This window comes from Urtica dioica, chromosome 9 (genome assembly GCF_054948205.1).
Source record: "Urtica dioica subsp. dioica isolate 48M chromosome 9, U.dioica_male_clone48M_v1_H2, whole genome shotgun sequence".
NCBI lineage: Eukaryota > Viridiplantae > Streptophyta > Magnoliopsida > Rosales > Urticaceae > Urtica > Urtica dioica.
The window spans coordinates 21,869,887-22,009,101 of record NC_142764.1 but is presented as its reverse complement, the minus strand read 5'-3'; the positions used below and the strand labels follow the sequence as shown (position 1 = coordinate 22,009,101).

At 36.6% G+C, this 139,215-nt stretch overlaps 17 protein-coding genes, 2 long non-coding RNA genes and 5 other non-coding genes across 32 annotated transcripts; 7 read left to right on the top strand and 17 right to left on the bottom strand.

Moving 5' to 3' along the window:
- Positions 1-1,930: 1,930 nt before the first annotated feature.
- LOC149385822 (anoctamin-like protein) lies at positions 1,931-6,886 on the bottom strand. 3 transcript variants are annotated; one of them, XM_089626645.1, is made up of 17 exons: positions 6,400-6,886; positions 6,183-6,252; positions 5,949-6,064; positions 5,670-5,796; positions 5,473-5,573; positions 5,302-5,393; positions 5,102-5,206; positions 4,736-5,011; positions 4,431-4,563; positions 4,225-4,338; positions 4,069-4,136; positions 3,831-3,961; positions 3,647-3,729; positions 3,450-3,557; positions 3,152-3,310; positions 2,922-3,049; positions 1,931-2,560 (listed from the first exon to the last, which is right to left on the bottom strand). In XM_089626645.1, exons 1-17 carry the CDS (start codon positions 6,577-6,579, stop codon positions 2,512-2,514), a joined length of 2,040 nt encoding a protein of 679 aa, XP_089482771.1. In that variant the 5' UTR covers positions 6,580-6,886; the 3' UTR covers positions 1,931-2,511. The 3 variants fall into 3 exon arrangements, with proteins under 3 accessions (XP_089482771.1, XP_089482773.1, XP_089482774.1); XM_089626647.1 differs by having other exon boundaries at positions 2,901-3,049; positions 6,400-6,885; XM_089626648.1 differs by having other exon boundaries at positions 5,949-6,111; positions 6,400-6,434.
- A 1,786-nt stretch (positions 6,887-8,672) lies between these two features.
- Positions 8,673-9,685, bottom strand: LOC149385821 (ESCRT-related protein CHMP1B). The gene has a single exon (XM_089626649.1). It carries the CDS (start codon positions 9,470-9,472, stop codon positions 8,861-8,863), a length of 612 nt encoding a protein of 203 aa, XP_089482775.1. The 5' UTR covers positions 9,473-9,685; the 3' UTR covers positions 8,673-8,860.
- Positions 9,686-18,100: 8,415 nt separating this feature from the next.
- LOC149385820 (Mannose-binding lectin superfamily protein) lies at positions 18,101-20,331 on the top strand. Its single transcript, XM_089626650.1, has 3 exons — positions 18,101-18,192; positions 18,938-19,147; positions 19,756-20,331. Exons 1-3 carry the CDS (start codon positions 18,178-18,180, stop codon positions 19,993-19,995), a joined length of 465 nt encoding a protein of 154 aa, XP_089482776.1. The 5' UTR covers positions 18,101-18,177; the 3' UTR covers positions 19,996-20,331.
- Positions 20,332-28,507: 8,176 nt separating this feature from the next.
- LOC149385819 (uncharacterized) lies at positions 28,508-32,127 on the bottom strand. Its single transcript, XR_016301194.1, has 2 exons — positions 31,546-32,127; positions 28,508-28,746 (listed from the first exon to the last, which is right to left on the bottom strand). It is a non-coding gene; the product is annotated as an uncharacterized LOC149385819 (long non-coding RNA).
- A 3,441-nt stretch (positions 32,128-35,568) lies between these two features.
- On the bottom strand, positions 35,569-36,855 carry LOC149385818 (uncharacterized). Its single transcript, XM_089626409.1, has 2 exons — positions 36,186-36,855; positions 35,569-35,915 (listed from the first exon to the last, which is right to left on the bottom strand). The coding sequence occupies exons 1-2, from the start codon at positions 36,853-36,855 to the stop codon at positions 35,569-35,571; spliced, it is 1,017 nt and encodes a 338-aa protein (XP_089482535.1).
- Positions 36,856-38,178: 1,323 nt separating this feature from the next.
- On the bottom strand, positions 38,179-41,940 carry LOC149385817 (uncharacterized). Its single transcript, XR_016301162.1, has 2 exons — positions 41,218-41,940; positions 38,179-38,417 (listed from the first exon to the last, which is right to left on the bottom strand). It is a non-coding gene; the product is annotated as an uncharacterized LOC149385817 (long non-coding RNA).
- Positions 41,941-58,053: 16,113 nt separating this feature from the next.
- LOC149385816 (IAA-amino acid hydrolase ILR1-like 5) lies at positions 58,054-61,573 on the top strand. The gene is made up of 5 exons (XM_089625479.1): positions 58,054-58,548; positions 58,796-58,921; positions 59,545-59,859; positions 60,186-60,308; positions 61,011-61,573. The coding sequence occupies exons 1-5, from the start codon at positions 58,207-58,209 to the stop codon at positions 61,410-61,412; spliced, it is 1,308 nt and encodes a 435-aa protein (XP_089481605.1). The 5' UTR covers positions 58,054-58,206; the 3' UTR covers positions 61,413-61,573.
- Positions 61,574-68,081: 6,508 nt separating this feature from the next.
- On the top strand, positions 68,082-71,176 carry LOC149385815 (mannose/glucose-specific lectin-like). Its single transcript, XM_089626408.1, has 5 exons — positions 68,082-68,120; positions 68,479-68,715; positions 68,809-69,003; positions 69,257-69,415; positions 71,168-71,176. The coding sequence occupies exons 1-5, from the start codon at positions 68,082-68,084 to the stop codon at positions 71,174-71,176; spliced, it is 639 nt and encodes a 212-aa protein (XP_089482534.1).
- A 1,237-nt stretch (positions 71,177-72,413) lies between these two features.
- On the top strand, positions 72,414-75,101 carry LOC149385814 (IAA-amino acid hydrolase ILR1-like 4). Its single transcript, XM_089625480.1, has 5 exons — positions 72,414-72,765; positions 72,873-72,998; positions 73,368-73,682; positions 74,187-74,309; positions 74,680-75,101. Exons 1-5 carry the CDS (start codon positions 72,424-72,426, stop codon positions 75,067-75,069), a joined length of 1,296 nt encoding a protein of 431 aa, XP_089481606.1. The 5' UTR covers positions 72,414-72,423; the 3' UTR covers positions 75,070-75,101.
- Positions 75,102-77,521: 2,420 nt separating this feature from the next.
- On the bottom strand, positions 77,522-80,664 carry LOC149385813 (jacalin-related lectin 19-like). The gene is made up of 5 exons (XM_089626626.1): positions 80,359-80,664; positions 79,781-79,844; positions 79,453-79,556; positions 78,084-78,269; positions 77,522-77,958 (listed from the first exon to the last, which is right to left on the bottom strand). The coding sequence occupies exons 1-5, from the start codon at positions 80,515-80,517 to the stop codon at positions 77,710-77,712; spliced, it is 762 nt and encodes a 253-aa protein (XP_089482752.1). The 5' UTR covers positions 80,518-80,664; the 3' UTR covers positions 77,522-77,709.
- Positions 80,665-83,079: 2,415 nt separating this feature from the next.
- Positions 83,080-85,929, bottom strand: LOC149385812 (ras-related protein RIC1-like). The gene is made up of 8 exons (XM_089625664.1): positions 85,676-85,929; positions 85,156-85,228; positions 84,904-84,951; positions 84,779-84,826; positions 84,613-84,684; positions 84,108-84,263; positions 83,901-84,004; positions 83,080-83,396 (listed from the first exon to the last, which is right to left on the bottom strand). The coding sequence occupies exons 1-8, from the start codon at positions 85,801-85,803 to the stop codon at positions 83,303-83,305; spliced, it is 723 nt and encodes a 240-aa protein (XP_089481790.1). The 5' UTR covers positions 85,804-85,929; the 3' UTR covers positions 83,080-83,302.
- Positions 85,930-86,278: 349 nt separating this feature from the next.
- On the bottom strand, positions 86,279-88,511 carry LOC149385806 (large ribosomal subunit protein eL28y-like). 2 transcript variants are annotated; one of them, XM_089625665.1, is made up of 4 exons: positions 88,427-88,511; positions 88,160-88,325; positions 87,882-88,042; positions 86,279-86,617 (listed from the first exon to the last, which is right to left on the bottom strand). In XM_089625665.1, the coding sequence occupies exons 2-4, from the start codon at positions 88,305-88,307 to the stop codon at positions 86,477-86,479; spliced, it is 450 nt and encodes a 149-aa protein (XP_089481791.1). In that variant the 5' UTR covers positions 88,308-88,325; positions 88,427-88,511; the 3' UTR covers positions 86,279-86,476. The 2 variants fall into 2 exon arrangements, with proteins under 2 accessions (XP_089481791.1, XP_089481792.1); XM_089625666.1 differs by having other exon boundaries at positions 88,160-88,323; positions 88,424-88,502.
- LOC149385811 (small nucleolar RNA R24) lies at positions 86,715-86,806 on the bottom strand. Its single transcript, XR_016301532.1, has one exon. It is a non-coding gene; the product is annotated as a small nucleolar RNA R24 (small nucleolar RNA).
- On the bottom strand, positions 86,916-87,011 carry LOC149385810 (small nucleolar RNA R24). Its single transcript, XR_016301528.1, has one exon. It is a non-coding gene; the product is annotated as a small nucleolar RNA R24 (small nucleolar RNA).
- On the bottom strand, positions 87,103-87,198 carry LOC149385809 (small nucleolar RNA R24). Its single transcript, XR_016301529.1, has one exon. It is a non-coding gene; the product is annotated as a small nucleolar RNA R24 (small nucleolar RNA).
- On the bottom strand, positions 87,285-87,380 carry LOC149385808 (small nucleolar RNA R24). Its single transcript, XR_016301530.1, has one exon. It is a non-coding gene; the product is annotated as a small nucleolar RNA R24 (small nucleolar RNA).
- Positions 87,482-87,574, bottom strand: LOC149385807 (small nucleolar RNA R24). The gene has a single exon (XR_016301533.1). It is a non-coding gene; the product is annotated as a small nucleolar RNA R24 (small nucleolar RNA).
- A 406-nt stretch (positions 88,512-88,917) lies between the features above and the next one.
- LOC149385805 (uncharacterized protein At1g51745-like) lies at positions 88,918-92,992 on the bottom strand. Its single transcript, XM_089626015.1, has 4 exons — positions 92,621-92,992; positions 92,181-92,532; positions 90,378-91,393; positions 88,918-90,277 (listed from the first exon to the last, which is right to left on the bottom strand). Exons 2-4 carry the CDS (start codon positions 92,369-92,371, stop codon positions 89,304-89,306), a joined length of 2,181 nt encoding a protein of 726 aa, XP_089482141.1. The 5' UTR covers positions 92,372-92,532; positions 92,621-92,992; the 3' UTR covers positions 88,918-89,303.
- Positions 92,993-101,739: 8,747 nt separating this feature from the next.
- On the top strand, positions 101,740-103,024 carry LOC149385804 (uncharacterized). Its single transcript, XM_089626407.1, has 5 exons — positions 101,740-101,764; positions 101,843-102,203; positions 102,276-102,662; positions 102,747-102,835; positions 102,921-103,024. The coding sequence occupies exons 1-5, from the start codon at positions 101,740-101,742 to the stop codon at positions 103,022-103,024; spliced, it is 966 nt and encodes a 321-aa protein (XP_089482533.1).
- A 1,642-nt stretch (positions 103,025-104,666) lies between these two features.
- On the top strand, positions 104,667-107,633 carry LOC149385803 (Ubiquitin-conjugating enzyme family protein). The gene is made up of 12 exons (XM_089625333.1): positions 104,667-104,797; positions 104,926-105,009; positions 105,137-105,202; positions 105,300-105,370; positions 105,509-105,539; positions 105,653-105,722; positions 105,902-105,959; positions 106,140-106,265; positions 106,422-106,513; positions 106,796-106,880; positions 107,014-107,092; positions 107,249-107,633. Exons 2-12 carry the CDS (start codon positions 105,003-105,005, stop codon positions 107,326-107,328), a joined length of 765 nt encoding a protein of 254 aa, XP_089481459.1. The 5' UTR covers positions 104,667-104,797; positions 104,926-105,002; the 3' UTR covers positions 107,329-107,633.
- Positions 107,634-107,813: 180 nt separating this feature from the next.
- LOC149385802 (Amino acid dehydrogenase family protein) lies at positions 107,814-113,074 on the bottom strand. 4 transcript variants are annotated; one of them, XM_089625329.1, is made up of 17 exons: positions 112,775-113,074; positions 112,131-112,216; positions 111,422-112,027; positions 111,186-111,315; positions 110,689-110,890; positions 110,475-110,561; positions 110,343-110,402; positions 110,164-110,250; positions 110,003-110,074; positions 109,864-109,919; positions 109,531-109,616; positions 109,333-109,423; positions 109,084-109,241; positions 108,886-108,977; positions 108,481-108,561; positions 108,333-108,406; positions 107,814-108,231 (listed from the first exon to the last, which is right to left on the bottom strand). In XM_089625329.1, exons 3-17 carry the CDS (start codon positions 111,981-111,983, stop codon positions 108,156-108,158), a joined length of 1,914 nt encoding a protein of 637 aa, XP_089481455.1. In that variant the 5' UTR covers positions 111,984-112,027; positions 112,131-112,216; positions 112,775-113,074; the 3' UTR covers positions 107,814-108,155. The 4 variants fall into 4 exon arrangements, with proteins under 4 accessions (XP_089481455.1, XP_089481456.1, XP_089481457.1 ...); XM_089625330.1 differs by lacking the exon at positions 112,775-113,074 and adding an exon at positions 112,623-112,704; XM_089625331.1 differs by lacking the exon at positions 112,131-112,216.
- Positions 113,075-117,764: 4,690 nt separating this feature from the next.
- On the bottom strand, positions 117,765-125,494 carry LOC149385801 (dentin sialophosphoprotein-like protein). 3 transcript variants are annotated; one of them, XR_016301269.1, is made up of 13 exons: positions 125,105-125,494; positions 124,445-124,671; positions 124,223-124,290; positions 123,590-123,661; positions 122,912-123,273; positions 122,711-122,779; positions 122,534-122,622; positions 119,692-121,857; positions 119,528-119,605; positions 119,294-119,405; positions 118,651-118,701; positions 118,344-118,547; positions 117,765-118,250 (listed from the first exon to the last, which is right to left on the bottom strand). XR_016301269.1 is itself a non-coding variant. In XM_089625485.1 (12 exons), exons 1-12 carry the CDS (start codon positions 125,417-125,419, stop codon positions 118,497-118,499), a joined length of 3,660 nt encoding a protein of 1,219 aa, XP_089481611.1. In that variant the 5' UTR covers positions 125,420-125,494; the 3' UTR covers positions 117,765-118,496. The 3 variants fall into 3 exon arrangements, 2 of the variants coding, with proteins under 2 accessions (XP_089481611.1, XP_089481612.1); XM_089625485.1 differs by having other exon boundaries at positions 117,765-118,547; XM_089625486.1 differs by having other exon boundaries at positions 117,765-118,547; positions 122,912-123,270.
- A 1,680-nt stretch (positions 125,495-127,174) lies between these two features.
- Positions 127,175-132,693, top strand: LOC149385800 (ubiquitin carboxyl-terminal hydrolase 6-like). The gene is made up of 18 exons (XM_089625996.1): positions 127,175-127,278; positions 127,945-128,090; positions 128,227-128,262; positions 128,347-128,454; positions 128,882-128,982; positions 129,064-129,190; positions 129,687-129,746; positions 129,836-129,903; positions 130,112-130,162; positions 130,535-130,643; positions 130,793-130,881; positions 131,107-131,176; positions 131,377-131,457; positions 131,558-131,656; positions 131,762-131,813; positions 131,926-132,045; positions 132,128-132,202; positions 132,395-132,693. Exons 1-18 carry the CDS (start codon positions 127,269-127,271, stop codon positions 132,448-132,450), a joined length of 1,458 nt encoding a protein of 485 aa, XP_089482122.1. The 5' UTR covers positions 127,175-127,268; the 3' UTR covers positions 132,451-132,693.
- A 4,406-nt stretch (positions 132,694-137,099) lies between these two features.
- DOF1 (DOF zinc finger protein 1) lies at positions 137,100-138,328 on the bottom strand. The gene has a single exon (XM_089624972.1). The coding sequence runs from the start codon at positions 137,976-137,978 to the stop codon at positions 137,520-137,522; it is 459 nt and encodes a 152-aa protein (XP_089481098.1). The 5' UTR covers positions 137,979-138,328; the 3' UTR covers positions 137,100-137,519.
- Positions 138,329-139,215: the final 887 nt, after the last annotated feature.

Here is a 139,215-nt window from a genome sequence, read left to right as displayed (position 1 = left end):
ACAAACACGGTACTAAATAATTCAATGGTTCATAAACCGCAGCAAAACTACCCTTGCAGAAAATTAAAAAACTAGAGAGTTCCCTTATATACATAAGATCATACCAGAAACGTTACAAACACCTTAATCTGTTTTGTTTTTATTAAGTTTTCCAATTTATCATATGGAACAGATTTTACTACTAAATATTCTAATCAGCCACCTAACTTTATTAGCATATAATGCATACTTTGAAATATATGGCTTAATACAAACTGCCACAATCACCGCACACACACGAAGAATTTTATTTGTAATTAATGAAATGCGAGCTGTCTATTTTTTGTTTATTTCCTCTAGTCGTTACAGTAAAAAAGAAATAAAAATATAAAAACCTCGTCGTTTATGATGCATAGATTTTTTTTTTTTAAATATTTTTAACGTTTTCTCATCTAAACTTAAAAAAAAAAAAAAAAAAGATATATGCAATAAAAAAAATTATAATAACCAAACAAGCTAGACATACAGTTCTCTTTAGGTTCTAATGGGATAACAAAGTCTATGCCATCGAATTAATTACATAAATGTTGGGTTTTTTAATGGATAAAAAATGGGACTATCTCTCATAGTTACGGGACTAATTGTCGAAAAAGTCGCACCCAAATTTGGCGGTTAAGCTTTTGGGTGCGACTTTTCGCACCCAAAAGTCAAGGGGAATAAGGGTGCGAAAAGTCGCACCCAAAGGTAAATGCAAATGACTTTCGGGTGCGAAAAGTCGCACCCAAAAGCTTACCCGCCAAATTTGGATGCGACTTTTTTGCACCCAAAATACTTTCCTGCTACTTTCAACATACTTTCAGTCATATTTGGGTGCGAATATGGGTGCGAAAAGTCGCACCTGAAAGTTATGACTTTTGGGTACGATTTTTCGCACCCAAGACCTTTGGGTGCGGAAAAGTCGGACCGAAATGTGTTTTTGGGTGCGAAAAAATTCGCACCCAAAAGTTTTTTTTGTACTAGTGTGGATCTCCGGCAAAGAGCTTCATGTCGGCTCGCCAAGGAGTCCGACGTGGCGCTGGGCTTTGCGGGGGCCTAATGGCCAAGAGCTTGTCGTAGCGCAGGGCTTCGCAGTGGATCGCCAACAAAGAGCTTCGCACCAGCTCGCCAAGGAGTCCGACGTGGCGCGGGGCTTCGCGGTGACACGACACCCAAGAGCTTGTCGTGGCGAGGGGCTTCGCGGTGGATAGCCGGCAAAGAGCTTCGCGTCAGCTCAAGGAGTCCGATGTGGCGCGAGGCTTCGAGGTGGCAAGCCGGCCAAGAGCTCATCACGTGAGGCTCCGCACTGGCACGCTGGACAAGAGCTTTGTGATGGCTCGTCGACCACGTGTTTCGCGGTAGCACATTCGGAAAAGACTAAGTGGTTTGACATCTCATGGGGATCTCATAGCGTAGCATCTTGAAGTGGAATTCCTTAAGTTGTTTTTGAAGCTTTCCTCACTGGAGAGAAAATAGGTGTCGGTGGAGAACCCGTGATTGTTCTCGGGGTCCACTCCTCTAGCGCCAAAATATTAAGCCGTTTTTTTAGATTTAAAATTAAGAAAATAGTTGAAACTATAAGCAAACACATTATTATAAAGACATAAGCATAAATTAGGGTATTTTTTATTTATTTAAATAATTTGACTATAATTTTAATTGATGGTAGTTATTTGACTATTTTCATATAGTTTCTTCTTTAATTAATCCGAATAATCATTTTCTTTCTATATGAACCTTTAAGTCATAAGTTGACACTTCTCCAACAAGAATCGTCTGAAGAACTTTCTTAGTATTTTATAAAACCGTCTCTTGTGACAAATCCGTAGATTCCTTGGACAAAAATAAGGACAAAGGGAAGGTAAAGGGTTAAAAAAAAAAAAAAAAAAAGAGAGAGAGAGAGAAAAATAATTGCTCAAACTATAAAACAGTATTCCATCACCAATTGCACTGTATAAGAAACCTCTTTCTTGTTTTTTTTCCCACCATTCCTAAAGGTCAAATTATGTATACGAGGATATAAAACGTGCCCACCAAAACACATACGTTTTTAGTTTCCCAACTTGCTCGCATGGGAATATTGACTAGGTAAAGTCAACGGTCGCCACACGTATTGAAACGCCAAGTTACTTGCCTGTCTAAAACTCCTTGACCCTATATATTGAACCTTGTACTCATTATTGACATAACTTGCAAGTTTGCTTTCCGTTCTATCAAAACTACAAACACCATGTCTGTCAAGAAAACTCATTCCCTGAACCATGGTGAAGCTGTGAAGAAACGAGCAAGGTTCAGTCGCTTTCTCTCTTCCAAGGAGATCTCAATGGAGCCCGGGAAAACCCTAAAGGAAATGAACTCCTTCAAGTTGAAAGCCGAGATCAGGAGATGGGCAAAGGTAGTCGTGAAGTATGCTCGTCAAGTCAGCACTCGCTTCGGAAGCTCCCGTGACTGATTGAAAATGCACAAACATATTTGTGTGAATCCATGAAAGCTTCTTCATTCTTCTGATTCCGCTAGATCAAGGTTGAGAAGAGCCTGTACAGAACTGAAGAGATATTGGTTGAAGATGGTTCTGATCGTGGGATAACTTTGGATGAAAGTCTACATCAAAATGAAGGGCTCAACCAAAGCTGTTTGTAAATAACCTTTTTTTTTTCTTTCTAGCTGTAACTATGTTAAATTAATTACTATGTTGTACATAGATTCTTCTACTGGTATACGCAATAATATTCAGTTTTCACTCTTTTTTACTATGATATGAACCTGCATCAACTCTTACACCTTTTCGCAAGAATTACTATAAACGAAAGCAACACTAAGCATTACAAAATTCTATTTACGGCTCGAGGGAAGTCAAAACTGATATCAATAATTTACAGACACACCAGAGTTCTAAACCTCCTTACTGGAGCTTCTTCATCGCCTCGGCAAATGTTCTCTCTCCACCGGAGATCGTTCGCAGAAGCTGTTTTGTACACATGTCCTGAGCCTGAGTAGCATTTTTCACACGGTTAGCTCTCACCCAAGCAGGTTCCTAAGGGAAAAAAAATCCATTAGAATACGATCTAACTCAGAAAGATACAGCGATCATGACAAAAAAGAATACAGAGAGAGAGAGAGAGAGAGAGAGAGAGACCTCGGGAACAAAGCGAGAAAATCCGAACTTGATGAGGAGGAGGACGTGCTCCATGACAAGGATGGCAGCGAGTCCGGGCTCGATTTTCCATTTTCCCTCTTGGTCATACAGCCAAGCTAGAAGTGCACAGTTGGTGCATATTGACATCACTATCAGAAACTGAAAATGCACATCAATAACATTATTATGATCATTCTTAGAAAGAAAAAAAAAAGAGTAATAAAATAGGTACTGTCAACTTCAAATATAACATTTTTTTTTGGTATACAAAGCAGAGTTGAAATGCTTTATTGAGTACCTGAAAAATGTTGAGCCAAGCTCCGACTGTAGCAGCGGCACGAGGGACGGGTCGTTTAAACATGGTTAGCAGCTTTACTGCGTCTGTTCTAATCTCGGTGATGTTGTTCTGTAAAAAAGAGGGATATTGGGTATCTTCAGTAAATAATAGGAAGCAATCACCACTACTGTAAAACTGCTGTAATGATGATTACTTACCAGAAAAGCAAAGGCAAACGTGAGAGGAAATGCACAGGCAAACATCATGATAAGCCCAAACTGCAGTGCCAATTCCAAACAATCTGCATTTGAAAGTACATCAGAAAAAATTTAAGGTTATTTCAGTTAATATTATTTAGGTAATTTTATACCATCGTTTCCTATTTATATATTGAGTCATTACCGTCAAAGAGTCCGTCTTCAAGCTCATCCCCGATGCTTGCAGCGTAAGAAGGCTTCAAGTACTCTTTCTCTACCCTTGAAGTGAACTGAATCTTGCCAGTGGAAAAACCCTTTTCCTGTTTTTTCTTTCTCCTAGACACAATAAAAAATTGACGATGTATATGCCTTCATCAGTACACATTCATTATGGTCATATGATCAACAAGATGAAATTCATGAGACATCAGTTAGAATCTCACCGGATTCTGTACTTTTTATAACTGTATTTAAGGTAAGGTAATGAGTTCTCCAATAGGTTTTCCAACACCTGGAAAAACATGGGTGAGTTCAAGTCGAGCAAATTAATCCGAGAATGTCTTTAAACCACAACGGTGCAGTTAATTGATATGTTTCACCTCAGATACAAGAAGACGCTGTATCAAGACTTGGCGTAGTGTTGAAAAGCTGCGATGCAATAAGGCATGGTAGAAAATGCCTATATATGATTGCATAAAGTATAGACCAAAAACCTGTACCACGGTTAAATTGTTAAGTGGATCAAAATATCAGAGCAGAGGTCGTTGAAAAGCTCAGAGACATGCAACCGAATTCTGCCAAATACCTTGTAGACTAAGCTGTCTGCTCTTTTCTCTTTGTTTTCATTATTTTCATGCTTGATGAGCTTCACTGAGATCTTACCCCCAATTTGAGTGACATACTGAATTGCAAAAAGATATATGGTTGTCAACCCAAACCTGAAAAGATAGAAATGATGAAATGAGAGAAAATACTTTGCATGGTCGTGGATTAAGCTAAGTGATTAGGCAGCAGGGGAGTCATTCAAGCCTCGTAAAAATTTCAAAGACAAAAGGTTAACCATGAATCAAGAATTTAATTTTATCATTGAAGAAAATAAAAGTGTCTTACTTTATAATATCTGATTTGACAACCTCATAAGTATGCGCGTACGCCACTTCGAACGGCAACTGGAGGCAGATGATACTCAAGATGATCAGAGCGTCATTTCTGAATCTCTTGAGTCTTCCAAACCACTCATTCCTCTGGAAAAATTCCTTCTCTTTCGCGTTGTCATTTCCCCAGTTTCGTATAATCTCCATCGGAAATTGCAGCGGCAAGGAACCCCATTCCATGCCCAAAACTTTGGACCCAGCATCAACCCCAACAGGATAACTGATTTGCCATCTATTACAGTAAATAAATTGAAAACAAATTAAATTAAAGATTAAATTTCCGATTAGACTACGTGAAATCAATCTAATAAAAATAGTTTACCTGGCTAAAAGAGCAGCATTTTTACGTTTCCAGAACTGGGAAAATATGATTGCCCATAGTATGATGCTTATAAAGAAAATGGGTAGCACAAGTAACCGCAATGACCTAAGGGAACAAGAAAGGGTTAGGAAAAATATGTCATCATATGGATAAAAAAAATTATGCAGAACACTTTTAGAGTTAATATATTGCAAACGCACCCTAAATCAATTATCTGCAACATCAGTCCAAAAGCAGCTGGAAATAGCAACCACCGTGTGTACATTCCCAGGAAAGCAAAATAAACTGCAATCTGAAAAACAAATTTTATTTTCGTTTCGGAACATCACACAAGAAAAGTAACTCCTATAGTTCGCTAATTTATGACTTACCTTAGTCCCAAAGTATGCGTGAATCTCGTCTATCGGCTGGCTTGTGAAGTCCCGCCAGCATAGTGCCCAGCTGTGTAGGAGCTTCTTCCTTTTAATCTCATCTATAGAGCCAAAAGACATTTTTTTTTCTTTCTATTTCATTTAGGGTCCAAATTGTAGCAATAAGAAGCTTTTACATATCAGCTAGCAAAACATACCGTGCAATGGGAAGACTTGCTTAACGATACCCTCAGATACCAACTTTTGCAGCAAACATTCTCCGATTTCCCACCGTAACTCTTGGCCATCGTGCTTTAAATTTACATCTGACCGACTCATGTTCTCCTGTAATTCAACATATTCCACATCAACTTCATAGTAGCAATATAACGTAATTGAAACTTTTAAGGATTATCCCCTCATAATGCTTCTTTTTGCAAATATGGTAGTTACATAACAGGGAAATGAAGGTCTAGTTTGATTTGAAAACCACTCACAATTCCATAAATTAAGTTCAGATAGCAATGATATCTCTCGTTCCAACTAAACAACGAACCATCAGATTGTCTCACAAAAGCCTCAGCCTCGTCCCATTCGAATTGCAAGTCCACCCCTGAAACCAGTAAATATTTGTTCTCCCCTCTTAACCCCTCATTTTTCCTTCATAAAGAAAACGGATAAAAAAAAAAGGAAAAATATTCAAAACTGAAATTCTAATAAACAAGACATACCAATTTTGGTCCGTTTTTTAATCTGCAACTTCGCAGCAGTCCTTCCTAGAGTCTCTAGAGGAGCTGCTAGCTGAGAATTCAAACAAACACACACAAATCTAAGTCAGTAAACACGAGTAAGCACAATCATCAAAGTTTCCCTTTCTGATCACTCAAACTAAAAAGTTCAAAGATGTTTGTACATGTGTATAAAAGCGATGTTTATAGAAAGCTGAACCTTGATAAACTGGTCGGCAACGCCGAGGACTGTTTCGACCACGAGACCTAGTTTCTCAAACTCTTTAACGAGAAACTCGACGACGCTTTCTTCTTGCGGTTTGGCATTATGACTCTTCGGACCGACCACAACGACGCCGATCTCGAAAACCGTGCGTTCTTCTTCCTCTCTCTCGACCATCACGACTCACGAAAAGCGAGTGAATTCGCTATTAGGTCATCGTGATTTGGGATCAACGCATGAAGCTTTCTCTGCTGTTTTCGCGCTGGGATTAGTCGAATGAATTTCGTTTAATTTATTTATAATTTTAAAAAGAGAAAGAGAGGTTTTTTGTTTCCCTTTTTATTTTAATCTTTTTTTGAAATTAAATACACTTTCCACAGTGGAAAAAACGGGTCTGCTCTACCCCAGTGCGCACTTGAATGGATTTTATTGAGGGGGAATAAATGAGAGGAATGGGATTAGATTAGAACTGAAATGAAATGTTTTATGTCGGTTCTCTTTGACAGATTGGGACACCAAAATAAAAATATAAATTTAAAATGAGCAGAGTGGACATGCGTGGGCGTGGTAACGGACCTAAAAAACGCGAAAACGACACGCATACGAGAGTGCATTCTCAGCAGTGATGCGGGTAAACGACGCCACGTGGGACCGTGACAGACTTTCAAATATTTTATAACAGCTCATATTTGTTTTCTTTCGAAAATTCAAAGAACATAGAAACCAGGGTCTAGTAATAGTGTACCCAAAACAAAGTCGATTTCATGATGATTTTTTTGTTTTACCAAAATGATCTTATTACAATGTTTGACGATATTAGTTAGGAGGGTCCAAACTTCTAATGAAATTGAATTATTATAATAAAAAAAAATGTAGAGAGAGGAGCAGAAAAAATGGCAGTGGCAGATAGGAAATTGTTTGTTTGTTGGAGAGGGAAGTGATTGATGAATTTGGAAGGTAATCATTTTAGGGGTTTACGCCTTCCAATGCAAAGCGGCGATATTTGTCGACTCGTTGTGCCTTATCTCTGCAATCTGATTATTCCCTTTTCTGCAGCGGAGTTGAATTCATAATGTTCTGAAAATAATCCCATTATTGCTCCGACGTGTACATACGTGACACATACCATGTTAATTCCACCAGTTTTAAAGGGAATTAAAATATCAAACATCTCTATCGTAGACGAACAATAGACAAACTATTCAATTTATTTCCCTTTTTCCTTTTAGGTCCTCACATCTTAGTTATGCTTATAGCTTGAATGAGGATTCCTCTATAGATTCGCTACAAGAGTCCAAGAATCATTTAAGGCCATATAAATGAAAACCAAAGAATGACAAATCCTAGGCAAGAACTCGCTTCCCATGAGTATGCTTAACGGCTACACAACCATGAGATCAGGAAAAGAAGGACCAACCAATTCTGAGCCCTAAAATTACCAATTTCATCTAAGTTCATGCACTTCAGTAACATAAAAATACACATGGTTTTCATTCAGGATCTGAATAGCATTATCAAGGAAACCAATCTTGTACTCCTGTAAAGCTCTGAACATTTTGGGAACATTATCTAAAGCTCTACCCTGCAACTAGGATATCAACACTTCATATAACAGACTTTTTTTCCCTTGTGCATCAATTCAAATGATAGACTAACACCACTATTATCTTCATCACACAATGTTTCTTTGTTTATTACAGCTTCAGAAACTATTCTCATAAATTTGTGACTGAAATTCTCACAGGTGTCTAGTAAGAATTTTGTAAAAGGCATTCCATACTTTATGTAAGATGGCAGTTAAAACAACTAGATTTCTATTACAAAACACTGAGCCACATGGCTGAAAAAAGGCTTGTTTTAAGAGCATCATAAAGCTTACATCTATATAATCATATTGATAACGACAAACACTGTAGTAAACAAAGCGTTCGGTAAAATCTCAGCTCACACATACAGTACCCACAATGTACATAAACACAAATTGATACAAAGCCTAGAACATAAACACCCCACCAAACAAAGCACCCACAATGTACATCACCTAAATCACAACCCACGATCTCATTATTAAGGGCTAGAGAACGTATATGCGCGCAAATAATTCCCTTCCAAATGTTCGCAGAATGGAATCAAGACTAACACTCGGTAAATCCCAGTCTATAACTCATACAGATCAAGTGCATGAGTTAGTAAGCAAATTAGGTTGCTGTAGAACAAAGAATCCAATAAACGAGAATGCAACCTAAATTCCTATTTGACATACATGAGAATGCAACGAAAAGAGTCGGGTCAGATAGCCAAACGCCAATTACTCGTCCAAATTTACACGCATAATTAAGTTTCAGTGATAAAGCATACAAATACTTATGAAATCAATTCGACCGTGACTCACGACGAGATTGCAATTATATATAACAAGCGGGGCATTGAACAATAGCAATCAGATTAATAAATTTGTTCAACCTCTGGCCTTGAGCTCGGCGAGGCGGCGAGAGAGATCATCCTCATCAACCTTCTCAGTCTCCTTCGCCGGCACGGCGTGCGCGGCGGGCTGAGGCAAACCGACGGAGACCTCGAGACCATAGTCATCAGCGACCTGTTGCATCAGATTGTTGACGTCACCCTCGGGAGTAGACAGCGAGGTCGATCCGGCCATGGCTGACTCCATGAACTCGGCCTGGACCTCCATGTTCACGAACTGCCTCTCGAAGCTGTCCATCGTCTCCGACATCTTCTGGAGGTTTCCGGTGGCTAGGGTTGACTCGAGCGACTTCACGATCCCGGCCATGGACTTGTTGATGGTGGACATCTTGGCCTGAGTGTCGAGGCGAGCCACGACGGCGTCGAGACGGGAAGCCAGTCGGAGGTAGTTCATCTGCTCCGTCCGCTTCCTGATGGAATTCTCGGCGTAGATCCGCGCTCCGTCTATGTTCCCCTTCTCCATCGCCTTCTTGATCTTCAGCTTCTCCGATTTCTCCTCCTTCTCGCACTTCCTCGCCTGCCTCTGAAGCGACTTCGACGTGAACTTCAGCTCCATTATCTGGTTCAGAAGTTTCTCCGTGTTTCCCATGGCTCTTCCGATCGATTCTCCGGCGATTGATTTTCTAGGGTTTCGATTGTTCGATCTAGTTTTTTATTTTGATTAGACTCAGAGTCCGATAGAAATGCAGTACAAAACAAAGGTAAGGATTCTAGAAAAACGACTTGATTAAGGCTTCCTTTGATTTCTCATTTTGCAACGCGTTTGATGACGCCGTGGAATTGCTTGTTCCTCGAAGATGGATGTGGTTGCCACGGCCATTTGTGGATCCCCGGCCCAATTATTAACTGGGCCTCGTCGGTACGGCCTTCCCCGGAGTCGCGGGGAGAAATGACGCACATATCTTTTCTTTAGTGGAAATAGCATAACGTTTTCGAAATTAATTGCAGATGTAACGTATCTAAAACTTTTATCACTAAATAATTTTTTCCAAGTTATAAATATATATTTTATTTTATGTTTACCTAACCATTTTAATTATCCTTTACTATTTATAATTAGTTTGTTGGACTTGTTGGACTTGGGCCAGCCCTTGGTGTAGACTTGTTGGACTTGGGCCAGCCCTTGGTGTAGACTTTGGTTTTTGTTTGTGGAAAATCCACGCTAACCTTCTAATCCAACATGTTTTAAGCAAGGATTTAAATACCGGGGGAACCGGTCCGGTTCCCCCTTTTTGGAGCTCCCCGGCACCGGAACCACCAAAACCGGAAGTTTCCGGTGGTTCCGGCGAAGGCGCGCGCGCGGCGCTCGGCACAGGAGAGAGGAGCTCACGCGATCGGGGTCTCGGCGCTCGCGGGGTCGAGGCGCTCGGTGCTCGCGCGGCTGGGGCGCTCGATGCTCGCGCGGCTGGGCTCTCGGCGCTCGCGCAGGAGAGGAGAAGAGAGGGAGCGGCTGGGGCAAATTTTTTTTTTCTCTGTGTTATCCTGCTCTGCAGGTCGCGCAGAGAAGAAGAAAAGAAAAGAAGAAAAAAGAAAAGAAAGAGAAAGAAAGGGTGAGGTGGCCGAGAGAGAAGGAAGGAGAGAAAAAGAGTTCCACGTGGCAATCCCTCACTAAGCCACACAGGGGACAAATGGCCCACTCCACAACTGACACGTTTCTCACAAAACGACCCCCTTATACTCTTTTCTTTCAATCTCGTCCTTCAAAACGTTGCACATAAGTCCTTTTCAAATAAAATCTCACAATCTTGTCCTTAATTGATTAAAAATAATCTTGAAAAATAACCAATAAAATTATTATTATTTCCTGTTATCCTGAATATATTTAAGGGATCTCGGAATTTATTTTAACTCTCGAGATTTTTAAATCTCCGAGTATGTTCCGAATAATTTTATTCGGAAAATAATATCGAGTTACTCGAATATCCTTATTCCGAAATTTCGTCGACCTTAAATATTATGTTTTTTTTTCAAGATATTTAAAAGATAGTATCCTACGTACTTTGTATGTTTTTTTGTATATTTCTTTTCTGAATTTCCCTCGGTAAATACGGTATTTGACGGTATACCTCTACGGTAACGGTAAGTTCAACGGTACCGGTTTCCTTTTTTTTCCTGCTTCCCCCGGTATTCCTTTACGGTACGGGGGGTTACCAGTAAATTCGAAAGCTTGGAACGGTAACGGTAACGGTATTTCGATCATTGGTTTTAAGTCTTTACCTATTTAAGTAAGGAAAATTAGGGTTGTACAAAACCGAACCGAAAATCGGATAAAACCGATATCCAAACCGAACCAAAACCAAAATTTGGAGCCACGTCAACTAACCGAAATTCGGATTCGGATCCGGTTTACAAAACTGGACCGGATATCGGATTTGATTTTGAGAAAATCTGGATATCGGTTATTTAACCGATTTTTTAATTAAAAATAAATATCTATTAAAAAAAAAAAGACTTCACCTAATTTTGAGAGAGACCTAGCGTTTTTATTTTTGAGAATACATGGATGAAGTGGAAGCACTAAATGATTCTAAGCAAGTTGTTTCGGGTAAGATAATTAATATTTTGATATTTTATTTGACATATTCATTTGTTGTTTGTTTATTAAAAAAAATTTATTTTAAATTTATGTCATTATTATTAATAGATGATGGTCAAGCTGTCATAGAAGAACAAACTTCTCATATATCAACTTCTACTGCTATTACAACTTGATTATGTGATCTATAAAGGTAAAGTACAAATTCAATTGTTGTATGGTTTATTATGATCATTAGGTTTGTAATTTTAATTTTATATTATGATATTTACATGTGCAGGTAGTTGGAGACGAGTGTCCTTTTGAATTTTATTTTTTTTTTACTCAGTTTTATATTATATATTGTCATTTTGGAGCTTTATAAGAGTCGTTTGTACTCGTTTTTTGAATTTTTACAAACCGGATTTGGATTTTAGAAACTGGATATCCATTTTATAAAAATGGATATTAAACTGGATCTGAAATTACAAATTGGATAACCGAATATTAAAAATTGGATACTGGATTTAAGAAACCAGATAACCGAATATTCGGATAACCGAATTTCGGTTTTACACTAAATTGGACCGGATACTGGGCCGAATTTTTAAAAACCGAAAATTCGGATTCGGATACTAAAAATGTCAAAAACCGAACCGAACCGATCCAGTTTCACCCCTAGAAAATACACCGATCTATTATCATTTGATAATTTACTTCCCATAATCAACTTAAATGATAATTTGGCCAATTATATTAACAAAAAATTTGAAAAATAGCCAACTTAAACGTTTGATATTGCTAAATAGCCAAAGTTTTGTAAATATTAGGTAAATAGTCATAAATGATGACGTGGCTTAATATGACAGTGGCTATTTACTTAATATTTATGTTTGTAAATATATAAAATTGGTTATTTACCTAATATTTACCAAACCTTGGCTATTTAGCAATTCTCAACATTTAAGTTGCCTATTTTACTAAATTACCCTTATATTAATGAGATCAGTGTGCAATTACATTTTTGTCCTTAACTTTATAATTTTTAGCAGTTATAACCATTTCCTTCATTTCCCTCTACAAAACTTATGACTCTTCACTTCCCATTTTTTCAAAATCATGGATATTCTCTCTATAACTTTCTTTTTCTCAAAATTGTATGACACACTATTTATCTTTTACTATTAATCTATTGATCTAATTGTTCATATATATATATATATATATATATATATATATATATATATATATATATATAACTTTCTCTTTCTCAAAATTGTCTGAAACATTATTTATCTTTCACTATTGATCTACTGATCTAATTTTCATATATATATATATATATATATATTATATATATATATATATATATTATATATATATATGAACACTGTTTGTTTATATTTAAATTTATTTGCAATAGCTTTTCGATTTATCTAGGAATAAGCGGTAAAATGATCCGGGGGTATCGGTTAGCCATCATTTTCTAATTTAACCATGGATATTAGGGGTGGCAATTTGGGCCGGACACGAGACACGGCACGGTTACGACACGGTTTAAATGAGTTTGGGTCAATCTTAAATGGATCTGGATCCATCCGTGTCGAACACGATTAACACGATTAAATAACGGGTGAACACGACACGAACACGCAACCCATTGGGACCCGATTAGACACGAATATTAAATGGGTTGTTAATGGGTAAACACGATCAAGGCCCGTAATGACCCAGTTAAAATATTAAAAACAACTATCAAATTAAATTATAAGAATAAATATTATATACAATACAAATTATAAGATTGTATATTGTTGCTATGCTACGTTTTGAAGGATCTTTTTGGTGTATCTCTAGTTAATGATCTGTTGGAGATACATTGCTTTTTGAAAGATTGTGTTTGAATTTCTCTTTTGTATTACAAATATTATGTTGGTGGCTTAGTTGATTATATGAAGTATTTTTATTAATTACTTATTCTGAATAATTTTTTAATTAATTTGATTTAGAGAATTTTAATATTTTGAAATAAACATGTCTAAGGGCCTAAACCGATTCACGTGTTCAAACGAGTTTAGTGGTCTAAATAGGTTTGTGGGTCTAAGTGGGTTCGTGGGTTACATGGTCCATTAAGACACGATTAATAAACGGGTCTTAATGGGTTGGGTCTGGGTTTGGCAAAAACATAGTGGGTCGGGTTTGGGTTTTACTCCTAGACACGATTAATAAATGGGTCGAGTCTGGGTCTGTCAAAAAATACATGAAAACGAATAAGACACGGCACGAACACGACACGTGACACGAATTGCCACCCCTAATGGATATGCATGTGAACTAAGTGATTAATCTGTAATTAAATCAAAATATCTCAAACCTTTCTTAGAGCCGTCGGACTAGTTACTTACTAAAAAATTTCTTTATGAAGTTTTGATCTACCTTTAAATTGTTTCTCAAACTTTCTTGTCAAATATTTCGTGGTAGTGGGATTGTGGGTACTGACATTGTAAGAATATTTCCATATTAATTATGATATCAATGGAAACAATCTCTCCATTAATATGATCTATTAGGCGAATAATTTTAGATCAAATATAACTCACATTAATTGCAAAAATCGTGCTCGCATTAATGGTCAAATCAAGTAATTACCTACAATAGTGAGTTTGTGATATTTTTCATTGATGGTTATTGGGCTATAAATACAAACGTTTTGGGGTCTCTAAGCTCACTCACACATTCTGAAAAACCAAAATCATCTAGAGTTGCGAGCGAGAGCTTAGAAGAACTTCGAAATATGTTGCCGGAGTCGAAATCCGAAATTCGCCGGAAAACACAATAATGATCGGAGTTCGGAGGTAATTCGATCTTTATCGATATGTTCATATTGATAGAACACATTTAGTATGTGTAAATTTTTTTAAAAAACATTTCATGGTTGTGGGACTGTGAATCTTTTGTTTCTTTTTTTTTTCAAGTCATCTGCACCACTCTATCTAGACAACATTTCTGGATCTTCTCAAACACTCACAACAATCTTGATCTCTCACGCTTTCTCACTCTTTGCTTCAAAGTACAAGCACTGAATATGGAGACGCAAATTGAATCCGATTTGATACACACACACAGGCTCGGTTACAAGGAAACAAACAACTTTACCTACCTTGATTTAGAGGAGGCTGACGTAGCATGTCGAGGGACAGACTTTGACATAAATATTATTGATTACTCTAAGTTTCCTCGACCTTCAAGATTTGCATCTGTCTCTTTACTTTTGTGGCACAACTCTTATTTCCATTTTTTTTTCCCTTTTGTTCAATACTCTTTTTTTTTTTTTTTTTTTGCTTCAATTTTTCAATATTCTCTAAGTTTCGAAGGGGATGTGTGATTTTAGTAAGGGTGATTTAGCTAAATACCTAATTTAAAGTTATGAATTTATAAAATAGCCAAATTTTGTCTAAAATTAGTGTAATAGTCCAAATATGTAATAATCTGGTTTCTAAAAAAAATTTGACCCTTAGATTAATTTATTTGAATGTAATAAATTGCTTATTATAATCGTCAAAAATTTTAATCTTGGTTGCAATTTTTTTTAAAAAAATGTTTGGCTAATTTGCTGAAAAGTTGAAACTTTGACTATTTTGCTAATCAATAAGTTTCAAATGGTTATTTTGTATAATTTTTCATTTTCGTAATTATAGCTTCACAGACTTGTTATCTCACATGGTATTGACGGAACGATGAAATATCTAAGGAAAAAAGAGTTAAGGATTAAATTATTTAACAACAAAAATTGATAACTACCCAATATTCCATATTGAATAGCAATTAGTCATGGCATTTTTCGTGGATTTTATTCTATAATTAATTAACAATATATTCGATTTCGTTACATGTTATATCGGGGGATTAAAAAAATTCAAATTAAAATGCAATAAAAAGTAACAATAATTTGTTGATAATTTACAATAAATAACTAATAGTTAAAATAATTTACACGTATTTACGTACTAATGATAATGAACATAACTCATTTTTGTTTTTGGACTCTGTTTGATGCTGAACCAATAGATGTATCAACTTCTCCGGGTACGTTTCACCGCAAATGTGTTGCAATAACAACATGTTTCAAGTAAATATAAATGAAACTAATAAGATTCTTAACATTTTAGCTTTACATTACCTCTTCATGTTTGGTGGAACTCTTAGTTTGTGTTTTTTCTCGGTCGCTGTAATTTTTGGCCTCACCATTTCAATTCAACAGATACCTAATAGCATATCAAATACATTTTTTTAGTTTCTTGTAAATATATGTAAATAACAAAGTACCTCTTAAAATTAACATCTAAATCCAACTAGTCTACAAAATTACAAATGAACACTTTCAGAGACCGATCGACTGAATTACAACTGCGAAAATATCTATTTTTTTTTTATTTCTACAGAACATCTTTAGATACCTAGACATCAAATGAGAAAAATATCTAAAAATACCTAAAAATCTCACAATCAAATAGCCTACTTCACTGAATAATATCAAAATCTCTTTGAAACTTCATATTTCAGTTCGATTCATCTCAAAAGAATAAAAAACCATAATTTCTAAAACTTCAAAATACCTAGAAAATCAAATGCGTCGACTAAAAATAACTTACAATAATCCAAAATAGTGGCTTTTGAATCTTACCCCTTTGTCGTTTGTAAATTTTCGTAACTTTAATATTTGATGTTCGCAATCATCGCCTCTCTGTTTTTCTCAGTTTGAAATGAAAAATGAAAAATCGTGTGAAGGGTTTGTTTGAGTCAGATTTATTTCTTTGTTTTGCGCGATTATCATAACTTCTCAAATTAACACCCATTTTTACTTAAAAATATAATGATGCTGAGCGGAAACTTTGATTGGGTATTTCAGACAATTTACGTGTGTAAATAATTGGTCTTGGATATTTATCAAAAACTTACTAAAAATTGTTTAAATAGAAAACGAATTTTTGTATGAAATAGCCAATTTAAACTAATCCCTTAGCAAAATAACCAAGGTTTCATAAAAGGAATTGTATGTGATTTTGATCAACTTTTTTCAGCTCGCAAACCTAATTTCGGTCCATCAAACAATTTTGAAATTGTTTGTTTTGATTTTCATCAGAATTTTAAATTTTTAAATTATGGTATTTATATTCGTGTTCGTGAACTAATTTTCCCAGAATTTCAAAATAATTAATATAAGTTTCCAAAATTTCAATCCGATATTTTTTTTAATGCAATTTATACACAAATCTTTTTTTTCAAGCAAAGGACAAGATTTCAAAATATTTAATTGTGCCTTCAAAACATTTAATCCACTTCTATAACATACAAAAAACCCAACTAAAATCAAGTTATGAATCCTGAATTTAAATAGGCAACATAATGTCCGGATCTTCTATTGCTACAAACTTTCGTTTGTTGTTTCTCTTTTCATTTTCGGGATTAGCCTTCTTTTACATAGTCATCTGCTATTTGAATGCAACGAAGTGTCAAAACATTTAATCTTGATTTCAAAATATTTAATCATGCCTTTATAATATTGTTTCTCAAGTCTTAAAAACACACACAAAACTGTTCAAAAATTAGATCAATTATTCAAAAATATTAATTATGTTTTAAAAACACTCAAACAAGAAGAAGAAGAAGAAGAAGAAGTTGGATGGCGACAACGACAGAGATGGACAGGGATGGCGACGGAGATCGATGGCGACATAAATCGATGACGATGGCGATAGTGATGGTGATGGTGATGACGATCAATGGTAATGTTGGCGACGGAGATCAATGCCAATGAAGATAACAACCTACGGCTATTGCGACGACGGAGATTGACGACAACATCGAATTTGACTACGATGGTGGCCGCCTGTGATGGCGACAAAAATCGACGATGATAACGAGCTCGACTACAATGAAGGTCAGAGACAATTTTGGCGGAGATCTATGACGGTGGTGACGACATTTGGGCTAGGGTTTTGAGATTCGTATTTTAGAAGTGAAGCGTTTGTGAAAGGAATAAAAAGTCTGTTGTACGATATTATGGATAAGTGAATAGTATTTTTGTGATTTTTTAAAATTTTGGCTTATTTATCTCAATTTTAAAAAGTTAGACTATTTTATTTAGCCCAAACTTTAAAATAACTAAATAGCCACATCACCCAATAAAAAATTAAAAACGAAAATATTACTATATATCTAATGAACCTTTTTATTTAGATAAAAGTTTTAGGGATAAAATCGTTAAACCAATAAAAATCAGGGACTATTCATACCACTCCCAATATTATTGAAACTTGTCGATTTATCTATGAATAAGCAGTACAATGTCCGTCATTAATTATTGGTTAAACATCATTTTCTTATTTAGCTCGACACGCCTGTGGAGTAGACGATCCGCCTAAATGGAAAGATGCGACATACTAGCCGTTAAGGGCAACTTGAACGTTCTCCATTCTTATATAGTTGTCGGACTGTTTACTAAAGCTTTCTTTAATAAGTTTTGATCTACCTTTATATTGCTTCTCAAACATTCTTGTCGAATATTTTGTGGTAGTGGGACTGTGATTTTTTTTTTTCTTCTAAAGCCATCCACACCACGAATTCTAGAATATAGATATAATCATTATCTTGTTCTATTTAATTATTTTTTTTCTGCTTTTGTTCTCTATAAATAAACTTCTGCGGACACCTCCGCTATCAAAACAATAAGTCGCGTCCTTTCTATTCCAAAGCTCTCTATTCTTCTTTTCCGGAAAATGGCAACAAAAAGAGTACGATTTATAAAACAAATCCAGTTTCTTTCGTTTTAATTTTTTATATATGTATGCATGTATGTGCTTAATTATAGATTTTCCAGAAAATGACACCAAAAGAGGTCATCTTCTTTAGAACAGATTGAGCACCAATATTACATTCTCTTTCTTTATTATGTAATAAGGGTTTCTTTTGTGTGTTCTACTTCTTTTTTTATTTGTATCTTATTTTCTAGTTCGAGTTCTGTCGTAGATATGGGATTATGTTTTTCGCCTAGTCTTTTTTTTTTTTTTCACTTTTTGCAAGTTCTAAAAAGAAAAATTCCAAAAATTTACAAATTAAATCCTCTGAACTTGTTTTCACATATTAGCCCCTAATTTACATTCTAGTCAGAGGCCTCTTAAGTGGAGGGTAACAGCAGCCCCAAAAATTTGTTTATATTTATACATATATATTAAAATATTATGTGTAACTAGTTTAAAGTATTAATATATGTTATTAAAGGTTTAGTAAAAAATACCGTTTACATATACCATTATAAAAAATTTAAATGCTTTAGTGTAAAATTATCAAATCCATCCGGATATGGCCCCACTTAACTAACTTGGAGCCGTTTCTGAAAAAAAAAATAAAAAAATAAAAAAAAAACTTTACTTTTATATACATGTTAAAAGCCGAGTATATTTAATTAAAAGGTTAAAATATTTCATTCATGTTGTGAAAATAATAATTATTAGTCATAAGTTAAATTTGGTTGTGTAGGAAGAAGCTGAGCCGAGCATAACCATTGGAGTGGGACCATGGGGAGGAAACGGTGGAGGCAGTTGGGACGATGGAACCAACTATGATGGAATAGTTAATATAGTAGTCTGCTCCGGTCTGTGTATTGACTCCATTGGTATGATGTACGATAGGAACGGTTCGTGGGTCTACGGAGCAACTCATGGAGGCGATGGTGGTGGCTCAGACAAGGTTTCTTACTTTTTCTCAAACATATCTATGTTTGGTAAGCAACTCAAAAACTGTTTTTTAGTTTTTTAGTTGAAAAATTTGAAAACAAAAATTGAAAACATGTTTGGTAAAGTGTTTTTGGAAAAAATTTTCAAAAAATTTTGAAGTTGTTTTGGAAAAAAGTAAAGAAAACTGAAAACAAATAAAAGGTGTTTTTGAAAAAAAATTTCTTCTCTTCTCTCCTCTTTCTCCTCATTTTCACTTTTCATTCTTTCAAAAACAAAAATGAAAACTATACCAAACACTTTTTTCAGTTTTTTCACTTTCTCAAAAACAAAAATGAAAACTGTACCAAACAACTTTTTGAAAACAACTACAAAACAGTTTTTCAATACAACTACAAAAATTAGAAAACAGAAAACAAAAAACTTTTTGAGTTAACTATAACTTCCATAAACATTATATATAAATAAAAAATAAAATTAAAAAAAACTTAGGCTAATTTTCAAAATTGATTAATAAAATAGTCAACGTTGCAAATCCATTCATTTAATTGACTATTATTTAGCTAAAAACACTCTTAGAAATAAACATAAAAAAAAAACCGATTGTTATGCATTTAATTTCAGATTGATCTGAATTTCCCGGACGAGTACCTAATCGGTGTTAATGGGTACTTTGGCACATTTAATTCGTCGGAAGTGGTGAGATCACTCACATTCGTTAGCAACAGAGCAACGTATGGACCATATGGAACCCAATCTGGCACTCCTTTCACTATTCCCATCCAAGGAGGCCGCGTCGTCAGCTTTATGGGACGCTCCGGTCAGTTTCTCGATGCCCTTGGCATTCACGTCACCAACATTTGATACCTCCTATCCACCCATATAATATGGCCTCGAAGAAAAATATTTTGAAGTGAAAATAATATATTCGTTTAAGTTGCCATAATGTTCGAGTCTAAGAAGTTAAAATAAATGGCGTGCGCGCTTGTCTTTATTTTATCTACTTTCTTTGTTTCGTTGTTACTTGGTGGCTCAGAATTCCATGTTGATTTATGAGTCTTGTGTTTGGCTTGTTATATCATTATAATAATACTAAAATTTTAAGGTTTGTACAGAGAAATTAAAAATACTTCATGTAGAGGGACAAAAATGCTACAACAATTGTCAAAGAACACTATGTACCAAGCAGCAGTCCCGAGCACTTTAGAGTTTTTAGCCGGGATTTAAGCATGATTATCTCTAAACACAAACGAATCTAGTAAAAGAGATAACGTAAATGAGAGTGCTGAACGATATGCGAAGCTTTCTGGTCGAGTTTGAGTATGAAATTATGCATGGCCTCGCTTCTGCAGCTTCCTCATCTATTTATAGGGTTGGAGCCGAGTACGTGGGTTGATTGAGCCCACATTTTTGAGGATTTTGAACAACCGCTTTCAAACATATGTAGTGGATGAGTACTTCCTCGTGTGCTCAAAAAAATGGTCGAGCTGTACGTTTTACCTACGTTTTTGTATTGTCGCGTGTTTTATTGTTTGACTAGTCTTTTGACCTACTGATAAGTGCAATTAATTCAAACTTATCAATGTTTTACAAGAGTGAATCTAGATTTGTTCGGGAGGTTTTTTATGTTATTTTTGTAGTTTTTTAGTGAATTTTCAGATTGTTGAGCTATATAGAAGATTTGGAGCTTAATGGAGCAATTTTGGAGTGATTCAAAGACGTTCGGACTAGTTTGAGCAAAACAAGAAACGTAGCATCTTCTTCTGCACGATTCGGAGATTTTTAATTGATAATTCTAGATGAGTTCTTTCCATAATTGATTACATCTTTCTCTTAGCTTTTCAAAGCCTATTTATTTGCGAAATTTAGCATCGGAGCAAGAAGTTATGGCAAATGCAAATTTTATTGCATGTGGCTCAGAATTAGACGCGACGCGTTGACTACCAGATGTGATGCGTCGACTAAACAACGAATTGGACATAATTTCACGCGAACGTTGCGTCAAACGGACGCGACGCGTTAATGACGCAACCCATAACTTAAATCTCGCATTTTTTAGCTGATTTTGACCCTTGGATGTGATCCAAGGGTCCCGAATGTTCCGAAAATATACATTGTAGAAAGTCTCGCCACAACGAGCATTATGTTGTGTTGCGGCAACTTTCTACAACGGTTTAGTGATACCATTGTATAGTATGGCTAATCTCGTTGCAATAACAAATATACAGTGTTGCAGCGAGTTTAACCCGCGAGGTCTTGTGAGTTCTTATCGCATTGGAAAATTATTTTGCTATCACGATAATCTACACAACGAAACTCTTACCGTTGTGTAAAGTGTTGGGAGAAATTTTTTACAGATCTTACCGCAGTGGCAGATTTTTATTGTTGCGGCGAGATGTTGCTTGTTCACAGCTTTTCACAACAAAGAAAAAAACCGCATTAAAAATTGGTACTATATTATATAAAAAAATATGGACGTTCTTTTAATGTTTTCCCTCAAAATTACCTGAAAATGAGGTATAAAAATATCCTATAAGTGAACTATTGTTAGATCAAGTAAGTTAAGTATGGACAGTTGTGATGTAGCCGGTCCAATGTATTTAAACTCAGTTGTAATATGTTTGTCTCATTTAACCTTCAGTTGTAATATGTTTGAGTCAGTTAGTCAATACAACAAACAGTTCAAGCTCTCTCTCTCTCTCTCTCTCTCTCTCTCTCTCTAATGGACGAATTTTGGAACACGGCCAAGGGGGGATTGGCGTAAATCCCAATGCTCGAAACCCATAAAAAAATCGCCCACCTCAATATGTGCAAGATCCAATTGCTTAAAACTCAATTAATTATTTATTTATTTGGTCCAACAATAAACAAATAAGTAATTGATTATTTATTTACTTGATCAAATAATAAATAATTAATATTATCATAAATAATTATTTAGTTCTGCAAATACCTATATTTCATAATTGATGGTGTTAATCACAATAACAGCTAGTGAGATTATAATAATGAAAACATTATTATTCGAAAGTTCTTATCCGTCTTTATCAGAGCCGAATCGGGGACTATGGACCTAGTATTAGAAGCTTAACAAATCCGATGAAAAAGTCATTTATCTTTTCTACATCGATTTGTTTAATCTTGGTCAGACTCTACCTTGCAAGCCAAGACTGAATCCTCCTTGGTACTAGAATTATATTTACTCATCGTGATGAGTGTCCACTGATATAGTCAGTTTGTGATCAAGATCCTCCAAATTCAACCCGCGTCAAGAAAAGTCAATTATTCCGTTATATTTTTCTTGACACCTATATATAAGCCCTAAGCATTGTTGCTTCCCCAGCGAAAGATTCTTCCAAACATACAAACTTTGAAAGTGCGCGCAATCTATCGGTTTTGGAATCAACTTTTAGGTGAGAGAACATTTACCTTCTTTCAGGAAGGCTGGATTTCATATATGTAAATCACTTCCCACTCGAACCATGTTCCGCAACTCCGAAGACATAAGCTTTGATCAGCATGATAGTGGTCTTTTAGCGAATGAGTCAAAGAGTGCGGTAACATGATCCAGTTTCCATGATCATTTCAAGATTTAGATCAAGTCTCACTGTGACCATCATTTGTGACATCGGTAAGTGTGTCGTAACGGTCCTTAAAAGACACATCTACAACCAAGACTTGTCCGGGTCATACACTTACCACAAGTGTAGAATGCTCCCACTAAGTGATCAACATTCACTTGTGTTCCACATATATGATTTCAGATTCAGCTACCCAGACATGAACCAATCATCGACCAGTTTTAGTTCACCGTCCAAGCTCAGATGTCGTGCATGTGACTCAGTTCGATACGGAGACTATGAGTTGATGAATGTTTGATAAATCTTAATATATAAGAAATAACGCTTTCGATTCGTATAACTTATAAATGTCAAAACTTTATTTTATTAATATTTCAGCGAGAATTTACAAAAGCATCTTCTCGGGGGCAAGAATTCCTAATAGTTTTGTTTTTTGTGAACAATTCGGGGTCGGATTTCTGTAGAATACGTAATATACTAACACAACAATATATATATGTGTGTGTGTGTGTGTGTGTGTGTGTGTGTGTGTGTGTGTGTGTGTGTGTGTGTGTGTGTGTGTGTGTGTGTGTGTGTGTGTGTGTGAATGTGCTTATTGTTGGAATTGATCTAGGGTTTAAGAAAAAGATTAAACGCTTCGGGAAGCGGCGGAATTTTAAAAAATTTCTTTTCAAGTAAAAACAGTTTTTACTAACCTAGACAAAGAGCAAGTACATGTAATTAAAACCTATTATGAGTATAGAAGTTTACTAACCTTTCTTGAAGCTTGATCTTTGTAGAAGCTTTTGGAAAGTTTGCAACGCTCGTCTCCTCGCAGCACGTCTCTCTTTCTTTCCTCGGCACCTCGAGCAACCACGATAGTTTCTATCACTAAATCACTCGAAATAAAAGGAATCAGTGAGTGGGCACTTTTAAACACTACGACTTAAGAACGAGTCTTGAAGTCGCAGAGCTAAACTCTAGGTCAAATGAGGACCTAGGTGCCAAAACAAAATCGAAAATAAACTAGAGAGAGAGAGAGGAGTTCGGCCAAAGTTCTAGAGAGAGAGTCTCTCAAATCTCTTAAACTTGGATGAATGAAATGTGAGGAATGAGGCTCTCATTTATAGGAGGAGGATTACCTTCAAAAGGTAGTTTCCTCTTTTCCAATTGCCTTGCACGTCCAACATGCCTCATGAAGGCTTAGGATTTGTTTCCTCATTTGATTTCCTCTTAGTTGGCCGAAAATGCACTTTCCTTCTTAAGGAAATTTGTTTCCTCTTTTTCTTTTGGCAAGTATCTTCATACATCAATGCACAAAATAAACTCTCTTTCCCACTATGGCATGAACGAAATTCAGCCTTATTTCCCTTGGGTTGGACGAAATTTGAGCTTCTAGAAGGAGCTTCTAGATGTTTCTTCATTTGTTCATGACAACATAAGAAAAGCCCATTAAGAATTTTCAAGTAAAATTCTATGAAATGAAATTAATCCTCAAGGCCCAATAAACTATTAATGGCTGAGTGTTTTAAGTTTCATTTGTCATCAAATGACCTTGTCAAAAAAAATTTATTGACATTCATTTCGTCCTATGTCCAAAAGGACAAAAATACCCTTTTGACAATTTTCGTAAAACTGTCTCGTTCTTGTTTTGACTTAGCTTTCAGTTTAACTATTCCTACTCGATGTGATTCGTGACAGTGACCTCATGGACCCAAATGAACAAAGCTTGAGCTAAACACTTGGACTCAAAAGTTCACAAACCTTTTCCAAGTTTAGCTTAATGCCAACTGACTCCACTAAAGAGTTGACACTGAAAATCTCTCGGTTCAAATGAATTTATTTTCTACTCAAGAATTCACCTAATTATAATGAGCGGATCCACTGAATATTATCTATGTTTACCCTTCATGAATGTCATCAGCTAGTCGGGATTTACTAAATTACCATTTTACCCTTCTAGCTGTTATATCCTCAACTCCTTTGTCGCTTGTGAATAAGTTAGAAACAGTGTATTGACGAGGAGCTAACAAGTCACATTGTTTCATCCAAAAGAGTCAGGACTCAATTTGGACACTGGCCAGTTCATTTATTCACACTCCAAGGAACAAAGCATGAGGTGACATACATTGCATTTCTGCAATCTTGTACATGAATTCCATATCTATGAGAACTTCACAAAGTTACTCATGACAGACTCACAACTTAGTATTTCACCAATAGGCCCTGTTCGGAATGACATAGTGAGTCCGAACTCTGACTTTCTCAAATGAGAATACTAAGTTGTGAAATGGCATGTCTCATTTCAGGATTAAGGTAAGCATGATGCAATTCATACATAGTGACTTCGAGACATAAGAGGTTAAATGGTTTGTTCTTATATTGTCTCTAGAAGTGCACTGGTCAATTCAGTACCTTCGGAAGATACCTAGAAGAACTATAGAGTCTCCAACTCTCAATGCCTCATAACCAGACATCATAGATTCTTCTAACAATCATACTGAGGTCAATAGTCCTTTGACCCTAAGATTGCGAATATATCGTTTTAAGCAAACTACGAAGAGTTTGTTCATGCAAATCTACATTTGTCTCTTCGTAAGTTGTTAAGTTTGTTTATGGACTAAAAGACTAAGGTTTTATCATAAAGCTTCAAACAAAGAAGATTGAATGAACGTTTCAAATTTTTATTAATGAATAAGCAATTACAAGCAAGAGTCTTCGTAAGACTGTATGACATCAAATGTACATAAATAGACACTACTACTCTTCTTGTGGGCACCATTGACAACAAACTCCCACCTGACTCAAAGAAGATGTGAGTAGTCCTACATGCCTAATCCCTCTCGAAGTTGGTCGAAGACAATGTTCGCTAGGGCCTTGGTGAATGGATCTTCCAGAGATCTACTTCACCTCCACGTCTCCGCGTTGCGCGATCTCTAGAATCAAATGGTATTTCCTCTCAATATGTTTAGAGCGCTTATGGCTTCTAGGTTCCTTTGAGTTAGCGACAGCCCCACTATTATCACAATAAAGGGTCATGGGCTCGTCGACGTTTGAAACAACTTCCAAATACTTAAGGAATTTTATAAGCCATACAGCCTCTTTGGATGCTTCACAAGCAGCCACATATTCTGCTTCCATTGTGGAGTCAGCAATGCAAGATTGCTTAATACTTCTCCACACAACAGCTCCACCATTAAGGATGAACACAGATCCCGAAGTGGATTTCCTGGAATCCTTATCCGCTTAAAAATCGGAGTCGGTATATCCCGTCATAGTCAGGTCAGTACCTGAGTATGTAAGCATCAAGTTCCTAGTTCTTCGAAGATACTTAAGAACATGCTTAACAGCAATCCAGTGCTCGGGTCCAGGGTTTGATTGGAAACGACTAACTACGCTAACGGCGAAACAAATGTTAGGTCTAGTGCAAAGCATGGAATACATGAGGCTTCCTACGGCAGAGGCGTAAGGAATTTTCCTCATGTCTTCAATCTCTTGTGCAGTCTTGGGAGACTGTTCCTTAGAGAGTGAAACTCCATGCCTAAAGGGTGTTTGACCCCTCTTGCAGTCTTGCATCGAGAAACGATGCATCACCTTATCAATATAAGATGCTTGAGAGAGCGACAGGGTCCGGTTTTTCCTATCTCGAAAGATTTGGATTCCCAGAATGTATGCGGCTTCTCCTAGATCATTCATATCGAATTGCTTTGCCAGCCAGACCTTAACCTCAGATAACTTACCCACGTCATTACCAATGAGTAGTATATCATCGACATATAGTACCTAGAAACACAACTTTGCCTTCGTGTATTAACTTGTAAACACAAGGCTCATCTATTGACTGTTCAAAGCCGAAGCTCTTTACAGTTTCATCGAATCTAATATTCCATGACCTAGATGCTTGCTTTAGTCCATAAATGGATTTAAGCAACTCACAAACCTTGGTCTCTTGACCTTTATCCACGAAACCGTCTGGTTGAGCCATGTAAATGCGCTCGTCAAGATTGCCATTCAGAAAGGCTGTCTTGACTTCCATTTGCCAGATCTCATAGTCGAGAGCTGCAGCTATGGATAGGAGTATGCGGATGGATTTAAGCATCGCGACTGGCGAGAAGGTTTCTTCATAGTCAATCCCTTCTTGTTGGGTATAACCCTTCGCCACAAGTCGTGCTTTGAACGTCTCGACGTTCCCATCAGGACCCCTTTTCTTCTTGTATATCCACTTACACCCTACAGGTTTAATCCCTTCAGGAAGGTCTACAAGTTTCCAGACTTTGTTGACATACATCGAGCGCATTTCAACTTTCATGGCGTCAAGCAAAAGGTTTGATTCAGAACAAGGCATCGCTTGGCTATAGGAAACAGGGTCATCCATGTCGGAGACGGCTACGAGAGAGTCTCCATAAGACATGTACCTGTCAGGCTGTTGAACAGCCCTCCCACTACGTCGAAGTACTACTTGACGAGATTCTGATGAGTTAGGTTGTGTTTCAGTTGGGGTAAGAACAGTTCTTACAGATGAGGTAGAAGCTTCCTCACCCAACTTTTCTTCAAGCACAATTTTGCTTCTAGGTTTCGCATCCTTCATAAAGTCCTCCTCGAGGAAACGAGCATTCGTGCTAACGAAAGTCTTATCGTCCTCGGGACTATAGAAAATGAAACTTTTAGTTTCCTTTGGATATCCCACAAACAGGCACAATTCTGACCTACTAGCCAACTTGCTAGTCTTTTGCCTTAGCACATGTACAGGGCAACCCCAAATTCGGATGTGGCCCAAACTTACTTTACGGCCAGTCCATCTTTCATAAAGAGTACCTGGAACCGTTTTAGACGGAACTTGGTTCAGAATGTAAGCGGCTGTTTCGAGGGCATATCCCCAAAAGGAAAGCGGGAGTGATGAGTAACTCATCATCGATCTAACCATCTCCATAAGAGTTCGGTTTCTTCTCTCTGACACTCCGTTTTTTTGAGGTGTGCCAGGTGCGGTAAGCTGAGAAGCGATACCTTCTTCTTTAAGAAAGTCATCGAACTCTCCAGACATATACTCACCACCTCGATCAGATCGAAGGGTTTTGATCACTTTGCCAGTTTGCTTTTCCACTAAAGCCCTAAAGACCTTAAATACGTTAAAGGTCTCGGATTTGTGTTTGAGCAAATAGACAAACCCATATCGTGAGTAATCATCAGTGAAGGTAACGAAGTATTCATATCCTCCACGTGCCTGTTGGCTGAGCGGACCACATACATCAGAATGTATTAGTTCCAGCAACTCAGTGGCTCTTCGACCTTTATCAGAGAAATGTCGCTTAGTCATTTTTCCTTCTATGCGGGATTCACAAGTAGGTAGTGAACCTATTGCAGAGGCTTGGAGTGGACCATCCCTCACAAGTCTCTTAATCCTTTCTAGACTTATATGACCAAGTCTTAAGTGCCATAGGTGTGTTGATTTTGTTAGATCGGAGGATTCAGAAAGTTTGATCCTCTTTGGCTCCCTAATTAGATCATTGTCTATTTCGGTGTCTAAAAGAGAAGGTTGAGTGGGATAGATGTAGAAAAGAGCATTCTTCATACATGCATCAGTGACAAAAGAATTATCAGGAAACGAAATACGAATTCCATTCTTAATGAACTTTAAACAATAATCTTGCTCACGAAGACGAGCAACGGATATTAAGTTCTTCCCAAAGGTAGGAACAAAATAAACATTATTCAAGTTTAAAGTGCGGTCTTCAAAAGACAGCGTCACTGTCACGACCCGCGAGCTTCAGCTCGCCCACGAGCCGCGACCGATCAACTCCAATATCATACCTTTTTAAACAATAGATCATAATACTTTTATATATATTAAAATAGTTTGCGAAAATCCGGGGAAATTTTTCGCTTTTATAACTTAGAGTCTTATAGCGACTCCTATACAAATACATTCCGGAATGTTTTAACAAAAGATACTAACCCCCGGTTAAGAAACCCCATAGCCCATAGGTCAAGGCAATACGTGCTCGGTCTCGGTCTTCGATCTTCGTTTCCATTGCTCACATCGCCGCCTTACCCTTATCTACATTACCAAGGGTCATAAATCTATGAGTCGATTGACTCAGTAAGCGGGAGTCTAACCTATGAAAGTAAAACATCTAATGCAGAGCCATGTGACGTGCAAACAATCACATAAGAATGCAGGATGCCATTGCCGCTAATTCTCTAGCATGCATAATGTGTGATCACATCCTAGCTAACACTTGTCACTCCGCAAGGTCATACATTTCTTTGTTCTAACCTCCGGAATGGCAAGAGACCAACTTCAGGCTTCGAGCAGCCGCCTTCCGCTGGCCTAGAGTTTTCGTTTTGTCTGGGATCCACTAGTGGTACCATTTCATTCTCATTAGGACGTCCGCGCCTACTGGGCTCTTGACGGCAATGAGCTCGCGAATCGCGACCTTCACCCATTCCGCCGTACGGTGTCTGCATCAGCTACCGTCGAGTCTCCAGTCCCACAATGAGCTCGCGAATCGCGACCTTCACCCATTGCGTAAAGAGTACTCAGCGCACGGATTTCTAAATCCGCTTCATACAAGTCAGTGACTTGCAGGTACCACTGACAACGTTTTTAATCTTTGGGTACTCTAGCGTATAGAGTACACAACTAAGCATATACAGGAGAGCGTCTCGGGTTAAATCCCGAAAGAATTATTGTTTCCCTTTCATGCTCGTTAAGTGTTTTAGGTTGAAGACTCAGGACGTGACTCCTGGTACTTCTACCCTCGGCTCGAATCCGAGAGTCCAACCTGCTCTCCTGTCACCTCAGATCTAGCCAAAGCCTATGGTTAGCAGAGGGATCTAACTACAACAAAGTAGCAACGTAGCTGGTTCAAGTTAGCGTTTGAACCTAGGGAAAATAACACATTTATACCCTGTGTTTTAGTGAAATGTCGAGTTTAACCTTCGGTTTTCAAAAATGTCGAGTTCATACCCTCTGTTTAACTAAAATGACGAAATTATACCCTGAAATGAATAACAACGTCGCAAATCTCCATTTCATTGATATTAACTCTTATATAAGAAAAACCGAATCAAATCTAAATCATTACCCTAATTTCCGAATTCTCAATTTTGAAATAAAAATAGCCTTAAATTGAAATTAAATAATAAAACTGATACCGCCTAAGAAATGACTTCATTCCGTGTTCGAATTGTAACTCTAAATCTTGGATTCTCTGTTCGAATATACGATTTTGATGACTATCAACTATCGATGTTTACCCATTTGCCTCTTTGAGTGTTCTTCACGATTAAGAGACTGTTGTTTATTTTTTAGTTTTTAAATTAATTACATATATGACGCGAATAAATAAAGATAATTGTTGTTTATATTATAAATATTATAGTCAACGTCAATGAAAAGTCAATAAAAAGAATATTTGTGACACTGTTGTCTATTTCAGAGTATAATTTCCTCATTTTAGTTAAACAGATGGTATAATTTCGTCATTTTAGTTAAACAGGGGGTATGAACTCGACATTTTTGAAAACCGAGGGTTAAACTCGACATTTCGCTAAAACACAGGGTATAAATGTGTTATTTTCCCTTGAACCTATGGGTAAAAACCCGACTAAAATTTTCCATAAAGAGTGGCCGAAGCCTTAATCTTCATTGTTTGTGTCTTTTAAGGCTTTTCATACTCTTTATTATTATTAACACGTAAATGCACGTAAACAGGATTATTCCCTTGGTAAGTAGTTGACTTATGTCTCCACGCTTACCTGGAACAGCTCGACAGAAAGTTCGACAACTTTCAGCGATGTCTTGCTTTTCACGTTCTTCGGAATACTTGACACTTGTCGAAACATCAAAGGAAGAGTTAATCGAGTTTTAACATCGATAACACTTCCCTCAAAACTTCAAATTCCTGCTTCGTTGCCTTTGACTCTGTTGGTTCCCGCGCGTCCGTCTAATTCTGTAATCCCTTTCGCGGAATCCGATAACTAGTCAATTTCATGATTCCAAGCTCACATAAATTTCCGAAATCAAAACTAAATTCCTCGAGACAATTCAACGAGCCCGGAAACATACTCTATTCAAAATCCGGACCCAAGCAAGTCACACAACCAAACAATTCCGGAGACACAACGAGCAATCCTACAACCAAACGAGCACAAACACTCGTATCCATATTCAAACACAAGGCACATCATATCCTCATCGATACCAAACATACACAAACAATTGCACAATCTCGACTCAAGTCCCCGATTCAAACACATAATCAAAATTTTATGGCACATAATCGGACTGGTTTGGACAGCGACTGAAAAATGCATCATAACTCGAGCTATACAACTCGAAATCCAACGATTCCAGTTTCAAAACGTAACTAACTTCCGTACCTTTCTAACGATATATTATAAGCCTACATATGACCAGAATAGGTATCTCAAAAACAGCCCGCAATATTGGGTCGCTGTTCTGGAATTCAGCAGTTCACAGCTTTGAATACCAGATTTCAAAAATTCATAACTCTTTCAATACTCCACGGATTATTACGTTCTTGGTCATTTTAGAAAGCCCATAATGTCTACTATCCAGGAAAAATATCAACAAAAATAATCTCAGAACACATTGGACTGTCCACATCCGTTTCTACAGGCTGTGCAAAGCAGTAAAAACCAACTCCAAAATCAAACCAATCCAAGAAATTCGTTTTCAATCACCAAATTCATCTCATAATCATCACCAATCAAGCTCAATGAACAATCAAAACCAACCAAAAACTCAGATTTCATCTCGGATAAAAAACCCCCAAATTGAGCTATGAACCCTAGATTTCGAAATCCTCACTTTAGCCCAAGAAATCCATACCTCACTTGAAGAGTCGGACCATTTGGACCGTCCTCACCCTATTTTCCCCAGCCGGAGGTGCTCGCCGGAGCTCCTAGGACGCACGGCGACCTTCTCCTCTCGGCTGGTGGTGTGCGCGCGACTCGGAGATGGGCGGCCGGAGAAGAGATGAGGAGAGGGTGGTGATGTGGTTGGTCGGCCGGAGAGAAAGACTCGGTGGTGGTTGTTGTCAATCAATTTTTTTTTCTTTGTTACTCTTTGCAGGTGGAGCTCGCGCGAGACTTGGAGAAGAAGAAGAGAAGAACGCAGAAGAAAAAGGAAAGAAGAAAGAGAAAAAAAGGGGTACGTGGCCGAATGGGAGAGGAGAAAAGAAGAGGATAAGATCGTCACGTGGCAGCACTCCATTGGGCCACCTATCTCCTGAAATAACCCCTCTTAAATCTTTTTCTTTCACTCTCGTCCTTCACTTTGTTGCACTTAAGTCCTTTCCAATTAAATCCTCTCAAACTCGTCCTTAAAAATAAATCTTGAAAAATAACCGAGAATTTCTTATTAATTCTCGTCATCTTAAATATATTTAAGGGACTTCGGAATTTATTTTCACTCTTGAAATTTCAAATCTCCGACTGTGTTCCGAATAATTTTATTCGGAAAATAATATCGAGTTTACTCGAATATCCTTATTCCGAAATTCCATCATCCTTAAATATATTTATTATTATTATTTTTCTTTCAAGATATTTAAAAATTAAGGACGCCTCATGCGCAACAAGAATTTGATTCAAAATAAACTCGTTTATTTTATTCAAATTCTTAACTCGAGCGTTACAAAAGTTCGTATATTACAATCCCTACCCCCTTAGAAGAGTTTCGTCCTCGAAACTTAGAACAAGGCAGGGTATTTCTTTTGTATCTCGCTCTCAAGCTCCCAAGTAGCTTCTTCTGCGGAGTGTTTCTTCCACAGTACTTTGACTAGAGGTATAGTCTTATTCCTCAAGACTTTCTCCTTGCGATCTAAGATTGCAACGGCTGGTTCTTCATATCTGACGTCAGGAGAAATCTCAACCTCTTGATCTTGTAGTACATGTGAAGGATCAGACAAGTATTTCCGCAACATCGATACGTGAAACACATCATGAAGATTTGACATATACGGCGGTAGGGCTAGGCGATACGCTGCCTTGCCTACTCGTTCCAGAATCTCAAAAGGTCCAACAAATCTCGGGCTGAGTTTCCCTTTCTTCCCGAATCTCATGACACCAAGCATCGGAGAGACTTTCAAAAAGACTTTCTCTCATGCCTCAAACTCTAGAGGTCTTCTACGCTTATCTGCGTAGCTCTTCTGACGACTTTGTGCGGTCTTCATCCGGGCTTGAATTTTCTTGATCGCTTCGGTGGTCCGCTCGAGCAATTCAGGCCCGATGAACTCGCTCTCACCAGCTTCATCCCAATGAACTGGAGAGCGACATTTTCGCCCATAAAGAGCTTCATAGGGTGCCATCCCAATCGTCGCTTGATAACTGTTGTTGTACGAGAACTTGACAAGGGAAGATAACGACTCCACGAGCTGTGGAACTCCAAAACACACGCTTGGAGCATATCTTCTAACACTTGGATCGTGCGTTCACTCTGACCGTCAGTTTGAGGATGAAATGCAGTGTTGAATTTCAATCGCGTCCCCAAATGCTGTTGTACACTCTTCCAAAATTTGGACGTAAAACGAGCATCACGGTCAGAGACGATTGAGCTAGGAACTCCATGTAGACGAACAATCTCTTTGATGTAAAGTTCAGCGAGTTTATCCACAATGTGAGTGGTCTTGATGGGCAGAAAATGAGCTGATTTGGTCAACCTGTCGACAATGACCCAGACTGAGTCGTGACCAGTTGTGGTTTTTGGCAAACCTGACACGAAATCCATCGTTATCTGCTCCCACTTCCACTGTGGAATCTCAAGTGGTTGCAGCAGTCCAGCTGGTTTTTGATGCTCTGTTGACAAGTTAGGCACTTCTGAACAAACTCAGCTACATCTCTTTTCATTCCTGGCCACCAATAGACCTTTTTCAAGTCTTGATACATCTTTGTCACACCTGGATGTACCGAATAGGGTGTCCCGTGAGCTTCTACCATCAATTGCTTTCTGACTTCCTCGTTAGATGGCACACCAACTCTTTCATTACACCTTAAAACATCGTTCTCATCTATCTTGAAATCACCCTCTTTACAATTTTGAGCCTCAAACATCTTCCCAAGAAGATATTCGTCTGCGTATTGACCGTCCTTGATCTGTTCCAGCAACATTGATCATACGCTAAGAGCAGCTAATCTTCCAGTGATCAGCTGAAGTTCTAGTTGCTGAACATCGTCTTTTAGTTGAAGAGACGTTTCAACCAAACTTGCTAAGGACGATACAGATTTGCGGCTAAGCGCATCTGCGACTTTATTTGCCTTACCAGGATGATAATGCAAATCAAAGTCATAGTCATTCAGAAGTTCCATCCAACGTCCTTGGCGCATATTCAAGTCTTTCTGAGTAAAGAGATATTTCAGCGTCTTATGGTCCATATAGATGTCGCAAAACTCCATACAAACAATGTCTCCATATCTGCAGCGCAAAAACAACAGCTGCAAGTTCTAGTTCGTGCGTAGGGTACCGAGTTTCATAATCTTTCAACTGTCGAGAGGCGTATGCGATGACTTTCCCGTGTTGCATCAGTACAGCACCCAAACCTTGCTTAGACGCATCGCAGTAAATAGCGAATCCATCAACTCCTTGTGGAATGGTGAGCACTGGAGTGGTTGTCAGCCTGTTCTTCAGCTCTTGAAAGCTCTTCTCACAGGTCTCGGTCCAAAGGAACTTCTGTCCTTTACGGGTTAGTTGAGGGGGCATGGCCAACTTAGAGAATCCTCCCACAAACATCCTATAGTAGCCAGCAAGACCCAAGAAACTCCTTATTTCAGTGACTGTCTTTGGCTGACTCCACTGTCTCACGGCTTTCACTTAAGCAGGATCTACCATGATACCAGCGCTACTGACAACATGGCCAAGGAATACTACACGCTCCAGCCAAAATTCACACTTCAAAAACTTGGCGTATAGTTGTTTTTCCCTCAGCCTGCTTAGCGCTAGTTCCAGGTGCTGCTCATGCTCTTTGTTAGTTTTCGAGTAGATTAGAATGTCATCAATGAACACGATCACGAACTTATCCAGAAAGTCCTCAAACACTCGGTTCATCAAGTTCATGAACGCTGCTGGCGCGTTAGTCAATCCAAACGACATCACTAAAAACTCGTAATGACCATAACGAATACGAAATGCCGTTTTCGGGATGTCTTCGTCTCGAACTTTCAACTGATGGTACCCAGAACGCAAGTCGACCTTGGAGAAAACAGTTGCTCCAGCCAGTTGGTCGAAAAGATCATCAATGCGCGGCAGTGGATATCTGTTCTTGACTGTCACTTGGTTCAAACCACGGTAGTCAATACAGAGCCGTAGGGAGCCATCTGCATTCATGATGAACAAGACTGGCGCTCCCCATGGTGAATGGCTCGGTTGAATGAACCCATTATCAAGCAAATCCTGAAGCTGTATTTTGAGTTCTTTCAACTCTGGTGGAGCCATACGGTATGGGGTTTTAGATATTGGCGCTGTACCTGGGATGAGTTCAATATTGAACTCTATCTCGCGATCAGGAGGCAGGTCGGGAAGATCTTCGGGAAAAACGTCAAGAAAATCCCTAACGATTGGAATATCTTGCAGCTGTGACTTAACCGTCTTCGTGACGTCTACCACACTCTCAAGATATCCCATGCATCCTTGATGCATCATCTTTACAGCCTTTAGCGCCGATATAACCGGAAAACTTGATTTCCGAGAAGAACCTTGGAACTGGAACGGTTCAAATCCGAGGCTTTTGAACAAAACCGACTTTTTCCGGCAATCAATCAGTGCATGGAAGTTACTCAGCCAATCCATCCCAAGGATCACATCATAATCTACCATTTCCAGTTCGATCAAGTTCGCCTTCAGTATCCGATCATGGACCTAAATCGGCACATTCTCATACCAGTACATCGACTGATATCTATCTCCGGAAGGCGTAGCCGTCAAGAACGGATACGAAAACTTCTTCCTATTTCCACCTAGCTGATCAGACTTCTTAGATGTAAAAAATGAATGCGTAGCTCCTGAATCTATCAATGCATATGCAGAGAAGGAGTCTACGAAAATCTGACCTGCGACCGTATTCGACGATCCTGCTCGGACTTCATCTTCACGTATAGAGAACACCCTCGCATTAGCCTTCGGTTGCTCTTTTGAGGCGGGGATCCTTTCTTCCAGAGTTTTGCATACCCGCGACAGGTGACCCTCTTTCCCGCAACGGTAGCACACTAGATTACGGGCAAAACATTCACCTACGTGCGTTACCCCGCATCTACCGCATTGGGGCGGTTGTGATCCACCAGCAGATTGGGTCTTCCTCGAAGAAGACTCTGAACGTTTGTTGTTCCCACGGTTCCTTTCCTAGTTCACCGAACGTGAACGGTTCTCCGAACTCGCTTAGAACCGATTATTGGAGCTTTGTTGGGACCTCGTTCCTCTTCCTTGTTGTTGCCGATCCTGCCACCTCTGCTGAAATTTCGCTCTTCTCCGCGAACTACCTTGACTCGCATCAGCGGACTCCGAAGGTGTTGTGGCAGTTGATTTCGGGGCAGGGGCATGCTCATTGCCATTCCAACCCGCGACGCGCAAAGCACTTTGCACGGCGTTTGCATAAGTGCGGGGCCCAACATCTCCACTATCCACGTGATTCACAACATTCACGTTAAGCTCGTGCATATACTTCATCTTACGAGCCTGATCTGTGGGTACCATAGAAGGAGCGAACCTTGCCAACAAATCAAACTTCGTAGTGTACTCAGCGACAGACATCGAACCTTGACTCAAGGTCATGAACTCACGTACCTTGTTCGATAAATTGGTTTCGCTTAAGTACTTCCCATGAAACAGATTAAGGAAATGTACCCACTTCATAGAATGAACATCCTCGTATGACGCCACTATCTCCCACCAACTCCTGGCCTCATCCTCCAGCTGATTCACGGCACACGCCACTTTTTCTGTGTCCGTCAGCTGCATGTAGCTACATATCTGTTGGATCTTCTTCAGCCATTTCTCAGCTGCAGCCGGGTCGACGTTTCCATCAAAGGTCGGAGGCTTCTGCTTTCGAAACCTCTCGTACACCGGCTCACCAATCGAAGGGACAACGTCTGGTAACTCAAGTTCAATTCTTCCAGAGGATCCACATGCACTTGTGGTAGCTTCTCGCATCATTCGTCCTAAGCTGGAGGTTCAGGATTTGGCTGGGGTGTCGCATTCAATCTCGTCAAGACATCCGCAATCGTGCGGTTAAGCTACTCTATCCGTTGAGCAGAGCTTGATATCGACGCTCCTTATGCTCGTCTCATCGAACAACGTCAACTCATATTTTTCATGATGCGTGTAATCTCTGTGAGATCCACAACTGAAACATTCTCGACATTAGACGTACTTTGTCTAGCCCCACTTCCTTCTTATTTTCACATATAAGAGGATGGGCATGGTTGAGCATCACAATCAACCATAACGAGAATGCATAACCAATACGAACTAGCCTCTCAAGGCCTAGTCCAACGAGAGACTTAAACACAAAACGCTAGTTCTCTCGTTACACACACAAAGCAACCACTCTCGTGGTTGACAAGCAAACGTCTACGCAGCTGGGTCACCCAAAGGCTCAGCGGGATCCTCCTCGAAATCTCCCTCGTCAAATTCAACCCTCTCGTCATCATGCGGAACAACCACCGGAAAAATAATCATTGGGGGTAAGGTACTCATATACCACATCGCTTCATGACGAGGAACTCAGTCTGCAATTGCAAGACAACATACGAGGGACAATCAGATTCCAGCGTCAGATACTGGAGCTCTACACACAACTCCCAATACTCGATACCTCGCTGGCGTTTATGCTCGAGCACATCGGGCACCGGTCCACAATCTCTTGGACAAATCGATTTCCATATCGGACAATCGATTCAAACCGAGCTGGTAGAATCCGTGAGCTTGCTCCTCCCATCCGTCCATCTCCCATGGCCTCGAACGTGCATTATATCACCTTTTGGAACATCTTCCAATATCGGCTGACATTGTCGACAGCGGTGAAACAAGTTCATCGACTCAACGTTGGGCCAATAAGGAGGGATCATCGCGATACTCGTACGAAAGCAGTGAAGCGTCGAGACGACACTCATCCACTCACAAGTCAAACCGATCCACCGGCCCCTAAGTGGTGGTGCCTCTCACAACACTGAACGTACTTGCAGTCGGAGCAATTTGCGTGACCGCATCGTCATACATATGAATCTCACCGGGGAGGAGAGATCTAACTCATAGCAACTCATCCTGCATCATGTCAAACCTATCTCTAGACAGGTCGATTCTAAGCACAACACTATCACATGGCATACTCGTGACCTATACCGAGAACACGTATCCCAAGTCTACAGAAACGGCTAAACCTGGGGCTCTGATATCACAAAATCTGTCACGACCCGCGAGCTTCAGCTCGCCCACGAGCCGCGACCGATCAACTCCAATATCATACCTTTTTAAACAATAGATCATAATACTTTTATATATATTAAAATAGTTTGCGAAAATCCGGGGAAATTTTTCGCTTTTATAACTTAGAGTCTTATAGCGACTCCTATACAAATACATTCCGGAATGTTTTAACAAAAGATACTAACCCCCGGTTAAGAAACCCCATAGCCCATAGGTCAAGGCAATACGTGCTCGGTCTCGGTCTTCGATCGTCGTTTCCATTGCTCACATCGCCGCCTTACCCTTATCTACATTACCAAGGGTCATAAAGCTATGAGTCGATTGACTCAGTAAGCGGGAGTCTAACCTATGAAAGTAAAACATCTAATGCAGAGCCATGTGACGTGCAAACAATCACATAAGAATGCAGGATGCCATTGCCGCTAATTCTCTAGCATGCATAATGTGTGATCACATCCTAGCTAACACTTGTCACTCCGCAAGGTCATACATTTCTTTGTTCTAACCTCCGGAATGGCAAGAGACCAACTTCAGGCTTCGAGCAGCCGCCTTCCGCTGGCCTAGAGTTTTCGTTTTGTCTGGGATCCACTAGTGGTACCATTTCATTCTCATTAGGACGTCCGCGCCTACTGGGCTCTTGACGGCAATGAGCTCGCGAATCGCGACCTTCACCCATTCCGCCGTACGGTGCCTGCATCAGCTACCGTCGAGTCTCCAGTCCCACAATGAGCTCGCGAATCGCGACCTTCACCCATTGCGTAAAGAGTACTCAGCGCACGGATTTCTAAATCCGCTTCATACAAGTCAGTGACTTGCAGGTACCACTGACAACGTTTTTAATCTTTGGGTACTCTAGCGTATAGAGTACACAACTAAGCATATACAGGAGAGCGTCTCGGGTTAAATCCCGAAAGAATTATTGTTTCCCTTTCATGCTCGTTAAGTGTTTTAGGTTGAAGACTCAGGACGTGACTCCTGGTACTTCTACCCTCGGCTCGAATCCGAGAGTCCAACCTGCTCTCCTGTCACCTCAGATCTAGCCAAAGCCTATGGTTAGCAGAGGGATCTAACTACAACAAAGTAGCAACGTAGCTGGTTCAAGTTAGCGTTTGAACCTAGGGAAAATAACACATTTATACCCTGTGTTTTAGTGAAATGTCGAGTTTAACCTTCGGTTTTCAAAAATGTCGAGTTCATACCCTCTGTTTAACTAAAATGACGAAATTATACCCTGAAATGAATAACAACGTCGCAAATCTCCATTTCATTGATATTAACTCTTATATAAGAAAAACCGAATCAAATCTAAATCATTACCCTAATTTCCGAATTCTCAATTTTGAAATAAAAATAGCCTTAAATTGAAATTAAATAATAAAACTGATACCGCCTAAGAAATGACTTCATTCCGTGTTCGAATTGTAACTCTAAATCTTGGATTCTCTGTTCGAATATACGATTTTGATGACTATCAACTATCGATGTTTACCCATTTGCCTCTTTGAGTGTTCTTCACGATTAAGAGACTGTTGTTTATTTTTTAGTTTTTAAATTAATTACATATATGACGCGAATAAATAAAGATAATTGTTGTTTATATTATAAATATTATAGTCAACGTCAATGAAAAGTCAATAAAAAGAATATTTGTGACACTGTTGTCTATTTCAGAGTATAATTTCCTCATTTTAGTTAAACAGATGGTATAATTTCGTCATTTTAGTTAAACAGGGGGTATGAACTCGACATTTTTGAAAACCGAGGGTTAAACTCGACATTTCGCTAAAACACAGGGTATAAATGTGTTATTTTCCCTTGAACCTATGGGTAAAAACCCGACTAAAATTTTCCATAAAGAGTGGCCGAAGCCTTAATCTTCATTGTTTGTGTCTTTTAAGGCTTTTCATACTCTTTATTATTATTAACACGTAAATGCACGTAAACAGGATTATTCCCTTGGTAAGTAGTTGACTTATGTCTCCACGCTTACCTGGAACAGCTCGACAGAAAGTTCGACAACTTTCAGCGATGTCTTGCTTTTCACGTTCTTCGGAATACTTGACACTTGTCGAAACATCAAAGGAAGAGTTAATCGAGTTTTAACATCGATAACACTTCCCTCAAAACTTCAAATTCCTGCTTCGTTGCCTTTGACTCTGTTGGTTCCCGCGCGTCCGTCTAATTCTGTAATCCCTTTCGCGGAATCCGATAACTAGTCAATTTCATGATTCCAAGCTCACATAAATTTCCGAAATCAAAACTAAATTCCTCGAGACAATTCAACGAGCCCGGAAACATACTCTATTCAAAATCCGGACCCAAGCAAGTCACACAACCAAACAATTCCGGAGACACAACGAGCAATCCTACAACCAAACGAGCACAAACACTCGTATCCATATTCAAACACAAGGCACATCATATCCTCATCGATACCAAACATACACAAACAATTGCACAATCTCGACTCAAGTCCCCGATTCAAACACATAATCAAAATTTTATGGCACATAATCGGACTGGTTTGGACAGCGACTGAAAAATGCATCATAACTCGAGCTATACAACTCGAAATCCAACGATTCCAGTTTCAAAACGTAACTAACTTCCGTACCTTTCTAACGATATATTATAAGCCTACATATGACCAGAATAGGTATCTCAAAAACAGCCCGCAATATTGGGTCGCTGTTCTGGAATTCAGCAGTTCACAGCTTTGAATACCAGATTTCAAAAATTCATAACTCTTTCAATACTCCACGGATTATTACGTTCTTGGTCATTTTAGAAAGCCCATAATGTCTACTATCCAGGAAAAATATCAACAAAAAATAATCTCAGAACACATTGGACTGTCCACGTCCGTTTCTACAGGCTGTGCAAAGCAGTAAAAACCAACTCCAAAATCAAACCAATCCAAGAAATTCGTTTTCAATCACCAAATTCATCTCATAATCATCACCAATCAAGCTCAATGAACAATCAAAACCAACCAAAAACTCAGATTTCATCTCGGATCAAAAACCCCCAAATTGAGCTATGAACCCTAGATTTCGAAATCCTCACTTTAGCCCAAGAAATCCATACCTCACTTGAAGAGTCGGACCATTTGGACCGTCCTCACCCTCTTTTCCCCAGCCGGAGGTGCTCGCCGGAGCTCCTAGGACGCACGGCGACCTTCTCCTCTCGGCTGGTGGTGTGCGCGCGACTCGGAGATGGGCGGCCGGAGAAGAGATGAGGAGAGGGTGGTGATGTGGTTGGTCGGCCGGAGAGAAAGACTCGGTGGTGGTTGTTGTCAATCAATTTTTTTTTCTTTGTTACTCTTTGCAGGTGGAGCTCGCGCGAGACTTGGAGAAGAAGAAGAGAAGAACGCAGAAGAAAAAGGAAAGAAGAAAGAGAAAAAAAGGGGTACGTGGCCGAATGGGAGAGGAGAAAAGAAGAGGATAAGATCGTCACGTGGCAGCACTCCATTGGGCCACCTATCTCCTGAAATAACCCCTCTTAAATCTTTTTCTTTCACTCTCGTCCTTCACTTTGTTGCACTTAAGTCCTTTCCAATTAAATCCTCTCAAACTCGTCCTTAAAAATAAATCTTGAAAAATAACCGAGAATTTCTTATTAATTCTCGTCATCTTAAATATATTTAAGGGACTTCGGAATTTATTTTCACTCTTGAGATTTCAAATCTCCGACTGTGTTCCGAATAATTTTATTCGGAAAATAATATCGAGTTTACTCGAATATCCTTATTCCGAAATTCCATCATCCTTAAATATATTTATTATTATTATTTTTCTTTCAAGATATTTAAAAATTAAGGACGCCTCATGCGCAACAAGAATTTGATTCAAAATAAACTCGTTTATTTTATTCAAATTCTTAACTCGAGCGTTACAAAAGTTCGTATATTACAGTCACGGATCCCACAGCCTTTGCAGACACCAGGCTCCCATCACCCCATTTGAAACAGAACTCGCCTTCCTCTAAGCTTTTGGTTTTCTTGAAACCATTCAAGGAACACCAAATATGGTTAGTAGCAGCGGAGTCAAGAATCCACGTTGATACATTATCAGCTACTAAGCATGCTTCGGTAACTAGTACAATACTATGTTCCTTTGCTTTGAGATAGGCGGGACAGTTCTTTTTATCGGCCTTGTAAGGTCTCTTCACAGTTCCAGAGGCGGAGGCTTTTTGCTCAGTAGCATGTGCATCTCCTTGATTCCTCTTTCTCTTAGTGAAACCTACAGCAATGTGAAGTTCCTCCATAAGCTTGGTAACAGTGTACTCTAGCTTGTTAATGGAGTAGTTTATCTTGAAGGTATCAAGAGATGCGGGGAGAGTTTCTAAGATCACATCTATGACATTCTTCCCATCAATCTCAGATCCTAGGATTTCCATTTTACTCAGATGACTAATGATCAATATCATAAAGTCTCCAATAGGAGTCCTAGCCCGCATATGACAGTTCATAAACTGTCGGACTGCTTGTAGCCTTGTTTGACGCCTTTGCCCTCCAAACATCTCAAGGAGATTGTAGAGCATGTCAGCGGCAGTCTCGAAGTCATGATGTTGCTCTTTCAGCATATTGTTCATAGATGCCAAGATATAGCACCTCACAATCTCATCGGATCGAAGCCAGGCCGCTAAGGCGTCATTGTCCTCTTGAGTTGAATCATTATTCGTCAGAGGAAGACATGGGGTGGTGAGTACCCATTTGTGCTTGGTAGGTATTATGTCGAGGTTACGTTTCGAGTCTATGTAGTTTTCGTTTTCGAGTTTGTTCGAGGAAAGAATGAAAGAGAGAGAGTTGGGAGACATATTGCCTATAAAAGTTGAAACAAGTTTATGATTAGTCTTTGGTTTAGGATTTAAGTTTTATTAAGACTTTTGTAAAATCCAAAGGTGTTATAAACCAAACGATAATTTACTCCTTCGAGGGAAGGCCGCAAAAAATCTCCATTTATAAGTAAATGACACATCATTAATGCTTAGCCAAGATGTCAATACATCAACATTGACTAGCCACCTTGTAAATTGGTTTGATCACTCACATCCTTTCGCAGGGCCTCGAGGGAGGATTACTAGGGATTGAGTCTAAGTGTGTAACCAACCACTTAGTCCAAGAGATCGACTTTGAAAAACAATCCACCGAGGGGAGGCCTTGCCATCATCGTCTCACTCTCGGACGTAGCTCATTGAGCAATGATCAGAGCAAAGCGCCCTTGAGTACTCTCATTTAAGAGAGGGCCACGAGGGTGACTCTTAGTCTGGCGACACTTGCACTTTTCATTAGTGTTGGGGATCGTGGGTTACAAACAACGAATATAACCCTCCCACTTAGTTTTTGGAGTTGGTTCATCGACTCTTATAAGTTCGGAAACAAATTTCCTAGTTAGAGAGCGACAGAGCGGACAACTAGAAGAGAATCCTAGATCGACATGTTCAGAGTAGTATTAGTGCATAAAGGCACAAGGTACATACTCGATCTTTTCTTATTTTCTATTTCGGGAAAGTGCGTGAGGGAAGTGTGAACTTCAACTCACTCGAACACTTGAAAGTTTGAGATTACACATCTTTTTATTTTTCGGCTTGTCTACAAAGAGACCTCCCACTAAACTTTTCAAGAGCATATAGATTTTGAACATATGTGATATAGATATAGTTTTGAAAACATTTTGAAAATTTATTTGATTTGGATGACAAAATATTTTCAAGTTTGAAAGTGAAAACGGTTTTTCAAAATTCAAACTAGTTTTGTAAAAATTCAATTTCAATTAATCTTTCAAAAATCAAAACTTTTAATCTTACACATCATGTTTATAATCATATGAAAAACATTTTTGCTCAAGAAAGTTTTCTCATTAGAGTTCTATAACTCATGGCAGTGGGGTTTGAAAATCCGGATTTCTAAAAAAAACTGGAGTTTCACACAGCCACGCACCTCGGAGTAAAATCGCCATATCTGGCGGCTCCGATGTCCTTTTGAGCCAAAACCGGTGGCATTGGACAGAGGACAGACAGAGCTTTAATTTGATTCAAGAATCATTAAATTTAGATTTCTGAGCAGAGAGTTATGCCACTTTTAATGCGGGTTTACTCCAGCTCGAAGAAAAAGAAATAAATTAAAGCTTGGTCCTATTTAGGTGCGAAAAAGAATCAAGTGTAACGGAACGTTTTAAGATGTTGTTTAAAGCTTTTATTTGTGTTTTATTAGCAGGGTAATTACATAGAATAAAAGAAATAACAACATGCATAAAACGATTCAAGTAAAAATAAGAAACTAGTAAGATATCAAAACTAGTCACAAAATTTTACTCGAAATTTCTCAAACCTTTAAAACACGTTTTTCAATATAAAAAATTAAAAACTTTTAGAACTGATTCTAATGTGTTTTAAAAACATCCCAAAATCATAGAAAAACAACATGGTTTTTAATTTAAAGGCAAGAGCAATAAATTAAAAAAAAAATCTAAGATTACAATTCTAACTTGTCACAAAATTAGTAAACTTTCGAAAACGATTTTCAAGCTCATAATTTTAAAAACATGTACATGCTAATCCTTGACCATAGCTCTGATACCATTTGTTGGAATTGATCTAGGGTTTAAGAAAAAGATTAAACGCTTCGGGAAGCGGCGGAATTTTAAAAAATTTCTTTTCAAGTAAAAACAGTTTTTACTAACCTAGACAAAGAGCAAGTACATGTAATTAAAACCTATTATGAGTGTAGAAGTTTACTAACCTTTCTTGAAGCTTGATCTTTGTAGAAGCTTTTGGAAAGTTTGCAACGCTTGTCTCCTCGCAGCACGTCTCTCTTTCTTTCCTCGGCACCTCGAGCAACCACGATAGTTTCTATCACTAAATCACTCGAAATAAAAGGAATCAGTGAGTGGGCACTTTTAAACACTACGACTTAAGAACGAGTCTTGAAGTCGCAGAGCTAAACTCTAGGTCAAATGAGGACCTAGGTGCCAAAACAAAATCGAAAATAAACTAGAGAGAGAGAGAGGAGTTCGGCCAAAGTTCTAGAGAGAGAGTCTCTCAAATCTCTTAAACTTGTGTTGCGGCAACTTTCTACAACGGTTTAGTGATACCATTGTATAGTATGGCTAATCTCGTTGCAATAACAAATATACAGTGTTGCAGCGAGTTTAACCCGCGAGGTCTTGTGAGCTCTTATCGCATTGGAAAATTATTTTGCTATCACGATAATCTACACAACGAAACTCTTACCGTTGTGTAAAGTGTTGGGAGAAATTTTTTACAGATCTTACCGCAGTGGCAGATTTTTATTGTTGCGGCGAGATGTTGCTTGTTCACAGCTTTTCACAACAAAGAAAAAAACCGCATTAAAAATTGGTACTATATTATATAAAAAAAATATGGACGTTCTTTTAATGTTTTCCCTCAAAATTACCTGAAAATGAGGTATAAAAATATCCTATAAGTGAACTATTGTTAGATCAAGTAAGTTAAGTATGGACAGTTGTGATGTAGCCGGTCCAATGTATTTGAACTCAGTTGTAATATGTTTGTCTCATTTAACCTTCAGTTGTAATATGTTTGAGTCAGTTAGTCAATACAACAAACAGTTCAAGCTCTCTCTCTCTCTCTCTCTCTCTCTCTCTCTCTCTCTATCTCTCTCTCTCTCTCTCTCTCTCTCTCTCTCTCTCTAATGGACGAATTTTGGAACACGGCCAAGGGGGGATTGGCGTAAATCCCAATGCTCGAAACCCATAAAAAAATCGCCCACCTCAATATGTGCAAGATCCAATTGCTTAAAACTCAATTAATTATTTATTTATTTGGTCCAACAATAAACAAATAAGTAATTGATTATTTATTTACTTGATCAAATAATAAATAATTAATATTATCATAAATAATTATTTAGTTCTGCAAATACCTATATTTCATAATTGATGGTGTTAATCACAATAACAGCTAGTGAGATTATAATAATGAAAACATTATTATTCGAAAGTTCTTATCCGTCTTTATCAGAGCCGAATCGGGGACTATGGACCTAGTATTAGAAGCTTAACAAATCCGATGAAAAAGTCATTTATCTTTTCTACATCGATTTGTTTAATCTTGGTCAGACTCTACCTTGCAAACCAAGACTGAATCCTCCTTGGTACTAGAATTATATTTACTCATCGTGATGAGTGTCCACTGATATAGTCAGTTTGTGATCAAGATCCTCCAAATTCAACCCGCGTCAAGAAAAGTCAATTATTCCGTTATATTTTTCTTGACACCTATATATAAGCCCTAAGCATTGTTGCTTCCCCAGCGAAAGATTCTTCCAAACATACAAACTTTGAAAGTGCGCGCAATCTATCGGTTTTGGAATCAACTTTTAGGTGAGAGAACATTTACCTTCTTTCAGGAAGGCTGGATTTCATATATGTAAATCACTTCCCACTCGAACCATGTTCCGCAACTCCGAAGACATAAGCTTTGATCAGCATGATAGTGGTCTTTTAGCGAATGAGTCAAAGAGTGCGGTAACATGATCCAGTTTCCATGATCATTTCAAGATTTAGATCAAGTCTCACTGTGACCATCATTTGTGACATCGGTAAGTGTGTCGTAACGGTCCTTAAAAGACACATCTACAACCAAGACTTGTCCGGGTCATACACTTACCACAAGTGTAGAATGCTCCCACTAAGTGATCAACATTCACTTGTGTTCCACATATATGATTTCAGATTCAGCTACCCAGACATGAACCAATCATCGACCAGTTTTAGTTCACCGTCCAAGCTCAGATGTCGTGCATGTGACTCAGTTCGATACGGAGACTATGAGTTGATGAATGTTTGATAAATCTTAATATATAAGAAATAACGCTTTCGATTCGTATAACTTATAAATGTCAAAACTTTATTTTATTAATATTTCAGCGAGAATTTACAAAAGCATCTTCTCGGGGGCAAGAATTCCTAATAGTTTTGTTTTTTGTGAACAATTCGGGGTCGGATTTCTGTAGAATACGTAATATACTAACACAACAATATATATATGTGTGTGTGTGTGTGTGTGTGTGTGTGTGTGTGTGTGTGTGTGTGTGTGTGTGTGTGTGTGTGTGTGTGTGTGTGAATGTGCTTATTGTTGGAATTGATCTAGGGTTTAAGAAAAAGATTAAACGCTTCGGGAAGCGGCGGAATTTTAAAAAATTTCTTTTCAAGTAAAAACAGTTTTTACTAACCTAGACAAAGAGCAAGTACATGTAATTAAAACCTATTATGAGTGTAGAAGTTTACTAACCTTTCTTGAAGCTTGATCTTTGTAGAAGCTTTTGGAAAGTTTGCAACGCTTGTCTCCTCGCAGCACGTCTCTCTTTCTTTCCTCGGCACCTCGAGCAACCACGATAGTTTCTATCACTAAATCACTCGAAATAAAAGGAATCAGTGAGTGGGCACTTTTAAACACTACGACTTAAGAACGAGTCTTGAAGTCGCAGAGCTAAACTCTAGGTCAAATGAGGACCTAGGTGCCAAAACAAAATCGAAAATAAACTAGAGAGAGAGAGAGGAGTTCGGCCAAAGTTCTAGAGAGAGAGTCTCTCAAATCTCTTAAACTTGGATGAATGAAATGTGAGGAATGAGGCTCTCATTTATAGGAGGAGGATTACCTTCAAAAGGTAGTTTCCTCTTTTCCAATTGCCTTGCACGTCCAACATGCCTCATGAAGGCTTAGGATTTGTTTCCTCATTTGATTTCCTCTTAGTTGGCCGAAAATGCACTTTCCTTCTTAAGGAAATTTGTTTCCTCTTTTTCTTTTGGCAAGTATCTTCATACATCAATGCACAAAATAAACTCTCTTTCCCACTATGGCATGAACGAAATTCAGCCTTATTTCCCTTGGGTTGGACGAAATTTGAGCTTCTAGAAGGAGCTTCTAGATGTTTCTTCATTTGTTCATGACAACATAAGAAAAGCCCATTAAGAATTTTCAAGTAAAATTCTATGAAATGAAATTAATCCTCAAGGCCCAATAAACTATTAATGGCTGAGTGTTTTAAGTTTCATTTGTCATCAAATGACCTTGTCAAAAAAAATTTATTGACATTCATTTCGTCCTATGTCCAAAAGGACAAAAATACCCTTTTGACAATTTTCGTAAAACTGTCTCGTTCTTGTTTTGACTTAGCTTTCAGTTTAACTATTCCTACTCGATGTGATTCGTGACAGTGACCTCATGGACCCAAATGAACAAAGCTTGAGCTAAACACTTGGACTCAAAAGTTCACAAACCTTTTCCAAGTTTAGCTTAATGCCAACTGACTCCACTAAAGAGTTGACACTGAAAATCTCTCGGTTCAAATGAATTTATTTTCTACTCAAGAATTCACCTAATTATAATGAGCGGATCCACTGAATATTATCTATGTTTACCCTTCATGAATGTCATCAGCTAGTCGGGATTTACTAAATTACCATTTTACCCTTCTAGCTGTTATATCCTCAACTCCTTTGTCGCTTGTGAATAAGTTAGAAACAGTGTATTGACGAGGAGCTAACAAGTCACATTGTTTCATCCAAAAGAGTCAGGACTCAATTTGGACACTGGCCAGTTCATTTATTCACACTCCAAGGAACAAAGCATGAGGTGACATACATTGCATTTCTGCAATCTTGTACATGAATTCCATATCTATGAGAACTTCACAAAGTTACTCATGACAGACTCACAACTTAGTATTTCACCAATAGGCCCTGTTCGGAATGACATAGTGAGTCCGAACTCTGACTTTCTCAAATGAGAATACTAAGTTGTGAAATGGCATGTCTCATTTCAGGATTAAGGTAAGCATGATGCAATTCATACATAGTGACTTCGAGACATAAGAGGTTAAATGGTTTGTTCTTATATTGTCTCTAGAAGTGCACTGGTCAATTCAGTACCTTCGGAAGATACCTAGAAGAACTATAGAGTCTCCAACTCTCAATGCCTCATAACCAGACATCATAGATTCTTCTAACAATCATACTGAGGTCAATAGTCCTTTGACCCTAAGATTGCGAATATATCGTTTTAAGCAAACTACGAAGAGTTTGTTCATGCAAATCTACATTTGTCTCTTCGTAAGTTGTTAAGTTTGTTTATGGACTAAAAGACTAAGGTTTTATCATAAAGCTTCAAACAAAGAAGATTGAATGAACGTTTCAAATTTTTATTAATGAATAAGCAATTACAAGCAAGAGTCTTCGTAAGACTGTATGACATCAAATGTACATAAATAGACACTACTACTCTTCTTGTGGGCACCATTGACAACACTTATATGGCTCTAATCCAGACAGTTTAGTCGACAATAAATAAAAAAGATGAGACGAGAAGTTTTACCCAGTTTCGAACCAAAGATGTCCTACTTCGTGCTTGGAGAGTCGTTTCACTAACAAATACTAATATGAAATTACAAACATTACAAGCACTCACCACTTTCTCTTTTCCCTCAAGGATCTTATCTCTAACTTGTTTTAGGTTGTTTTCCCCCAATTTCTTTCTCTCACCCTCTGTTTGTTTTCTCACCGTAAGGAGAAACGGAACGAACAACAACCAACAACACTGAAATCCTCTGCCGACCACTCTCCACGTCCTCCTCTAGCTGCTCAAACCTCAAGTACTATTGTCTTGGGGATCGCTTCAAGCCATAGAGAGATTTTTTAAGAAGACATACCTTATCTCACTCTCTAACCTTGACAAAATTTTCTAATTGAGTCATTAGAATTCTCTCCTTGAGATTCCCATGAAGAAACGCGGTTTTTACATCCATTTGCTGAAGCTCTAAATCTAATTTATTTACCATAGCGAGTAAAACCCGAATATATGTGTGCTTTGTCACGTGGGAGTAGATCTCGTTGAAGTCGACTCTTTCTGTTTGAAGCCATTAGCCACCAATCTCGCCTTACGCCCCGTATTCTCAAACTCGACAATGCCTTCATTTTGTTTGAACACCCATTTGCAATCAACCACACGTTGGTCTTTAGGCTTGTCCACGAGTAGCCATGTCTCGTTCTTGTCAAGCGATGTCATTTCCTCTTCCATAGCACCCTTTCATAGCTCTTTGTCTTTTCCCATCACCGTTTTCATGTACGACCTCGGCTTCGAGTCTTCCAATTCTTACGCGAAAACCAACACAAATGCAACTAAGTTGGAGTAACTATACCTCTTAAGGGCTCGGGTTTCCTTTCTATGTCGATCTCTTACCCATTGATACGAGTCTAGGCTCTCGTAATGACTTTCACCGCCTAACTCTTCAATTTCTTCCAAGTGACCCTCAGCACTAGCCCCGTCTCTATCCTCTCATTCATCGCTACATCTCCCCAATAGCTCCACCTCAATTTTGGCTCTTTCCTTAGCGACTTCGGCACTATCCTTAGCCTATTGAGTAGCCATGGTCATGCAGTATTCGAATTCTCTGAAGACGACATATTGGCTAATAACACATTTCGAACCTTCACTTCTTTGTACCAAAGCTTCCAACCATTCATACCTTCGGGATTCCGAAAAACATACACTTCTTCGCTCTCGGATCTAGCTTGTCCTCTCTTTGGTGCATGAACATCACACAACCAAATACCTTCAATTTGTCAAGCTTCGGCAGAGAACCATTCCACACTTCTTCCATTGTCTTGCTATTCAACGCCATTGATAGACATCGCTTTATCAAGTAAGCCGACGTGTTCACGGCTTCTCCCTAAAACCTTTTTGGCAAACCGGCCTCGAATAACATGCATCTCACTCTCTCAAGTAGTGTTCGGTTCATCCGCTCCGCAAGTCCATTTTGTACCGGGGTACCCCGGACGGTCTTGTGCTTAACCATCCCTTGTTCCTTGATGAATCGGTTGAACTCATCACCCAAATACTCTAAACCATTGTCTGTTCAAAGCTTCTTGATTTTTCTCCCGGTTTGTACCTCTAACATTTTCTTACATTCTTTGAACTTTCCAAAAGCTTCATCTTTATGCTTCAAGATGTAGACTCAAACCTTCTGAGAACAATCATCGATGAACGTGATGAAATACTAGCCTCCACCTCGAGTTGGCGTCCTCTACGGTTCCCACAAATCCAAGTGCATATAGCTCAACGTTTCTCGCGTCACCTCCATAGACTGTGTAAACTTCACTCATGTGGCCTTGCCAAAGATACAATTTTCCCAAAACTCCAAGTCACCAAGCTTATCACCCCCATAACAAACTTTTCTTGCTCAACTTTTTCAAACCTCTATCACTCACATGATCTAACCTCTTGTGCTAAAGGCTCGCCAAAAATGTCTCTTGTGATTCCGTAATCATCGCCGCATCACCGACCAAGGTGTTACCTTGAAGCACCACTCATGACAACTAGCGACCCATTTGTGACCTTCAAGACATTATTTTCACATTTCCAAGAAAAACCTTAGTGGTCCAAAATTTCAAGTGAAATGAGATTCCTTCGTAATTTTGGGACATGTCGTACCTCCGTCAAAATCAGCTCAATCCCATCGCATAACTTAATCTGCACCGTACCGATTCCTGCCACCTTACATGACTTGTTGTTTCTGAGCAACACTTCATCCATCGCGACTTTCTCGTAGCTCTCGAAACAACCTTCATTCGGTGTCATATGGAATCAGCATCTGGAGTCCATAATCCAACATTTTTCGAATTGAGTAATGGAGACAACGAGAACATTGGAGCTCTGGTAATCGCCAACAACTTCTTAAACAACCATTGCCTCTCCGTCTCGTCTCTCGATCGCACCGTCTCCCCAATTCGGACAATTATTCATCACATGCCCTTCTTCATGGCACTTGTAACATTTGATGACAAACTTCTTCGAGTTTCGAGACTTCGACGGTGACTTTTCCTTCCCTTAGTGTCTCTCTTGTCGAATCTACCTCGAGCCATGAACAATCCATCTCCGCTAGTACCTTCCATCTTTATCCGTCGTTTGTGTTCTTTTGACTTCAAAGCTCCAACAACCTCGTCGAGAGTAATCTCCTCTCTACCGTGTTGAAGAATGTCAACCATGTGCTCGTACGACCTTGGCAAAATATAAAGCAAAACTAATACTTGATCATCATCGTCATACTTCACAACAATGTTCTCCAAATCAAAAATCAACTTGTTAAACTCGTTGAGATGTTCCATCATATCCTTTCCTTCCGCCATCTTGAATGTCAAAAATCGTGCCTTGAGAAACAACCGGCTCGACAACGTTTTCTTGTAAAGTGACTCTAGCTTCAATCAAATCTCAGCCGCCGACGTACATCGTATCACCTCCTGCAAGACCTTATCACCAAGACTAAGAATCAAAGTGTTGAAAACCCTTTCTAACACATCATCTTTCTTTGTCGCGTCCCACATTGCCGGAAGCTTATCGGACCCATCATGAGCCTTCCCAACACCCATGTTCATGTTACCGAGGTGAGCCAACATCTTCACTTTCCACAACCCGAAGTCATTTGAGCCATCAAACTTCTCAATATCCACTTTCGAGGTCAACGCCATTACAGAACAACCCAAAGCTTCAAAGAAACAATTTCATGAACACTTGGTGTGCACACGAAACCACAACACAAAACCGCAAAATTTTAGTTCAACCTTGCTCTGATACAAATTTGGGTGAACGATATGGGGTCGGATGCCTACGGAATACAGACTAGCGCAACAATATATATATATATATATATATATATATATATATATATATATATATATATATATATCTCCGTGGCTCCAATGCAGATAATTTAATCGACAATAAATGAAAAAGATGAGACGATGAGTTTTACTCAAGTTTGGATCAAAGATGTCCTACTTCGTGCTTGGAGAGTAATTCCACTAACAAATAATAATCCGAGATTACGAGCACTCAACACTTTCTCTTTTCTCTCAATGATTTTCTATCTAAGTTGTTCTTAGTTGTTTTTCCCCCATTTTTTTCTCTCACCACCTGTTTGTTTTCTCACCGTAAGGCTAACAACAACAACACACTTGCCTTTATATAAAACAACGAAGAAAGGAATTAATGTGGGACTCACTAACGTCAAGCCACGTTCATATATTTACTGAGTGTAGTTCTCAGTCTGGTTGTAAAACTTTTGTTTGTATTAAAGAGTCCAACAGTTCTCACGCTTCTGATGTGAATGTATGGCATAAACGTTTTGGTCACTCTTCTAAAGATGTCATGAGTCATGTTTTAACGTCAATTAATAGTCAAATGTCTGTAATAAAGTTACATTTTTTTTAATGACTATAAAATTGCCAAGAGCCATCAATTCAATTTTAGTCATGTTCAAACATATTTAAATGCAGTGTTTTACTTTATTCATTGTGATTATGTTGATGGTTATAGATATTATAGTAACTTTGTTGATGATTTTACAAGTTAACTCTGAGGTTGTTGCTTTCCAATACTTACATTGAGAGACAATTCCAAACTAATATAAAGTAAAAAGAAAAATGAGTTAGGCAAAAACATATTAAATGTAATAAATGAGGTAAAGAAAAGAAGGATTGTTGTTGGCCTAAAAATGGATTTAGATGTGTAAGAAAAAAACAAAAAGGTAATAAATGAGATAAGAGTAGGAAAAAAAAAATTACGGAAAAAAAACATTAAGGTAAAATAAATTTGGTTAGGTAATATTAAATGTAATAAATAAAGAAATGAAAAAAATGATTTTGTTTGGGCAAAAAAAATTCATAAATGAGAAAAATTATAGGATATATGATATATATATATATATACATATATATATATATATATATATATATATATATATATATTCTTCCCTACCTTAATTCTATTGCTAACTTTTTAAGAAAAAGACCTAAAAATGTCTATTTCCTATTTTTCTTTTTTACTCCTACCAGCGTCTATTTCCCAAATTCAATCGATCCCATGACAACCATGAGTCTGGTGGACCGAGCGACCCATTGAAGTACAGGCCTTTGTCGTTTTTCTATATATATATATGTCGTTTATTAATGAGTTGAATGATTGGTATCACACCTTTGGGTAGAAAAAAAAAATTGCTGTGGAATATAAATGACCACATACATTGTAGGAGGACCACTTTATCATCTAGACCTGGCCGCCCCATTTTTTTTTTTTTTTTTTTGAAAGAGACCACACCAATCTTTCAAAATTTAAACGTTACATTTTCAATTTTAAATAATATAATTCGAGCGATTGGGACTGTTTTTTTCGAACAGATAAGAATAGAAAGCCTTTAATTTTTTTTAGTGCAAGGTGTTTAGAAATCTTTTCTGTATCCGGTAAATTTTGGACCGTCCCAAAAGTTGGTCCATTTTGTTTTTGAATAAACCAATGATACTCAGCAGGAAAACTTATCAGCAATTTTTTTGTCGATGGTAGAACATAAGAAGTGGTGCACAAGTATATATTTGTTAGTTTGTAGTTTCAATTTGTAATTACTTCTCACCCTAAAATTTAGAATCCAGAATATATGTCGCCCAATTATATCACAAAGTTTATTAAAGAATATATTGAATTTCATCGGATTTAATTGGAGTTTATTGAATTCATTGAAATTAATCAAAATTATTGAACTTAAGGGCAATACTAACTCCTTTTGGGACAACAACTACTCCAAATGGAGTTGATATTGACCTTAAATTCAATTAATTATGATAAACTCTGATTAAAATATGATATGTTCTTCAATGCTAGAAATTAAATAAAAAATTATTTTGCGCGTCTTCGCCTGCAGTCGTCGGAAGAAAGAGTGAGAACTTAGAATCGAGAGAGTTACAGAGATGGATAAAAGGGAAAGCGAGAGAGATGAGAAAAATAATTTGAAACGAGATATATTAATTTAAAAGGCTATTTTGGTAAAAATAAAATAAGAATAAAAAGTTATTTTTGAAAGTGTGTTAATAGAAAGTCCATTCACTAATTCTAATTGTTGTTATTATGGCTACAAAATGAAAGAGAAATATGATAGTGTGTAGACCTCCTAAGTAAGGAAATATCAAGAACAAAGAGCGTGCGTGCAAAATATCTAGGAATTGACTTTCGACTAAAAAATTGAAAAATATCACTTATACCATTTAAATTTGGGAGTTTGAGTAGACTAGCTAATCAGAAATATAAAATTGTCAAAATAGCCTATGTTTGGTTTATTTTGCGAAATAGCCAATAAACTACATTAACCGATTTGATCAGACAAAAATACCCTTCATTAAAATGAAGAGTTACCAAAAATAAATTAATTAACAAAAATAAATTAAATAAATAGAAAATATTACAATAAATAACTCTTCCACTACTAGATTAAAAACCCCCTAAAAAATTACGAGATCTTCACCATCGACCTTCACCGTCGATCTTCAACGCCGAGTCAACTTGCTATCCGTCTCGAGATGCCGATTCGAACTTGAGCCACCGATTTACCAACCGGAAACGGAGCCTACTTCACCTAAATAAACAAAAACATACCGATTTAGTCTCCCAAAAACATCGGACCCTCGTCCGTCGGGCGGCTCCAGGAAGCACGAGCCATTACCTTGAGCAGCATCAGGAAGGAAATGCGTTGATGAATCCGAGGCAAGCAAGCCATCGTCACACTCGAAAACAGAGGAAGGATGCGCCAGAATCAATGGAGGTTGAGAGAGAGAGAGAGATGGAGAGATTGAGCGAATCTTTTTGTCATCGCGCGACAACGCGTGAGTTTTCTGGCGAATAGGGCATCGGCAACGGAAAATGAGGTTGAGGCCGGAGAGTCGACATGGCCCGCTCGCACTCCAATCTCGTCGACTGAACGATGCAGATCCGATTCTACCGTCGCAAGATATTCGACCACGACATTGATTTTTTAAAAGATATATATATATATATATATATATATATATATATATATATGTGTGTGTGTGTGTGTGTGTGTGTGTGTGTGTGTGTGTGGAAGCTCTTGTTCTTTCATATTCATTTGGAAAGTCTTTATCACATGAAGGATACATGAAATCGTATGCAACTACCAAGACTAGTTGCAGAATAAAAATCTATTTAATTGGGTTAGTGAATTAAAAAAAGTCAACGAATCAATTATATTGATATATGATAAATATTGAAGGAAAAGAATAGTACATTTGTAGTAGTTTATGTGTTATGGGTTTTTAATGTACAAAATAAATCTGATTGGAGACAGATGGAGAAGAACCAAATATTATCATTAATTATTTTTTATTTAAATTAATATTTAAATAAAAAGGGTAAAATTGGAAGGAAAAGAGTGATTTAATTTTCACGTCATCAAAATTGGCTATTTAAACAAAAATCTTAAAACGTTGGCTATTTTGTAATTTCAACGTTTTATATGGGTTAGTCCGGGTATTTTTAAATTATTAGTTGTTTTCATTTCTAATTTTCTCTCTCTCTCTCTCTCTCTCTCTCTCTCTCTCTCTCTCTCTCTCTCTCTCTCTCTGGGTATTGACGGATTCAGAAGAACTACGACGAATTAAAATGAACAACAACGATCTCCGACAAACACATGTGAGATTAATTTAAAAAAAATTAATTTTTTTTTCATTTTAAACTCTATTATTGAAAAAATATATATATTGAATTCCATTGGAATTTATTGGAAATAATAATAATTTATTGGAATTACCGAGATTAAGAAAAATTTATAGAAACAACAACTCTTTTTTACAACTACGCTACCAAAAAAGTCGTTGTTGCTCTTAATTCAAATTAATTTTGATTAGATCCAATTAAGTACGATGACACTGATGATATTCAAAGGTAATCCAAAATTTTTGTAAGCCATCGTCATTAATCAAAATTAATTTGATAAGAGCAACAATGACTCTTTTTGTAGTCGATGTTGCAAATAAAAGTCGATGTTTCCTTATTTTTTTTCTTTATTACGATTAATTCCGATAAATAATGTTAATTTTAAAAAAAATTCCGATGACATTCAATATTTTCTTTTCTTCGATGATACAGTTTAAAATGAGAAATATTATAAAAAAAAAAAAAAAAATTATCACGTGTTTGTCAAAGATCATTGGAGATCGTGTTCGTTGGAATTTCTCATAGTTCTTCCGAATCTGTGAATGCCTGTCAATGTCGAGTGATTGAGAGAGAGACAGAGAGACTGAAAATTAGAAAAAAAAAATAAGTAATAATTAAAATTTGAATGGTATGACGACATTTTTTCCGTTTTGAATCAAAAGTTCATTTTTGGATATTTTGCAAGTAGGAGGTCCATTATTCTGCGACCCCAAAATTCGGCACTGCTAATATTTTAGACTATTATGCCATCGCCAGAAGCCTTTTTCTTGTAGTGTTTTTCCTAACTTAAGAAATCTACATTATAAAATTTCTCAAATGAAATTTCATAAATAAAAAAAAGTTATTACGTTAAACATTGGAAGAAAAAGTGAAAAAAAAAACGCTCTAGATAAAAGAAAAAACAAAAAATTAGCTAAATAAGCCACTGAAAGTTTAAGAATTGCTAGATAGCCAACGTTTTGTAAATAACCACCTCAACTTATTCACGGCACTAAAAAAGACAAAAAACACCTAAAAACATTCTCGCTTATTTTGGGTTTTTTTGTCTTTTTCAGTGCCGTAAATAAGTTGAGGTGACTATTTACATAAAATTACAAAAAAAATGGCTATTATACAAAACGCTATGTGTCAAATGACTATATAACTAAAAGACCCGAAAAAATAAATTAAATAATCCCACAAATATCAGTGTCGTAGTACTGTCGTCTCTCCGAGTATGACCAAACTCATTCGGGTCCACAAACTTTAATGCATCTTATTACTCACACAAAAGCAATAATAATAAAAAAATATTATTAATTATTATTAATAATAATAATAGAAGGAAAGATAAAAGAGTGAAAAGATCTTGCAAACAAGTATATAGGCCAAAACACATCTATTGTCGTCTTTGCTGTCACGGAATCACGATTGCAGCACATACATATCTTTGATAGTAAAAATACTACACCATAGCTGTATAAATACAATCAAGTCCACTGTCTAACTAACAAAAAAAAGAGTCCTTTCTGAGTTGCATCTCAGTAAGCAACAACTATCAGTATGGCATTTCCCAAACACTACTACGTCTCTATGATATTCGCAACCCTAATCTTTATGTTAATTAGGTCAGAGTCCACATCTCTGACGGCCAAGAAATTGCTGAGTGAAGCCAAGGAGAGTGAAGTGTTTGATTGGATGGTGAGTCTCAGAAGGAAGCTTCACGAACACCCAGAGCTGCTTTACGATTTGCCGAGAACCAGCGAGGCCATTCAAAACGCTTTACGCGAACTCGACATTCCCTTCATCACCGAAGTGGCCCGAACCGGCGTTGTGGGCTATATCGGCACGCGCCAAAAGCCCTTCGTTGCTCTCAGAGCTGACATGGACGGTCTTCCAATTCAGGTAGAGATCAAAGAACGTAATCGATTTCCCTTATTATTTATAATTAATCGGCACTGTTTTTTTAAAGTTTTATAGAGATCAACCACTCTGTCCTAAAGGTAATTAAGCATAACCGGTTAACCGTTTGTTAACCGGATTTTTCAAAATCACTGTATAGAAAATCCATCTTCATTTACATAGTTAAAATGTAATGATTTGAAACATGAATTAGTGACTGGATTTTTTTTGTTATAATTAAATTAAACAGGAAGAAGTAGAGTGGGAGCACAAAAGCCAGATTCCGGGGCAAATGCACGCTTGCGGACACGACGCGCATGTTGCCATGCTTCTCGGAGCTGCAAAGATCCTGAAACGACATGAGAAAGATTTGCCAGTACGTACTAATTACGGACTAACAATCTCATCCTCAATTATGCTTACATCATAATGATAAGAGCGTATTTGAAGTTCTAATATTATTTATGTACTCTGATAGCCTGCTGGGTGTGGGGTCAACGACATTTAAATACGTACTCTGATAGCCTGCTAGGTGTGGGGTCCAAAAATCCATATCTCAAATGTGATTTAACATATTAATAATGATAAAAAATAATGGCACTGAGCTATTGTTAATCCCCAATGCATATATTCAGACTATTATATTAGTTTTTTTTTTTTTAGAATATAGTACATCAGAGCATTAAAAATTATTTTGTGCAGGAATATCTATTAATTAATTGAAAAATAACTTAATAGATATATTTCATAAAAATGGATATATTCACACTATTTTATTATTATTTTTTTATAAAATTATATATAATATTGAATAAGAGCATGAAAAAATTGTACAGGAATATCTTTTATCTCATACTGGAGAAGCACTTTGGTATGGTATAATCCAAGTCTATTAGATTGAAGAAATTTATTAGGGAACGATAAATTAATTAATTGGAGAATAGCACTTTAGGGAACAATAACTGATTAGCATGTGTTGGATGTGTAAAAATTAATTAGGGAACAATAATTTTGGTTTTTCAACCGGCGGAGGAAGGAGGAGCGGGTGCGAAGGATGTGTTGGAAAGTGGGGTTCTAAAAGACGTGGAGGCCGTATTTGGGCTCCACGTGGCGCCCGGGAGCCGTAAGGGTTTAGTGGGAGGACGGGCCGGAAACATCATGGCCGGAAGCGGAACTTTCGAGGCCCGAATCACCGGAAAAGGCGGCCACGCGGCGCAACCTCACGAGTCCTTCGATCCTGTCGTCGCCGCTGCCAATGTCATCCTCAGCTTGCAGCACCTTATCTCTCGTGAAGCTAACCCTGCCGACTCTCAGGTCCTTTTTTTTCTTTTCTTTTCTATAGTCATATAAAAACTTAAATTTTGACATATAAGTAATTTTTGGTAAATTTTAAGTAAATAATCACAAAATTTTATTAACAAAGAAAAAAAAACATTAATAATTGTAAATAGTCGTTATTAATTGAAAATAAGCCATTAGATTTCAAAGGTATAAATGAAATGTTAAAATGCCCAATGTCATATTATTGATTATTTACTTAAGATTTATAATAAAAAAAGATTATTTAGTAAATCTCTAAATTTTAGTAGGTTAATTACTTAATATTTGATAAAAATAAAAGGTATTTGTGTTGTCCGCAGGTGGTTACGGTGGCTAAGCTTGAAGGGAGTGAGGCGTTCAATATAATCCCTGATGTTGTCACAATCGGTGGCAGTTTTCGTGCTTTTGAGTCTATCAGGACTCTCCAACAACGTATCAGAGAGGTTATATCGAATTATAACTCTATTATATTCTCGTCTCCGTGTTCATTTTTTTTCTCCTTTTTTTTTTCTTGAACAAAATAATAAAGATACGAGATGCACATACTCTCTTGAATTCTTTTTTATTTTATTTACATCTATAAGGGATAAAATTATTTTAAATCGTTATTAATTAGGGCTAATACATGGGCGTCGTATTTATTAATTAACGTATATTTATCAAAATTAACATATGAAAATAACAAGGACACAAAAAAATGACAGATGAACTGAATTTATAAATGTTATCTGATTAATGAAACAACATCATTATATATGATAAAATTTTAAATATATTTAAAAACATTAATTAAATTATAAATCCAACGTTTCAAAGTGACCTAATACTTCAGATTCTTCGTTATGTATTGTTAAAAGTCGCACTTAATAAATTAGATTGAATAATATATGATCATGTGGTACTTCTCTTAAATAGTGTATTAGATATAATCTTATGATATTTAACGTATGTAGCATTGTCCAGCGAACTATTTGATAAGTGAGTCCAAGTGTCCACAATCTTTAGCATGAGAACATAAATGATAAAGACAGAGCTTATAACGTAACGAGTTGCTTATTATTTCATTGCCAGCTGAATTTTATACGAACACCTTGGTACTAACCAGATTCGACAAATGATTATCATTTTATTCTGGGGACACACAGGTTATAGTATCTCAAGCAGCGGTGTCGCGGTGCAACGCGACAGTGACGTTCTTCGAGGACGAGAGGCCGTTGTACCCTGCGGTGATCAACAGCGCAGATCTCCACGTGCACTTCAATCGAGTGGCTAAGGAGATGTTGGGGTCGGATTTCGTGGTGGAAGTTACGCCGGTCACGGTTTCGGAGGATTTTGCGTTCTACCAGGAAGCCGAGCTGAACGGTTACTTCTTCTTCCTCGGAGTCATGAACGGCACAGCGGGACAAGTCCCGGTCCACTCCTCTTTCTTCGACATAGCCGAGGATTCATTCCCTTATGGCGCGGCTCTACACGCGTCCCTCGCCGCCACCTATCTCACCGACGTCCTCGCTTTCGGTGCCAACAACCATCTTCGCGACGAACTGTAGTATTATTATATTCGGCTAATTTGCTTTGGCTCGAAACATTAGACCGAAAGACGCCATATTATAACTAGGAGCTTTCGTTATTATGTTATAGAGCTTTTTTTTTTTCTTTTGCTGTCGTGTCTGATGAACCCAGATTCTATATCTTACTTGGTCTTTCTATATTTTTTGTTTTTATTAAAAACCGGAATGTGGAACAACGCGGCGTCCTCGGCCATCCAGACCACGGCCGAAACCTTGCCTAGACCACAAAAACCACCATTCAGTGATGAAGATCCCAATTGACATATCCAATGACCTTCTTCATCACATTCCCCGGGAATCTACATGATGTTGGATATGGTCCCTATATCAAAACATTACAACAAAGATAGAAAGAAGAAAAATATTTGGAAAAAAAATGAAAAACAATTATGGACGAATGTTTAATTGATCAATTCATTCGGATGCTTTTTTGAAAGACGGCGTTGGAATACATTTATATTAGGGCTGTTCATGAGAACCAACAAACCAAACAACCCGATCACTCAAACCAAACCGCACTACTCTTTTCTAACCCGCCCCATTACAACCCGAAAAATTTTGAGTTGAAACCAACTCAACCCGCAAGTGTTTCGGGTTGGTTTGGTTTTTGATCGTCGTGAGATTAGGTTGAACCAAACCAACCCGATCCCGTTAAAATAAAATAAAAATTTCTAAAAAAATATAAAATGTTATCAAGGTAAAATAAAAAATACACCATATGCTTTATGGTTTTAAAATAAAAATATAAATGCATTTTTAAATTAATTAATTATTTTGTAGGTGTATCTTTATGCTCACGACAGTTGACGAATAGATAATATAAGTAGACTCAATATGATCATAAAGACTTACTTATATTAGTTTCAACAACTCTTTTTTTTTATTTTACAAATTTTTCACGAGGTCTAGATTTTTATGGAGTGTGAAATTTGAAATAAGACATAATTTATTTATTCTTAGTATTTGCATGGTTTTTTTTATGAATTGATTCAACGATTCTATTTTGTACCTTTGTTGTGACAAATTAACCCGAACAACCCGACTTAAACCACCCCAAATAAATCAAACCAAACCAACCCGATTAATATCGGTTCGGATTGGTTTGGTTTCAATACCATAAACGGTTTGGGTTGGGTTATAAAAATGACAAACCGAAGATTTCGGGTCGGGTTCATGAAATGTACAAACCCGAATAACCCAAACCCGATGTACGGCCTAATTTATATAGCAAGATAATTAGTATGTTAACCAATAACAACTAATAACTAACCACTAATATACTTTCAAAAAATAACTAACCACTAATTTAGGAGAGAAATGAGGATCACTAACCACTAAGTCCATGATCCACTAATCTAGGAGGCTAACAGGACTAGGAACGTTAGTTTTTACCTACGTACTCATGTACCTGCAAGACTCTACTTGTTATGATGGGTATAGGTAAAGTATAGTTTACTCGTAACCAACCAAATTAAAATTATTAGTATATTTATAATTGTGTATATAAATCATCAAAATTTCTTATACATTGCCCCTATAATAAACGACTTTATACAAAACGAAAAATAATATCTTCGTGTATCTTTATTTATTTTTAAATTTTAAGAAAATTTTGGTGTATCAATTATTTGTTTCTCAAAAAGTTTAATATTTAATAGGTAAAAAATTACTCATAGGTTTACCCTATACCCTTCAGGGTTTATCCAGACCCAGATACTTTAAAAATAAATTGGTATGAGTAGGGTATGATTTTAATTTTTTTTTTTTTTTTGTGGGTAGAATCTAGTTTTGTACGATCCTACCCAGGCTCTACCCATTGTCCTCCCTAAACAGGACTACTAACACACACCTTTACCCATGATCCACTACACACGTACACTAATTTCCACAACATAAAACAATAATTTTTTCTTGACCAAGTCTAGATTAAAACCAACACATTAAACTCAATGAAATAAAATTATCAATGGATGCAATTTGTTTTCTGCAGTCCAGTTATCTCCCTCTCTACACAAAATCTCTCAAGGTGACAAAATTTAACCATCAAAATTGCCAAATGCACGCACGTCAGTTCCACTTAAATTTTCGACAACGTTGGCACTCTACACCTCTGATATCAACCATCCAATCAACCACCTAATAATCATAAATAAGTTGTCGTTACGTTGATTGACTGTTTTTGTAGTTTGGCAGAACTGCTTCAGAGATATTCTAAATCATGCTCTTAACATCTCGGAAAGACATGTATTGTTTGACATATCGCAACATATTCGATTATGTTTATATATTGCGTAAGTCTGATTTGATAATTGATACGCTTCTAGATTTTTCTCCATCGAATCAGAATAAGATGATAAATTTGAAAAATCTAGTAAGGCATCGAAGGCTAGGGTTTGACTCCTATAAAACAGATACTCTACCCTAAGGATTATGATTATCCACTTTATGCTTTTGTGAGATTATTGAGATAAAAACATGTTTCCTCTTTAGTGTTGTTTTTATTATGTCTTATTCTCTCCGTCATTGTTTCGTGGGAGCGACATAATTGGGTTTGTGTTCATGGTATTGTAAGTTCACGTACCATTATAAGCGTAGATCAACCACTTCAGGAGTGAGTTGAGTAGAATCGAGGGGACTCAGATTCAGGAGGGAGCATGAGTCAAAATTAACGGGTAGTTTGAAGTAGAGGGTTCTGAAGGGTGGATCATTTAGCTAATTCCACTTTGTACTTATTCTACTATTGATAATGAATTTCCTTTCCACCGGAAATATCATTCTTTCAGACTTATGCACGACTGGCCAAACTAGGTTACCAAGTATATATCTCTTTATTTCCTAGTTTTACCTTACTCATTAATCTATTAAAATAACTGGTGTTGTTCAACTTGTTTGTAACATAATAACAAGCATCACCGACCAAGTTGTTAGGCCCGTGATGATACAAAAATGCAACAAGATAGCGCCAAAATCAAGCCCCGCTTACAGGGAAAGGAACAAGGGTCAGCATAACTGAGAAACAAGGGACATGGTCACCGAGAAAAAGGTCAAACACAAATTGATACATTTGAAAAACAAAATGGAAAACCATTTTTTTTAATACAGGCCGCTCTTACTAACTCCCAGGCTTTAAATATTATTTATAATAAAGTTGACAAAAATGTGTTCAAATGATTAATATATATGTGCTAAAGAAGCCTCGAAGACTCTCGAAACATCTTATAAGGGGATTTCCAAGGTGAAGACTTCTCGGCTCCAGCTGGTGATTACCAAGTTCGTGAATCAAAAGATGCTAGAAGAGGAGACTATTAATGTATGATCTATGCGTGCATGTGTGATAGTCCTCGAGAATATAATAAATACAAATTGATTTAGAAGCGATATGTTGCTTATAAACAAGTTCTCTATCGTCATATCTTGGAACGACTCATTAGAAGTGATAAATCGCTTCTAAATGTCTTCCCACGATATGGCAAGAACGAATTTAGAAGTGATTTGTCGCTTCTAAATGGTCTGCTTCGATATAGTAAGAGCGACAAGTCGTTTTTAGTCATAAATTTTATGGTTTTCGTACCACCAAATCTTTTATATGTGTGATTTAGTAATTTTGAATCTCATATTTGAGATATAGTTCGTTTTCATTGGGCAGAAATCTCAATCGGATAAGGTCCCCTATAATGTAATAAGCGTGATGATACGTGCTACTTGAAAAGATAGATAACTCATTATTTTTGTTGTATTATTGTGATTGTGATTACAATCTAGTTTTCATCTTCTTTATTGAAGAATATAAATAATATCTTCTATTGAGCATTGAGCTTAAGTTTTGTAATTCTAGTCTTAGCTTTTATAAACGAATTTTTTTTTATTAGTCCTAGTTTGGTAAATTTTTGAAAAAAATAGGAAAATGGAAATGTCCCTTAATTTAGTCTTAGTTAAGGAAATATCCCTAAAAAAAATCATCCGAGACAAATTTATGGTCAAATTACCCTGCACATAATGTGAGACACCGTATCGTCAAATATTTAAAATTCAACTTGCAAAAAATAGAGGCAAGGAATTTAAAACGAAGTAAATAAATCAGGTTTGAAAATTAAAACAATGGAGAACTCGAGGTTTCCATACACATTATTATGAATACCAACTAAATAAATTAAAAATACTAGTGGAATTAATAAATACATAGACATAACGGATAAGCATAAAAGAAGGGAAATGGGAACCCGTACCCCATATCGGTGCACGATCAGTTATTTTAAATGGGACCCTTTTGAATATTACTAAAATTATTATACTCAACAGGCTTTGCACGAGTTGCGTTGCGATTCATGCTCTTAGTGACAGCTAGATCTTATTTCTGTCGCCCACGAAATCGCAACCTCTCCAAATACAAATACTATTATAGCTGTAAGAATGTAAGCCAAACCGGTAAAATGTAAACTAGATCATTTGTAACTATAATTGAACCAACTTGAAGTGAAGAAATCAAGTAGACAAAAATAATTGATCGCACACAGAATCTACTAAACCGTTGACCAAACAAAAAATAAGTATAGAGGAAACGTTGACATCCAATAGGCGGTTTCGTCAGAGCTATACAGTCCCACCGGGAGCCGAAAGATCAAGTAAAAGGCTCGCGAGAATGAATGATGACGTCACAAATTAATCACTAGAAACTCGGATTCCGGTGTAGTTGAAGATGAACCTTTTACAAAACCTACTATATGTCAGACATCACAAATTGAGAGATTCGTTCAACTATAATGTTCAAATCAGAAATTTAAGCGTTGCTCGACCACATGGATGGTCAAACATTTTCATAACGAGTATAGTACTTTTTTTCAAATATTTTACTTCTATATTATGCACTTTTGAACATTAATTTCTTTTTCATGTTAACTTCATTTTTGAGAAATTCAAACACGATTTTATACCTCTTGGAACAAAATATAAGAATCAGATGAGATTAATTTGTTTCAACATGCGAGTCCCTTCTAAAGAAATGCCATAAATATGTTCATGAAATGCAAATGTAATGTCATTTCGAATAATATTCTAAAAACTAGGATATAAGTTCTAGTGACAGACAGCTAGCAGGCCTTGAATTAGACTTCAATAAAATAAACATAGTTTTCATGCAATAACTATATAAGATGTAACTATCAAAGAAAAAACCTCTTTCACATTGAATGCGAGTGTGTACACAATATTAGGGCTTCAAATAAACTATTATATACCGGCCGGAAATAGGTTTTGAGAACGAGCTGCGTCGTGATTGAAGCTCCTCTCGTGACAGTTAGTTCTTGAGAGACATTTTATAAATAAATAAATAAAGACCTTTCGCAATATATGTAGATATATATTCTATATCACATTCACACTTGCATACGTTCGCAACGGATTCCAATAGGTCCTTCACAAATATATTCTAAGGATGCTTGAAACTAATGACTTATAAAAGGGAATAACTAGATTGGAAATTTAGAAATTAAATAGTCTTTCAATTAATAATTTCGTATTTAATTCTTGTAATCGTTTAAGCATAAATTCACGTGTTTCTCTCTTGGAATACTGTCACTGTAATACTAAAAAATTCATAAACCATGAGCATTGTCACAGTTTATTTTATTATATTTTACAAACTAGACATCCACGTAAAGTTATAAGTCAATAGATTTTAATTAAGAGATTATCTGTTTTAATAATAAATTATTTCCAATTGATTATAGTACGAAAAACCTTCTGTCTGACTCAACTCACAGTTATCACTTTTCATTCTTTGTTTCTGTACGATGCATGAATCCTATAAATACAGTTCTTCTCATCCAACATTATCCTCAATCAATTAAAAGCAAGAGACTTACTACCCAAAATATCTCTATTTCTCTTTATCAACTCCAAACCTCTTTCTTCTTCATATGGCGGCAATGGTACCCTTTTTTTTTTTTTTGCAAAATAAATAAATTTCTTCGTTTTCTTTATCCCACAATCATAATTTCCTTTGTGTTGTACTTCTTATTTTAGCTGTATGTTAATGGTTTTATTCCCCAAAATAGAAGTCCCGTTTTCTTTCATATATATACTTACTGATTTATACATTTGTTAAATATAAATATGTAATTACTGTACCCTTACTATACATTCTACCTTTACTCATCAAACACAAAAAGTAAAGTTTACACATGTATATATAGAGTCCAAAAAGATCTCGTTTGCCTTATGTTATATGATTATTAAAAAAATATGCCCATTTGTACATGTTTTTCATTACTTTATACGAATCATTTATTATAAACGTATGACAATAAATGTCATTAGAAAACAGCTTTTTCGTCACATTTTATCATTAAATATAGTTTTCCATTATCATATTTTAAACTAAATGGCTAATATTAGATAACTGAAAAAACACTACAAATATAGTCATATTTTTTGAATAATCTCTTATTAGTCTGCTCGATACAAACTTTTTTACAACTAGACGCCCACTAAACCTTGATTTGATTATACAGGCAACCGTGGCGGTTGGACCATGGGGAACAGTTAATGGGTTCCAATGGGACGACGAGACCAACTTCACCGGAATAAGACAAGTCACAATACGCGCGGCTTCTTGTATCGACTCCATTTCTGTGATCTACGACAACAACAATGTGCCCATCGCTCCAGGAACCCGTGGAGGCAATGGGGGTACACTAACCTTGGTTTTTTTTTTTTTTTTTCCTTTTTCTTTATTATTTTTTCTATTCTTACACTGAAAAGAAAAATACATTAAGATAATAACCAACTTAAATGTTTGACAATGTTAAATAGCCAACGTTTGGTAAATAACCACTTTCATTCAGACGTAAATCTTAGATAAATAGTCACTTTCATATACCAAACGTTGACTATTTATCTAAGATTTATGTCTGAAAGTGACTATTTACTTAAGATTTAACAAACGTTGGCTTATTTAACAATGTCAAACGTTTAAATTAGCTATTTTCCTAATTTTTTGAAGAAAAAAACAGTGTGTAGGGTACAATTTATGAATATATTATTTCAGATTGTGATGCAACTAGGGGAGTTCATAACTGGAGTCAGTGGCCATTATGGGAACGTGAATTTTGCGGCGACTCCAGTGGTGAGATCGCTCACATTCACCACAAACCAACGTGTGATCGCACCGATCGGCACAGAAGAGGGCACGCCCTTCAGTCTTCCCGTCATAGGAAGCCGCATTGTTAGCTTCTTCGGATCAAGCAATACCTTTTTGACGAGCATTGGCTTTCACGTTTCCAACGTAAATGTTTCATTGCCTTTCATCCATCCACAGCTCTTTATTATATTTAGTACAATTTTGGTCATTTAAAAAAAAAAATTTATTTTTCTCCAGGCACCCGTGGCGGTGGGACCATGGGGAACGAATGATGGGGTGGAATGGGACGACGGGGCTAACTTGAATGAGATAACAAAAATAACAATACGCGCTGCTGCTGGTATCGACTCCATTCAAGTGACCTACGCTAATAACGAAAACGCGGGGATCGTCGGAGCACAGCATGGCGGCGATGGGGGTGACCCAACCGAGGTTTCCTTTTCTTCTTTCCAGCTAAAAATTACAAATAAAAAACATAGGTCTGTGAGCAGGGACGAAGCCATGAATCTAAACTAGAGGGACTAATATGCGAAAAAAAATAAGGAGGGGTTGGTTTATAAATTTTTTAAGGTAAAAAAATAAAAGACTAGCAAAAAGAAGTACAAAAAAAATAAAAAATGAGGGGGGCTATAGGCCTCACCTGGCTTCGTGTGTGCTTGTGAATGATTTATGCGTATTATTTCAGATTAACATGCAAGCAGGGGAGTTCATAACTAGAGTAAGTGGGCACTATGGAAATGCAAATTTTGCGGTAACTCCCGTGGTGAGATCGCTCAAATTCACGACCAACCAACGAGTGATCGGACCATTCGGCGCTGAAGAAGGCACGCCCTTCTCTCTTCCGGTAAGAGGAGGCCGGGTCACTAGCTTCTTTGGAACAAACAATTCCTTTCTGACTACCATTGGGTTTCATGTGACCAACATTTGATGGCCCTCATTCCTTATATATAACTAAGCAAATAAGAGTGGTTGATGATCAGATACTTAATCGCCACGTAAAAGTTGAAATAAGTACTTGTTTTCTAGTGGTTAAAAATGTTTCATCATGTTTCTTGTTAATTAATCGGCTTGGATCGCCTGATCACGGCCGGCTCGGAATACCCATTTTCTCGACGTTGATTTACGGGTGTCCAATGCTCCGATAGGGGAGGCACCCCCCGTTGTGGTGGCCACGCGCGTTTAGCATTTATTTTAACATTATATAGCATTATTGTTTTTGTTCGAGAAATTAATTAAAAATTATTCCTGATACCCTAGAGCGGATAAAATATCTGCTTAATCACCTTATCATATTTTCTTTTGTTATTTGAAATATATTAAAATACTAATTCATGAACTTATTTAAATCTTTCAATTACGATTCTGTATTTATTAAATAAATATATAATCTACCAAATCAAGTGTCCAGATTTTCTTTTAATATATTAAATGAAAGATATAAACTATCAAATAAAATCTATAGGATATCATTTATTTCAGTTTTTATTCCTAGATTATCCTCATTATTAAGATTTGAGTCAAATAGAAAAACCCAAGGATGATATGCTCCCTAGAACGACGAAACAAAAGGTATTTAAAAGAGTCAATTTCATATTTTCAAGGGGTCACTACTTCAACGAAGTAGAATTTAATGATTTAAATTGTGATGAACAGATATATATTATTTGACCCTTTCTTTTCAATTAGGATATATAAAGCCTGGCTTCATCTACACTTCTTGGAGGCAAAATTATTACTTTATTAATAAAGCAATTAAAAAAGACATTAGAAGTTTTTTTTTTTTTTTTAACTTTGGCCAGATTATAAATGAGGATGGCGATTGGGTTATCGTCCTTGTTTCAGTTCCAATTCATAGTTATTAGTGGGTTGAACTCAAAAGGTTGAGTTTTTAAAGTTTCAATTTAGTTTTAGTGTGGTTTAATTATATGCGGTGGGATTTAATAACATTAGTGTGTTTTAAACCAACTATGAAGGGTCGTGCATGGCTTTGCATCTTGATGAGAACAGCAAATCCCAAATTTTGATAGAAAAAATGTGAGACTGTCTCTTGTGTTCTCGATTTATAAAACTTATCAAGAGAAATCTTGTGGCGTTGATAAACTAAGAAATAGATGTGCTTTAGAACCAATATTTTGTCGCTTCTAAAATTCCAATTGTCACTTCTAAAAGTGCTATGGACATGACAATAGAAATAATAGTTGTCACTTGTATAAGTATGGCTCTAATTTTTTTTAGTTGTCACTTGTATAAGTATGGCTCTAATTTTTTTATTAGAAGAAATAAGTCGCTACTAGAATTTAGAATTGTCAGATTAGAACCGACATGTGCTTTCCAACGTTGCCTCTAATGCATCATGCATCCAACTCGCGTGAAAGTAAGGTTTAGAAACGACATATCACTTCTAAATACTCTGTTCCATTTTGAAAGAGTCACTTGAGAAACGAGATGTCGCTTTTAAGTCATGGATTCCCACAATGAGCATGTCATCTACATAGGACGTCGCAGAAAAATCGGTAAAATCGTAAATCGGACTGCTACTATGGACTATATATTTAGTATATGTACTAATCACTTTAATGTTGTTTTGTTGTTTTAGAAAGTTTAAGTAGTCTGGTTGGTTTTTTAAAAAAAAAAAAAAAAAACGGTCTGTAACGATTCGATTTAGAATGTTTTATCACGGGTTAAAACGGTCCGATTTTAAACGCACCGAATCGGTTTGATTTAAAATGGTCTAAAACGGTTTGGTCTAAAATGGTTTAAATCAGATTGGACCGTTTTACCCGGTTTGATCAAGTCCGATTTTTTCTCTTATTCGGTTCGGTCCGATTTTAAAAACAAATCGTTTAAACCGGTTGTCGTAGAGCCAAACAACCAAACTGTTGTCGTAGAGCCAAACCACCAAACTGTTGTCGTAGAGCCTTAGTCCCAAACAAGATCTGATCGAAATTAATCTACAAAGAATTTTTAGTTCTTACACTTCGTAAAGATTGATCTCATGTGGCCCACTCACATAAATTCACCTCACTCATCTAAACTATGTTGTTGAGTTAGGTAAATATAAAATAAATTATAAAACGTTTTCAATACAAGCTAAAACGAACGTGAATACGACAAATTTGGTGTTGACCACACACATTCTAGGGAGCCACATTATCAACTTGACCATCTGGCTAGACCACATATTTTCCATCTTTGTTTTCTTTCAACGTTGCAAATGCTTTATTTAAGATAATACAAATCATCATATTCACAATATTTTTTTTTTAATTCTAATAGATCTTATCACATCTAAACTTTTCGATCGAGTATTTGGAAGTTTGATATTTAAATTTCTTTTTTCATCTTCAGTTTTCAGGAATTTCGATTTGTTTTAATCCCTGCCATGTTACTAACTTCTATTTATATCTAACTGCTGGGAATCAAAATATGCTAAAAAAATATTAAAATTCAAATTCTGATCACTTACTATTTATTCATTACATTTTATCTATAAAAAATTAATAAAACTACACTCAAAACAGAAACAAAAGCGAATAATAATAATTACCCCATAAATTAAAAAAAAAAACCCTTAGTTTTTTTAGTATTGTGCGTAAGCAATCATATACGATCAAATCTTTTGTGTATATCCAATCAATATTGCACTATATATCTCAAAAAATTTGAAAAAAAGAAATAAAACAAACAATGACACCACAGGGAAAATGACAACGCATATCAGTCACGTTTTGTTGAAAAATCTGTTTCTATTTTGGAAAAGTTACAGTTTTACATTAATCCTTTACTGAACTCTGTGTACATATAGAGCCCCAACCATGCAAGTGCTTTACCGAGCAAACAGCACAATTTAAAATGGCATTTCCCAAACACTACTATGTCTCTATGATATTCGTAACCCTAATCTTTATGTTAATTAGGTCAGAGTCCACATCTCTGACGGCCAAGAAATTGCTGAGTGAAGCCAAGGAGAGTGAAGTGTTTGATTGGATGGTGAGTCTCAGAAGGAAGCTTCACGAACACCCCGAGCTGCTTTACGATTTGCCGAGAACCAGCGAGGCCATTCAAAACGCTTTACGCGAACTCGACATTCCCTTCATCACCGAAGTGGCCCGAACCGGCGTTGTGGGCTATATCGGCACGCGCCAAAAGCCCTTTGTTGCTCTCAGAGCTGACATGGACGGTCTTCCTATCCAGGCATATACATGTTTACATAAGTTTCCAATACTATATATATACAATTTTATATGCTTAGTTAATATTAATGACTGGAATATTTGTCTTTTATAATATATCAAAATCAGGAAGAAGTAGAGTGGGAGCACAAAAGCCAGATCCCGGGCCAAATGCACGCTTGCGGACACGATGCTCATGTTGCGATGCTCCTCGGAGCTGCGAAGATCCTGAAAAAACATGAGAAAGATTTGCCAGTACGTACATTACTCAGATATATTGTTCAATAGATCTCAATTTTGACTCTTAATTTGAATCTAAAAATAATATTAGCCAAATTTGATTGATAATCCCCAAGGCATAAAATCGTACGGTACTTTTAATAATGACCTGACTTTTCAAATAAGAAACTAAAATATACCACCCGGGACGGAGCCAGAACCAGAAATGTAAATTATGCAAAAAAAATAAAAAAAAATAATAAATAAAAATTAGGGAGGTTAATTTATAAATATTTAAGGTTAAAAAAAAAGCGTATAATAGTTCACATTAGAGAGGCGTTAATAATTAACTCAGTGTTCTCTAATTATTAGTGCTTGTGTGTTTGGATGTGTAAAAATGATTAGGGAACAATAATTTTGGTTTTCCAACCGGCAGAGGAAGGAGGAGCTGGGGCGAAGGAGGTGTTGGAAAGCGGGGTTCTGAAGGACGTGGAGGCCATATTCGGGCTCCACGTGGCACCCGGGTTCGATGTGGGTACCGCGGGAGGACGGGCCGGCGAAATGATGGCTGGCAGCGGAACTTTTGAGGCCAAAATCATTGGAAAAGGTAGCCACGCGGCTCAGCCTCACGAGTCCATCGATCCCGTCGCAGCCGCCGCCAACGTTATCCAAAGCTTGCAGCACCTTGTCTCCCGTGAAGCTAATCCCGCCGACGCCCAGGTTCTTTTATAGACTCGACGTTAATTAGGCGTATGACTTATATAGATTTCATACCATAAAATTATCAAAAAAAATTAGGAAAATAGCTAATTTAAACGTTTGATATTGCTAAATAGCCAACGTTTGATAAATCTTAGGTAAATAGTCATAAATGATGATGTGATTTAATATATGTCAGTGGTTATTTACTTCGTATTTACGTTTGTAAATATATGAAATTGATTATTTATCTAATATTTACCAAACGTCGGCTATTTAGCAATATCAAACGTTTAAATTGACTATTTTTCTAATGAATCCCAAAAATTATCTATTAATAAATAAAAAAGGGATGGAAAAATAAAGAAAGAGACATGCCATATTTGAGAGATTTAAGTATAAATTAGGTTATATTTTTAATATTTGAATAGTTTGATTATAATTTTAAAAGATAATGGCTATTTGGCTATTCCAAGTAGTTTCTTTTATTTTGCAGATGTAAAAGATTGAAATGTGGACTTGCAGGTGGTTACGGTGGCTAAGCTCGAGGGGAGTGGTGCGTTCAATGTAATCCCGGATGTTGTCACAATCGGTGGCACTTTCCGTGCTTTCAAATCCATCACAACTCTCCAGGGACGTATCAAAGAGGTAATTTAGTTATAAATTACACCAAACGAACTCATTAAGTGCTATACTGAGAGAATGAGTCCAAATATAGAGTATATTGAGAGAAGAAGAGGTTGCTTAGACTGTACGGCATTGTATTTATTGGTCTGAGTTATTACGGTTTAGGACCAGTAACTCGTCTGTGTCTTCTGCCTCTTAGGGGCATTTATGTATTTTTACCTCTCATTAGCGGAGGTTGTTTTTATTGTTAACTACTGTTAATTAATTCAAATTCATCTTTCGATTCCCTCCCTCATCTCTATCCCAATCTCTTCCTCAATCCCAAAAATATAATGTGATTTTTAAGAAATACCATGCTAAGGAAGAGCTTTGTTTCTTTCTGGGGGTACAGGTAATAGAAAGTCAAGCAGCGGTGTCGCGGTGCAAGGCTTCAGTGACGTTCTTCGAGGAGGAGAGGCCGATGTACCCGCCGGTGATCAACGACGCAGAGCTCCACGAGCACTTCAGCCGAGTGGCGGCGGAGATGCTGGGGCCCGCGGTGGCGGAAGTTCCGGTGGTGACGGCGTCGGAGGACTTTGCGTTCTACCAGCAGGGCGAGGGGAGGATGAAGGGTTACTTCTTCTTCGTGGGAGTCATGAAGGGCGAAGAGGGACGAGTCCCCGTCCACTCACCTAACTTCGACATCGCAGAGGACGCCTTTCCTTACGGCGCCGCCCTCCACGCCTCCCTCGCCGCCACCTATCTCCTCGCTTCCCCCGACCATCTTCGCGATGAGCTCTAATATTATTATTATTATTATTAGGGTCCATTAGGAAAATAAGTGAATTTAAACGTTTGACATTGTTAAATAAACAACGTTAGGTAAATTTTAGGTAAATAGTTACTTTCAACATAAATTTTAGATAAATAATCACTTTCATATACCAAACGTTGGTTATTTACTTAAGATTTACGTCTGAAAGTGGCTATTTATCTAAGATTTACCAAATGTTTGTTATTTAACAACGTCAAACGTTTAAATTGTCAATTTTCTTAATTTTCTGTCATTATTATTGGGATTTGTGATTGGACCACAAATATTCCTCGTTATAATTGCGTTTATCTTCTAATGAATAGTAGACACCTCATCCTCTATCTTCTTCCTATGTCTCTTTACACTTTTTTTTTTATGTTTCTTATCACAGAAGTTAGAGCAACGTCTAAGCCACCAGCTTAAGCTTAAAGATGGTAAAATAAAACGTTTCGAAAACCTTTATAAAATAGTCAATGTTAATATATGTGGCAGTTTTTACAAAATTTTGTACCAAATCTATCCTATTGCAGTTTTTTTTTTTAAGTTTTAAATTTTGAATAAATATTTGATATTGTGATATTTTGACTTTTATTTTCTTAATTCTCTATTTTCATTAGGCCTGAACTTCGATCAAAGATCGGAACTTTCCTTCTCATTGCAGAAACCATTTGAGCTCATGCTACATAGCCCATTGACTAATGCTGTGTGCTTTTACATCACTCGGAACCCAATCGAAACTAATGAAAACAAAATCACATCCATCATAATTTACTTGCTCAGAAAGGGGATAATAGACCACACCAGAACTCTCTATGTTGCCTCAAGTGTTGTCCAAACCTTTTGATGAATGTTTCCAAACCTTGCAAGTTGAGCCGCGGTACCAAAAACACTGTTTTCGCGAATTTTCTGTTTTTGAAGTCTTTTTGAGCCTAAGATTACATTTAAGGATCCAAATAACCCCGAAAATCACCAAAGATCCTTGGCTTGTTTACGAGCTTTGGAGCGTGTTTATCGTCTTCAACTAGTTATTCTATTTTCCTTCCATTAACCCTTTTAATTATGCACTAGATTTTTATTGGAGCTATGATGTAGTCCGGACCGATGTAAATACTTTAAAAATTCACTAGTTTATTTATCTTTTGTCTCGTTTCTATTCGTGTTTGCGTGTTTTTTAGCCACGCAATTTGTCATGTTCACATTGATTAGCTACTTTTGAATTATTATATAGGATTGTTTGCTTTTAGAGAGAGTAGATAATCGTGTTTTTTGCTATAATCATCATTGTTGACCTAGATTAGTAGAAAACTCTAAGAGATACTGCAATCGTTTGAATTCTCGTTCTTATTGCGTGTGATTATTTTAATGGGATTAGAAGTCGAGAGAATGATAATATGTCGATTGCATAGGTTTGTTGGAATGCTCGAGAGAGGATAGAGAATGTTTTAGAGAGAATGAGATTGAAAATAAAGGAAACGAAAAATTGTAGATAAAATATGGATAGCCATTGTGGTCCGTTCTGTGGTAAAGTTGTGGCCTTGTATGTTTTCTTTGGTTAAACTCGTTTTAGTTGTTGCTTTCTTGTCTTATATCTCATTTTAGTTTTTTCGTAATTTTTAATCGTCAATTACTTTGGAATCAATTCTCAACACAAACTAGATTAATTCGTTAATGTTTACTAGTCCTCGTAGGTTCGACATACGTACTTACAATTACAAATCTATATTATTTGTCACGACACATGCACTTGCGTAAATTTCCCACAGCAAAATGTTCTGTGTTGACAGAGCAAAGATTTAACATTGATTTTAAAATTTTCGTAAACATTTTAGAAAAATTGGCATTGTTGACCGCAAATGACCGCACTCAATTGGTATTATTGAATATTTTGAAAAATTGTTATGAGCTCCGCCTATTTAACCATGGTCCATTTTGGTCAACTGCAACTGAATGTGGTCAAATATTCCGAACTCATGATAATTTTAAAAAATCAACAAGACCAACTGCGGATGCGGTCAAATAGGCCAAAGTGAGTTAGAATCTTTTTATTTGAAAAATATATGTAAAAACTAAATAAATTTGTATATATATAAACTTTTTATTCTATCACACAAAAACTAAATTAGCTAACTATCACATATAGAAGATAAAATTTTCACTTCCATTTTCACTTGTTTTTTTCTTCTTACGATTAGTTGTGATAAACTCACCATGTCGCCAATTATGTCATCGGCTCTGGACATTTGGCGCATTACTCACTCCAAGCACGCCGTGAAAATCACACACCGAAGACTTAGTGCTTGAAACAAATAATACAGCATTTAAATGAAAGTTATAACATCGACTAAGATATATCATAAATCAAAAGTGATTTTGCTAAGATGTGTACATGGAAATGCAATTCCGTACGTTGAAACCAGTTCACTGCTTGTCGAATGTCATGTTAAGTCTGAATAGCCGAATGTAGTTCCCATTAAAGAACAAGGAAAAAAAAAATTAAAGCGCAAAATGATGAACTTCTTGTTTATTCATAACAAAAAATAAATAAGGAATCAAATAATAATAGCTTGAAAAAATGGTAACAAATCTGGGGTATATTTATATATAAATGAGTTTGTAAATGTAATGAGATCAACATGTGAGGTGAAAGCCAATATTGTCCAAAGCAATTCCGCTTCGGCCAAAGAAGCCAACGATTCGGCCTCGTGCGATGGGAAGAGTGAAGAACTTGCCTCTTTTGTGGCCAAATGGTCCGAACGTTGTTCCTCTGTTGGTCTTGAACTTCAATGATCTGATTATCGGGTTCGATAAGCCATTGAAATACGGCTCGTAATGACCACTTATGTGAACCAAGTACTCCTCTGGATACTGCAGCTTAAACTTTATTTGCAATGAATAATAAATATAGTGAGAAGTAGTTGATTTTTTTAGATATGTATGAAATTGAAGTATTCGGAAAAATGGACTAAAAAGAAGATAAAAAAAATAAATAAAGTAAGGCTTACTTCAAATGAGGCACCATGGTCGCCACCGTGTCTCTCGGCTGAAACGGGCTCGCCATTTTTATCGTAGACCACACTGATAGAATGGATGTAATGGTTGGCACAAATTTTTATTTCTCTAATCCCGTCGTAGATCCCGTCATCCCAACTCGATCCACCATCTCCTCCCCACGGCCCCACGTCAACGGTCTAAAGTTAATAAAAAAAAAGTATAGCTCCAATTGTTCAAGTTTTGTTTTATAATAATTTGAATTAAGTATTAGGGTGCTCATTAATAAAAATAAGAACGTCATATACTCATTTCATAATTTGAAAAAAAAAAAAAAAAAAAAAAAAAAAAAAAAAAAAAAAAAAAAACTCTGTTCAAGATAAAGCCTTGGTAATTATTCAATCCGTAACTCAACATAAACTGGCTAAATAAAAAATGACAGTATATATGCTAATATGTGAAATTTCAAAAAATTGACAATATTTTTCTTACTGATTTTGTTTTTCAATTCAAAATTCAATTAGCTACTGGGCAAATGGAGCGAAAGAAACCCAGAATTTTGTTCCTTCCGAAACTATTCATGGAACCGGAATTTCGTTCCATTGATTCACAGAACTGGAATTTTTGGTGACTTCCATTATTGCTCATCCGAGTTTTTATTTATTTTTAAATTTTTCATAATAAGATATATTTAAGTTTAAAATTTTTGTTTTTTTTTTTTTTTTAATTCCGTGATAAATGCCGGAAATCACCAAAAAGAATATTCCATTTCCAATTAATCGGAATTAATTCCGGTCATTAATGATCAGAAGTCTTCCTTCTGTTAAGGAGGGAATTTCAGCTCATTGATATGCCACTGATGCCTATCTTTAGGGAAAAGTCGTGTTTATATGCATATATATCCGAAGATAATAAAAAGGTGCGTTTTGGTTAATTTTGGTGAATCTTTTACCGATATGTTTTGCTTAACAATTAATTAAAAAAATTTAAGGTTAGGTTAACATAAATTAACTGTGTATAATATATTTGTTTATATTTTCATTTTATTTTTTTTAAGTTAAACTTTATTTTTTATTTATAAACTTAGATTAAAATATATTACAAAAGCTGCTTATTAACCAGGTTTTATCAGCTGGCTCTTTCCTCAATTAGTTTTAATATATTATTAACCCACTTTACCGTACGGTTTATATCTCGTTAATTTTAACCAAAAAGCCAATGTTAATTAGTATTTTTTTTCAATAGTTTGGTATATGTTAACATCCTCCTCCTATTCTATACTAGTTTTTATAAATAGCATTTAATTGTTTGATAAGTTTTCTCTATTGTTTGCATTTTTCTTGACTTCCAAAGATAAGGAGAAAAATTAAAATATAAACCAACCAGTGGAAGTGGAAGGGGCGGCGGTGGAGGCATGTTGTTAATCGGAGGAGGCCTGGGTGGCAGAAGACGGAGTGGCGGCTCAATGTCTGGGACAGCTTTAACATCTATAATATATGAAAAAAATAATAATGATAACAATAAGAATGACAAATACATATAATATAATGATTATCCTCAATTATAAATTATTTAGTTATTAAAATATTGGAAATATAATTCAACGATGCGCATTTTCTTGATTTTATTTTCTTAATTATTTGATAGTTGGACTAGAATTTTATAAAGTGTCTCTAACTCTCTCTAATACATACAGAAATGAACGTAGTACCTGAGTTCACGATGCTTGGAGTACTTGAGGATGGAACTTGAGAAGGGTCGATGGGCGGAGAGAGCTGAGTGGAAATAAAGAAGTTAGAATATATATATATATATATATATATATATATATATATATATATATATATATGTATATATATATATATATATATAAAGAACCATTGCTTTATATTTAATTTATATCAAACTAATATACAATAAAAATGAAAGTTTATTATCTTGAAAAAAAAATGTGATTATACGATGTCTCTGAAGAGGCAAGGTTGTTTTATTTTACTTTTTTACTTTTTTTACATAACCTCAATCGTTTATATATCATATCAGCCAAAGGATTCAATATGAAAACTAATTAACCTAATAACAAAAGACCAAAAAGACAGTCAAAGACACATTTTAACAATATTAGGAGGAACATCATGAAGGTAATACAGTAAAATAATTGAGTATTTCTATGCTAAATAATGTTACTATTTTAGTTATAGGTTATATAATAAAAGAAAATAAGTCAACCATCATGAGTATTGTAAATAACAAGAGTATTTACTTATGAAATTCAAACACATCTCTCACCTTTATTTCGGAAGAGATTGGATCGGTTTGATCATCCGTGGGAGAAACTGGTTTTTTAGCCTTACGATCTTCGAGATTAACCTTCTTGGCAAACTCATCGGACGGTGGGATCACCGGCTTCCCCGGCCCCCTATTCCTACTTCGAATTCCACCAAACATACTCAATATTTATCGCACTTGAAGTACTATTATCTCACAAAGTGAAAGATCCAACTTCTATGAATAGGCACAACTACTTGAACAAACGGAAATATATAAAAGGTTGAGCGAAGTGAAGTGCCCAAAATTTGGAAGAAAAAAAAATTGAGCTTTGAAGACGCAGGACGACCAACTTAAATATAAAGGCTGATTATTATACGACGCTATCAATAATATGTCAGTCATGACCTACACGGGCAACGTTAGGTGGAACACTGGCATAATTCAGCTTCTTGCAATAAATGAGATCCTATAATATAAAACTAATTCACTAAAGACTTGTCAACTGACCTAAATGGCAAATGAATAAATAAACACTGAAAAGAGGTTATTCTGCGTATTTATTTATTGGACGTGGTTCATTAGGTAAATAGTCATATGTCCAATTTAATATTATTAAATAATCAATGTTTCGTAAATCTTAGATAAATAACCACTTTCATATATTTACAGACTTAAATCTTAAGTAAATATTCATTTTTAATTATTAGGTCACGTCACTTTTTATGATTATTTACCTAAAAAAATTGTTATTTATTTGCTCATACACGTTCAATGCATCGGACTATACAAAATGTACAAGGAGACAATGAAAGTAAAAAAAAAAAAAAAAAAAAAAAGAAAGAAAGAAAGAAGAAGAAGACACAATATTGAATTCAATCATATGGACTAGTTGAGTTGAGTTAGTCAATATGTATGTAATGACTCATTCAATTGACTACTTCTTCCTTTAAAATAATATTACAAAAAAACTATATACAACAAATGCACATGCCTAAGCGCCTAGATTTTCCTCAAATTAAAAGTTTAGGACAAACAAGTCAAGAGAACGACTCGTAACACAAGACAAACTATATGTCAAATCGGTTCAGAAACCAAGCGTCAAACAATTTATGGCCTCTGTGAATCTTAGATATTCTTATATTCGATGAATATAAATCAAACCAAAATGTCTACATGCTGATTTGGTGAGTCATCATGCACTATAGTCATCGAAAATATTGACTGTTACAATATAAATTCTCTTTGACATGCCAAATGTGGTTTCATCATTATTTATTTCATTGTCAGTTGATTACTTTTTGCTCTAGATTTTCAGTCGTTTGTATGTTCAAGTTAATCACTCACAACACATCACCTAGGATTGTCCATTCGTTTTTCCCAGTTACAGACCCTCCCAACTCAAGTGTTCATAATTCATCTTATAGATCAAATGACAATATTTATTGTATAAAAGAGTCCAAGCAGTAATTGACCATCTTACCAAATCGGTCAACCATTGTCGCGAAAAAAAACTTGGTGTAAAAAATTATCAAAAAACAGCATGTGAATTTAACCAAATTGCTTGTTTGATCGTTTAAAAGCAGGCTTTTCTTTGAATCACCCTCCATTTCTAGACGCTCGACCACCACTTCAAAGCACCCTCCAAAAATAAATGGACGGACATTTGTCACACATTCAAACACGAGTCTCTACTCAAATTATCAAACAAAGTCATTAGTTATTAACAAATACACCATATCAACACTTCCCATCAAATTCATAACACTAGCTCAAAGTGTTTTGAGTTTGCAATAGGTAATCTTGAATATATATATATATATATATATATATATATATATATATATATATATATATATATATTGTATCTGCGAAGTTGGCACTTGAGATTACCCTTGTGAAGACATCGGCGATCTGATCTTGATCTATAGTTGGTACATGGCAAGTCTCCACTTTGTTCCTCTAACAAAGACATATAAGCTCAGCGTGCTTCGTTCTCACTATAATGACTATTTATTTAAAATTTACAAAAGATTGACTATTTAGGAAATCTCAAAATTTTAAGTAAATAATCATATGAGATTTTATTAACAAAGTGAAAAATACATAAATAATTGTAAATATTCGTTAATAATTATAAAATAACCATCGAAGCTTCAAAGACATGAATAAAATGCTAAAAACGTCCAAACAATTCCACATCACTATAATGACTATTTATTTAAAATTTACAAAAGATTGACTATTTAGCAAATCTCTAAATTTTGATGACTTAATTATTCAATTAAAATTAATTATTCAATTTTCAAAGGAAGTTATCCACTGATCCTTCTCTGAGAGAGATGTTAAGATTGGAGATGAGAAGTTGATTGGAATTGAATCACTGTTAGGGACCCATATGTCGTCGACATAGACCAACTCAAAGATGATCAGTTGACCACAGCTTTGACACAAAGATTGATCTGACTTCGTAGCTTGAAACCCAAACTCTACAATTGCACAGTTCATATTGTCAAACTAGGCTCTTGGTTCTTGTTGAGTCCATAGAGTGATCAGCTAAGGCTTCTTTGGTAGGAGTTCATTCAACAAGTTAATTAAGTCAGGGGCATAATTTTAGTCCATTTGTGTAAATTTAATAAGTCAATGACCGTTTTGAGGCCTATTTTACACAAATGCACTCTAAAAATTTAATCAATTACTTTTCAGGTGAAAAAAAAACAAAAAAAAACAATGCCATCGCTCTCAACATAAGAAACAATTATCACAGATTCACAGTTCGCCACCAAATGGAATGAGTTTTGTTTATATGTATAAACACTTGCACAATCACACATACAAAATAAATGACGTGTCGGAACAACCAAGTCTATTTTTCTTCTTAACAATGTGTCAAAAAAAGGCTATACACAGAGGAAGAATGGTGTGAAAGATGAGTTTAGAGGCGATATTTTCAGGCCCGGAATGTTCAGGAGCAACAAGAGGACTTCTGAGCGACGGGTTTCCCTTGGATGCGCACCATCGCCGGCTTATCACCGCCAACCGATGTCTGACTCGCCATCCTATTATTAATATAACAAATAATTAGCAAACTAGCCAACTAACACTAGATAAATTTTTAATTAGCCAACAGTTTGATAAGAGTATTTCAGTCAATTTACTCGGGTAAATATTTGATCATGTTTATTTATCAAAAACTTACTAAAGAGTAGCTAAATGGCAGAACCAAAACTGTAAATAAAGTTATATATCTAATGGACCCTTAATATAATAATTTAGAAAAAAAAAAAAAAAAAAAAAAAAAAAAAAACAATAGAATTCAAAAATCATATCTTATCTATGAAAAATTATTGGTCGGTTAACGGTTAACCTTAACACACCGATTGGTTTCATATGACGATTAACCTTTTTTTTTTCTTTTTCTTTATTGTACTAAATAATTCTTTTTAGCTTTTTTACGAAATTTTTTGTTACTTTTCAGTTAAAAAAAGTTATTATTGACTGAAACTTTCATCTCTAGCTACTAGTAAAACAACATTGGCTTTGAATTCGAGCAATTATTTGACCTGTTCTTTATCTCGGAAACCATTGTTACGAAGGCCTGTTCGACGTTGGTGGCGTTTTTTGCACTTGTTTCCAGGAACGGAATCCCTGCTTCGTCCGCAAATTCCTGTTGAACGAACCCACTTCTTAAACAAATCGACGAAAAGGGAAACTGAACATGAACTCTCTGCAATGTTTCTCGGTGGGTTTTATAAGATAAAAAAAGATACCTTGGCGGTCTCATACGAAACAGCCCTCTTGTCGGCCAAGTCACATTTGTTTCCGACCAAGAGCTTGTTCACGTTCCCGCTCGTGTATTTATCGATCTCCTGTAGCCACACCTTGACATTTTTGAAACTCTCCGCGTCTGTAACGTCGTACACGACCTAATCAGAGCCCAAAGATAAAAGGGGCAAAAACTGTTGAGTTGTGGAACAAAAATTACGCCTACGCTATGAAGACCATAATAAGCAAAGGGCGTTTTGGGAATTTAAGGCTTAAGCTTCGTCTTATTCTTTGTATAGTATGACGGGATAGTACTCAAACTGGATTTCCCAATTTTTTACTGAAGTGAAAATGAGTGTAGCTCTCCCATTGAGAGTGAAAACACTTTGTGTCTGAATTTATTCTTTGTTTCATCAATTATATTTTTGTTGGGTTGGAGATTAGGGGCTCTAATCCTAACAAACCAATAACACAATCTCGTAAGAGGTGATAAGAAACGAGAATTCTTACAATGATTCCATGAGCTCCGCGGTAATAGCTGCTTGTGATTGTACGAAAACGCTCTTGACCAGCCGTGTCCCACTGCAGAGAAAGAAGCAGATTTTTTTTTTTTTTTTTTGGAAGAGAATCACATCCAAAGTATATATAGAGAGAGAGAGTTTGGAATTGCACTCACAATCTGAAGCTTGATTGTCTTCCCATCCTGTTCCACCGTCCGAATTTTCTGTATCAAGGAAAAATGAGTTTCTTTGATAGCCAATTATAAAGCGATCCGGTACCTTTTTTTTTAGCTTTACTTACAAAGTCAACGCCGATGGTGCTAATGTAGCTTTCCACATACGAATCGTCCTATCGAGAGAAAGTGAAATTATATTAAATTGTCAAAAGAGATATCTTTATTCAGAAATTCGAAGATTAAAATCTGCACATATTTGATATTGAATTCCTATCAGCAACATCTAATAAAAAGAAATTGTAACAAAAACTTCTTAACAAAAGACCATCAACCAAGTTAAATGTATTGATTTAAGTTCAGAGAAACTGAGTTCTCACAGCGAATCTCAGAAGAAGACATGACTTGCCGACACCAGAGTCTCCAATGAGCAAAAGCTTGAAGAGGTAATCACTGCATTAACAACAATTTATTTTATCTATTTAATATTCGGTATCAAACAAAGCACAAAATATTCATGTTCGAAAACAATAGTCCAGAAGAAAAAAAACGTTTTTAACTCTCTGAAGAGTGAAAACCCATCTAGTTTCCATCGAAACTCACAGACTCAGTTCACCTTTATCTCATGAGAATTAATTTCAAGGGTGACCTTTTTCGCCTCGTAATATCAATCAACAAACTAAAAATCAGATAAATGAAAATCCTTATCAGCTAGTTTCAGCAACAGAACTTATATCCATCCACGATTTCCCAAAGCCTACATAGTCTTATCAAGAAATACTACATCGATTGAGAAGGATCGCCATAGTTACAGTAATAAAAGAAAAGAAACAAAAGTATCACACGACATGTAGAGATACACAAAAAAAAAAAAGTTTGGTGAGTTAGAGAGACGATTACTATTCGGGATTCATGGCTTGATCTTGATGAACTGAATAATTGTTGCGTAGTTTTGTTCCGCTTGAGATTCTTTTACAGGCGAAAAGGTTGAGAGCAAGAAATACTTTTTTAGAGTAAGAAATGCACATGCCATTTAAAGCAAGGGTCTACGCTGTCAACGCAAATAATAATTTTGTTAAAAAATTAAATAGAAATATACAAAATTCCACTCAGGCCCTTAACCGTGAATCAATGGATGGACTCTCAAGTCTCAAATCTCAATTGCTTCCAAACTAGTTAGGCCAGTCCGAGTTTAAATCTGTCCATGGAAGTCCCAAAAGTCAGCGCATTGAACAAAATCTGAGTGCCCTATTTACATATTTTCATTGCTGAAGAACACAATTTCCATTCATAATCATAAAATTCTTTTATTGCTTTAAAGCTACTTGTTAGATGCCATGATTGCCATATTTATTAAAGTAATGGAATACGTAAACGACAAGTAATCTCCCAGTACAATTATTCGCTGTCGTTTCAAGAGGCGATGATGCTTTGTTGTACGACGCACATTAGTGCATTTTTTTGGTGTAAAGAGATCAATAGAAGTAACGACACGAGTGAAAGTAAAAATACAAAAACAAAATGATTCCACTTCATTCAGTTCTAACAAAAATATATTTTAAAATAATCCTGCTATTCAAAACATCTAGAGTAACGCAGACCACGCTTGATGAAACCAAACAAAATCCAGGACTTATATAGATCCAAGTAAATAAAAATTTAAAGAAAACTCAAAGCAGAAGTTGAGATAGGACTCTTTTTTCACTTCCTGCCACGGGATTTGACAGACTGTCTGTTCTTCTTCTTGACACCGGACTTGGTAACTTTGAGGCTTCTGTTCACTGCGCTCAACCGTGCAAGAGCCGCCGCCTTCAAGTCTGGCCTGTAGTGGTTCGCTCCGACCTGCCACAATAGAAATAACCATACCCGATTAGATATTCTTTCAGGCAAAACAGAAGACAATTGTTGAACCAATCACGCAGATTGTTTATTGACAATTTTTGCTCAGAAGCCAAGCGTAACAATTATATTTCACTGAGAAAGCCGTACAAAACAGCTCAATCTTACATGTTAGAGGCTCATCAACGCAGAAGATAGATATGCCGAGTAGCAAAAAAATAAGAACCAATGAAACCTAGTAGTACGTGTATGTAGTTAAATAGAAAAACTATCAATTAAATTATCTTCAGATTAACATAAACAAGCTCAGAAGCCAAGCGTAACAAGTAGATTTCACTGAGGAAACCATACCACAAAGGTAGGATCTTCTTATATGTTAGAGGCTCATCAACGCAAAAGAAAAACATGCAAACTTAAATAACAAAGAACCAAATTATTTACTCACAAACTGAAACATAGCCACCGCAAATAACTTATCTTCAAATAAACAAGCTCAGAAGCCAAGCGTAACAAGTACATTTCACTGAAGATACCACATCACTGAGATGGGATCTTCTTATATGTTAGAGGCTCATCAACGCAAAAAGACAAACATACCAACTAAAAAACAATAAACATGACTCATCTATTCAAATCATGAACTGAAATACGACAATTTTTATAAGCAGGACAAGCTCAGAAGCCAAGCGTAACAAGTGGATTTCACTGAAGATAACATACCACAAAGGTTGAATCCTCTTACATGTTAGAGGCTCATCAATGCAGACTACAAACATTCAAACTCAACCCACGGACATCCATTAAACATTTTCACTTTATCTACATCAATAAATTAAAAATCTTGCAGATTGATTATCATCATCTACACAAGCTCAGAAGCTAAGCGTAACTAGATTCCACTGAAGATAACATACCACTAAGGTTGAAACCACTTACGTGTTAGAGGCTCATCAAAGTAGATTACAAACTACACACATCCATAAAACCAAAAAAGCTCATCTGCCCCAACTATAAACGAAAAAACTCACCAACCGACTATAATCAGCAAAACAAGATAATAAGACAAACACAACATATATATTCGACTGGATGAATCTTCTAAATAGTTGAAGTACTGTCAACATACAAGTTCAGTCCCAAAACTACAAATCTAAACACATCAACTGATTCAATTAGAGTTTATACAAGACAAAAATACCACAGTAATGCAAAGTAACACAGATCATCAAACAAATATATTGAAATGAGAAAAGTTGCCAAATTTTACCTGGTTGGCAACAGCAGCAGCCATTCTGGAGAATTCCTTCTTCATGACGGACTTGTGAAGCAGAGAAGCAGGCTTGTTTTGCTTCTTCGTCTTCGTCGTCGCAAGACACACACCTTGGTCTTTCACCTCCTGAACAGTGACGGTCTTCTTGTTCGCCAAACCTAAATCATGACCCACAAAACACTCCATTAAAAATCAAAATCCAGAAATGATTCATAAATCGAAGAAACCACAGATACATAATGAAATTCCGCGTCTACAAACAAACGATATATTACCGGAATGCTTGTACGTGTTGAGGTTGTAAAGGTTGTTAGGCTCTTTGCTGAACCGAACACCGGCGTTTCCATTGCCGAACTCCTTGACGAGGAAACAGTTGTTCCTCTTCACGATCTCCCAGATCAACTGCCCCGGAACTGTTGCCATCTCCTCTCTCTATAACCTGCAGATCCGAAACACAGACGATAAAACGGCCATTTTTATTCGAAGCGAGCACATAATGTAAGTCTGTGATTTGTTGAAGGAGGAGGAGAGAAGCGAACCTTTTTCTAGGGTTTACGCAGAGCTGGATCAAAGTGAGAGTCGGGGAGAGCAGTTAGACGAAGAGGACGACTATGTTCGGAATTTATATACTTGGAAGAAAGAAACCCTAAATCGCTGCTACGCAAAGACTGAAATACCCTTCGATAAAATAGTTTCGCGCGAACGATGAGTCGTTTACATGGGCCAGATTTGGTGTCGTTTAGTTACAACAGATATTATAAAATTGTCCTTTCTACATATTTATTTTCAGTTTTACCCAAACCACAGTAAAGAGAAAAAACAGTCAAACCTCCCTATATACAGTACATGCCTCACAACCACCATCTCTTAATTGAATACAATATACATACATGGTATATCTTACATAGATCGGCCTTATCACAAGGAAGTTAATAGCTCACAAATCACAAACATTTTTTCCGTCAACATAAACGATTGCCTTTGCCAAAAAAAAAATGATAATAATAGTAGCCATAATTATGAAGACTATAGCTTGAATCAAAGGAGAGAAAATGAATAAAACCCAGAACCTTCACAAATTTTAAATCATGTCCCACGCTCTAAGTTAAAAAGTACATTGGGGAATGAAGTTATTAACTTCAGTAGATGTAAAATATTCATAAACTCAAAGAACAAAAAAAAAAGGGATAACCACCTAATATCAGGTCATCAACACCTAATACCAGATCTCTAGCTGGATAAACTAATACTAGATTAGATCACCATCTTTACACTTCACTAATGTTACATTGTATTTACAGAGCCCAGATAAGAAAAAGAAGAAAAAAAACAGCCTCTAGTAATTGTGGTAGTAGTTTCTCTCTAAAAAATGACAGTATTCATATAAAAGACTGAACCGAGTTTTTTTTTCGATGTTTTTTAAGCACGGTTGGTTTGCCGGGCCGAGCCATTCACAGCCTCGTTTATTCTGCTAAATACCAATTTTAACGGGACACAAGCTATCACTGGAGCCTTGGGTTTCTCAGCCACCGCCGCGGATTTCCTCTCGTCGGATTTCTTCCCGGCGGTGAGCGTAGATAGCTTCCTAATCTTCTTGGGCAACAGCCCCGATTTTTTACCCCTCGGCGATTTACGTGGAGAACGCTGACGTGGTGGTGGCTGCAAGGCCATGTGTTTGGCCGTGACTCTTCCGTTATTCACCGAGCCACGCTTGGCTTGACGACCATCTTCTTCTTCTTCTTCTTCGATTTCCTCTTCTTCTTCAGCTTCCAAAGCGACATTTTCGAAAAACCTGTCCTCCAAAAGCTCGACCGTGATGGGATGTCCCACCATGGCTTTGCCGTTGATCTTGCTCATGAGAGAGACCATCGGGACATGTGGCGACCGGTGATAGGCGCTCACCTCGACCTTGACCTCGTACAGCGAGGACTCGGGCGGAGAGCTTATAGCCGAGGGATCGGACGAGCGATACCTCGAGTGGACCGTGAAACGGGATTGGCGATATGGAAGCAACCTCTGACTCGGATTGTTGATGATCGAGCTCTTCTTCGACCCGTCTTCGTGGGCCTCGTCCACAACCGGTACGTCGATTCCGTTGGATTCTTCGACTCCTTTACCAGATTCCAAGCAAGCGTTCGATTCGCCGTCCGCGTCAGCGAGTTTTTCCGGGACTTGATTTCTATTTCGATTTGTTTTCCTCGAGTTTCGCTTGCCTTTAAGCTGCCACTTGTTTGAAGTGCCTTGGTCGATGTACGCATCAACGGTTGGTTCCAAGCTGGTGGACCCAGTCTCGTTGATCACCAAATCTGCCTGACTACTTTGGCTGCCTTGCCTTTTCAGCGCACCAATTCGAGGCTTATCGGAAAGTGAATCAACGACTACCTGTGAAACGCCTGAAGGGCAATGAAAAATAGAAACCAAAAAATCCTGAGATAAAAACAAGGTTGGCTCACACTCATGAAATCGAAGTAATGATATGAGCAGAATAAGTACCTGCAGATTGTTTTTCTTCTCTGACACAAGGCAATTCAGACAACCTATCGATAGAACCGTTCTCGGCCGATCCAGATGTGCTGGGAATCTCATTTTCTTCCGCCGTGTCGATATTCGAAGTATCACAAACTGGTTCCGGACCAATTAACGAGGTCCCATTCTCGTGCGAGACAACTTTCTTTGACTCGGTCGATTCTAATCCAGAGACCTTCCCATTGGATAAACCCGGAGGCAAATCGCAATCAACAGCTTCCACAATAGCCGCGCTGCTCTCCAAAACCTTTGTCAACGGACGCCGGCGATTCTTCTTCTTCAGAAACTCGTTATTCGCGATGTTCGCCACTTGGGTCCTTTTCCTTTTCGTCGACGACCCGCCTCTGCCGCTACTATTCCCATTCCGATTCGATGAAGAGTTCAGATTGTTGGAATCGGAGAGCGAAGCATTGTCTTGCTGGACGAGCTCGAGAAGCCCTCCTCCTCCGCCCGGAACTTTCCGCTTCGGTCCCACGCCGAGTCCGAGGTCCTTGAGCCCTCTCATCCGCTTCACTCCCTCGTCCTCTGAATCGTTTGGGGTTTGCCTCTTTCCCTGCACACACCGCACTTTAGAAGAAGAACGGACGTGATTTGGCTCTTCGAAAGATATACCAGACTGAGATAATTCCTGAGCCGAGTCCGAGTTCTTCTCGGGATCACTCACTTCTACAATTTCGTCATCTGCATCGATTTCGATGCCCGCGGCATTGTTTTGGTCGCCGGAGTGGGACACGGACGGAGATTCCGCGCCGTTCTCGTGGCCCAAACTATCGGCCCCGGGGCTCGCATCCGTTTGGTCGTCTTTCACGAGCCGCGAGCTCTCGATCTCGAGTGCATGGATGATCGCGTCTTCTCTCCGTGCATATTTTACAGCTTTCTTACTGGAATTGGCCGCTGAAGCTTTGGCTTTTGCAATACAGTCATCGTACTCTCCGCATCTAAATGCCTTCACTCTCTTTGACTTTTCTAGGTTATACCAGTCTCTGAAAAAAAATTAAAAAAAAAAATAAAAACCCAAAAATTTGGAAGTCAGATTGCATTCATAACACAGTTTTCCTAACCGAAACTCTTAAAAAAAGCACAGCCTAATGCATCAAGCTAAATACCAGAGAAAATCAGTATAAACTACCCAAGCAAACAAACACAACACCATAAGATCAAAACTTGCATAAAAACTAGGGTTTTCCCTCATCAACATAAAAAAAAAATGGGTGTTTTTTTTCAAACTACCCCCAAACAATAACAATCCTCCTGAGCCCTGTGACCCAACAAATAACAAGAACACACACAAAGAACAAGAACACACTTCATAAAAGACTAAACTACAAGGTATTGAGTGGCAAATAGAATTTCCCTAAGGAAAAAACCCAGGACTTCCATCAAAATATAGCATAAACAAACCCAGGTATGCCATACAATAACAATCCTCCCAAACCCTGTAGCCAAACAAAGAACAAGAACACACTTTATAAAAGACTAAACTACAAGGTATTGAGTGGCAAATCGAAATGCCCTAAAAAAACCCAGGACTTCCATCAAAATATAGCATTATCAAACCCAAGGTATGCCAAACAATAACAATCCTCCTGAACCCTGTAACCCAACCAAACAAGAACACACTTCATATATAAGACTAAAACAAGAAATGACCTATAAAATCAAACCCAGGACTTCAATACAGAATATAGCAATATCAAAACCAGGCAGGCCAATATTAGGTTATCGAGAGAGAGAGAGAGAGAGAGAGAGAGAGAGAAAGAGAGAACTGACACACTAGCGTCTTCACGACCGAGAAGCTTGACGGGCGTACCCGATCTCGGCGAGACGACGCAACTCTCGGAGACCTCATCGAGACCTAATATCCGACCCGGCCACCACGACCCGTTTCGTCTCCGGACCCAAACCAACCCTCCCACCGAAGCATCGATGGCCTTATTGCTCGCCTCTCCAGAGCTTCCCATCTCAAAACACAAAGAAAGCCCCAAATCGCAACACCAATAGCAATCCGAGCTCTGCTCTTATTCACCGAAACCCAAAAAAACCAGTCTGAAGTTCAACAATCAATTCTTCTTGACCTCCCTCGCCCAATCCCCTCGGTTCCACTGGCAAGCTCATGTAAAGCCTGAAGAAGATTAAAACACGTGTTAAACAAAGAATTGAAAGCGAAATACGAGTAATCGAGAGAGAAGAAGAAGAAATGGAATACATACCTTGCAGAAATGAATATATGTGAACAGACGAAGATCTGGTAATTATTCTTTCTTCTTAATTATTATTGGAAACTCTATGTGGTGTTTTCTCTGTCACTTGGTTTTTTTTTTTTTTTTTGGCGGGCTTGGATTTTCTGATCCCAGCCCAACTGACTGTATTTTTGTTCTTCTCTCTATCGTTGAAGCTCTTGTGAGACTTCGGTGTGTACGGACAGAGAGAGAGAGAGAGAGTGAATAAAAATTTATTGGCGGCTGTATGTGGATGGATCAAAACGGTACCTTTTGGTTTCTTTAATTTGAGACACAGAGAGAGAGAGAGAGGGGTTTTCTTTCACGGAGAGACAGAGAGAAGAGGAGATGGAACTGAGGTTGAAACGGAAGAGAAATTGAGAAAAATTAATAATAAATAAATAAAAACTAATTTTATAAAATAAATAAATAAATAATAAGGGTCGTGTTTCGTCTATTATACACTGTATTTGATTTGTACCAGTAGCACTCGACATTATTAATGGTGTACGGTTAGTCGCGGCTACCCGCATCAAGATCCCGGTAACTATCTATGGCGGAATGGTTAGAGTGCAATCAAATATTGAAATACCGTTGAAATATTGTTACCGATATCACACAGCGATTCAAATTTTAAAGGATTACCGGAAAATACATTTTATTTATCGGAATATCTAGTGAAAATGAGAGTAAATCATATCAGTAAATTTATCGTTATCGATGTGATTTATCGGCAAATAATAGACTTATCGATAGAGTATTCAGTGAACAAATAATTATAAAATATCATACATATCTTAGGCTAAAAATAAAAATAGTTTACAATATCTTTATTACATAATCAATATGAAATAATTCAACACAAACCTGATTAAAATAATTCAACACAAACCTAATGAAAATAATTAAATACAAAGTATGAACTAAAATGAAAAGAACAACACAATCTAACAAATATCATAATTCAACAAAAACAACCAATAAAATGACTACTCCGGCAATATCTCTCGGTTAACGATCATAGAATAATCATCAACTCAAGAAATGAGCATATGCATTTTGGTACATTTTCAAATGATAGTCGTATTCTCATTGACTCATAGCAGTAGAGAAAGAGAAAGAGTATGCGGAATAATCTTGTTGCGGTCGGACTGGGGTAATGTCGGGAGGTGGTGGTGGTGGACAATATTGGTTGTTGTATTAAGAGAAAAATCTTTCATAATATGGGTACAAGTACCTCGTGTCTTGAGGAGTAAGTGTCAACGATCCGAAGTTGTTGGACAATTCATCAACGTCATTGCTAAACGTAAATGACATTGCATCATTCATACTTACGTCGTGGCCATGCCCATAACTTGAGTAAAAACAAAGTAAGGTGAAAACGGTTATAGTCTTCATCACTTGGTATGTATCCACCACCACCACCACTACTATAGGAACCTCCACGTCCATCACCACCACCACCACTATAAAATTCTCCACACCACCACCATAGGAACCTCGATCTTCACCACCTCCTCTAGAACATCGACCTCATCCACTTCCACCTCTGTCATCGAAATCAAAATTGTCACTAGATTTGCGTTGAGGAAGAACTTCCTCGGCCATCACGCGCTCCGGATCAAATCCAAGCTCTCGGGCCGTTTGAGCTATTGTCGGATCCGAGTTCTGGTTATCGTCGTCCAATGAAACCGAATCAATCCAGCGAAGCAGTTTATCGTCTCTTTCATTATCATGACCCAAACCTTCAAAAGTTCTTTCGATAATATCCAAAGGATCCATCGGGACTGTCAAGTTGTCATGAATCCAGGTCATTTCTCTTATTTGCAACTTCATGTTGTATGAACAAAAGACAAGCTTCTCGAGCCTCTTGTACGCTAGACGGTTCCTCTGCTTGGTGTGGATCAAGGCAAACATGCTCTAATTTCTCTCGTAAGCAGATGATGATGAAGTCTGTGACAAGATTCGAACGGCCAATGCATGTAACGTTGGCGTCCGATTTCCATAACATTCTCACCACTCACCCGTAATCATATGACAAAAAATCATATAATTTCATTTCATTACATTCCATGGAATAGTCTTTATATAACAGTTTACGTAACGCTTACTTGCACACAACGTTACTCGTGCTGAGATAGCACTTTTTTTGTGATAAGTCTCATCTAGCTTCTTGAAATGCGATCAATTGTAATTGATAACTTAAATGTGACTACAAACATGAAATATTAAATCTCATTGAATATCATACTTGTAAAATTATACCTCTCTTCCAAGTAAAGCCCTATCTAATTCCAGATATAATTGATCGAACCTCTTTTGTGACTGCTGACATATGTATATTAAATCTTATTCAGGTTATATTGGAGATTGCAATTTGATTGTCAAATCAAGGACGTGACAATCACGTCCTTGACAAATAGAAATTTGGTACAAAATTTACTCCAAAAGTAAAACGGCGCAATTTGTAAGAGATTGGAGTTGCAAATCAAGGACATGATTGTCAATTTGTATATTTTATATCTTTGTGTCATAAATCCTGTTTTAACTTCCATGTAAGAATAGAAATACAACTTTTATGAGTGTTATAACTATGCATTATGATAAATTATTTATTAATAATGAATTAAATAAAATTATACAATCAGATTCATAATCAGACTATTGCAGGCCTAGTTCCAGTGTTGTTTCGCTTACACAAGCACAATGACAAAGACGAAGACGAAGAGAACATAGAAGAAATGCGAAAATTGTATAGACACGATTCTTAATGAAGAAGAACACAAATTGATCGCTTCACTACTGCTTAAGAAAAACTTTAGTGGCGTTCTATTTTTTCATAATTTGAATCATTTCAAAATTAAAGAAAGGTCGTTAGATGTTTTTGTTGTTTTAAGAGGATTTCATTAGGTGTGGAGTTCGGATGGTAATGGAGAATCAGCGAAGAAGAAGTAAGAATAAAGTCTGAGTCATTTTTTAAAAAAATTAATTGAAGGTCTTTTTATTGAAGATAAAAAAAATTACTGAAGAAAAATGATTTATGACGATTTTACCCTCATTTTTCTACTAAAATCCGTTAAATATTAGGCGGAAGTGGCAAAGTTCATGTATACGTAGTGATTATCTAAACGAGCTTCCTACTAACTAAAGGGTCTTTGATCAAATTAAAAACATAATTAACAATATAAAGTTAACAGAAATATAAATATGGAGTGTAGTTTTTTTTTTTTTTTTTTGAAGAATATGGAGTGTAGTTATGGATTGCTTTGATGATCGATTTCGGGTATGTAGTTATATTATTATAAAACTTGAAATTTAAAAAAAAAAAAAATTAAAAAATTGTAATTTTATTTCTCACATTTGCGATGTGATTTGGCGGATTATTTGCAGCGAACTCATAATATCAGACAATGACGTGAATGATCAAAGTTATTTTCTAAAGGTATAATCAACTTTGTTCTTTACATATAGTAAATTTAAACGTAAACTTTGCGTTAAAGATTCAAATTGCAATCATGTATTTATCAAGTTCTTGCAAAATTGAGATTCACTATCTAGTTATTGAAATATGATGCTATTTGTTATTTATTTATTATTTTTTCCAAATTATCAGCCGAACAAACTATTTAGCGAACTAAACTTGTGCATTTGGAATGGAAATGGGTGGAATTCCATTCCTTCCGATTAATTTAAAGGAATGAAAATTTCCTTCCACTGACAATGTATGGAAGGAATTATTCATTTCGTTGACCAATGAAAATCAGTGGAAATAGTTCGAAAATGTTATTTCCAGTGGTTTTCGCTGATTTCAGCCTTTGTTTTATTCTTTTATTTTTTAACTCATCATTTTTCTTCTCCTATAAATATCACCCTTATTAACATTATTTTCTCACAACTTTCTCATATAATTTTTTCTCTTACTCTCTTCAACTACTCTAACTCTCATACAATATTAATATATATTTGTTTTATTATAAACTTTCGAATTTAATTTTCATATATAATTTTAGTATATAGTTTTAATATATAAATTTAGTAAAAATTATCGTTTTCTCCACTTTTTTTTGTTCTTCTTCATATATAGTTTGTAATATAATTTTAATATGTAATTTTCATAAATAAATTTAGTATATAGTTCGAAAGATTTTATGAGTTTAAAAAACTAAATTACTCTCAATTTTCTCATTTTACATTTTAGTCCTTATTTAAAAAATACTACATTTTAATTCTTTAAAAATGTATTTATTGTAATTATTAATTTGTATGTATGGAAATGAAAATTTCCACCAATGGAATGGAAATTTTTGTACCATATTCAGTGGAATTCCAATCAACACTGGAAGAAATAATTCATTCCAGTCAAAACCGGAATTCCGGGCCCAATGGTAATGGATTTGTGTAATATCCACTAAAACATAAGGCCTTTTGACATACTCCGTAGTATTGAGATCCAATACCACAAGACGACATGTCGTTTTTTACTACCGTAGAAAAATCATTATATATGCACATTAGCAGGTATGGCTTTCATGCAGAAACCTACGAGAAAATTTGCCCCTACTTTTATTCGAAGTTCGTATTCTGTGTATGAATATTTTATTTCATAATCGTCCATTAACGAACCGATCTTTCGGACTAGATCATCACCATGATGAGAGTTTTACTTTTGAAAATTTGCATAAATTACATTTTTTGTCTCATAAATTTGCTTTGTTCAATGTTCATTCTCTGACAATGTATTCCCTGTAAAGGCTTGATACATGTAGGAAGCACCTACCATTGTATCATCTACTCAAAGACGTTTTTGATGAGCATGAGGAAATCATCTACACCCAGGCCAAAAGCCACGTACTTTTTCTAAACACTAACAAGTTGATGCAAATATGAACATGCATTGGTTGGAATTTGATTGTTCCCAGTGGGAGTATCTTTGGCAAATGTCGCAAATGATGAGTAAAGTAGAGACTAAGTTTCTGACTACAATTCCCAACCAAGTTGGCAAGAGTAATGGACTTCTGGATCAAGGCATACCTTTGAAGTGTTTGTGGCACAATGCTATGACTTTCTGCCTCTTAACAACATGGAGAGTGGCTGAGTTCATATTTATAGGCTGACTTTGTGACCTGACTAAATGGTCTCTTATTTTTGTGGCCACGTCTTATAGAATTGTAGTGCTTAATTAATACGTGTTGTTTTTGGGTAGGATCTCTGGGAATGCCATTACCGCCTAATCAGACCCAAAATATATAGAGGATGAAGACCTGCCAGTCATGGTTTTAAATTTCGGGGAAACCGGATGAGAACCAGTCCGGTTCCCTTTTTTTTCAAAACTCCGGCACCGGAATGAACAAAACCGGAAGTTTTCCGGGGATTCCGAGGAATCCGGACCGGGAACCAGGCCGGAACCCGTTCACACTTTCCGGTTCGATTCAGTGTTTTTTTTTTATATAAGGTCAGAAACCAGGCCATTTTGGTCAAAAACGTCGGGAAGATACCCTAGGAATTTCCGTCGTGAACCAGACCAAATCTCTCACTCAATATCACCACTTTCCGAGGTTCCCTTCAACTTCCCGTTGCTCCGAAGGCATATTTTCACTCCATCCCGCCGAAAAGCACGCATGGCTACTGGTATTGTACTGGATCCCGACGTTTTTTTTTATGATTTTGAGTTTTTTTTTAACTTCTTGTTAATTCTTGAAGATTAAGTATAAATTGGTAGCTGTGAACATGAATCTAGTGTTAATTTTGAGTTTGTGTTCATGTTTTCTATTTTTTTATTAATCCGAATTATTTTGTGATTTTTTTTGTAAGTTTGTGATGATTATGGTTAACATCTTATATGTTAAACTTGATTATTGTTTTATTCCGAATTTCTTATGAATTGTTTTCAATTTTCTTTTACATCCGGGAATATGTTAGAATTTGTGTTCATGTTTTCTAATTTCTTTTATTAGTCCGAATTAATTTTTGAATTTATTGTTAGTTTGTGATGATTATGGTTAAAATCATATATTTAAAACCATTATAGTTTTATTCCGAATTTCTTATGAATTATTTTTAATTTTCATTTAGATCCGTGAATATGTTAGAGTTTGTGAATATGATTCATGATTGTTAGTCTAATTTAATTTATTAAAGGTGAATATGTTGATGATTATTAGTTTCATTACTTAATTTGTAGGTTACAAGAATGTCGCCCTCGACCCAGCTAGGATGTATTGTATGCCCGTGGCCGGAAAAAATAATGCGCACCAGTGTATATTTTGCGATCACGTTATTGGAGGCGGCGGCATCACCAGAGTGAAAAAATCACCTAGCCAATATAGACACGACCAAGAGTGTAATATTCTGTGATAAAAGTCCCTCCTGAAGTCAATAAAGAGATGCGAGGTTTACTTCTTGGCAATGTCGAAAAAAAGAAGAAGAAACATTTGTTGGACTCTACGATTCACAGGACATTGAATAAAAATGTTGGCGTTGAACTTAGTTTTTGTGTGTTTGTATTTTGATAATGTATTGAAACATTGTACATTATTTTCAATTTTATGAATTTTATTCTATGTACTTATTATATTTTTCACTAGATTCCTCTCATTAAATACGGTATTTGACGGTATCCTTCAACGGTAACGGTAAGTTCAACAGTACAATTTTCCCTTTCATTTTCTGCTTTCCACGGTATTTTTTTCGAATACTAGTGATTATCAATAAATTCTGAACTTCGATACGTTAATGGTAACAGTATTTCGATCATTGCTGCCAGTTCCTGAAATCGTCATCAAATTACAACAGGTCTCTGTTACGAATGATTTGGATGGGATGGCAGACCATTGAAGGATCCTCAACCTTGGCTGAGCTTTTTTTCTATATTTTTTTTATTTTCAAGTATGCCATTTCAATTAGGTCAATGTCATTTTTGTCTAGCTTTTAAGATTTGGACACAGCCCGCTTGTAATTATGTCTTTTGAATTAATTAAAATCGTGTTTCAGAACACAATCTAATATGAATTAATGTAAGATGGGCAAAGTCACAAATAAAATCGATAGTTGTGTTCGATCCATTTGGGTAGTGTGAGCAATATTATTAAGATAATTTCCATAAGGTGATAATATGAAATTTAGTACACTGACTAAAAAAAAAAGGGAAATTACACTTGGTAGGAGTAAAAAAAAAGCTTTGGACTTTTTTTCCAAAAAAATGTCAGCAATATATTAAAATTGATTTATGAAATGACCATTTTAACTCTGATTACATTTAAATTTAAAGATAAAAAAAAATAAAAGAAATAGTTTAAAATTCAAATCTGACCTACAAAATCAAACCCGGCCCACTTCCTCCACTCTATTTTCCCTTACTCCTCCATTCGCCACTTCATTTTTCTTCTTCCTTCCTTTCATAATTCATATCTCCCTCGACCACGGATTGAAAACTCGCGCGAGATGGGGGTATCTCGCGCGAGTTCTCGTTTCTCGCCTAGGTGCGAGAGCGAGATGTTAATAACTCGCAAAATTGTCCATTTGTGATATCTCGCCATATATCTCGCGTTTTGACTTATCTCATTTTATCGTTCAAACGAAGTTAAAAAATGAAAAAAAACCACCCAAATCGCAAGATCTGCAAAACCATCCTTAGAAAAAAGTTCTGCAAATCTCTCATCTTCCATCGCGAGATCTGCTGAAATCTCTCATCTTCTCGCGCCGGACTTTCGTTTTCCTTCACTTAGCTGTCCAACTTCGCCCAAATCTCGCGCAATTCCCTCTATCCTGCATGGTAACTGTATAGATCTGGGTTTTGAATTTTTTATGTAATCTGGTGAACTTCTGTGTGTGACTTGCTCAAAAATCAAAATATGTGTAAAAGATGGAAACTTTCTTTTTGGTAGCTTAGGAGAAGAGAAGAAGTTTGCAGATCTGGTAAATAAATGAAATGAGGAAGATGGAGTTTTTGTTTTTTTTTTTTTTTTTAAAAAGAGGAAGATAGAAACATGAGGAAGATGGCAACGTGTAGATTCCGATAAAAGCAAGTTTGGTTTCATTTTGTAATGATTTTTTTTTTAAGCAAGTGGTATCATTTTTTAATGATTTTTTTTTAACAATTTTGGGAAGTGGAAAGGATTCAAAGGAAAGAAAACGTGGGTCTTTAATATTGAATTGATACCCATTTTTTTTATCATTATCAGATACATTAATTAGGCAGCAAGATTCATGGCACGGAACCAAATCAATAACACATTGACTTTTCAACAAATAGTAATAATAATAATAATAATAATAATAATAATAATAATAATAACCCATTAAATATGCAATCTTTAAAAAAAAAAAAATTAATTCGAATTTAAATCTTTATTTTGTTGATTTAGATGTAATTAATAATTAATTTGATCTACATGTAATTAATTTTTTTATTATTTATTGCTTGTTTGATCTAATTCTTAGTTAGTCGTTACTGTTACGTTGTTCATTATTGTTAATGTTAATATATTTTGTTAATTCAGATTTAATAGTTGAAGAATGAGTTCGGATCCGGCCCGGAAATATTGTACGCCCATTGAGGGAAAGACGAACGGTTTCGTATGCAACTTTTGTGGCCATGAGATGAAAGGCGGAGGTGTTACTAGGGTAAAGAATCACCTTGCCGCTACAGATAATCGAAGAAGTATGACGGTGTGTGATAAGTGTTCTCCAGAAGTAAAAGAGGAGATGAGAGAGTGTCTTTTCGCCGTATCCGATAAGAAGAAGTCCAAAAGTAGTTTTGGAGCATATCTTCGGTCTAAAACCACCAAAGGACTTCGTAGATACGAGTCAGATGAAGAGAATGAGGGTGAGGAGGTCTTAGTCCGATCAACTATAAAGAGGGTGAGACAGCAAGAAGCAGCTGAGCAATGGAGGGTAGAACGAGAGGGACCCGGTGGATATTTAGCGGAACCTCGTTTGCAACGATCATCATCTCTGGCTCCATCCTTATACAAATCCCTCAGTTCTCGGCAACAAAGGGTTGATGTGATGTCCTGCTAGGATACGCGATGAAACTCGGATAGAACATTTGCAAGTTCTTTGCTCACGAGCACATTCCGGCATCTAAGACGGACTCACATCATTTTCGAAACATGATCCAGTCCGCTCAGGAGTTTGGTAAGTGAATTAAAATTTGTTATATTTAATTTCAAATTTATCATATTTAGTTTATTTATTAAGTATTTTGTCTTGCAGGTCCTAACGTTCCGTTGCCGTCTCCGTATGATATCCACAACAAGTATCTTGATGCCGAGGTTACTGATATGCAAAAATATGTCGATGACCAAAGGCCGAAATGGGAGAAGTTTGGATGTACGATCTTGTCTGATGGTTGGACGGGCCCCACCAGGCTAAGCATCATAAATATAATGGTGTATTGTGCTGGAACGACGGTGTTCTTGAAGTCGATTGACGCGTCCAACAACATCAAGAGTGGAGACTACATTTATGGCATCCTCAAAGATGCCATGAATGAAGTTGGGAAGCACAATGTTATACAAATCGTGACGGATAACAGATCTAACTACAAAAAGGTTGGGCAAAAGTTGATGAAGAGGTACAACTTGTATTTGAAATTTGTTATTTTAATTTCAAATTTATCATATTGATTAAGTACTAAGTTTTATAGGTTCAATGTGCATTGGACTCCATGCGTCGCTCATTGCATGGACTTGATGTTTGAAGATATGGGGAAGAGAGAGAACTTTGAAGCCGTCGTTAAGGCAGCTAGAATGATATCAAAGTTCATCTACAATCATGGTCAACTATTATCCAATCTAAGAGACATTTCTCCAGGTGAAATTGTGCGTCCTGGGACAACAAGGTTCGCTGCGAACTATTTGGCTCTTAGAAGTCTTCGCGAAAAAAGAGCTGCGTTGAAACAAATGTTTACGAGTCAATGGTGGGACGATCACAAGCTAGCTCGTACGCAGACAGGTAGATCTGTTTCGGAGAACGTTTTGTCCCAACGATTTTGGCACGGAGTTGACGACGTGTGTGGTATCTTTGAGCCGATGTACAGTTGTCTACGATTGGTCGACACCAAAGTTCATCCAACCATGGGATTATTATACTACGTATTCCATTAGATGAAAAAAAGATTGGAGGGACTTCACGGGAAAAAATGGGTTGTTGATATTATCGAGAACAGGTGGACCAGCCAACTTTGTCATCCATTACATGAAGCAGGTAACCGTTACGTTTAACATTTTTAATGAGGTTAACTACTTTAGACGTTATAGTTATTAACAATTATCCGTTCTTTTTAATGTAGTTTACTACCTTAATCCAAAGTTACAGTACAACAGAGAGGTTCATATGGATAGTACACACATGGTCTTTGACGTTTTGCACCACACGATGATTCATCTAGGCTAGGACACGAGGTATTTATATTCTTGGTATTTATGCACACGAGGTATTTATATTCTTGGTATTTATGCACACGTCTTTGATATTAATTTCTAATGATTTATATTTTCAAATATACAGTTGTTAGCATTTCAAGACACTAAATGAGACTTTTGTCAAAAAAGTGCGATATCAGCGATGGGTACTCTAGCAGCAAGTAATAATTTCACGTAATGATTTAAGATGGTTTATAGTTCGACTTTTAAGGTTGATAATGTGTATGTATTTTAGCAAATTGGTGAGAGCTTTATGGAAATGCTACTCCGACATTGTAAAAATTAGCTATGTGAATCCTTTCCCAAACCGCTTCTTCATCAGTATGCGAAAGGAATTGGAGCACGTTTGCATTAGTGCATACAAAGCAACGGAACCGCCTAGCATACAAGAGGTTGGAGAAACTTGTATTTTGCAGTTACAACATGAAGCTGAACATGAGAGACATGAAGTACAAGTTCGATAATTCAGTGGTGCCTTTAGATCCTTTGGACATCATCGAACGGGCTTTTGAAAGGTTGGGAGTCCAAAATGAAGGAGATGATGAGATGCTTCACTGGATTGATCTTGCTCACCTAGATGACGAAAATCAGAACCCAGATATGCACATTGCTGAAGAGGCTGCAAATCTTGGAGTTGATGTCAACCAAGTTTTGAATCCTCGCATCCAATTGAGTGGCATGACGGATCTTACACTTATCCTGAGTATCCGATGAAAATCTCCGTGCCCGTGCCTGTCCCCGTCTCTTCCCCCATTTTAAGAGATTTTTACCAGCCCCAACCTCGTATTCATTACCGACCAGGTTTCCCAAAATACTCCATTTATGTTGCATTAGACCAGTATAATTACGATCGTCACGTGGAGACTTATATGACTACATATGCTCACATGATGACTTGGTACGAGTATTGTCTGATGCAAGACCAACAACCTCATACATTTCAGGGCCCTCGACACTCTACATACGAGTAGCGATAATGACTGTGAACTCTACTTTTTTTGTGTGAGAACTCTCTATTATGTGTATAATTATTTGTTTTCTTTACTTAGTGTGACTTTGCTTGAGAACTATATATTACATGTGTATTGATTTGTACTCTACATAGAATTTCATGTCTGGAATTTTGAAAACTTTATTTTAAAAATTTATATAGATTGTGTATCTTAAACATATACAAAATCATAATTAAAAAGTTGTTCAAATACCCTGCGGAATACCATTTTTTTGGCGGTATATTCCACGGAATGCGGTATACCACACGATACGAGATACCCCGAACGTTCATCAAATACCACGAGATACCACGGTACGAAACGAGATACCCCTAAAAATAAAAGTGCGATATGACCGTGAGATGCGAGATTTTAATCATTGCCCTCGACAGATAAAGAGAGAGAGACCAACTCAGAAACCGTCCAACTTCCCTTTTCAACTTCTCTTCCTCTCACGATCCATTTTCTCCCGCCGACTACCCTTTGTTTCAAATTTCTTCGCTCTCCTTTCTTTGCTGATATATAAATGTGTGACTTTATTATTTTTTTTCATCGTCGTTTTTCATGAAATTTCGAGGGAAAACGACATTCCCTTTAGGCAATAAAGCCCAAAATTTACGGCCCAACATAAAATTTGCTTATTTTTCATAAAATAATCGAGGTCAAGGAGAGCCGGCGAATTTTGGACCTCACCCACAACCAGCCTCTAACTTCCGTGCGAAACTCGGCGAACGTCGTTAAATTCCGTCGAGGTATGAGTTTTTCCAATATATGATTTTCCATTATTTAAAAGTGGTTTTTGACAAAAAAATTTATTTTCTTCTAAATATTTGCTCTTTAATGCTGTTTGTCTTCCTTCGATCTATAACACATACAGTAGGCTGAAAAGCTGTCGGATTCACTGACGAACTGAAACTAGAAGAGAAGTGGACGAGCTTAAACCGAAACAAACCGATCATGACAGGTCTGTGTGTGCGTTTGTTGTGTGTTTCACGCAGTCAAAATCTTTAGTAATTTGTGATTATGGAATCGGTCGATCCATGTATCTCTCTGGGGAAGAAACCCTCACAAATCTTATCATGTCGTTACAGAACACGTACAGGACCAGGAAATGGAAATCGAAGCTTTAGAAGCAATTCTCATGGATGATTTTAAAGGTATGTTGGATTACGCTCTACAACGTGTCTCTCGTCTTTGTACTTTGAATAAACATGTAACGAACAAACTAACTTTTTTTTTTTATCACTATCCTAGAAATTCACTCTGGGGAGAGTGGACTTAATTCCACGACGAATCGGTGCTTCCAAATCAAAGTGACTCCGCAGGTATTGAAGCTGTTGGATTTCGATTTTAGCTTGCACAATTAGGCAGTGATAAAATAATTAGAATTATCTATGCTTTATATTTATATATTTTCTGATACAAATGTGTTTTAATTCCCATGTTTATTTCCCTTACAACAGGAGGATGACGACGATTTTGAATCGGCACGGGGTTAGTTGGAAGTTTTTTAATTTTATTTTTTTTTCATTGAGATTTATTTTTAGGATTGATAGATGTATAGTGGAAAATTTTCGAGGATCTTGATGCGGTTGGTGTGTTTGCAGTTGAGCTCGGTTTGATTTTCTCTCACACGGAAAAATATCCCGATGAACTGCCGCTTTTAAACCTCGTAAGGTAAGGTCGGCAATATTTTTTTGTATTTTATATTTATGATTCGAGTGATGTTAAAGCTGCTCTAGAAAACGTCTTTTGTCGACTAAGGTACACAATATAAGAAAACGAGGCCTAACACAACCAAGACAGAGACATGTATATGATTTCTCTCTTCTAACGATGATGTGTGTTGTCTACAGTTTACGAGGACTGCGTTCAGACGAACTTAGAACGTTGAAGGAGAAGCTTCTACAAGAGGTATCATTGCTGGTTATTCAGCTTAGTTGCATTTTGCTTTCATGTATACGAACATCCAATTAGGCTGAGACTGAGTATATGCTTGGATATGGAATCTAGTAAATGTATTGGCAACTCTAATATAGGCTGTGATTCCAAAGAATGTGCTTTATTTATTGTTTTCATTTCCAATTTTAACAGGCATCTGAAAATCTAGGCATGGCTATGATATACACATTAGTTACATCAGCCAAGGAATGGCTCTCGGAACAATTTCGTCAAAATAATAATGACGACGCCGGAGCAGCAGAAGCACAAAAGGATGAAGTAAGATTCTGTGTTAATCCTCTTGTTAAGCACTGTTCTGGCGGATACACCTTTTTCCGATTTCCAAGTGTGAATAGAGTTATATTGTAGTGTTTTCCTTTGTAGATTTGTAAACTAAGTGTTGTGCGTCTTTTGTGGCCTTCCTTTTGTCTCTAGGTAATTATACCTCATGGAGAACCAGTGACAATGGAAACATTCACGGCATGGAGAGAGAGGTTTGAAGCCGAGTTGGCGCTTGAAAGAGCCAAGTAAGACATTAGGCTATATGATTTGTGGTCCTCAAACTCAGATTCAATTCCAAGTACAAGAGTTATAATGTTTTAGGCTATATGATATTCCTTAGCTGTGCACTAGATGCTGATTATATTAGATAGATAAAACTTAGTTTGGTTAAATGTCGATGAAACTAATTTTTAGGCTAAATTGGCTGCCTGGAAACTTGGATGGACTTGAAAAGTTTGAAAATGTCTTTTGAATCAAATGCCTCTCAGAAAGTATTAAGTGGTGCATATTTTTGGACTTATCTTCAGGTTAATGCCCGAGGCTGCACTTACCACAACCAAGGATAAGAAACTCACTGGAAGACAGTGGTTTGAAAGTGGAAGAGCCTCGGCGGTAATAAATTTTACATTTTCCCCTCTACACTGTTAAATTTTCTGTGTGGAATAGTGTGAAAAATGTTTGTATTTTTATTTTATAATAAGCCAATAGGGGAATATGAACTTTACGCCCGTCTTTTTCTCTGCAGAAAGGTGCAGTCGCAGTCGATGAAGATGATGATGAAGATGACGATGAAGACATCGATTTTGATGATGATGATTTTGAAGGTAACTAACACTGTCTCAGCACATAGATAAAATAAATAAAAAACAGTATTTTAATCCCCATTCATAACCCGTAAACAATTGCGCTTGTTTTATAAAGCATTGTTGTTTTTGAACATTTGATGACGAAGGATCTCATTTCTTTGGTGTTCGTGGCAGATGACGAAGATGATATGCTTGAGCACTATTTGGCAGAGAAACCGGACTCTTCTTCACATTCTTCTGTAAGAGCAAACTAGAGAAGGTTGCGAGGCATATTTTATTGGCTACAAAAACTTGCATTGCCTACCCCAGAATCTAATCCGCCGTGAATCGAGTCGAAACAGCATATACTGCGAGGCTAATGTAGATTCGTCCAGTTGAGTATTGAAATATTGGTGGTTTTAAATCCATGTTAGCCTTGCTATGCAATTGTGTTTTTTTTTAATATATATAAAATTGTTCTCGCATCAATGTACCATCAGACATAGTGTTGACACACCAAAGTTTTGTCGTTGGATCTCGATTTTGAATCTATCATAATCGGAGGTCTTTATGCCTTCAAGGGTGCTTTTACTCGATAACTGGAAGGATACAAGGGAGATTAGATGCAAGATAAATTTCAGCATTAGTACATTGCAATGAATGATTCAATTTTATTTCTAATCCTGACTCTCGATGATTATCGATCAGTGTCGATAAAGTTTGTGATGAACACATTCCATCTTAACAGGGACCAGCAGTGTAAACAGCTTTCTTGATATGGAAAGCCAAGGACCCTTTTACAAATCTACATTGGTTTACAAGTACTAAATATATTTTCTTTAATCAATATACTAGACGCCTTTTGTCCCCATCACATAGGGTTAACTATGTTACAATGCAAGTTTGGTCACTGTCGGTGTCACAATGATGAGTGAGCTTAGACGCAATTTATCGTCAACCCATCCGAATTAATTTCGATGTCGATCCGCAGATTGTGATATCTCCCAGGAAACCTAGTCCTGTCTCATGGAGAGAGAGAGAGAGAGAGAGAGAGAGCAATTATACAAGTTCCAGAACATCGTTCGAGACCTCAATCGGAGTTCTACACACATCCTTGATCGGTCATTGCTTGAGCGACTGTAAGAAATGCTGAGATCACAGCCCCGTGTGCCAATGCCCTGTGTCACACCACGGGAAATAAGTTTCCGGCGATTTATACGGAGACGGTAAAGAATGCTATTTCTCTCGTGTGCCTTTGAAACGGAAAGACAGTACTTACTCCGGGCTCTCTTTCTGGTAGCCAAAATCTGATGCAGCTTTCTGGGCTCTTTGGTAAGTTTGTTTCATTGCTTCCTGAGAGTGGTAATTGTAATGAGAGACCATATAAAGCCAGAGAGCCACAACCAATCACCTACAAACTTAATTACCTGCAACTTTGATTCAAAATCCTCAGGTGACCAGTTCATCGAATTACACTCATGGTTCAGCTCTAGTTCTCCGGCAACGACCTGCAATTGTATTCAAAACAATACATCTAATTCCACACTCATAACAAATGTCCATAAGGCTAAATTAGTAATTTATTTAATAAGCCACCAGAGTGAGTCACTATGGTTTCGAGAAGGGTAATTTATTTAGTTGCTATATTTTCTTCACAACTCGAATTGTAAACTGTGTTTATCAATAACAAATAGTAATCTGTGTTTCGAGCTATCCCGGGCCATATCAAGAAAACTCTAATTTCTCATGGTTGATTGATTGGTTTGCATTGTATTTATTCGAGTGTTTTTCAACAATAAATTCATAGAATATGTAGAGAAGGAAAGTGGTACCCCTCCAGCCCCAGCAGCCACTGCAGGGGCGATAAGGACATTGCCTTTTCTCAGAACATCGACTGCCTCGGGAGTGCAGGGCATATTTGAGCCTAAAAATATTAACACCATCAAATATCATAATCATCCTCATTATATATATATATATAACTAAAAAAAAAAAAAAAAGAAAAAAAAAAGCAAGTCTCTGGAAAGTACCTTCGACCACTATACGACAACCCGAATTAACCAAATTGAGGGCGTCAGATTGATCAATCTCATTATGCGAAGCACAAGGAAACGCAACGTCACATCTTTCGTTCCAAGGTTTTGCTTCATCATAATACTTGGACCGAGCATAAGTCTTCGAATAGTCTCTGCAAATGCCAAATATTGCGGGCTTTGAAGTTTCTGAAGTAAACACGCTATTTTTTTCAAGACCGATAATTAAAAGAATTAGAAACGCACCTTAAACTTCTCTGCTGAACTTTGATGTCTCTCAAAAAAGATATTTTCATGTAATCAAATCCTTCTTCGTCAACCAGATATCCCTTCGAGTCTGTGAATATTTTTGGAAATTTACCCGTCATTACAACTGATGAATAAGAAAATGATAGTTCCTTGAAGGTTGAATGATTGTTCGACAGTGAAGAAACCGAATAATACCGGATACTGTGACTGGTAGAGCACCATAAGCTATAAGCTTCTCCAGAACATGCAACGCAATTTTTCCACAACCACTAACAGCACATCTGAACATAAACAATTATATATTTTATATATTATAAATACTTCAGTGCAGTCCTTTCGAAAGCTTAAACCAGTCATAAATTGAAATTCTCAAGATATCCTACAGTTGATCACACTTATCCACAAGATGACATAGTTGATAACACTGTCAATATTGGCATAGAGCTTGGCTCTAGAAGATTGCCCTAAGTAAGTAAATCTCTAAACATTGGAAACATCATGCAAAAAGTTTTCAACAAACAAACAGACCTTAATCCTTTGAGCTCTTTATTCATGTCCGCGAGTATGAGCTGAGCAAAGAACACCTGAGGAGAATGCTAAAATTCTTAAAAAAATTATTCGAAACCCACAAACGATGCGGTCACAGGATAATTGAGACAATAGTTACCAGCCCATATCCAGTGGCTTCAGTTCGAAGGCTCGAGCCAGACCAAAAAATCCTTGGCCCCGTAAAACTTCCCTGTATGAAAACATCAAGGCAAAATCACTGACTATTTTTAACATATATTTGTTTTTATGCCACCGGAATCAAAAGAAGTATTTGGGTACCTGATAATGACCAGCTAATCGTCTGTACTGTCCGAAAAGATATCCCATTTCGCGGGTACCGACGCCCATTTCCTCTGAAGGAAGGTCCTAGAAGGTTATTAAAAAAAACAAAAATAACCCAGACATGAATAATGACATCAAATGGAGCGACTGTATCTGAATATTCTTCCTCCAAGTACCTTGTCAGGACCCAAATAGCGGTAGATCTCGTTCATGAAACTTTGGCAAAAGCGCATGACCTGCAATGATTTTCCAGTTGTTATTTTTTTGTTTTAACAAAAATCTCAATATATTCAGTCACAAGGTTTTACCTCGTTATCACTTTTCCCTTTAGGGTCAAAATCACTTCCACCGGTTGCCCCTCCTATTTTATACGGCGACAGGGCATTTTTCAAAGTCTGAAAAAGGAGAAAATCAAGCATCGCAAGAAGTGAAGCGGTCAGAGCGTTGAAAATGGTTGTAACCAAATGAATGAAATAAAAAAAAATATGTCGTCATTTTCATTTATTTCGATGAAATAAGTACCTGCTGAAATCCAAGGAACTTTGCAATACTTAAGTTGAGTGACGGATGAAATCGAATGCCACCTCTGCACGGACCCAAAGCCTGATTGAATTGAACCCTAAAGCCTCTGTTCACATGTGTCTCGCCTCTATCGTCCACCCATGGAACTCGGAACAGAATCATGCGCTCCGGTTCCAACAGCCGTTCCATGATGTTTACATAACTGAAACATGTCCGAGCAATGTCATTACATGGTAGGGACGGGAAAATTAACCGCGCTTTTAAACCAAATTAGCTGGTCAATAAAGAAACATACATTTTGGGGTTAAGAGAAAACAGTTAATCAAAGGAGCTTCGGTTAAGGTTTAACCTTATTCGAAAAAATTTGAAGATAATTTTTCATCGAGGTTAACCGAATTCCCATCTCATCACTTCTCCAACAAAAAAAGGGGGAGATTCACTACTTTTTCTTCTTCTTTAAACAAACGAGACTAAACTAGTTCGTAAATGGAACTCACTGCGAGTTTTTCGCAATAACTCTTTCTAGAGCATGAACGGCTTCTTGCACCGACTGTACGAACTCCACTTCATGAGGATCCCTTTTGAGCGCAGCTTCCACGATCGACCCGGCCGTTTTCGACATAAGAGCTACACTTCAGAAAGAGAAACCCCTAAACTCCTTTTACCAACCAAACCAACGACATTGCCAAAGCAAAAGCAAAAGAAAAAAAAAAAAAGGAAAAAAAGCTAATACCTTTAACATAGATGGGCTTATCGACGACGATCTTGTCCTTGGATGCCATTTGCAATCGGAGCGCTTCCTTGTGAAGCAAGCTATTGTTGTGCTCCTCCAAGGCGCTCATCTGCATATTCCGACTCCCCTCGTTCCCGTACGGGTTGCGTCGGTGCTTACGGCCGTACTCTCGGCAGACCGAGCAGAAGATTCGGGCCGAGCCCTCTTTGAGATCCACGTAAGCCCACTTGTAAGTGTCGGCCCATTCCTCTCGCCACCGCTTCACAACTTTCTTCTTGCGCTTCATCTTCGACGAGTCTTGGTCCTCCGCGAGCTGCGACGACACCATGACCATGTGCTTGCCCTCGTCGTGGTCCTCACCGGAGGCCTCGCCGCCGCGGATGAGGGCCGCGCCGGAGAACGAGGGGTCGTCGTCGCCGGGGCCGATCTCCAAGTCGATCTCTTCCCCGATCTCCCTCACCACCAAGTGGTGGTGCCTCTGCGCCTGCTGAATCATGTTCATGTCGTCCATTGCAGAGTTCATTCTCTCGATGCTACCTTGCCCGAAACCAACGTCAAGCATCACCGATATCGTGGCCAAGTCACCATGTATAGCCTCTACAATCCCTGCTCGCCAAAAAAGAAAAAATAAAATGAAAGTTATCATGAGCTTAGCTAGACTATAATATAACCCATAGAAATCATATGTTTTTTTTTTTTTTTTTTTTACATGATTTTCTCCGAATAGCTCAGCAAACTAAATCTTCCAGACTCTACTAAACCGTGGTGTAATTCTCCTTTAACGTGTCCACAAAACTGGAAAAAAAGAAAAGAAAAGAAAAACCTTTTAACTTATTAATCACGCAGACACTAATGAAGGCGTTTCTGGTATGTAAGAGTTTGATAAAAAAAAATAATAAACGTAAGAATTAAAGGCATGAGCTTTTCAAGTGACTTGTGGGAAAACTGCCATTCCTATGTGACAACAATTTGCTAAGCTTTTTATTATAAGTCCTATCACCAATATCTAATGGGATAAACGAAACGATCCACATTCTCATTAAATAAATCCTCTCATAGTGCCATAGAGAAACTAAAGAAGAAGAAGAAGAAAAAAAAAAAAAACCCTGAAAACACACAATTATTGATACAAATTCTGCTACAATCTATATGACATTACTCGATGGAAAATAATTATGGTATGATATAACTCATGACTGACCAAGTTCAAGTCTTGAAAGTCTCCCAAGACCCAGAAACTGAACGAAGCATACCCACAAGTGAAAATCTAGAGAAAAATCGTCAATTAACAAAAAAAAAATGGCGACACAAAAAAGAGGAGGAGGAAGAAGAAGAAAGGGAAAGAGTACTTACTTCTGTTACACGATGAATCAGGCCTTCGTTTTTCCTCCTACAACATGTGTTCTTTTATAATAAAAAGAGAAACTGAATTTCGTTCCAAGCAGGTTGTGAAATTTGGTGGAAGAAAAAGAGACAAAATTGAGGGGGAGAGATCTTGCTTCCTGTGGAGTTTAGACTTTAGATAGCAATATATAGGGTCTGTGATCAGATTCTTCACAGAAAGAGAAAGAAAATGAAGAGAGAGAGAGAGAGAGAGAGAGAGAGAGAGAGAGATTTTGCAAAATGATTATTTTATCAGAAAACAGAGAGAAGAAAGGTAGACACTTTGAGCTAACCAAATTATTTATCTGGATTATTATTATTTTTAATTAATATAATTTGATATGCAAGATTAGGTTATTACGGTAAATATGTCAATAATCCATTGGCCAAAAACGGCATCTTCGAAGTTGCGCAAGCCAATTCTAGAGTGCCCGACACTGTTTTTTTTTTTTTTTTTTTTTTTTTTTTTGTACGTTATGTAAATAAGTAAAAATGATGTACGCTGCCTATTAGTCCCGATAATCGAAAGTTAATGGAAATTTCATTTTCAATAAAGAGTATTTCATTTTTTTATTGGAAATGACACTTCCGTTAGATAATTTTCTATCTTTTATTGCTTAACGGGAAGTGGAATTTTCGTCAAGCTTAATGGAAATTAAAATTTCTGTTAATTTCTATTGAGTAATTAAAAAATCAAATTTAAATGATAAGTGAAAGAAATTAAACTGTTAAAATTTTAAAATAAAGTACTAATATATAAAATGAATTTCATCTTTATTAATAACTTTTTTAAAAATAAAAACATTACAACAAGATTATGACTAACTTTTTTAAAAATAAAAAATAAAAACATTACAACAATAAAACTACATTTCATTTATAGACATGTTTTGAAAGTTTATATCAAAACTATCAACAAGATCAATTTTCACAAATGTTTCTCGAGAGCGTTGTTCGCGTGACACCAATCTTTGTAAACGGTGAGTACCTCGACCATTTCGAGTTTCAAACTCTGCATTCGATTGTCAATGATGCGACTCAAGCTACTAAATGCGGACTCGCCGTTGAAACCGGGACCGAATGTACGTTTCGGTCATCTTGGACAAGATCATAAACATGTTCTCGTGTTGACGCTACCACGCCAGCAAGTTGAAGTCGTCTTGGTTCATGGAGGCAAATTGTTGAGAGGTGTATAGCGCGATCTCGTCGTGTTCAAACGTCTCTTGAGTGGGTGGGGGATGTGAGTAATGTGAGTCTCTTGGATGTGGGCAAAACGAGCTATATCTCAAAACATTCATTTGTTTTGTTGATGAGTGTCAGGTTGGACTCGACTCGGGACAAGTTGGAATCTGTCGCTGGTAATACCTGAAAAAGGAGTAAAACTCTTCCACGACCCTAACATGATCATGTGTCACGTAATCTTGTCTATTATGACGTTTTAAATACTGTAAAAATGTCAAATAGTTGCCAAATTTCATTCGGGGGTCTAGAATGCATGCAAAACCATATAAGTAAGGAATTTTTTAAGTTCCCAAATATTTAAAAAAATTGCTCTCATAGATTCGACGCATGGTTGAAAAATTTCAAAATGGTTGCAATCGTGAAGATGTTCGACAATTTAGAAAATGATTGTGACAATGTGAAAGTGCAACTAGAACTTCGACGCGATTCACGGGAACCTCGACGAGAACCACAATGAGATGAGATGATGACTCGCCAGACATGATATGTAATTATAAACTATAATATATATTTGTATGACTTAATTATAATGAAAATTTATAAACATAACTATATAAAAAAATTAAAATACAAACTTAAGTATATAATAAAAAATTTATAAACTTAACTATATAAAATTAAGTAAAATACAAACTTAAGTATATAATAAAAAAAATTATAAACTTAACTATATAAAAAAAAATTAGAACACAAACTTAGTTATATATATGTGTGGAGAATTTGAGAGAAATTGCGAGTTTAACAGAGATGAATGTTTGATTTGTGATTAAAATGGTTAGAAAATGAGATATATTTATAGGAGAAATAAATGAAATGGTTAAAATTGAATAAATTGTGTAAATTCGAAGGTCCAACGGTCAAATAACGGTCAATTTTTTTCAGCCGTCCAGATTCAAACCGTTGATGATCTAACGATTGAGATTTAAAAAAAAAAAAATAAACAAAGACATTATACACACACACCCAACGTCTCTTTCTTCTCTTCTCCAATGACACAATTGCCTCACCAACCTTCCAACACGCACCCTGCCACTTCCTACACGTGTCAGAATGTCTGTTGCCGATTGCGAGCTATACGGTACTTGGAAGTACCGTCAGGCACAATGAGCACATGGAAGCTCTTCCATCGGTGTGCTTCCAACCGAATGCCCAGCATGAACGTCGACAGTTAAGAATTGAACTGGTTAATTCCGCCGTATTTTAGTTAAATTTAATAAGTCAGTTAGTTTATTTATAAATTTTAATTAAATTCTAAAAAAAATAGTTTATAATTAAATTTTGTCTATTTGTAAAATTTAAATGATTACATTAATTTTAAGGAATGTGTCATAAAATTTTTAAATAAAAATTGTAAAAGTTTACATAATAAATTTGAAATTTTATTTGATGAATAAGAAAAAAAAAATGCTATTAAGATGAATTCATAAATTGCATTGATGAAATAATAATACATTTAGTTTAAGTTTCATTCGCTGAATGCATGTTTAAATCTTTTTGCTCCTCGATTATCTTGGATGGCATCTTTAGCTACACACTTTCAATCATTTACACACATAATAGGACCTAGACTAAATACAAGGGTAATTGACGTGTGAGAATGTGGGTTCATAAAAAACATTTGAGAAGGGAACCATGTAAAAATGATTGAGAATGGGAGATTGCTAACCCAACAAATGAGAAGAGGTTCAACTTTATTGGGTCTAGTGAGTAAGGGAGATTTTCGGCACATTGTTAGTCTTCGGTTGAGTTTCTCTTGGACGCAATAATTGAGTTCATCGGAGTAGTCTCGTAGTTGATAATTCTAGGACTCGTAAATTTTATTCTGATCTAACCCAAACACCTCGATTATTTAAAAGAAATGAAAATGTTGATAAGTTATTCGAGTGATTCCTCCGCCAGTTGAGGATATTGAGGTTGTTAACATGAATATCGATAAACAAAGCTTTAAATACAAGTTCAACTCATTCTTCTAGGATGGTGTACTCAATGTCCTAGATGTTGAAATTGCTCATTGTCTTTAACAAGTGGCTTGCACCACGGTTAACAATTTTAGTGCACGGTTGCACAACATTTATTGTCGTCATGCACAGTTGCACGATGATTTGATTGCGGTGCATGTTGTTTCCCAATATTTTTTTTAATTTGACAACTTTGTCAAAACGAAATCTATGAAGTCGTACGGTAGTCTTTAAAAAAAATTTAAAATTGTTATGCAAATGATCAATGGATTTTTTTTAACTTGCCAAATTTCACTTTAGCAAAACAAGTACGTTGTAGAGAAGAAGGGCGTATACTTGTGCGAGCATGTTTGTGGACTATCGACAAATGTTTCGTTGAATTATCTTAAGTGATAATAATATGAACTAATTATGTGCTTGAATCTCATTGATTGAAATCATTTCACACAAATTCAATCTTTAGCCATGAAACTCGAATGAGACAGGGATAACTTTAGCCTTGATAATGCAGTGGCTTTGAATCCTTGAACAAAGGGCTTGAAGACACGTCAACACGTTTTGAAAGACTATAAACAGCCTTTCATACACTAAGCAAGTTTCCTTTGCTTTATTATTTTCGAAATAAATCCCTCTCTCTTTCTCTCTCTCATAGGCGCTCGGTTCTCTCTTGTTTACAAGTTGGCCGAGAATTCCAAGTAGCACATTTGACGAAGAAGATTCATTTCTAGTCACTTCATTCACTTGTGTCCATGCACAAATTCTAGGCTGTTTTTCTTTGAGCATATATGTGTGCCTTTTTGTGGTGGTTCGTGCACATCAAGCCAAGCCAAAGTCAAGAGGTGGGAAGGGGTATCCAGAATTCAAAAGCTTCTCAAAGTCCAAGCATGCTTCAAGAAATAAGTTGCTCTTTATGTTATCATGCTCGTTGTTTAAGTTTCATATCATTAGAAACTTTTTGAATACTGTCATGTTAGGTCAAAAGTTTTTCCAAGCCCTAAATATCATTTCCAAAACCAATATGCCCGAATAAATTAAAAAAATCCGAACTCCAACAAAATGACCAAGTAAAATGTATAAACGTGGCTAGATAATCCCTTAGGAGAGTCTTACATTCTCTATTTTATCTTATGTATAATCTTTTTACTAAGATACCTACATCATAATATCACGCACGTCAACTATATAGTCTTAACTATTAATTTCAGTAAAATTTGAATGACATAATTAATATGAACAAATATACAAAATAACCAAAGTTACAACTTTTTTTTAACAAACCGTTAAAATTTAGCACTCTTAATAAAACTGTTAGATGCTATAAATAATCTTTTTGATACATATACATGAGATATTTACACGTATATAAATTTATATGCATGGTAAAAAAACTATTGACACTGTTTTTACACTTTGACCATTATGTTAGTTTCTACAAACCTCAACTGTTTTGTTAGTTGACAAAACTAGTTTACAAAATCATTATTGAATTGAATAGTTTCAATAACCTATAGGGCCTATAGCCACAATTTTCAGATGACTAACAAATTTCGAAAGATTTAACTATCAGACAAATAATAATCACAAGCCATTTTTTTAGCCAAAAGAAAAAGAGGAAAGTTCTTAAACGAACAATTAGGGAGATAGAAGAAAGAATTAGAGGAGTATCAACTTGGTCAATTGGTCATCTCAAGATCTAGTTTAGATTTGGATTAAATTCCATATGCAGTACATTCTTCACATTCCAGATTCCATCATACATATAAAGAAAACAGGAGAAGAAGCTTTTTCATTACTCACTCATCTTATCTCCAACCCATAATGTCTGTTAAAAAAACCCAGACCAAAACTGAGAAGAAACAATATATATACAAGGGCACTTCACAAAACCCCAGACCAAAACCGAGAAGAAAAATTCCACTTAACAGTGCAAGGACAAATCACAAAACTCATCTACAAAAAGACCTTTCATTCCTATAGCCAAACACATTCCTCTGCATTGTATTACTATAAACTATAACGGCGTCACCTTCCAAACAAAAATAGGCCAAAAAAAAAAAAAATGTCATTTCTTTTCTACGATATATGATACATGGGTTTTTGTTTCTTCCTAGAGCCACAATTTCCACCCAGATGTTCAACCGACCCGAGACCGAGAAGAATCCAAAAAGGCCAGTTTTTTTACACTTCGAAAATAAGCCTCGGCTCTTGTTAGTTTGAGATAAAATTTGGATCATGGATTCTAAATTCTGATGAAGTGACATCAAAAATTTTGTGAGAATTTTCCATCACTTCTCTTGAAGTATACGCACCAAGCTCTACATTTTTTAGAGAAGACTTACCAAAGGGCATTATGTGAATCTGCCAATCTGTGGGTATGGACTTCTGTCCATTCAACAAGGGACCGTGATTTGGCTGTTCAATAGATCATCCATCAAAGTTAGCCATGGCTGGTCGGAGAACTGGCTTCGTTTCTTCTACTTAAGGATCTTTCTTCAATCTTTTGCATAAGAAAGTGCAAAATCTTTAATCCTTTGTTTAAGGTGCTGCAAGATAAAACAATTATGTGTCTATGTATAGCTATAAACAAAAACTACAAGTTCGTAACGTTGGCATAGCAGGAATTGAAGTGGAGTTTGCATGACTTACCTTCAATTCTTCGTGAAGCACCACAAATATTTTCTTCAGCCTCTTGTGTCTCTGCAGTTTTTAGCATCGCCCAAGTCAGAGAAATTTCATTCGGAGGAATGTAATTTCTGAAGAACATTTTGTTGGTGGTCGCAAGTTATATGGGGTATATAAAATGATGAGCTAGCAGAATTATTTAGGGCATCACTTTATCAGATAATCCTGCTCAAGTTCCTGCCTATTAATTTATTTCCTTAATATCTAAGCAGGAGTAACTACAAATTTTTCTACAGAAAGTAAAATTTTGCATATCCTAATGAATTATGTACGAGTCCACCACATTAATTGAGATGGTAACGACGCTGGCAGAATTTAAAGACAGCCGTTTGAACAATGTCCTTTGGTAAATAGTTTTAGGCCCCGTCTGTTTAAATGGTTTTTATGAACAGTTTAAGCTTTAAAAAAAACTGGTGATAGTTTAAACTCATCGGCTTGGATTAAGAGTTGTTTGGGATGAAAGCTAGAACTGAGCAGTTGAAGTTAAGCTGTAGTAAAAAATGATTATTTAACAGCTAAATTTAAAAGAACAAACATAATGAAAAATTGACTAAGAAACAGATCAGAAAAGAAACACAATAAAAGTCAGACTTGAGTTATAACATACAGCTCCACATTGAGAATAAGATTCCTTCAGCTGCCCCAAGATGTTATAGTAACTCTCCGAATCCCTGCCTTTTGCGAGCTCAAGTTCCTTTCCAAGTTTCTGAAACTCGCTCCTGAATTCAATCTCAAAATGAGTTCTGTACTTTAAGGTACATAATATTCAAGAATATAAATACCAAGGAAACTAGCTTAAATCTGCCAAAACTTGTTAATGGATTATGTTTTCTAGACATACCTATAACTTTCCAAGATCTTGTTAATAGAGCAATATGAATCATACTTGTCACGATACTCCTGCACATACTCTTTGTACCTATCAGAGAAAGAAAAATTAATATTTTAAAAAGAAAGTGAAGGTAGATAATGATGTGGGATCTATAGACATAAAACTATACTTACTGAGAGGGATCCTTTATAGGGGCCTTGAGGTCTGGCTCATCCTTTTCATATTTAGAGTAGGAACAACTATTTTCATCCGATGAGGAATCCCTTCTCTTTCTATCACTGTTGTTACCATCAGCCAAAAGAAACTCATTTCGCCCATTAGGTAACTCCGGTAAGGCATTAGATGTGCCTCTTTTTCGTTCTCTAGTAGAGTTGGAAACTACTTCTTTTCTAGTATCATGAAGCTGAGGAGGGGGTACTTTCCTGTTGCTTTCTCCATAGCCTTCAAGATCATTCCCTGGTTTCGCACTAGCTTCATTTTGCCTAGAACTCCCATTAGCGTCTTCCAATTTGTTAGACTGAGGCCCTGTTTCGCCGTTATCTGCTACTCTCAAGTGGTGCTGTGACATCTTCTGTTGATTCCGTATTATATCTTCACTACGGTCTTCGTAATTCCTCTTTTTTCCTGAGCCCTCCAAATTGCTCAGATCCTTGGAATTCAGGTCAAGTCCGGTCGGCTTTCCGAAATCTAAATTTGCCTTTCCAGAAGGCCTCCCTTTACTTGTGTCTGAAATCCAGTTATCCGAAGGGACTGGTTTATTCTCTGACTGTTTGAATGAACCTTTTCTCTCAAATTGCTTTTTGGAAGGTGTTTCCTCAAGAAGGGGCTCACGAAGTTCACCTAACTCCAAATCCGAGTATTCTCTTTGAAGCTTACTACCCCTCCCATTTACAGCTGGGGATCTATATCCACCAGTTTTGCTGTTCTCATTGAGCGAGGGACCCGGGAATGAGCCAGAAACCTGTCCACCATCCTTGGCCTTACCAATTACACCATGTTTCTTGTAATGCGAATCAGAAGGGGTCGATTTTTTTCCTTTCGCGCTACCTTCCTTGGTATTTCTAGGGGCCTTAAGCTCATTTGCATAGCCATCCTCATGTGGAGCACCTTTATGAGATTTACACTTTTGCAAGGCTGAACCCTCATGAACACGAGAGCTCTTTTCAAAAGATTTATGGCCATGTCCCATGCCGTCAACATGATTATTGGGTCTCTCCGTTAAGTCAGAAGCCTTATGCTGTGCGCCTTGTTCAGTTAATCTTATACCAGAATGCTGAAAGTCCGCACTAGATTTTCCAATGATTGCTTCGCTATTCCCTTTAGGTATGGTAAGCTCATCGTTACCCTCCCTATCGGATCCATTTGTTGCATGGACAATGGAGGCAGTATGAGGGTCTTCAAGTCTATCAGAAGGATATTTGGTGGAACTCTCTTGGATATGGATATTCTTGCCTCCAGAAACAGGAAGTTGGCGAGCAGCGGTCTCTGTTTTTGATCTTTTTACTTTCTCCGGTTTGTTACCAGAGTGTTTCATGTCCAGAGCCCTTTTGTGCTTCCCTTTTAATTTCCTCTCAGAGCTATCATATTTCTCATTTACAGTACCACCCCTCGGAGTATTGTCCTTTAGATCAAACAAACTTCCTATAAAATTCTGGCGTTCCTGGAGCTCATCCCGATTGGGAGAAGCACTGGACTTTTCAAATGGCTTTTGATGTTCCTCGCTGGGAAAGGAGATACCAGCTATGCCCATTTCTGTTTCAGCTTTCCCATCAGGCACATCTTCCTCGATATCAACAGCATCAGATTCATGATCATCTTGCTTCGCATCATTCTCAACTTGCACAGGTCTGCCATCAGGACTTCTCCACTGGGCTGGAGACCTAGAGAATGGGGGATCAGGTTGCAACTTTTGCTTTGGTTCTTTATCATCATCGCTCATTATATCGACATCCACATCGGAGCCCTCCTTACTGTTGGAAGATGCATCGCTATCACTATCACTGCTACTCCCACTCCCACTACCCACTGGGCTTCCACTATCACTTCCACTGTCGCTGCTATCACTGTCACTATCACTGTCACTTCCACTATCACTAGAACTTCCTGCATGCCCTTCACTATTGTCAGAGGCCTTTCTTTCACCCACGGGATCTGGCGAATGCTGTTGAATATCAGTCTTTATTGAAGCGTTAAGATTGTCTTCAATATCAGTGTTCAACAGCTCCTTTTCGTCAATTTCATGAAGAGGTATACCCTCCTTTATATCAGAATCTAGCGCTTGTAGATGATCAAGATTTTCTTCAGCAGCAGGTGTTTGGCGAAGGTTCTCTTCTGGAGAACTGTAAATTAAAAACTGATATCAGTAGCAGAAGAGGAATTCACTTTAACTCATATAAACAGGTATGACCTATATGGATGAATGTAAGAGGGAATTCATCTAGTTGTGATATGTTATAGTCAGGAACAGCAGAAAATGGTAACATAGCAATGACATTCTACATTCTCTTGAAAGAGAGTGATGACAACCCTCCGAGTAGTTTGAATTATCTAAGCAAACTGTCTTCATGACTCAGATTAAGACATAGTAATACACAACTACCAAAACAACAAATATACAGTGAAACCACTCTGATCAACACAAAGAAACCGTTATTCTTACAGCTCATTGTAACATATACACTTGTCTTGCTGTGCTATGGAAACTAAATACAGATGCAGAGGGATATGAACTGTACTTATCCATCTATCCCCAACAAATCATTGTGACGGATAACTTGTTTATGGAAACTTTATACACATGTTGAGGTAGAAGAGCATCAGTTTTACATATCCTCTCCAATCAATCCTCTGATGGTGCCATTCACAATGCATCCTAGCATTATTTCCAATTTATTGTCGCTACTTTTTTTAGAGACAGATTTAGTGCTGCTATGTACTTCAGTTTACTACTCTATACAGAAGATGCAGATTAAAAACATATGCAGAAGGACTGTAGTTGATCTTAAAGTCACATACCTTCCAGAGTCCAATGAAGGTTTCTTGACACCTTCTGACTCCGATTCGGATTTCAAGAGATATCTCCCTGGAACTTGTGAAGTTGCAATCTGGTCACGTTTGAATGGAATGGCAGGATCATGAGCAAATCAATTATGTTCTGATGAAAAAATCATATTAGGGAGATTTCTCACTTACTCTCTTTAATATGGGCTCTATTTGCCGTACAGAGTTGGGGATTGAGTCTCCAAGAGCTTTCTCCAAGGCCTGTGAACAGAATAGAAAGAGCAACAAGATAATTGAAGATTACATCAGTCACTAAAACTTGAGCAAAAGTCCTTTATAATTTAAAAAAAAATAAAAAAAATAATCAAATTAGTTCAATTATTGATTCCCTACCTTCAAACTCATCCCCTTTGGATTTTCTCTTAGCAAATTAAACAGCATACTCTGCAAATCCATGGGTTTAGTTCCAACGTTGCTTTTACGCCCTATGATTTCACGTGCTACACTAGTACTAGTAGCTCTAGGTGGGATTTCTTTGTCAGATGCCATAGCAGCTTTGTCTTTACCAATCACTTCGTTTAGGATCGCATCAGCGGCACTAGCTTGATTCTTGTAAGCATTTACAGCTCTGAATGGAGACGCTGCTGGATCAGATTGCTCAGGTGGAGATGGAATTGGAGATGAAGAGTGTTTAGCCTTGGCAATTGCACTCGATGACATTCCAGATTTATATGCTAGTTTAGGGGGGCCACCTACTGCAATTGCAAGTAGTAAAACCAAGTTATGAATAAAGTACAAGGTACATAAAATTCTAATCAAATTGTAAAAGCAAACTTTACATACATATTTTAAGTAAACCAGAAACATCTCATAAAATGAAACCCAAGGGGTTGGTCTAACGGCAAGAGAAATTTTTGGGACCTTATCAGTCCACAATTCGGTTCCCCCTGGATGCAACAATTGGGGCCACTAGAGTAGTCTCCCGTTCGAGAATGTCGGGGCCTCGTAAATTTAGCCGGGTTTAACCCATACACCACGGTTATTAAAAATAAAAATCTCATAAAACGATACCTTGATGTGCATCTGTTTTCCTTTTCTTAGGCGGAGGCTCTTTCTTATGCTTGAATTGCTTCCATGGATTTGCTGGAAATATAAAAGACATCAGCTACTTCACACGTATCAGTAATTTAACTACTTGGCAAGCATCAAAGGGGGAAAAAAGTAAGAAGAGCAACGTGCTTCATTTGGTAAAGCATCTTTCTGCCTTAAAAGTAAGCTTTTTAAGATCCTGCTGCGACGACTTCCAACAAAGCCATAATGGCAAGAAAGTTAACCACGATATAATCCTAACACTTAATGCTGAAGCCTTCCAAAGATACACAGGAAAATTATGCCACGCTCTCATCCAGCTAAAAGATAACGACAAAGTGGCTGATCCGTTAAATTCCAAAAAGACACATGTTTCTATATCAAGGCCTACCATTCTATCAGTTTTGGAAATATATAAACTTTGTGATTACAGTGGTGAGGTCGTCATTTCATTGTTTGCACTTAAGTACTATTTGAACATTTTGATGCAAATCGCAAACAAATTAAAGGGTGATCAATTCTTACAATACATAATTTCACCAAGCTTTGACATAAACTGACCAATTAAGTGACAAGGAGAAAATGGAACTATGAAGGATCTAAATAGAAGCTTACTCTCAACAGCAGCCAACTGCTTTATTTGACTCTTCATAGACGGGTTCCCCGGATCTAAGACAATAGCTCTGTATTCATCACACATAAGTTTCAAACTATGTCACTAGAAAGAAAAAACAAAAAAAAAAAAGCACCAAAACTCAAGCAGCTATTACTAACCAACCATGGGCCTAGCAAAATATAAAACAAGTATAACTCAAGTTCTCACATCCCAAGACATACCTTCGTAAGTCCTTCTCGCGTTTAGCTTCCTCTGACAGCTTCTTGACATGGTTCTTTGTAGACTCATCCAAGATTCGCTGCACGTTTAGCTTGCGCCAAGCACAACCAGACTCCACAAGCAAACCATCCCCATCTTCCCCGCTCTCACGTTGCTCATATATGTCACACAGATCACCCGTTTCCCGTGACGACGTAAATTTAAATTCCTTGCCACCAACATCAATAACCTGACACGTCATAGAATGCCAGGATTCAATCATTCGTCATAAACAAAGTTAAACAACCAGCATTTCAATCCAATTCTTATTAACTAATACACCACCAACACGAATCAGAATAAGCTCCCAAGATGCAAAGAGACGTAAATGAAGCACAAATTTGAATGAAATCAACCATCTGAAAAACTAACTTCAGCAAAACTGAAAGCTTGTGAATAAAGGTACTTTGAGGAAAGCACAAACAGAAACTTAACTAAAAGGAACCTTAGCTAGATAAAATTCAACGTATTCACTGAGAATCCACCAATGAAACCTCACACATTTAAAAATATCCTAATTTAATTAGCAAACTAACACAGCTCAAATCACTATCTTCTTCCAATCCAACTATTCCACCGAGAAAAACAAACAAACAAACAAAGACGAGGGGAAACGAAATTACATTCCCGGTGGGATTATTAGCAACGGAATCGAACTTGATACGGGCGGTTCCACCGCCGGACTCGAGTCGCTTGATCTCGTCCACCAAATCCGGAGCCAATCGGATAATCATCGCGAAAGCAAGCGGATTCTTTCCGGTAACGAGACTGAACGTCTCTTCCACCGCCGGCGGAGCGGCGGCGGTGCCGCGGCCGCGGGAATTACCGCCGAGCGATAGGCGGCGTTGCGGTGGGAGCATAGAGTTGACGCCGCGCTTGGCTCCGGTTCCGCGTCCGGCGCCGGCGCCGCCGCGGCCGAGCTTGGAGGCTCCGAACATGGCGGTATTGTGAGATGGGAGGAGGAGAGAGAGAGAGAGAGAAGTGGCGTTGAAACGGGCGCTTCGAGTCCCGACACGAAACCACCGATAATATACAACTGGTGGTTTAATATGTGAAATTATGAATTACTATATTCTATTTTTCGTTTCTAGAAAAATCAAACGTGGGTGTAAAATTAGTACTAGGGTTATTTGGAGAAATTTACAATAATAATAAAAAATGACACCACTTAAGATATTTATTTTACTCTTTCCAAAAAATAAGATACATTTTACTGTGTTTATTGCTTAATTGACAATGGCAATTATATTTTTTTTTAGTGTAGGTATTAATATTAATGAGAGTATTATGTGAGCGAATTTTCAGTTATAAATTAGTTTGATGAGTAAGATGATCTTCTGATTCTTACTTTTCATTTCTAACCTAATTTGTCTAATAATTAAAAAAAATATAATTTAAACTAAGACAAAGTGTACACTACATATACATAAATTGAATTATTTTCTTAATATTTAAATAATTTAGTTATAATTTTTGTTTGGATTAGCTATTTGATTCTTTGATATAATAACATATACTCAAAATAATGTATGTTATTGGCAGTGACGGATCTAGGTGGGGGCCAGGATGGGCCAATGCCCTCCCTCAATTTGTGAAAATTATTTTTTAACCCCAAATTTTTATACTTTTTTATAATTTTACCCCTAAATTTTACTAATAATTATGTTTTTGACCCAAATTTGTAAGTTTTTTTTCAATAATGCCCCTCCTAAAAAATATTTCTCAAATTTGCCCCCCCTTGATTGAAATTCTGGCTCCATCACTGGTTATTGGTATAATATAATATAGTATTAGTAACTATGATTATAATATACATAAAAAAATTATACAAAATATATTGATGAAAGATGGAGAAAAAAGAAAATAATATAAATAAAAAGATATACAAAATATATTGATGAGAGAGGAGCAAAAACTAAAGCTCGGAAAAAAAGGACAATGTATGTAATTGATAAAGTATAATATATTATTAGTAATTATGATTATAATATACATAAAAAAAATTATACAAAATATATTGATGTTTGGAAGGGGAAAAAATCAAAATTGGAAGGCAAAAAAAAAATGAAAATCGGAAGGCAAAAAAAAAAAAAATCAAAATCGGAAGGAAAAACAAAATGGCCTCCACATGTCGCTGCCTGGCGGCACCAGGATTCAAGTTGAAATAAAATATATACAAAATATATCGATGAGAGAGGGAGAAAAATTAAAGATCGGAAAAAAAATGATAATATATGTTATTGATATAGTATTAGTAATTATTATTATAATATATGTAAAAAAATTACATAAAATATATTGATGTTTGTAAGGAAAAAAAAATTAAATTGGAAGGGAAAAAAAAATTAGAAGGTTAAGGCAAAAGAAAAAAAAAAAAGTTCCGCTCGGTAGGCAAAAAAAAAATCGATAAACAAGAGGAAAAAAAAGAAGTTCCACCACGTGTCGCCGCTTGGCGGCGCCACGTGGCGGAACCAGGTTGAAAGTTGAAGAGGCAGTGCCTCTTATTAACTATGTTATTGATATAAAAAAAAAATAATAATAAATAATTACTCATAGATACCGCCCATTCCCTATGACGTGTAGAAGTACAACTTATTTAAACGGGCTGGAAACGACACGGCCCAATAGGTGGAAAGCTCATTCGGATCCGGTTCTGGGTTGGACTCATCGTTTTCTATTTACACAATGCGAAAGAGAAGTTAGAGTCGAAATTCACTTCTCTTTCTCTTCTCCTTTGCCTCCTCACCAAGCCAAGCTCTGTGTTACCTTCTCCGAAGCTCTTCAACCATGATTACAGGTTCCTACCAGACAGTCGCTTAACCTTTATTTTCTCATTTCGCTAAACTAGTGTTGGCTGATTTAATTGTATCCTAACTCGCGATTCTCATTTTCGTTGGTTTACCGTTTCTGAGCAATTTCATCAGATATATTCGAACTACGCCGTGACTTCTTTATCGTATCACTGTTTCCTTATAGTTAGGACTAGGTTTAAATCGCATTGGATTTAGGACTCCTTTTTAATTACTTGAGGTCAGAGGATACAATCATTACTCGTTTTTGCTGTTCTTTTAGTTGCAGTTGATTGGAATTTAGATCTGGAGTCTTCTGGAGTCGTAGGGTTTTACATTTTCTTTAGGTTTTTTGGTTATTGTTTCCCTTTAAATGGATTGTGGTTAGACTTTGGAGAGCAAAATGCCACGAGGTTCTCAAAGATTATAACGTGTTTGTTTCTTTTTCTTTTTTATTTTTATTTTATGATTATATAAATCATAATTCAAAATCCAATTCTCGAAAACTGTAGTTTCTCATCCGGTGATTTGGCTAGTGTCCTTTAAATGCCAATGATTATTGGATGGATATTACACAAAATTGACTTCATTTGGCGGTTTTTCGACTCCCTGATTTTGTAGGTTCATATAGGGTTTCAAGTTTTGGCTTCTGACAGCTTTTGTTACTTTTGTAGTGAGTGTGAAATGGCAGAAGGAGATGCTTAAGGATGTGGAAATCGACACAACTCAGCCACCTTATGTCTTCAAGTGCCAGCTGTTTGATCTGACTGGGGTTCCTCCAGAAAGGCAAAAAATTATGGTCAAAGGTGGTTTGTTGAAGGTAAGAGATTGTTACGTAAGAGGCTGATCGGTATATATGAAGTTTCATTTTGTAAACATAGTCTATTTATAAGACCTTTTGGCCTAGTTAAACTTATTAGTTTTGTCACTGACCTTGTTTTCATTTCACAATGCAGGATGATGCGGATTGGTCGACAGTAGGAGTGAAACAGGTGAGTGCGTGTGTGGTGTTCTTATGGTGGTTTTTGTTTCATTATTTTTCTAACGAATGACTATGTAATATGTGTAATGTATAGGGTCAAAGGTTGATGATGATGGGAACAGCGGATGAGATTATAAAGGCACCAGAAAAAGGTCCTGTTTTTATGGAGGATCTTCCAGAAGAAGAACAAGCTGCTAATTTGGTAATGTTTATGATTCCCACACACTACCAAAAAAAAAGATCAGGGTTATTTGATTGAAGTTGGTAATGGCTGCACAATTTTCGTTTTTCGACATTATGATTATCCATAACTATTATGCCTAGAGTTATTGTTTTGTGAAATATTTATTTCTTAAATCAACTTATTTATTCTCATGTTTACCATGCAATTGGATTTTCCTTATTTATTTGAGGCGAAGGGACTCAATTTCTTTTCCTCCTCTTTAAATTTTTATATGGTAAACAAATAAAAACAAACATACTATGCACGTATATACAAACTAACAACCCTGTTTGTGCTTGTTGTTTCTTTCCTCTAAGCTCCTAGCCTTTCTAATATTTCACGCGATCTTGTTCTTCTGGATCATGCTTAGTATGCTAAAAATCCTGTGCTGTTTGTGCTATTCCAGGGTCATGGTCCTGGTTTATTCAACCTGGGAAACACGTGTTACATGAATTCAACTTTGCAATGCCTGCATTCTGTCCCGGAGCTAAAGTCAGCTTTAACCAGGTGAGGTTTATTCTCTTGAAAAAAACATGCATTAATTTCGCAAAGATTTGGTAGTCATATCGTACTTTTGGTCTTACTTAGCTATTCAAATGCTGGGAGAAGCAATGAGGTGGATCAGACTTCTCACGCACTGACAGTTGCAACTCGTGATTTGTTTAATGAATTGGATAAAAGTGTCAAGCCCGTAGCTCCTATGCAATTTTGGATGGTTAGTGTTTTTGTTCCTTTGATCACTCCATCACCTTCTTTCATTTTTCTCTTCATGCTTCATGATTCATGAACCATAGATTATCTTCTATGTTTAGCTTGCTGACAAGCAAAGAATCTTTTTTTTTTTTAATTTTTTTATATCACACTGCAACTGGATATGCCTATGTATGATACTACCCGACTGACTGATGAATTCGGATCGATCTTGATCTCGTACTTTAAGTAGTAATGGGTTCCAAACAACGAGCATTCATTCTGGTTTTCTTTTGGCACAGTATTCGCTATGCATTAGAGAAGCTTGTCAAACATTTTCACTCTAAAACTAGTGATGTTCTTCTTGCTTTTGTCTCATCTTTGTTCTGCTGCTTTATTGTTGTTAGACTAGTAGTTTCAAAAGCTAATTAACAATCAGGAGCTTCTTTAACGATCTTATTAGATTTATCTTGTCCCCATCAATAATACAATGTATCTTTTTTATTTTCCGTTTTGTGCAGGTTCTGCGTAAGAAGTACCCTCAGTTTGGTCAGATGCATAACAACTACTTCATGCAGCAGGTTGTTAAATTCTCTTTACTTAATTTTAAGGATCCGACATCGCTTTTCTGATAGTATATCAACCAATTTATTATAATTTTTTTTTATAGGACGCTGAAGAATGTTGGACACAGCTTCTGTATACCCTTTCCCAGGCTCTCACATCATCAGGGTCAAGGTAATATATTCTTAAGTTTCATAGCATCCGAGAACCTTATCTTTCATTTTTGGCATTGCTTAACTGTTCTAATGTTTTCTTTTTGTGGCTCTCACTTTATAATAACATTAAGAACAATATTTTGATGTATGCATGCATAGTATTAGTCTGGTGCTCTCTGTGTTTGTATTTGCTGCTGGTTCTTACTTGACAACGACTTTTCATGCAGTGAAACTAGAGATGCTGTGAAAGATCTGTTTGGTGTCAACCTTGTAAGCAGGTTAGATATCTTCAGTTGTGTGATATGATACTGAGCTAGTTACATTTATCTTGAAAAAGGCAGGTTCATAGACTTTATGGAGTTCCAAAATTCCAAGGAATTTGCTTGTGTTCATTCCATGTGTTGATGTTAACATTTTCATATTCTCTCCTTGATCTGGGAAGCATTGTAATGAAAACATTTGTAGTGTTCTCTTGCTCATAAATCTATCCCTAATATTGCTAGTTCATTATCATTTATCTTTGAATTGTGAGACTATCCCAGTTTAATGATCTTGATCATGACATATGTTGATGATTGTTGGTCATGTAGACGTTTTCTGAATTCTCTTGGTTTTATTTTTCCCTCCCTATTTGTTTGCTGGAATGTTAGGGTTCATTGCCAGGAAAGTGGCGAAGAGAGCTCAGAATCGGAATCTGTTCATTCCCTCAAGTGTCACATATCACATGAGGTGAACCATTTGCACGAAGGACTAAAACACGTAAGTCTAGTCTTGTCTTTAAAATGTTTACTTTCTACATCTATCTGTGATCATATCACTCTATAACTGCTTTTGCTCTCTATACTGTCCAGACGGTAAACCGAAGAAGAACACTGAATCCTTTTTATTATTCTGCTGGCTTTATGTAGGGATTGAAGTCTGAACTGGAAAAAAATTCTCCAACTTTGGGGCGTAGTGCAGTTTACCTGAAGGAGTCGTGTATCACTGGTCTTCCAAAGTAGGAGATTGACTTTTCCATGCTATCATTAAAAAAAATCCTCATTAAGTGTTTTATTTTATTTTTTTATTTTATTTTTAACATGGGCATATGGATCGCAAATTCTGGCCGACTTAAATACGATTCATATTGTCTGTGTGGATATATGTTCGCTTCCGAGAGAGACTTGAGGTCCACAATAGTTTCCCTTTAATCTTATTCATTTGTTAAATCTTGAATTTTCAGGTACTTGACCATTCAGTTTGTTAGATTTTTCTGGAAAAGAGAATCAAATCAGAAGGCCAAGATTTTGAGGGTGAGATCTCTTTTTTCCTGTTTTAGATAAACTTGCACAGTTAAGTGATTTGGTTTATTTCATCCTCTTCTTTGTGCATGATCTTGGTCCTTTAAATACATATGGTTTCCTGCTTACACTCTTTGTTACGGAATCCTCTTTTTTGCTCATCTTGAATCAAACCAGAGTGTTAAAATTCTTTGTATGTTTACTCCTATCAGAAAGTAGATTACCCATTGGAGCTAGACGTTTATGATCTGTGTTCGGATGAACTTCGCCAAAAGTTGAACACTCCTCGACAGGTACAATTTTGGTTTCGAATTGAATGACAACATTTTTTATGCCCCAGTTTCTTCCCAAATGTTTTTAAATCATCTTCCTAACCCTGAAAACGGACTATAGATCCTGCGTGATGAGGAAGGGAAAAAGCTCGGTCTGAAAATCACCACCCCAAAGGACTCGACTCCAAAGGACAATGATGTCAAGATGTCTGAGGGAGAGGTTTGATATGTCTTCAGTTTCCAAACCAACTTGAGAATATGGTTTTTATTTTACTAATTCTTAATATTATTCTATAATCTCTGTTTTGATATGTTAATATAACAGGGACCCTCGGACGGAAGTGGCGAGTCATCAAACTCTACTACACCTGCAGAGGGTAAAAATCATAAACTCAATTTTAGCTGAACTATCTAATTTTGTGTTTTACCTGGCCGGTCCAGTCGAGATGTGCATTTGTTTTTGGGCTAATTCTTACACGTTGCTGACAGGTACTTCGTCATCGAAAGAGGGCCAAATGACGGGGGTTTATGACTTGGTTGCGGTGCTGACCCACAAGGGTCGAAGTGCTGACTCGGGGCATTATGTTGCTTGGGTCAAGCAAGAAAACGGTGAGTTATACAAAAACCATTATTAATAGCCTCACCTCATTTCTAACAGTTTTCGAGTTGATAATTTTTTTTCTTCTTCTAGGGAAATGGATCTTGTTTGATGATGATAATCCCATCCCTCAGCGAGAGGAAGATATCACAAAATTGTCCGGAGGAGGTAATACACTTCCATGTTTGTTTACTGCTTTTGTAAATTTCAGGGGCCACGTTTTATCGAACAATGTTCTTGGAATCATCACCATTAATTATTATTTTATTTTATGCGTACAAGTACAACAATTCCTCTAGCTAGTTTACAATAATTAAGCACTGATTTCACTCTAATTTATCTAATTTTTTCCCCTTGCAGGTGATTGGCACATGGCGTATATTTGCATCTACAAGGCCCGAGTACTTACCATGTGACGTGTCTTTTATTCATCTACCAGGGAAAAAAAACCAATTACATTAGTAATTCTCATTCGTTAGAATTTCTAATACAGGTCCTTTGATACGTTTGTAGTTTGTACCAATTGTTTGTTACAATTTGTTCTAAGCGTCCTGCTTTTCTCTCAACCTTTTGAAACCCAAAAGCTAACACAATGCATCCTGTCATTTATTATTAGTATTTTATTTTTCATTTTATATTAAAAAAATCAATTCTAATAATGTGCAAGTGCATCAGAAAAAACATCTCTTGGCCAATGGCGATATTAAAAATAATATTTGTAGTGCCGACACGGGACTGAAGGGACTTGATATATTTATTTTGCTCTTGACATGCTCCAAAACTATGAAAATGTGAGAGGACGTCTATTAATTTTAAATTAGGGGGAAGAAATTAATTTTATAATTATATTGTTTTGACATTAGGTTTTAGCAACAGAAGATTTAAGGGAAACGTAATCTAACGATGGAGTGAAATAATAACTTTTATTTCTTTCTTTTTAGTGTTATAGATCGCAATTATCTCGAAGCACAGTAAGAAAGAATAAATTACGAGCATTTTTGTGTGTGACAAATTCGATAAACATAATTTGGTGTGCTGTATAGATACATGAAAGTTAAAAATTAGCAAAACCGTCCCCTAGGAAGTTAGCCTAACACCCTAAAGTAAAGTCCCTCTAAAAAATTAAATGAAAGAAATTTATATATATACATATATTGAGTTTTCAAGCAAATTGACCATTGATTTAGTGATTGATAGGAAGTTGATTTTTGTAGGGACATCTGCGCTATGTTGGGTTCAACCTCACGACCTCACTACAAACTAGAGATTACGAGATATTTGATTTTTACTAAAGTGTTTCAAATTGATTTTTATATACATCAAATGTGCAAACTTGTTATACAAAATTTTCCATTTTCAATAGCCTTCAGTAGTTCACAGTTTCGTCTTTCTCACTTCATATCTTACTCTCATTCTTGTTCATCTTTCATATTTTGTCCCTCTTTCACTTTCACCTCTAAATACTAAAAAGGCCGAGTCTTGATGAGTAAAGAACTTGAGGAGAAGCAAAAATTCCTCAATCACGTTTGTGTATATGAGAAAAATATCTTCCTTTGAATATTCGACTTTACAAGAGAGTGCACATACATTATTTTTTGTTTCCAATAAGTACCATCTATAATAATTGAGCTTATGTTAGATGGAAATGATGTCATTAATGTGCACTTATTATTCGACTTACAAGAAAGTACACGCATGCTATTGTTTATTTTCAATAGATACTAAAAATAATAATAGAGTTTATGTTAGATGGAAATGATCTAATCAATGTGCACTTATTATGTGACAGGTTCTTGGTGAGAAGCTAAACTAGTGTGATTCTTGTGTTTCCCTAAAAAACGATTATTAGAATCGTGTTGGAAGACTGATGAGATTAATTATTATATTCAAAAGTTTCTTAAAAGGATTTTAATTGGTTTTGAGATATCACAAAAGAGAGTAATATTGTAAAACTAAGACAGACTATGACTTATGCTTTGATTACCACACTTGCATTATATAAAGAAATTATAAAATTATAAGTTTTCTTTTCCTCTGTTTCTCGTATGTCTTAAAAGAATAATTAAATGATGACTCTAACTTTAGGAATTAAAGTTTTTAAGTATATTTTATGATTTATAACCCAAGTCAATTAAAAACTAAAAAAGTGCCGTTACTTATAGTCAAAGCCTTTGACATAAATGATGAAAGTGATGAAGTCCATGGAATTCTATTTCGGCCTTACTGGAATTTTGGTTCCAAATGATCTGGAATGTTCCAGTATAATTAATACCGGAATTCTGGCCAAACCGGAGTGACACATATCCAATTAATTTTGATTTTGTTCACGAAAAAAAACCCTAAAACAACCTCATATATTAAAATATCGTGAACAATACTATAATGATACTAGAAATTTTGTTTGTGAACAATACCAAAATATGATTTCAGTTATATACTATTCCAGAGGCCTTAGGTTAGTTTAGTCATGAACTTGATTTGTGGTGATTGTGCCGTTGTGACACTTTGTCCATTTAATCAATAAATTTGCTAAAATAGATATTATAAGACATAGATGATTTCAAATTAGCCTTTATGTTAAACTTAAAGTTGACAACAAACAATTTTTTTTAAACAACTAAAACAATATAGTCGACGCTAATCATGATCATGATTGATCATGGAATTACAACATGTGACCATCAAATTTAGTAAGAGCCCTAAATTGATGACTCTTAATTAAATGAAATAGAACTCATTTTGAATTATTTAACTCGATGAACAAATGGATAATTTATTCAATATGATATAATAGTATGTGTAATTTTGTCCATTCATAAGTTGGGAGATATTTGACAAATTATTGTTGGAGCTTTGACTACCAATTATAGTAGGGGAAAAGAAGTCCTATTGAACTTTCCTTATTTATGTGCAACTCTCACTCTCAAAACTTATCCAACAAAACAAATACTCGAACTAAGCTTGAATACAGTTTCCTATATTTAGGAGTTGGACCAGAACATGAGATCACTTAGAAAGGAACGTTAAAGTTCAGGGTATATGTACAAAAATCCCATTTTTTTCTTTTTTAACGCGTTGAACTTGAATCACGTCGACTAAAACAAAAACAAAAAACAGGTACACATAATAAACACATTTTTCTATTCATTTTTTATTATTATTTTAGATTCCTTTACTGTCTGCAGTTATTATAGCCGTCCAAAACGATCAGTGTTGTTTTTATCTGCGGTTTCATAAAATCATATACCAAGTTTTAAATGATACTTTAAAACTGGGAACTAACTTTTTTTTTCCACGTACCTTTTCTTCTTCTTCACGTAGTATAAAATAAATGCTTGGTAAAATAAAATAAAAAGTAATTTAAATTATTCTTTAACATATTTGTTAATTATAAATTCAATCGGAGGTTATATATCCGAAATCGAATCAGTGTTTAATTCCAACGTTATTATTAAAAAGCAAACGACAAATAATTTAAAAAACAGACGCACCTGAATTCTCATTATAACTACATAAAATAAAATAATAAATGAAAAAAAAAATTAAAATGTCGCCATCATCTATCTTGAAAAAGAGCAGTAGCCCTAAAAAAAGTCAGGAGTTCAGATACAAAAAATTCAAAGTCCACAATTGCAGCGTCAAAACGTGTAAAACCCAAAACAATATATATGGTCTCCAACTCCAACTAAGACCATATTAAAATATAAAATAAAAAGTCGTAGAGATGTCATCCTAGTTCTACACCCTATACTCATACCTACAAAACTACTCTTTTCCATTTGCATGTATAAAACTATAAATTCATTAGTCACCGTTGTTAAGTTATATCATGACTGTATTAGTATTACATCCATTATTATATTTTTTTCGTTCAAAACCAATCAAGTCCACGTCAACACTGATGTATTATTCTTCCTGGGCCACAGTCCTTATCTCTGCTGAAATTTCTGAGCAGTATGTGAAATAATTTTGCGTATACTAATTTATTTAAGAGCTCATATACATTAATACATGTGGCTGGTTTGGTTGTATATAAATTCGTTATAGCTAGGCTGGTCCAATATGTAGCTCATATGGTGGACCATATGTAGAGATCATAATTCAACTCCATTGATATATAAAATATTATTATATAGAGATCATTGGGGATCACTTTTACTTGAAAAGAATATATAGAGATATAAATCTGGATTTAAATAACTAACCTAACACCACACCACTTGCCCAAAGCCAAATTTTAGCAAATTTAACTATTGAATGGAGTTTTAATTTTTAAATGGGTGAGGATATGATATAGTAAAGACAGTCAGCTTTTATACTCGATTTCCAGATAGAACATTAATACAAAATAAAATAGGAATGGAAATAGGATACTTTTAGCGAGTTGGCAAATAGTATGGCTTGCCAAAATTAGGCTTTCCACGCCATCAACATAAATTGAACATTTTGTGATCTCTTCGACACACTCAAGAAAATAGCTCAAGTCGAGTGTCCATATGCTTTGGCCAAAGATAATATATTAAAAAAAAAACTAAAAAAATATCCCCTAACAACATTGTTCAATACTTTAATCACGCGAGTATATCAACCTAAATATTACCTAACTCAACCCTTAATAGTGGGAGAGAAGATATGATATGGATATGGTCAACTATAGCTTTTGGAGATATTTTTTTTTACACTTGGCATGTTGTGAGAATATTAGATCTACAAACAATTCCTATATATATTAATTAATATATCAAACAAGTAGAGAAGAGTTGAACTTTGTCTGGCCCTCAAAAGACAGACTTGAAATGTGCACTCTGTATCCCCTCACATCTTATGCATATATAATTGATAAATGACTTTAACAAGTAGTAATTTGGTCTTTTGAATAAAAAAAATATAACAATTATATTTTTAAAATTTTTATTAGTAATTGTATATTTATAATTGTTATTAATAGTAGATTTGTAAGTCTAATAAAAATGTTCAAAAATATAATTATTACTATTTTGATTCAAATTATCAAAATCTATAATAGTGAAATAGTGAAAGATCATCTCACAGGTCACGCCACACAAGTACAAATATGTCAAATCTCTATATTAAATGACATAATAATACCGGCATAATAAAGATCTATTATCTCCAGCCCACACACACATTGTTCGCTATAGTTAAATTTCAGTGATACACGCAACTATTCACTCTTTGCATTACAACCAAAGATCACTGCTCAAAAAACAAATACTCGTTCGAACACTAATCAACAAAACTAGCTAATATTACCTTCATATGTCATATATATGCAGCAATAAGTTACCCCACAAAAAAAAAAAAAAAAAAAAAAAACCACTCCAAGTACAATAACATTATCAAACCCCCATTTCTTAATGGGAATTAATTTCCTTCGAAAACCACATCACCATATCATATAATAATTATTATTCTTTTCCGAAAAGCAAAGCCTTTGCCTTAGATAGTACTCTAGAGTCTTTTTTTACTGATGAAAACTGGAACCTGGAGTGTAAATGGCGAGATCAGGCCAAGCTCCGGCGGCCCAAAACCCCTCTCCGACCCGACCCGAATCCGCACCCGCCTCCGTGCCCTGAAGCAGCGAGCTGAACCCGCCGGCGGGCACCGCCTCCGGGTCGGCGAACCGGGCCGTCGGCGGCGGAGCCCGCTTGGTCGGAGCGGCGTCGGCGACGGAGGAAGACGGAGAGGGTCTCTTTTGCGCGGCGGCGGAGGGCTTGCGGGAGCCGCCGCCGACGGGGATGTTGCGGAGGGCGCCGCCCTTGGTCCAGTAGCGGCGGCAGTTTTTGCAGAAGTGGCGGGGCTGAGAGAGGTTGTAGTTGTTGTAGTAACAGAACTTTGTGTTCGCCGACTCGCACCGTGGACATTTTAGCTGCTCTTGCTCCGGGAACTGCGCCGCCGCCACGTGGAACCCCGCCTCCTGCATATCTTTTCTGATCGGACTCTGTGATTATGTGTGTGTGTGTGTGTTTGTTGCCTCTTTTTAAAGTTTCGATCTTTTTTTCATTGATCAAAGAGGATTTGGGTGTGGATGATGTTTTGATCGTGGGTTGGAACTTGGAAGAGAAGAAGAGTGTCTGAGTGTGAAAAGGGGGAAAAAAAAAGTTGTGTATTTTTTGGGGGTTGGTCTTTTCTTAAGCTAGAAGAAGAAGAAGAAGAAGAGCTATCTATGATCTATCTATTTTCTTGACTACGGGACTTAAAATAGAGAAAGCGAAAACACGTCTCTCTCTCTCTCTCTGTATGTATGTATGTATGTATATATATTTTGCTTCGCTTGGTATTCTTTGACCGGCTTAAGCGTTTCTTCTTCTGGCTTGATAACGCTTAACTAACTTCTTCCACTAATCATTATGAATTTGATTAAAAGACAATGGAGTTTGTTTTCTTTTGTTTTTTTAATTGTGGGTGGTAGTACTATTAAATAGTGATTATTCCTCATTCTCCAGTGTGGTTTGTTAGGCAGAGATGCTATAAATCAGCATAAGAATAAGTAAAGTGAGTATGCTAGACATACATTAAGCATTTTATTTAGAAGAGAACACATTACAAAATAAAATTTTATTAGAAGAGAACACATTACACATATTTAATATATGTCTAGCTTCTCAGCAAAATATATATATTATATATAGCTTACGCAATTATGTTATATTTATCTGTATTTAACTTTCTCATTTTCAATTATCATGAGTTTCATATGTCAAAATCATTGAAATATATTGTTGTTGCATTTGCTCATTAGATTCTTAATTTCAGGATCAAACCAGATAATGTTTAGATTATTGAGAGAAATTCCGATGGAGTTGTCTAATTTTATCGCATCAACAAATAAAATATATTTTACTATCTCTTGTAATCTTGTTCGCCTCATTAACTAGCGCCTTAAATAAATTAAATATGGACGTTTAGCTAAAATTGCTTGCTCTGTTGGTTCTAGTCAAACACCGCTTCTAATCCTGGTCGGAACGTTCATTTCTCCCTGAACCGAACGTTCCAATCAATAAGGATTGGAAGTCCCTTCCTCTAGGAACGGAAATTCCCAATTCAAAACCTCCGGTTCCGAGAAAAAAAATAAAACAATTAAAAAAAACATAATGAAACTTCATGGATTACGGTGGAGGAGGAGCGTCGTGATGGTAGTGGACAAGGACGAGGACTCC

Bases quoted from the DNA above. Each gene is read 5' to 3' on its own strand.
- LOC149385812 (XM_089625664.1), bottom strand. From the start codon at position 85,803: ATGTGCATTTCTTACTCTAAAAAAGTATTTCTTGCTCTCAACCTTTTC. The intron at 85,229-85,675 runs GTAATCGTCTCT...TTGTTAATGCAG, and splicing joins CAAGCCATGAATCCCGAATA to TGATTACCTCTTCAAGCTTT. The intron at 83,397-83,900 runs GTCAAATAATTG...TATTAATAATAG, and splicing joins GTTTCCGAGATAAAGAACAG to GATGGCGAGTCAGACATCGG.
- LOC149385818 (XM_089626409.1), bottom strand. From the start codon at position 36,855: ATGCGAGAAGCTACCACAAGTGCATGTGGATCCTCTGGAAGAATTGAA. The intron at 35,916-36,185 runs GTAGTTCGCGGA...CCCGTAATCTAG, and splicing joins GTCCGCTGATGCGAGTCAAG to TGTGCTACCGTTGCGGGAAA.
- LOC149385821 (XM_089626649.1), bottom strand. From the start codon at position 9,472: ATGGGAAACACGGAGAAACTTCTGAACCAGATAATGGAGCTGAAGTTC.
- LOC149385801 (XM_089625485.1), bottom strand. From the start codon at position 125,419: ATGTTCGGAGCCTCCAAGCTCGGCCGCGGCGGCGCCGGCGCCGGACGC. The intron at 124,672-125,104 runs GTAATTTCGTTT...ATGACGTGTCAG, and splicing joins CTAATAATCCCACCGGGAAT to GTTATTGATGTTGGTGGCAA. The intron at 124,291-124,444 runs GTATGTCTTGGG...TGATGAATACAG, and splicing joins CGCGAGAAGGACTTACGAAG to AGCTATTGTCTTAGATCCGG.
- DOF1 (XM_089624972.1), bottom strand. From the start codon at position 137,978: ATGCAGGAGGCGGGGTTCCACGTGGCGGCGGCGCAGTTCCCGGAGCAA.
- LOC149385816 (XM_089625479.1), top strand. From the start codon at position 58,207: ATGGCATTTCCCAAACACTACTACGTCTCTATGATATTCGCAACCCTA. The intron at 59,860-60,185 runs GTCCTTTTTTTT...TGTTGTCCGCAG, and splicing joins CTAACCCTGCCGACTCTCAG to GTGGTTACGGTGGCTAAGCT. The intron at 60,309-61,010 runs GTTATATCGAAT...GGGGACACACAG, and splicing joins TCCAACAACGTATCAGAGAG to GTTATAGTATCTCAAGCAGC.
- LOC149385822 (XM_089626645.1), bottom strand. From the start codon at position 6,579: ATGGTCGAGAGAGAGGAAGAAGAACGCACGGTTTTCGAGATCGGCGTC. The intron at 5,012-5,101 runs GTAAACTATTTT...TTACTGTAATAG, and splicing joins AATGCTGCTCTTTTAGCCAG to ATGGCAAATCAGTTATCCTG. The intron at 4,564-4,735 runs GTAAGACACTTT...CTATCTTTTCAG, and splicing joins GTCAAATCAGATATTATAAA to GTTTGGGTTGACAACCATAT.
- LOC149385804 (XM_089626407.1), top strand. From the start codon at position 101,740: ATGATCCAGTCCGCTCAGGAGTTTG. The intron at 102,663-102,746 runs GTACAGTTGTCT...GATGAAAAAAAG, and splicing joins TGTGGTATCTTTGAGCCGAT to ATTGGAGGGACTTCACGGGA. The intron at 102,836-102,920 runs GTAACCGTTACG...TTTTTAATGTAG, and splicing joins TCATCCATTACATGAAGCAG to TTTACTACCTTAATCCAAAG.
- LOC149385820 (XM_089626650.1), top strand. The intron at 19,148-19,755 runs GTTTCTTACTTT...ATTTAATTTCAG, and splicing joins ATGGTGGTGGCTCAGACAAG to ATTGATCTGAATTTCCCGGA.
- LOC149385813 (XM_089626626.1), bottom strand. From the start codon at position 80,517: ATGTTTGGTGGAATTCGAAGTAGGAATAGGGGGCCGGGGAAGCCGGTG. The intron at 79,557-79,780 runs GTACTACGTTCA...CATATATTATAG, and splicing joins TCCAAGCATCGTGAACTCAG to ATGTTAAAGCTGTCCCAGAC. The intron at 78,270-79,452 runs GTTGGTTTATAT...TATTAACTTTAG, and splicing joins CGCCCCTTCCACTTCCACTG to ACCGTTGACGTGGGGCCGTG.
- LOC149385803 (XM_089625333.1), top strand. The intron at 106,881-107,013 runs GTAATAAATTTT...TTTTCTCTGCAG, and splicing joins AAAGTGGAAGAGCCTCGGCG to AAAGGTGCAGTCGCAGTCGA. The intron at 107,093-107,248 runs GTAACTAACACT...TGTTCGTGGCAG, and splicing joins TGATGATGATGATTTTGAAG to ATGACGAAGATGATATGCTT.
- LOC149385806 (XM_089625665.1), bottom strand. From the start codon at position 88,307: ATGGCAACAGTTCCGGGGCAGTTGATCTGGGAGATCGTGAAGAGGAAC. The intron at 88,043-88,159 runs GTAATATATCGT...GTCATGATTTAG, and splicing joins CAACACGTACAAGCATTCCG to GTTTGGCGAACAAGAAGACC. The intron at 86,618-87,881 runs GTAAAATTTGGC...CTATTGTGGCAG, and splicing joins CTGCTGCTGTTGCCAACCAG to GTCGGAGCGAACCACTACAG.
- LOC149385805 (XM_089626015.1), bottom strand. From the start codon at position 92,371: ATGGGAAGCTCTGGAGAGGCGAGCAATAAGGCCATCGATGCTTCGGTG. The intron at 91,394-92,180 runs GTCAGTTCTCTC...ATTTTTTTTCAG, and splicing joins GGTCGTGAAGACGCTAGTGT to AGACTGGTATAACCTAGAAA. The intron at 90,278-90,377 runs GTACTTATTCTG...ATTGCCCTTCAG, and splicing joins AGAAGAAAAACAATCTGCAG to GCGTTTCACAGGTAGTCGTT.
- LOC149385800 (XM_089625996.1), top strand. The intron at 131,458-131,557 runs GTACAATTTTGG...AACGGACTATAG, and splicing joins AGTTGAACACTCCTCGACAG to ATCCTGCGTGATGAGGAAGG. The intron at 132,203-132,394 runs GTAATACACTTC...TTCCCCTTGCAG, and splicing joins CACAAAATTGTCCGGAGGAG to GTGATTGGCACATGGCGTAT.
- LOC149385802 (XM_089625329.1), bottom strand. From the start codon at position 111,983: ATGCTTGACGTTGGTTTCGGGCAAGGTAGCATCGAGAGAATGAACTCT. The intron at 111,316-111,421 runs GTATTAGCTTTT...TCTGAAGTGTAG, and splicing joins TAAGCCCATCTATGTTAAAG to CTCTTATGTCGAAAACGGCC. The intron at 110,403-110,474 runs GTAAAACCTTGT...AAATCATTGCAG, and splicing joins AAGGGAAAAGTGATAACGAG to GTCATGCGCTTTTGCCAAAG.
- LOC149385815 (XM_089626408.1), top strand. From the start codon at position 68,082: ATGTGCCCATCGCTCCAGGAACCCGTGGAGGCAATGGGG. The intron at 68,716-68,808 runs GTAAATGTTTCA...ATTTTTCTCCAG, and splicing joins TTGGCTTTCACGTTTCCAAC to GCACCCGTGGCGGTGGGACC. The intron at 69,004-69,256 runs GTTTCCTTTTCT...GTATTATTTCAG, and splicing joins ATGGGGGTGACCCAACCGAG to ATTAACATGCAAGCAGGGGA.
- LOC149385814 (XM_089625480.1), top strand. From the start codon at position 72,424: ATGGCATTTCCCAAACACTACTATGTCTCTATGATATTCGTAACCCTA. The intron at 72,766-72,872 runs GCATATACATGT...TATCAAAATCAG, and splicing joins TGGACGGTCTTCCTATCCAG to GAAGAAGTAGAGTGGGAGCA. The intron at 73,683-74,186 runs GTTCTTTTATAG...GTGGACTTGCAG, and splicing joins CTAATCCCGCCGACGCCCAG to GTGGTTACGGTGGCTAAGCT.